Raw genomic sequence first — 105,372 nt, 5'->3', positions numbered from 1 at the left:
CAAAGAGTGAGAGTAAAATAGTTTTAGTAACATTTCTGGACTTATCTAAAGCTTTTGATAATGTAAATATATCTAAACTACTTAATATTCTTAAAGATTATAATTACCCTCCGGAATTAGTGAATTGGCTGTATATATATTTAAAACAAAGGAATATTATCCTTACACTTAACGATGGTAGCACAATAGAAAGACAGACTAATAAGGGTCTTCCACAAGGTTGCCCATTATCACCAATCCTTTTTAACATATATACTTCGAAACTTCATTCTACTGAAATAGAGGGTATTCTTATTCAATTTGCAGATGATTTTGCTTTGGTAACCGAAGATGATAATTTAACTATTGCCAGTAATAAAATGAACTCATCTCTTAACTTAATAAACTCTGAATTAATATCCTTGGGAATGAAAGTAAATTCAAATAAATCAGGTACAATATGCTTTTCCAATAATCCTCCCGATAACATTAATATTCATATAAACAATAATCCAATAGAAATCAAAGCTGTACATAAATATTTAGGTATCTGGATTGATCAAAAACTCAACTTCAAAACTCATATCACAGAAACTGTAAATAAGTGTAAACGAAAAATTAATATACTAAAAATGCTCAGCAGAAAAAAGGGTGGTTGCCATCCAGCTACTTTGCAAAAAATAAATAACTCAATTATTAGATCCGTTTTAGATTATGGTATTTCAGTTTATTCCTCCTCTAGTAAAACAGATTTCAATAGACTTGAAAAAGTTCAGAACTTATCCATACGAACTAGCTTCAGATTTTTACAATCAACCCCAATTCATGTAATATATGCAGAAGCAGGTGAACTCCCATTAAAATACAGAGCACAATATTTAACTTTCAAAGAAATCCTTAAAACTTTATTCTATAATAATAGTCCTACTGTAAATAAAATTAAAGACTTGATCAATTCAGATGTAATACCTAAATACACTTCTTATTTAGAAAAAGTTGCATCAATTAATAATTTTCACATTCTTCAATGCAAAGCTTCAATAGACGACACAATTACACTAGACGATCTAAACAAACTCATTATTAACCCGGTAATCAACAATTTAAATAAAAATACAACCCCCATATCAGTTCAAAAGTTGTTGGTACAATATTTACTTAGAGATAACTTTTCAACTCATTTTAAAATTTTTACAGATGGCTCTAAAACAATTCAAGGTGTAGGTTACGGTTTTTATGACGAGAAAAATAGAAAGTCTTTCAGCTTTAAACTTAGTCCAGCTTTTTCAATAATGAATGCAGAATTAGTAGCAATTATAGAAGCAATAGAATACGCAATTAGCATAAACCAACTTAAAATAGTAATTTTGACAGACTCACAAAGTAGTTGCCTCAATCTTCTCAACCCTAATACAGACAATTATTTAATAAATAAACTTTTTACATTGATTTACTACAATAATTTGGAAGAAATTGTTATACAATGGATTCCAGGACATGTAAATATATTGGGTAATGATAGAGCTGATGCAGCTGCTAAGTTAGGTGTAAATAGAACACAACAAGAAAACTATGCTCTTACTTTAGGAGACTGCCTGTTAAATTTTAAACATGAACTCTTAACTGAATGGACCAGAGAATATGAAATGTTATCTACAGAAAAAGGTATTAAACACTTTGAAATAATGGATAAAATAGAACTTAAACCATGGTTTTACAATATACAACTATCAACAACAGAAACCATAATAATCAATAGAATTCGAACTTTTCATACGGCTACCAAAGAAAGACTTGCACAATGGAAACTCATTAGATCAGACATTTGTACCACTTGCAATATCCAGGAAAATCTACACCATATCCTTTTTGATTGTGTTAGACTTTCAACAATTAGAAGTAAGTACCCTGTTCTCATTCAGAAACTTGAATTAAAAAATATATTAAAAAATAAAAAACTAGACCAGTATTTACAGTTGGCTGAATTCATCAATGAAGCAAAAGTTAGTGTTTGAATCTTGTAAATATTCCTTTTTATTATCATATTTAATTATCATTATTTAATCACTTTATCTGAATAATCACTGGAGTAGTTGGTATAGATTACACTTTCATGAAAACACTCAAATAGTTTTGTTCGCGTAACCGTCATTTTGAATAACTGATACAAACTTGACACTTGGCAAATATGGACCAAACAGGTCTGAGCCATTTAAAAGGGAGAAAAAAAAAAAAAAAAAAAAAGCAATAAACAAACCGATTATTCCATGCACCACCCGAAAAGTGTAACCGACGCTTAAACTTTCTAGCAGCGAAACGAACCAATGTATGCTTAAACTGGTGGGAACATATTGTGGTGTGACAAAAAATTTCTGCAGGGGGTCGAATACGGTGCAAAAAAAGCAATAGCTTTCTTGAATCCACATTACATCACTTATCTACGGGGATGAACCAGCCTCGGGCTGAAAATCCCCATAATAAAGAGCCAATAATATTGCTTTTTTTGCACCGTATTCGACCCCCTGCAGAAATTTTTTGTCACACCACAATATGTTCCCACCAGTTTAAGCATACATTGGTTCGTTTCGCTGCTAGAAAGTTTAAGCGTCGGTTACACTTTTCGGGTGGTGCATGGAATAATCGGTTTGTTTACTTGCTACTTTCCTTGGTGTTTGACGTGTGAACAAATATTTTAGACGATTGAACATTTGCACGGTAATCTATAAAGCAATGCAAGATGCAATAATAACATTACATCATTTACATGATTTTTCAGCACAATTTGGATATCAAGGGCGGATTAGACTTTCGTACTTCACTATAATTACACTGTTTACCGAGCTGTTTACTTTACTTTCAATACAATTCATTGTTGGCATATTAGTTTCATTTTTTTCTGATTGTAAGTGTGAATAGTGCTCGTATTAAATCACAAAATCTAACTCACTATTAACGTTAAACTAAAACTCGAATTGAAAGTAAAAACCCGTCCAAAAACAGAAAAGAATACTTTCTCAATACGACTACAATTTACATTCCTCGCTGTTGCTTTCGGTAGTAAACTGATGCGTATCCGGGCGCGATTGTCCACCGTTATCAGCATCCCTTCCACCACCACTTCTGTACCGGTTACTCGGTGGTTGATCGTGTTCCGGCGTTTTCACTTGCTGCTCCAAGAGAAGCTGCTGATCATGTCTGGAAACAGCTCAAGATGAACTTTTGTGACTTCACACATACGTTGGTCAAACAGTTCCGGTGGACTCAATCGTTTCGGACGATCCGTCACACGGAAATCATGGCCACAATGAAACCACATGAAACTGATCACGGCGCTGGTGAACGTGACTCTGTATGTATCGGTCAACTTCGATCAAGCCGTCCGGCTGTACGACGGGCAACGACTGAAGCGCCGCCGATTGTCCACCGTTGTCAGCACCCATACCACCACCACTTCCGTACCGGTTACCCACCGGTGGTTGACCCTGGCAGGCCCTCACGGAATTCCGCTGTTGCACCAGGATCCCCGTTCCAACCTGATTGCTACGCTCGGCTGGCTACCTTTTCCGGCTTCCTCACTTGCTGCTCCTTGAAAATCTTGGTCACCGGTGTTAAACGTCTGGCAGTCGGCCTCCTTTATTTTGGTCTTGGGCTGCGGCGGCGGCGGCAGAGTAGTCGAGTTTCGTCATCCGGTCCATGATGGTGTTGACACAGGATTTCGTCTACCAGCTGTATCGAATCTTTTAAGCTGGGCGGGTCGAAGCTCTCCAGTGTAAACTCATCCGGCCTTCCGTTGCTGCCTCTTCCCGGTTCCGAGCAATCCAACGACAATTTGTCCCGATCCCATATGATTGGGAGGCAGACGAACGTATTTCTTCGAACGCGCACAGATTATTGCGAGCACTTTTGTGTTCTGCACTGCGACTGCGAATTCAAATCAACACGCTAAGGTCAGTTTACCCAAATATGGGTATGGTTTACCCATAATTGCCAAAAAGTGCACAACCTCATTTTATGGGTAAAGCCACTTTACCCATAAATGGTTAAAGGCGCTTTACTCAAATGTGGGTAAATAAGTTTACCCATAAATGGGTAACTTAGCAATGTTTTATTATGAATTTTATTTATTCAATTTTTGTTTATTTCAATTAATTTAATATTTTTTTTAATTATTAAAACAATGGCCGTGAAATTTTAAACTTTATTAAACATGAAAACACAAGAAAAAATAACTTCACTTTAACATTTCCCAATCAGTTTGAACGTTGCACATTATTTTCAATGCACTGCTGACCGCAACAACCCGATGTACCGGAGTCCGTAATCTGCTTTCAAATCCGCTCCAGCGTCTTACTAGCAGAGATTCTCTGTTCCCGACTGCACTTCCAGCTCTGAGCCCAATTCGGTTCTTTAGGGGTATCCTGATTATTGCATAATCGGAATCTCCCTCCTAAAATTAGTCGAAATCCAAAATTTCATCATTTTCGGTGCCCGGGAACTATTTTTAAAATGCATTTAAAGTTTGTACGGGGAAATTTTTTTGTTCGGGGCGAACTGTCACTTTATCGATTGAACTGTCATTCTAGCGGAAATTAAAACTGTTTTGTTTATTTAACCACCAAAACAAATGAATCGGGACGCAATAAAATCATCTTAAACTCAGAAAAATGAGCTCTTTCGATTAGGCTAAAGAAAATGGCAATATTTAATTTACTAAACAACCCAATTTACTGCTGCAAGCACGCTGGGCGGTGCCAAAAGTCCTTGACCATTTTTCACTCAATTTCACAGTTCGTGACGTTGGTCCATCGTAGGAAGTGCCTTGAACGCTTGAACTGTCGACGTGTTTGGGGCCAGTTGGCTTTCCTTTCCGAGATCCTTCCATCTTCCAAAAGCTTATCGTATACGAGCAGCACATTGTTGTTGATAGGAGAAAAACTGAATCTGGTTGGATCCGGCACCGAGGCTCCGGTCCGGGAATGGACATCTGGAATTAGAAAGAAATATTCTAGAAGAGAATAAACAGTAGATTTTTGTTGACTTACCGTCTTAATAAATGCTAAAATTTATTTATTTAACTTGGATCGTCGAACTCGAAAACCTTCACGAAAAAAAGAAATTAAACTTCAGAGATTGTTTATCTTGTGATGATGAGCTTACAATCGAAACAACATTTTTTCAGCCAAATATGGGTAAACCACAAGTACCCATATGTGGGTAAAGTCAATTTTCTTATATTATGAGTATTTTTTACTAATAATTATCAGTAAAATTTACCCATATTATGAGTATTGCATGCAAAACCCAAATATGGGTGAATCAACTACCTATTTATGGGTAAACTGATCTTAGCGTGAACAAAACCAAAACATCGGCAGGCCAATGATGCCAGAAAAATAAAAAAAAATATCCTGGTAGCACATCTGAAAGGTGTCGAAGTGTGTCAAAAGGTGTTTTTGGTGTGTGAAACGGGTGTTTAACACAATGTGTCAGAGTTTCCAACCCCTTGGTCCCTTACTGTCAGAGCTGTCAGATCAGTGTAACATGCTAAATAAAATTTACACAAAAGGCAATTTACACGGAAAAAAATACACGGTTATGAATATTTATTGGGTACCGGACTGGTCACCGAAAATTTGATCGTTTTCTTTGGTACATCGAGGTCTTGAAATTAGTCTATTGTCATTTTCGTTTTTGCGGTGGTGCTACACCGGTGCAGCACTTTTGCACCGAAAATGTTCGTTTTTGATTTTCGTGCTGCACCGGTGTAGCACTTTTTCTGCACCGCTCAACACGCTAAGGTCAGTTTACCTATTTTTCTAAAATATGGGTAAATTTTACTCAAATATGCGTAAACTTTACGCAATTATGAGTAAATAAAACTCATATTTTGGAAAAGTGCACATTCGCATTTATGGGTAATATTTACCCATATTTGGGTTACAATTACTCATATTTAGGTACACACTACCCATATTTGAGTCTTGTTTACCTATATTTGAGTATCATTTACGCATATTTGCGGTTGTGCACTTTTTGGAAAAAAGGTAAACTGAGCTTAGCGTGAAGATAGTGCAGCACTCAGAAAATCGGGAGTGTAGCAGGTGTACACCGCGTCAACCAATCAGCGTTCGCAAAATTGTAAATATTTTGGTTTTTATTCACACACACCAATGCAACTGCGCCGAAAATGTTCGTTTTTGTGGTGGAAAGTGTAGCACGAAGCGGTGTAGCACCGCCGCAAAAACGAAAACGACATTAGGTTGTTTTGACTAGAGTCAGTCCATATGTCGTTTTCGTTTTTGCGGCGGTGCTACACCGCTTCGTGCTACACTTTCCACCACAAAAACGAACATTTTCGGCGCAGTTGCATTGGTGTGTGTGAATAAAAACCAAAATATTTACAATTTTGCGAACGCTGATTGGTTGACGCGGTGTACACCTGCTACACTCCCGATTTTCTGAGTGCTGCACTATCTTGAGCGGTGCAGAAAAAGTGCTACACCGGTGCAGCACGAAAATCAAAAACGAACATTTTCGGTGCAAAAGTGCTGCACCGGTGTAGCACCACCGCAAAAACGAAAATGACATAAATTTGGGTTGATTTATTCTGTGTTCTGTTCGTGTTTTCTGCGCGCGCAATTTGAAATATTTCACCCCATGGGTCCATTTGATAAACTACGCGATGCATGGCGATCAAAAGTGGGCGGGCAATAAGGCGGGTTTTATTTTGTTTACAAACAACTTGATAGTGCCGCGAGAAATCAAAATCGCCGTCGTTTCGTCACGCAAGGCAATTTTTCGTGTTTTTTGTATTTAATTCAAATTTAATTTACGTGCTCCTGTAATGATTCAAAGTGAACCCAGTCGCGCGGCTCAAGTGAAATCACGTTTGCTTCAAAGCCACAACATAAAAGTGCTGGACGAATGGCTCACCGGGTGCGTGTCGTTCTGCCTGCAGGAGAACCCGAAAACCTCCAGCGAAGCTCTGTTCAAGTTTGCCTTCGATCAGTGGGTGTTGGCCGATCTGCAAGAGATCGGAGTGGCCTCGTTGCCGGAAACGGTCGAAACGGAAACCAAATGCTTTACGCTGAAGGGGATCTTCCCGCTGCAGTTAAACTACCTGATGGACATTTCGGAGCCGTGTTACGATCAGCTGAGGAATTTGTACAATGAAAAGCTAGACGAAGCGGACGATGAAGTGCAGATGCGCAAGAATCAAACTCAGCATGTTAGGAAACGGAGAATGCTTAAGCTGGAACTGACCGATGGTAAGCGAACGGTGATAGGAATGGAGCACAGTCCGATTGCTTCTTTGAATACAAAACTTCCACCTGGTGTGAAGGTTCTACTTAGCGGTCCGATTCGGTGCATCAATAAGGTGTTATTCCTCGAACCGAAAAATGTAAAGATTCTCGGTGGAGAGGTTGACACCCTGCTCATAACGAATGCCTTCGAGAATATCCTACTGAAACATTTGGGACAGCCACTGAAATCCAATCCGAAAACCAAATATGATGAAGTGGTTGTGACGGAAAAGAATCCGCATTCGAACTACAATAATATTCCATCGGTGCCGATGGTGTTTCCATCGCCAGCGAAACCGACGCTGAGTCGGTCGAGTAACAATCAGTATGATGATTGGGAAGACGACATGTTCCTGGGAATCAATCTGGATGGAATTGAAACCACCGGTAATGCCAATACGAGTAGAAACAATAAGGTATGTATCATCGATAGGCTTCATCGTGTAGGATTATTTAACCTTCTTTGGGCATTAACAAAAGTTACGAGATGCATTGGGGTCATTATGACCCAGAAATTCAAAATCTTATAGAATGATGATTTTTTTCCAACCAATTCATATGACCCCTGTCTTATTTGAAAGATAATTTCGTCAAGAATGTGTTGATATATTGAAAAGCTAGATGAACAGTGGTTCTGGGAACATTGGCCACCGGGAATCTGCTACACAAGGCACCATGTCGGTGTTGAATGGTAGGTACATCCTTGGAGGTGCATCACACAGCTCAGTGGAGAGCTAGGTATCAACTGGTAGGTAAATGGAAATAAATTGTAAATATGTTATACCTAGATTGAATAAAGGAGAGGCACTGAGCTGGTAGCGATATCAGTCAGTGCCTGGGTTTGGAGAACAAAGCCTCGCTTGTTTGTATTTCCAACAGTCGGACATGTAGGATAGCACTACATTTTGCCAGTATTATGAAATATCTCGCGTTCAGGACCAGTTAGAAGGCAAAGTCTTCGGCAAAGTTACTCAGAAGACTAAGAGCTTTCACATAGAAAACAATTTAGCTCGAAAACCACTCACTGCATGGCGCTAGTGTTCTTAGGAGCTTCTAGTTCAGTCTGAACGTCTTATATCTCGCGTTCTAGGCCACTTAGAAGGATCGATTGTTTGCTCTCCGCGTGAAGCGAACAATGGCGCAGCACTCCGGTGGGCATTACAAATCAAAGGTCATATTACTTATCAAAGTGAACCCTGACCCAACAATACCTTCCTTTCTAACAAGCACTCCTTTCTGCAGCCTTTGGTGGAGACGTGCGGTAAACGCCAACTTTCACATAACACAGGTTGTAACTAGTATTCCTTCCCTCTTCCAACCTGACTGCAAGGACGTGGCCGGCGCCGTTATTGTACCATTCAAGAGAGTCTCTGATGCGTGCACAGTGAGAATGTTGACCACTCCCAGTCAATTATTCAGTTTCGTTGTGCAAATGTCATTGATTCGGCAAACAGTTTCAAACAATAAATAAATCGCTTTCGCTCGTCGTATGTATGTATCTATGTACAACAGAGATGGTTATATTTGCGGTTTAGGGGAAGATGATATAAATTGATGAGATTTGAATTACCTTATGACAACTAAAATGCCGGGTCATTAATTGGCTCGGTAGCTTAGTTGGGCTGCAAAACGGTGAGTCGATAAGGAGAGCGTCCAACATAGCTCTGGTTCTCACAAGTTCCTACCTCAAGCTTCCACGGGTCAAGCGATGACAAAGACCGCCAGCTAAGACTTGTGTGCTTAACTGGTAGTGCAGCCTGGGCACTGTTGTCCTTCTGACTTCAGCTAGATTGAGGAGGTACGATTCGAGCGTCTGTTCATCAAGGAGGTGCGGCTCAAACAGCGTCTGTTCTGGCATCCAGCGGCTGAGTAAGAAACGCTGCACCACGCTCAGCTAGATCCAAGGTGGTAGCCCCATCAGCGTGGTCGTCCCAGTGTTGGTTGGGATGTTAAACAGAACTGGCACGATGGCCCTCCGGTGAGACAGGAGTATTGGCGTAGGCCCAATAAGCCATCTGTAAAAATCCCCATTGCGAATAACATAGGAGAAAATTCGACTCAAAAATATGGCCATACGTAGCACCTTTTTTCAACACAGCTTCCCTTATCGTTACACCTGGAGATTACCACAGCAGACGGAATCTCAAATCGACCACGCTCTGATTGACGGACGGCACTTCTCCGACATTATCGACGTCAGGGACCTATCGTGGCGCCAACATCGACTCCGACCACTATCTGGTGATGGTCAAACTGCGCCCAATACTCTCCGTCATCAACAATGTACGGTACCGGCGACCGCCACGGCACAACCTAGAGCGACTGAAGCAACCGGATGTCGCCTCAGGACTCCGACTGGAAGAAGCGGAGTGTGAAGAAATGAAACTGCTGTGCCGTTCCCAAGAAACACGGAAGTTCTATCAGAAGCTCAACGCATCCCGCAACGGCTTCGTGCCGCGAGCCGAAATATGCAGGGATAAAGACGGAGGCCTCTTGACAGACGGACATGAGGTGATCGAAAGGTGGAAGCAGCACTTCGATCAGCACCTGAATGGCGTGGAGAACGTAGGCACGGGAGCCCACGGCAACGGAGGAAACGACGACGCCAGTGCAGTGTAGGACGGAAATGAACCAACTCCCACGCTGAGGGAAGTAAAAGATACCATCCACCAGCTCAAAACAAACAAAGCAGCTGGTAAGGATGGTATCGCAGCTGAACTCATCAAGATGAGCCCAGCAAAGTTGGCCACCTGTCTGCATCGGCTGATAGTCAGGATCTGGGAAACCGAACAGCTACCGGAGGAGTGGAAGGAAGGGGTAATCTGCCCTATTTACAAAATAGGCGACTGTTGCGTACGCAAGATATGTTTTTGCCCACTGTGCGTAACCGGCGTTACCCACCCTATTTTTCTTCGCCCAATATTCGCTCATCCGCCTCTCCACACACCAGCTTACGCGCCAAATGTAGGATGAAGGAGAAGGAAAACTACCACGAGTCCTGCGCAGAAAATCTACCTACACCGAGATGCGTGGAGACCGCGTTTGCAGACAGGTTTCGACACGCAACACGCAGAAGCATCATCATCAGTATTTTTCAACCAGTGGTAGAAGCAACACGGAAATTAATAAAGTTTCAGTTAAGTTTTTTAATGTGAGCCAAGTAGTTTTTCTGGCCTAACCGCTCTATCACTACCGAAAGAACTTACAACGAACGATCCGATCCCGAACATATTGGTCCTAACGAACCGGATCCAGTGTCGTGAAAAGTGCCAAACCGACAATGCCGCTGGAGCATTCACCGAAGAAAACAACGAACGACCCCACGAATGGTACCGTCAACGACCAAGCCAACGACGTAGTGAATTTCCGAATGCAGCAAAACGCTTCCAACCAGCACCAAACGGAAATTGCCGCCGATGCCACGACGATGACACGCATCAAGTCGTTGTCACGCCAACGACATCACGTGCTGAACAAAGTGTTCCGCATCAAGGAATCATTGGACCGCCAACTCGGATTGCCTGACCTGGAAGTGTTGCTGTGCAATTTGCAGTCGGCATACGCGGAATTTGCCGGTTTCCACAGCCAGATTGTTGCCGTTATCCCGGATGAAGCGATGGAACAAGAGGAAGAAAACTACGTACAATTCGAAGCCCTGTACAATGTGACGTTCGCTGGAGTGAAGAAACGCATCATGAATCAACATGTCCAACCAGCTCCACAAGTTGTCATCCTTCAGCAACCTTTGAAGGCGCCCATTCCAACGTTTGATGGCGACTATGCAAACTGGCCTTAATTCAAGGCCATGTTCCAAGACGTCATTGCGCTTTCACGTGATACTGATGCGGTTAAACTGTATCATCTCGACAAGGCGCTGGTGGGAGCAGCTCAGGGAATACTCGACACGAAGACGCTGAACGAAGGTAACTATGCCCACGCTTGGCGTATTCTAATCGACAGGTACGAGAATCAACGGATGATAGTCGAGACTCACATCCGTGGTCTCTTATCGCTGAAGAAGATGACGTCCCAATCCAGCAAGGAGCTCCAACGCCTGGTCGACGAGTGTACGAAGCACGTCGAGAGTTTGGAATACCAGAACCAGCAACTCCTGGGAGTGTCCGAGCTGGTGGTGGTGTACCTGCTCACATCCGCCCTAGACGATTCAACGAGGTTGCAATGGGAGCAATCTCTAGCATCGAGCACCGATTTGCCAGCATACGAAGAAACGGTAAACTTCCTAAAATCCCAGTGCAAGGTGCTGGAAAGATGGGAAGCCGCCCGTTCAACAACGACTACGAAGACAAACTCCGAACCGAAACAACCAACGACGAAGCCGAAGCTTGCTAGCCAGCAAGTGCACGCAGCGGCAACATCGAACCAGGAAACGAAGGACAAGTGCGACTTTTGCGGCGGTTTTCACTGGAATTACCAATGCAGTAAGTTAAACGCACTGTCTGCCATCGATCGAATGGAGAAAGTGAAAGCAGCGGGCATTTGCTTTAATTGCCTGCGAAAGGGGCATCAGGTGAAGAATTGCCCGTCGCCAAAATCCTGCCAAAAGTGCCAACGTCGGCACCACACACAACTGCACGACGATGATACCAATGTGACACCGGAGTCCAAATCCACAGCAGCTTCAACCATCCCTGAAGACCACCTGGAGCAGACCGGCGAGTCTGTTTCATCCGCATCGAAACCTATCCCGACGAGCGAGCATCCGGTGTCCACCAGTTGCTCGTGCCAAAACGCCCAGTCACCGAAAACCGTTTTGTTGCTCACTGCGGTAATCTTGGTGAGTGATGAGACGGGCCAACAGCAGAAGTGCCGCGTTCTTCTGGACAGCGGTTCCCAGGTGAATTTCATCAGCGAGAAGATGGCCAACTCCCTTGGCATCCGAAGACAACCCGCCGGTGTGCCGATCGCCGGCATAAACAACATTCGAACGACCGCTCGTGATAAGATCGAGGTAAGAATTCATTCTCGTTGCAGCGAATACCACACCAGGTTGGAGTGCCTGGTAATTCCGAAAGTGACTGGAACCATCCCGGCCAAATCCATTGACACCACAAGTTGGAACATCCCTGCGGGCATTCAACTGGCCGATCCGACTTTCTTCCGGGCCGATAGCATTGACATGCTAATCGGAGCAGAGCTGTTCTTCAAAATATTGAAGCCCGGACACATCATTATCGAGGAACGATTACCAGAGCTCCGAGAGTCACACTTTGGGTGGCTCGTAGCAGGTGCAATTCAAGCCGACCCATCATCAGACAACGTCCGATACTCTCAAGTGGCATCGATCGAGGATGTCGCTGATTCAATCCACAAGTTTTGGGAGGTTGAAGAAGTACCGAACACCACATCGATGTCATCTGACGAACAGCAGTGCGAAGAACATTTTGTTTCGACGTACTATCGCGAACCGAACGGAAGGTTTGTGGTTCGACTACCGATCAAGAGCAACGTCAACGAGTTGGAAAGCTGCCGTTCGCTAGCACTGAAGCGTTTCTACATGCTAGAGAACAGACTGCAGCGGAATCCCGAACTTAAGGCACAGTACGTAAGATTCATCAACGAATACCACGAGCTCGGGCACTGCCGAGTGATAGATGAGAAAGACGACGACGCAAGCCAGAACACGTATTATCTTCCACACCATGCCGTTCTCCGCCCTAGCAGCTCCACGACGAAGTGCAGGGTGGTATTCGATGCGAGTGCCAAATCAGCTGAAGACCACTTGTCCCTCAACGATGTTCTGCTGGTAGGACCGGTGGTGCAGAGTGAGCTGTACGACATCTTGCTACGTGCTCGAATGCACCGGTACGTTTTTTCGGCAGACATTGCAAAAATGTACCGGCAGGTTCGTATGCATCCCGATGACACCCGATTCCTGCGAATTTTTTGGAGAGACGATCCGACGAAACCACTGACGGTTCTGGAATTGACAACCGTCACTTACGGAACTGCATCCGCTCCGTTTCAAGCAACAAGGTGCCTGAATCAACTCGCCGACGATGAACGACAAGAATTCCCCTTAGCAGCGGATATCGTGACAAAGGATTGCTATGTGGACGACATCCTCTCTGGTGCAGACACACTGGAGGAAGCCATCGAATCGCAGTGCCAACTGAAGGACATGCTGTGCAAGGGTGGTTTTCCAATCCACAAATGGTGCTCCAATTCACCGGAGCTCCTCGAGCGAATTCCCGAAGCCGAGAGGGAGCATACGACGAATATCGAAGACAACGACATTAACCAGGTAATAAAAATTCTTGGTTTACTCTGGGACCCATCAACAGACGAATTGCTACCGGCCGGAATCCCAAGGTCGGCAAATGAAGACAATCGACCAGCAACGAAGCGTATCATCTACTCCGAAGTAGCAAAACTTTTCGACCCGCTTGGATTGTTTGCACCCACCATCGTTCTCGCAAAGTTGCTTGTGCAGCAGCTTTGGCGAACCCAGAAGGGCTGGGATGATCCACTTGACGACAATACCAATCAACAATGGATCAGACTGAGGCAGTCGTTACCATTACTGAGAGAATTTCCGATTCCACGCCAAGTCACCGTCAATGAAGCCATATCGTTTGAACTGCACGGGTTTGCTGATGCCTCCAATGTGGCATTTGGAGCGTGCATCTACATTCGCAGCATCCAGTCCGACGGTTCTGCCACGTCACGTTTGCTAACCAGCAAATCTAAGGTGGCACCACTACGAGAAGTATCCATCCCACGCAAGGAATTGTGCGCCGCGCTCCTGCTTGCTCGCTTGTTGGTAAGAGTACTTTCGGCCATTCCGACGAATTTTCAACGTGTGCATAACATCCGACAGCGAAATTGTTTTGGCCTGGCTGAAGAAGCACCCCGGCCAACTAGAAGTATTCGTCCGCAACCGAGTTGCAGAAATACAACGTCTTACTGAAGGCCATCCGTGGAACTACATCCGATCATCATTGAACCCAGCTGATATCGTTTCGAGGGGACAGTCACCCGTCGAGTTAGTCACTAGCGCTCTTTGGTGGGATGGTCCCACATTCCTTGAAGCACCGGTTCTCAACATCGAGGCACCCGAAGAAATTCCCGACGGCGAACTTCCAGAAATGAAGCCCAATACCGTGGTAACAATGGTTTCGTTCCAGGAGCAGTATCCCGAACTAACGAAGTATAGCTCATTCCGTACGTTGCAACGAGTCATCGCATGGGTTTTGCGCTTCAAGAACAACTCTCGTAAGAGGATATCCGAACGTGTTCTGGATCGACACTTGACCGTTAGCGAGCTGCGTCAATCTCTGCTGGTCATTTTGCGCGTTGTTCAGCAGGTGGAGCTGGGCGACGAAATACGTCGAATCGAATCCAACGTTGCGTGTAAGCGGTTACAGGATCTTCATCCGACCTTCGAAGACAACCTTCTACGAGTGGGTGGAAGGCTCACCCAGTCACGATTGCCTGAAGCAGCAAAACATCAAATTATCCTGCCCAACAAAAATCCAGTCACGGAGTCGCTGATACGAGCATTGCACGAAGAGCATTTGCACGTAGGACCTGCAGGACTGTTGTCAGCCTTGAGACAGCGGTTTTGGTTGTTGAACGCCCGTTCGACAATAAGGAAGGTGATCAGGTCATGCGTCAAGTGCTTCCGAACAAATCCATCCGACGTTTCCCAGTTGATGGGAGAGCTACCGAAGCAACGCGTGACACCATCGCCGCCATTCAGCGTCACCGGCGTCGATTACGCTGGTCCAATGCTGGTGAAGCAAGGATCGTATCGACCGAAGGTGGTCAAATCGTACATCGCCGTTTTCGTTTGCATGTCCACTAAGGCCGTACATCTTGAGTTGGTGTCGGACTTGACAACCGACGCTTTCATCGCTGCTTTGCAACGCTTCGTAAGCCGCCGGGGAATTGTGTTGGAGATGCACTCCGATAATGCAACAAATTTTCATGGCGCTCAGCATGAACTGCATCATCTCTACGAGCTGTTTCAGAAGGAGCATGAAGTCGACCGCATCGTTCGATATTGCCAAACGAAGGAAATCGAGTGGCAGTTCATCCCGCCTGACGCACCAGAATTCGGCGGTTTATGGGAGGCCGCCGTCAAAAGCACGAAGAATCACCTGAAAAGAGTAATAGGAAATGTTACTCTGACGTTCGAGGAAATGTTTACAACGCTGTGTGAGATTGAAGCGATTCTCAATTCTCGCCCACTATTTGCCGTTTACAACGACCCAGCCGACCCCGAAGTCATCACGCCGTCGCATTACTTGATCGGCCGTCCAATGACGGCAATTCCGGAGCCGACCTACACTGACGTGAAGATCAACCGTCTGTCCCGTTGGCAGCACGTTCAATTGATGCGAGAGCATTTTTGGAGAGCCTGGTCCAGGGACTATTTGTCGAGTCTGCAGCCAAGGAAGAAGAACAAAATGGAGGTCGCAAATCTGCGGTCAGGTATGATAGTACTCATCCACGACAAGAACCAACCACCGCTACATTGGAAGCTTGGCCGTGTGACGGCCGTGTACCCTGGACCCGACGGCTTGGTACGAGCTGTTGATGTGTTCAGCGAAGGATCCACTTTTCGTCGTGCTCTCACGAAGCTGTCAATCCTGCCTATCGAAGATAACAAAGCCAACTAGATACAACAAATAGTTTGAACCGAAGGTCCACCGGGGGGGTGTATGTTGCGTACGCAAGATATGTTTTTGCCCACTGTGCGTAACCGGCGTTACCCACCCTATTTTTCTTCGCCCAATATTCGCTCATCCGCCTCTCCACACACCAGCTTACGCGCCAAATGTAGGATGAAGGAGAAGGAAAACTACCACGAGTCCTGCGCAGAAAATCTACCTACACCGAGATGCGTGGAGACCGCGTTTGCAGACAGGTTTCGACACGCAACACGCAGAAGCATCATCATCAGTATTTTTCAACCAGTGGTAGAAGCAACACGGAAATTAATAAAGTTTCAGTTAAGTTTTTTAATGTGAGCCAAGTAGTTTTTCTGGCCTAACCGCTCTATCACTACCGAAAGAACTTACAACGAACGATCCGATCCCGAACAGCGACCATTTGGAATGTGAGAACATCAGGGCGATCACTATTTTGAATGCTGCCTACAAAGGGCTATCCCAGATCATCTACCGTCGTATGTCACCTAAAACGAATGAGTTCGTGGGAAGTTATCAAGCCGGCTTCATCGACGGCCGGTCGACACTGGACCAGATCTTTACAGTACGGCAAATCCTCCAGAAATGTCGTGAATACCAGCTCCCAACGCATCACCTGTTCTTCGACTTCAAAGCGGCATACGACAGTATCGACCGCGCAGAGCTATGGAGAATCATGGACGAAAACGGCTTTCCTGGGAAGCTGACTAGACTGATTAAAGCAACGATGAACGGAGTGCAAAACTGCGTAAGGGTTTCGAGTGAACTATCCAATTCATTCGAATCACGCCGGGGGACTGCGACAAGGTGATGGACTCTCATGTCTACTCTTCAACATCGCTCTGGAAGGTGTGATGCGACGAGCCGGACTCAACAGCCGGGGAACGATTTTCACAAAATCCGGCCAATTTGTGTGCTTTGCGGACGACATGGACATTATTGCCAGAACATTTGGAACGGTGGCAGAGCTGTACACCCGCTTGAAACGCGAAGCAGCAAAGGTCGGACTGGTGGTGAATGCCTCGAAAACAAAGTACATGCTGGTAGGCGGATCCGAACACGACTGGATCCGTCTGGGTAGTAATGTTACGATAGACGGGGATACTTACGAGGTGGTGGAGGAATTCGTCTACCTCGGATCCTTACTGATGGCTGACAACAACGTGAGCCGTAAAATTCGGAGGCGCATCATCAGCGGAAGTCGGGCCTGCTACGGGCTCCAAAAGAAACTGCGGTCGAAAAAGATTCACCCACGCACCAAATGCACCATGTACAAAACGCTAATAAGGGAGCGTCCATAAATTACGTCACGCAAAAATTGCCAATTTTCAACCCCCCCTCCCCCCTATGTCACACTTTTTGTATGAGACCTCTCAAATTTTTGTATGGGTTGTCACACTTTACTGAACCCCCCCTCCCCCCTAAAAGCGTGACGTAATTTATGGACGTTCCCTAAGACCGGTGGTCCTCTACGGGCACGAGACATGGACCATGCTCGAGGAGGACCTGCAAGCACTCGGAGTTTTCGAGCGACGCGTGCTAAGGACGATCTTCGGCGGTGTGCAGGAGAACGGTGTGTGGCGGAGAAGGATGAACTACGAGCTCGCTGCACTTTACGACGAACCCAGCATCCAGAAGGTGGCCAAAGCCGGAAGGATACGGTGGGCAAGGCATATTGTAAGAATGCCGGACAACCCTGCAAAGCTGGTTTTTGCAACTGAATCCGGTTGGCACAAGAAGGCGTGCTAATTTTCGGCGGAATTCGTGAAGGATTACTTGGTCAAATTCCCCATATTCTTAGCTACGTCACTGATACTCTGTGCCGTTGAAATTCTTCACGAACTGCACTGACGCTGGCGACTGGTTGACTGCTGATCTTCGTTGGGTATCTTGATCTGGTGGAACATCTCTTACAGGAGACGATCGCCACCGGGAATTGTCGGAAGCGAGAAAGTACACCTAGCAGCGAAGTCGGCAGGTCCTGTCCTTTCAGGAATTTCGAGTCGCCGACCTTTGCCGCGACACGTCTCAAATTAATCGAAGCTTGTTGGGTTTTTGCGGGTTGATCATGATTCCTAGAGCCCAAAATAAAGTTATACATTTAATGGCAATAAAAATAATGCTATATTCAACCGTTTCAGATTAAACCCCCGGAACAAGTTCCCACCGTCAGTACCCTGATGGACGATGACGACGACCTGCAGATAATCGAACTGCCCGGGGAAGAAATTATGAACCATCAGGTTTCCTCTACCAAAACTTCTCAACCTTCACCACCAGCCACGAGGCCCAAGAGGCCAACCTACAGGTTGCCCTCGTTCGATGAACCAGATGACGACATCGATGCCCTCAACTCGCTCGAAGATGAAATTAGAAACGAACAACAGCAGAATCAACGTGCTCCGTATATCGATGACGATGAAATGGAAATACCCGAGTCCCCTCCGGCGGTATTGAACCAGCAAGCCAAACGGCCACGTACAGAAGTTCCTGCCAGCAAACCGGCAAAGCAATCGAATACCATACACGACAGCCAACAGCCTTCCACCAGCAAAACCATCGACAAATGCTCCGTTTCGGCACTATTCGGAGACTGCCTGGACGATGTGTTCGAGGCGGAGCAAATACAGCCTCCGAGTCTATTCGGACGGGATAGCATCCTGTCGCCACGGTATCAGTTCCAAATCGAGGGCTACAGTTTGGTGACGGTGGATCAGATCAGCAAACTGACCGATGCCGAACGGGACCAGCGGACTTTTGTGGTGTTCGGAGAGGTGGAGAACGTCTCCGAACGGATTCGCATTGCGGACGATTGCTGGAAGCTGGGCATCATGGTGACGGACCGCTCGGAACGGGTTTTGGCGGTAAGTGGGAGATGTTCGATGAGTAGCAATTGGGATATATGAAGGTAATTGCTATGTTTCAGGTTCGCGTCCATACGACTGTTACCAGTAAGATGGTTGGATACGAGGCAAGTGAAATTCAACAAATGAAACGAGCGAAAGACCCGCAAGTGATGAAATTAGTGGAAGAGGTAAGTTGGAACCTTGTGTCAGTTTATTTGTAGCAGATTTGATAACTCCTTTTCATTCAGATGCTGACCAACTTTAAAAACATACTGCAAGAACTGCGAACTTTTATGCGAGTACGATACCATCAAGGTAACGATTTCCCCGAGATAATGGAACTGTATGAATGCACACGTGCTCGCGTGTCGGTTTTAACTAGCAAAATTCACAAAGAAAAGCTCAAACACTTATTAGAAATTATGCCGCAAGAGGGCGATTTAGAAAGGTGATACTTTTTCAAGTTATGAGATAAAAAGCGTTTTCAATGTTTGGTTCAAATATACTCTGTTAAAATTATTCGCCTTCGATGCATTTGTTTGGTCTCTTATTTTGCTTCGAAACATATTTCACGAGTATTGAGCTACAGTAGACGTTCGATAACTGCAACATGTTTACGTTTCACTTAGCGAACGAAATTCGGAAACTGCAACGACTAACAGATGTCAACTAGAGTGACTTCCAGTCACTCTAATGTCAACAAGTTGTCAAACGGCAAAAAATAACCGTGAACGTGATCCGACTGTTCATTTGGGCTAACATGGTGCACCATTTTGACGTTTGGCGGTGCGATCTTGGGTGCGATAACTACAAATTTGTTGCATTTACCGGACTTGCTGGTGAAAAGCATTGCAGTGGAACCGTTTGCACTGACCGAACATCTACTGTACTTTACTTTCAGTTGCAATTTTTGACATCCAGTACGCCGGTGGTTTAACCTACACAATGGCATGTGGACATGAATGAACTAAGCGTAATAATAGCAACATCAACATTTCAATTCGCGAATAATGAAGAAAGGTAACGGTAGAACTTTTGATGAACAATAAACTAAGTGTGTTATCAATAAATCTACTTTGAATCTTATACCGACTTTTCGAACCCTCTAAGCAGCTGATCTAAAACTAGTTCGGCTTAAATTTGAACCAAGACTATCAATGTAGGGGAAGGCGGGGCATAATTGTCACCAAATCCAGTAAATAAGACGCAATCAATGTGTAATCGTGTAATGTTACCGTATAATCTTCCTTTGAATTTCAACTGTCGAAAGCTTATCGTTGTAATTCCGAATAAAGTTATAAATGTTGCAAAATTCAATGCTGACAAAGTTATTGAAGCTATTGAAAAATTTTCTAGATGTATTTCCGGAGAACTCACAAATAATGAAATTCTTGGAAAAATCCCGAAGGAATTCCTGGACGAATTGCTGGAATGTATGCAAAAGGAAATGCCTGGAGGGATCTAAAAAGGAATTTCTAGAGCAATTCCTGGTGCCTTCCATGGAGAAAACCTGGGAAATTCCGAAAGACTCTTTCTTGTGTGAATTCCTGAAGGATTCCATGGAGAAATGTCTGGAAGCGCATCTAGCTTGTAAGTACTTATACCTATTTCTAAACTAAGACACAGTGATGTAGGAAATGAGAGGCGTACAAAGAAATATAATATGAACATGAAGTAGGGCATAAAGCAATGGAAGCCACGCCGAGCGGCACCAAAACAAAGCAAGCGGGAAAAGAGCAACGTTAAGTCAGTCTTGTAAAATATTTCGCACGAGTAGGTTGCATCGTTTGCATCCTTCCTCGATTGTGAAGAGTTTCGGCCGGTGGAATCGATTGACCCGGACTGCCACAGTGTCCGTCCGGATACGACAAGTGAGTTCTGCGTAACGAAAACCTGCGCAGCCGTGACTCTTCTGTGATATGTGTGTTGCTAGTAAGAATCCCTGCAAGACTTATTGTAAGAATTCCTGATGAAATCTCTGAGTAAACTCGTGAATAAACTGCGGGAGGGATTCCTAAAGGAAATTTTGGAAAATTTTTGGACAACTTCTTGGAGGAATTCCAAGTCAAATTTTTGGAGAAACCCCTACTCAAAATTCGAAAGGAATTCAAGCATAAGTCCTAAAACAATCGTTGGAGGAATCTCTTGGAGGCATTTTCGGGGGGATTTCTGAAGGAGTCCCTTGACAAATTTATGAAAGAATCCCTGAAGGACGTACTAAAGGAACACCATCAAAACATCACTGGAAAAATTCCTAAAGGAATCTCTGGAGGAGTTTCTGAAAAAAAACAATGGATAACTGCTTGTAGGGATTCATGGAGGAAATACTGATGTATGAATCGCAGAACAAACTTCTGACGGAAATCCTTTGCAGAAGCTGCAGGGTGGTTTCCTGAAGGAATTCCTGAACAAACCCGTGGATGTACTCCTAAAAGATAATTGGGAAAGAATTCCTGGATGACTACTTACTTAAACAATTGCCTGGCTCCTGTATGGATCCTTCTACTATTATCTTTGGGAATGCCAATCAAAATCGCTGGGAGAATTTCTCTGGAATCCTTGAAGTAATTCAAAAAAAAATCTTCAGATAATCCTGGAGAAATTCATGGGTGCACTCCTGGAAAAGATCTCGAGAGGAATTTCTGAAGAAATCACTAAAGGATTCCTGAAGCAATTCCTGAAAAAATGCCGGTTCAATCTCTGGAGGAATTGCTGGAAAAATCCCTGGAGGAATTCCGGGAGGAATTTCTGAAAGTATAGCTGATGGAATCTCCTTAGAAATCCCGTTTAAATTTACTCCTAAATTCCCTTGAAATATATTTTCAGATTCTCCCTGGAATTGCCTTGGAATTTTCATTGATGTTGGAATATCCTTTGAAATCGCACAGGAGGAATCACTGAAAAAAAATCTGGAGCAATCCCTGGATGAATTCCTGCAGGAATTTCTAATGCGCTTCTGGGAGGAAACCCTGGAGAAATTTCTTAAGAAATTCCTGGAGGTGCTTCCTAGACAAATTTCTGGAGGAATTCCAAATGGAATCCCTGAAGCAATTCCTAGAGGAATCTCAGTGGGAAATGCCAGAAAGAACTTCTGGCGTAAATCCTGGAGAGATTCCTGAAGGAGATCCCGGAGGAAACCCTGGAAAAATTCATAGAGAATTCTCCAAAGGAATTCTTGGAGTAATCCCTAGAAGAATTTCTGAAGAAATACCTGAAGAAATTCCTGGACGAATGCCTGGATCAATCTCTGGAAACATTCATGGAGAAATTCCTGGAGGAATTCTGGAAGGATTCCTTGGAAGAATTAACAGAGCAATCCCTAGAAGAATTCATGGAAAAATTCCTTGAGGAATTCCTGCAAAAACGCCAGGAAAAACCCTCGAGGACTAGGACGCAATCAGTGAAGTACTTAGATTGAAAGTAGTGAGCTGGATTTTTGTATGGTGAGATGATCAATTCTCCATTTCTGCAATGAAATGGTGCAAACAGCGTGGGTTATATGATTGCTTGATTAATTTGATGCTGTTTGAGCAAAACTTTGACTAGCTGTGTTGTTGTATTATTTATTTCTTGCAACTTCAACAATACAGTTATCCAAACTTTTGCTCAAACAGCATAAAATTAGTCAAGAAGTCATATAACCCACGCTGTTTGCACCATTTCATTGCAGAAATAGAGAATTGATCATCTCACCATACAAAAATCCAGCTCACTACTTTCAATCTAGTACTTTACTGATTGCATCCTATTCCAGGAGGAATTTTTGAAAGTATACCTGGAGCAATCCCTGGAAAGAAAACCTGAAGGAACTACTGGACATAATCCTGGCGGAATCCCTGGAGATGACCCTGGAGGACTAGCTTGAAAAGTTCTTCGAAAAATCCCTGGAGGAATGTCTGGAGGAACTGCTGAAAGAATCTCTGTAGGAATCGCTGGTGGAATTCCAGGCGAAATCCATGGGGGAATCCCTAGACGAATTTCGGGAGGAATGAGAGATTCCTGGAGGAAATTATGGTGGAATTCTCGGAGAAATCCCTGGAAAAATTCCTGGAGAAATTCCTGGACGAATTTATGAAGGAATTTCCTGGAGTAAATTCTGGAGGAATTGCTGTAGAAATGTCTGAAGCAATTCGTGGAGAAATTCCTAGAGGAATCCCTGAAGAAATTCCTGGGGTAATTCCTGGAACATTTCTTAGAGGAATTCTGGGAGGATTCCCTGGAATTCCTGGAGGAATTCTTGAAGAAATCTTCGGAGGAATTCCGAGAATAACTTCCGGGTGGAATTCCTGGGGAAAATTCAGAAACAATCGCTTAAAGATTTCCTGAAGAAATTGCCGTAGAAATTTCTGGAGGAATTCCTTGATCAATTTCTGAAGGAATCCCTGATAAGTTTCTGGAGCAATTCCTTGATCAATTCCTGTAGAAATTTCTAGAGGAATACCTAGAGGAATCGTTGGAGGAATTCCTATAGAAATCCCTGGAGGAATGCATGGAGGAGACTCTGGAGGAATGCCTGAAGGTATTCCTGGAGAAATTCATGAAGGAATACAGGAATTCCTGGAGACATGCCTGTAAGAATTCCTGAAGAAATCTACAGAGGAATCTCTAATGGAATTCCTGGAGGAATCACTGCGTTAATTCTCGGGAAATCCTTGGAGGAAGCTCTGGAACAATTCCTGGAAGAATCCCTGGAGGAATCCCAAAAGAAATCCCTGGAAAACCTTTGGAGGTATTCTTGGAAGAAGCACTGGAGTACTTCCAGTAGGATTCCCTGGAAGAATCCCTGGAGGAATTCCTGTAGGAATTCTTGGATAAAATCCTAGAAGAATCTCTAGAGGAATTCGTGGAGGAGTCCCTGCAGGAATTTCCGGAAGAATCCCTTGGAAGTTTTTTTTATAGGAATCCCTGCAGGAATTCGCAAAGAAATCTCTGAAGGAATTCTGGGAGGAATTCCTGGAGAAACCCCTGAAGGAATCTCTTGAGGAATTCCTGGAGGAATTTTTACAGGAACTCCTAGAAGAATCTCTAGAGGAATCCCTGCAGGAATTCTTGAAGGAATCCTTGGAAGAATTCACAGAGCAATCCCTAGATGAATTCATGGAAAAATCCCTGGAGGAATTCTTGAACGACTCCGTGGAGGAATTCCTGCAAAAATGCCAGGAAAAACTCTGGAGGACTTTTTGAAAGTATACCTGAAAAAAATCCTGGAGCAATTCCTGGAAGGAAACCTGAAGGAACTACTGGACAAATTCCTGGCGGAATCCCTGGAGGACTCGCTTGAGGAGTTCTTCCAGAGATTACGGAGGAATGTCTGGAGGAACTCCTGAAAGAATCTCTGGAGGAATTCCAGGCGAAATCCATGGCCCAGCTAACACAAAATCAAACAAAATCTTATATTATGCTGAATAGGAGGATAAAGTGGAGGCCATATACGTACCTGCTTCCATTTAACCGCGTGTAAAGTGTGCGTATATCACCTCCACTTTTGCATCCTATCCAACATCATATGCGATCGTGTGTTGACTGGGGACGGGAATCCCTAGACGAATTCCCTGCTTGAGAGATTCCTGGAGGAAATTATGGTGGAATTCTCGGAGAAATCCCTGCAAAAATTCCTGGAGAAATTCCTGGACGAATTTCTGAAGGAATTTCCAGGAGTAAATTCTGAAGCAATCCCTGAAGAATTCCTAGGGGTAATTCCTGGAAGATTTTTTAGAGGAATTCTGGAGGACTTCCTGGAATTACTGGATGAAATCCTGGAGGAATGTCTGAAGGAATTCCTGGAGGAATGCCTAGAGAAATTCTTGGATGAATCCCCGTTGGAATTCTTAGAATAACTTCCGGGTTGAAATCCTGGTGAAAATTCAGAAGCAATAACCTGACAGATTTCCTGGAGAAATTGCAGTAGAAATTTCTGGAGGAATTCCTTGATCAATTGTAGGAATTCCTGGTTGAATGCCTAGAGGAATCATTGGAAGAATTCCTGGAGGAAAGCATGGAGGAGACTCTGGAGGAATACCTGAAGGAATGGAGGAATTCCTGGAAACAAGCCTGTAGGAATTCCTGAAGGAATCTACAGAGAAATTACCGGAGGAATCTCTAACGGAATCCCTGGAAGAATCTCTGTGTAAATTCTCGGGAGAATCCTTCGAGGAATCTCTGGAGCATTTCCTGGAAGAATCCCTGGATGAATTCCAAAAGAAACCCCTGGAGGAATTCTTGGAAGAAGCACTGGAGTTCTTCCAGTAGGAATCCCTGGAAGAATTCCTGGAGCAATGCCCGTAGGAATTCTTGGATGAAGAGGAATACCTGGAGGAGTCCCTGCAGGAATTTCTGGAAGAATACCTTGGAAGTTTTTTCATGAGAATCCCTGCAGAAATTCGCAAAGAAATCCATGAATGAGGCGAATGCTGCATTGCGGTAAAACCTCTTAAAAAAATCCCTGAAGGAATTCCAGGAGGGATTCTGGGAGGAATTGCTGGAGGAATTCCTCGAGCAATCCCTGAAGAAATGTTTTGAGGAATTCCTGGGGGAATCTCTAAAGAAATTCCTGCAGGAATTTCCGAAGGAATCCCTGGAAGATTTTCTATAGGAATCTTTGCAGGAATTCGCAGAGCAATCCTTGGAGAAATTCCTCGAGTAAACCATGGAGAAATTTTTGGAGGAATCTCTTGAGGAATTCCTGGTTGATTCCCGGTAAGAATTCCTGAAGAAATCTTGAGGGGATTCCAGGAGGAGTTTCTGAAGGATTCCCAGAAGGAATTCTGGGAAAAGTCCTGAAGGAAGGAATCCTAGGAAAAGTTCGTAGAGGAACTCCTGGAGTAATCTATGTACAGTTCCTGAAGAAATCGCTGGAGGAATTCCTGAAGAAATCCCAGCAGGAATCCCGGAAGCAATCCCGAGAGGAATTTCTTCACGGTAACAGAATTCACTCATTTTGAGCTAAAGTGAAATAACACAAAAATTGAGTAAATTTGTGAATCTTGCTCATTTTAGAAAAACATTTTCTTAGCGTGTAAACAGTTCCTGGAGGAAGACTTGGATTAATTCCTAGAAAAATTTCTGAAAGAATTCCACAAGAAATTCCTTAAGCAATTTTCAAAATAATTCCTGCAGTTGTTGCTGAAAGAATCACAGGAAGAAATTCCCGAGTGAATCCCTGCAGGATTTCCTGAAGAAATCCCATAAGGAATCGCGGCAGCAATCCCATGAGGAATTTCTTGGGAAATCCCAGGAGAGCTTTTTTAGCGAGTTCCTCGAAAAAATCTTGAGGAATCCCTGGAAAAATAATCTGAAGAAATCCATGTATGCAGTAACATCTGAACGGATCATTGAAGAAATCCTTGGATAGCCTCCTAAAGTTTGTACTAAATTGTGAAGGAATTCCTGAATTAGGTAATATTTGAACGATCTCTGCTAAAATTTTCTGAAAGACTTCCTAAAGAAATACTTCAAATAATTCAAGATGATGAATCTCTAGCGGAATTTTACTTTGAAACATTCTTCTCGAGTACTTTACTTTTAGTTGCAAGGGCAGCTTCTTCAAATCACAGAAAAAGTCGATATTGTTTGGTCAAAATATACTCTTTATACAGATAATATCCACGTTTACAATATTCGTTTTCCTCATTTTTTACATCACAATATTCTTGGTAGTCATAAAATATAAAAATATACACGATTCTCAAAATCTCCAGTCTATGTAAAAAGTGTAAAAATAAGCTTATTCTATCTAAAGGCAACGTGTTCCCCTCCCTACGATTTAAACACGACCATCTTCAGCTGCTCGTACGTTATCCACATGACAACGTTCCACGACACGATCCGGGCAAACGATGGCACAAAACCTTTGTAGAAAGCGGCCGCTCCCTCCTGGCGGCCCATCCTGATGGCACAGTCGAGTGCTCCCCGGTACTGACCCTTGGGCGAGTTCATGTATCGGGTCTTGACCACATCGACGGGGGAGGCGACCACAGTGGCGGCAAATCCGGCCACCACTGCCGAGCTGAAGTGTAACCGGATGTCATTCGGGACGTTGGCGTACCGCTGGAGACAGTCTTTGACCAAGTCGTAGCACACGATCTCCGACACGTTGACGATGGCGTTGCGCCCGATGTTGGGTATCGCTCCCTTCCACAGGCCTCGGACGCCCTCTTCGCGGTGTATCGTACGGTATGCTTGCAGTGTGGAAGTATACCGACGGTTGTTGCCCGAGCGGGACGCAGCCTGGAAGCGCACCTTGACCACATCGGTCGGATGGGCTAGCGCAACGGCTAGCCCACCGGTGGTCAAACCGGCGCAGATTCGAGTCATGATTTGAAGGCCCGCTTCGTTTTCTGTTTGGAGAAATAGGACGAAACATTAGTTAATCTGACAAATATGGAGAACTCTTCTAGGATAGATGATAGCTACCTTTGAAGATGGATCCGTAGAATTCCTTCACCGTGTCGTACAGGCCCAGTCTGATCGAGGAGAAGCACATCTGCCGTTGCAGTCCGGCCGACAGGCCACTGTACAGCGTGCGGAAGCCCTCCTGCCGGGTGATGGTTGTGATTGTGCCGACAAGGCCACGGTACTGCACATGCTGTGCACCGGGAATGGCCTGGATGGCCGATGGGTTTAGCTTGAATGCCTGGAACGCGCTGGCACCTCTGGGTGCGGCCGTCTGAGTTAGGGGGGCGGTGCGAGCTGGCTGTTCACCCTGGACCTGAAAGAGATAGGAAATAAAACATATTAGATTAGTGGACATACCGAGAATAGTTGATTGATCAAAATATATTATAGGTAAGGATTAAAGGAAACGTCCATAAATAACATTACGCATGTAAAGCAATCGGGTAATCAATCCAGGTGGAAACTATGGTCATTCTGCAAGCCCGAGCGTCTGTTCTCCAGCGGCTCACAACAGCGTCAGATCTCCACAACAGCGTCCGAGTGCCAGGGAAGGACTCTGAGCAAAGCACAATTGTGCATTATGGTCCTCCGGAAAGTAGGGGTAACGGAAAATCATCAATAGAATAATACGAACTGAGACCAACGGCAAAGACCCCAGCGAACAAAAAGGACTTGCGATTGGAAACTCGGTACGTGCAACTGCCGATCACAACCGATCACTCAACTTCATTGGGAGCACCCGCATACTCGACGATCTGCTGAAGCACCGCGGGTTCGGCATCGTAGCGCTGCAGGAGATTTCTCGAATAGGATTCATGGTGCGAACGTTCAGAGGTAATCATACCATCTACCAGAGCTGCGGCAACTCACGCGAGCTGGGAAAAGCTTTCACCGTGGTGGGCGATATGCGCGTGATCGGTTGGAGGCCGATCGACTGAAGAAAGTGCAGGTTGAGGATCAAGGGTCGATTCTTCAACTGCATCATTATCAACGCGCACAGCCCCCACTCCGGAAGCACTGATGATAACAACAAAAATACATTTTACGCGAATCTCGAAGATCATCATAGGAGACCTAAACGCTCAAGTAGGCCAGGAGGAGGAATTCAAACCGACGAATGGAAAGTTCAGCGCCCACCAGTTGACGAACGAAAACGGCCTAGAATCATCGATTTCGCCGCCTCCAAGGATATGGCCGGCTTCAGTATACACGCAGAATCTCGAGCCAACATTGCAAAAAGTGGGTGAGCTCGATGTGCCCCTCTGGGGGCAGCTGGAATACAGTAGAAGCAGCCATCAACAACGCATTCGAGAGCACGATCAGGTACGTGGAACGACGGAGTCGAAGGAACGAAAGCTTCGAGGAGGAGTGCAGAGCGATTTTGAAGGAGAACGCAGCGCGGGTAAAAATGTTTCTAACTGGAACCCGACAAAATGTGAGACAAGATAAGCAGAAACAGCAGACCCGCCTTTTTCTTGAGATGAAACGTCGCCTGAAAGAAGCGGAGTACGGGGAAATATAACTGCTGTGCAGTTCTTAAGAAACACCAAAATTCTAACAGAAACTCAACAAAGAGCTCAACGCATCCTACCCGCAATAGCTTCATGTCGCGAGTCAGAATACGTCGATCTGGTTGACGAACGGAAGTGAAGAGATCAAAAGGTGGAAGCAGCATTTTGATCAGCACCTTGAGGGCATGGAGAATGTAGGCGCGGAAGACCAAGTTGTAGAGAAGGAAAGTACTTCAGTTCACACGGCTGAGTAAGGATGTAATTTACCAACTCAAAACTAACGAAGTAACAAAACTGAACTCATCACGGTGGCCACCTGTCTGCACCGGTTGATAGTCAGGATCCAGAACACCTGGTACCATTTTGGGCAGACGTATATCCTGGTGTGTATCAGTGGAGAACACTCAACGGCTGCAGGTCTTCATCAATAGAAGCCCGCTGTATATAATTCGGGCATGGTGGCCTCACAATTGGATCTCCAACGTGGAGCTCCATCGTCGATGTCATCAAAAGCCAATAGCGACAAAAATTCGGGAGCGAAATTGGAGGTTGGTCGGCCACACTCTACGCAGGGGCGGGAACGAAATCTGCAAACAAGCGATAGATTGGAATCAAGCAGGACATCGCAGCAGAGGCGGAACCGGAGGCTTATGGCGGCGCAGCCTCAACAAGGAAATCAAGCAAGTCGACAGAAATTTGACTTGGCCACAGGTCAAGGCGATGGTTGACAAATACCCAGGATGGAGATCCTTCAATTCGGCCCTCTGCCCCACCATGGGTGCTCAGGACTAAAAGTAAGTAAGTAGTATTCTAGATTAAATTCCTGGAAAAATCCACGGAGGATTTTTCCAGGAAATTCCAGCAATCCAATTCTGAGAGAAATTCCAGCAGAAATTGGTCGAAAAATTCTGGATGAATTTCCAGAAAAAAAAATCTAGGTGAATCTGAGGGCATTTCGGAAGGAATCACGAGAGAAATTTCTAGATACCAAGCGATAATCCTGGATGAATCCCAAGAGAAAGCCTCAGGACCTCCCATAAAACCATCATTATAGAGGAATCTAGGAGAAATTCCCTGAGGAATTCCTGGATAAATTGTTTGAGTAACTTCTGGAGAAATAACTGAAGCATCCATAGAAGTTTTTCTTCAAAAAACCCTAGAGGGATCTCGGTTAAATTTCTGGGAGGAGTCAAATAAGAATTCTTGGAAGAAATCTAAGAGAAATTGGGAAATCTCCAGAGGAGTTCTTGTAGAAATTTCTGGGAAAAGTCCTGTAGGAATACCACCAGAATATCCGGAGGATTTCCAGCAGAAGCTTCTGAAGGAACCTCAAGATAAACTTCTGGGGGTAGCACAGGAAGTTTGCATGGAAAAAATCTTGGGGATAGATCTGAAGACATTCTTATGAAAATCCCATGGAGAATTCCTGGCGAAATTCCAGAAGAAATTCCTGGCAGAACACCAGCCAGGATCTTCTTGGAAGAATTTCAGAAGAAATTCTTATAGGAATCGCAGCAAGTCTGACAAAATCGGGTCACATATGAAATATGAAAACATCTGAGCTATCACCATTTTGAATGCTGCTTATAAAGTGCTATCCCAGATCATCTTCCTTCGTCTGTTACCTAAAACGAATGAATTCGTGGGATGTTATCAAGCCGACATTATCGACGGCCGGTCGACAATGGACCAGATCTTCACCGTACGACAAATCCTCCAGAAATACCGTGAATACCAGGTCGATCGCACAGAGCTATGGAAAATCATAGACGAAATCGGATGTCGTGTGAAGCTGATCGACCAGAATGGTCAACGAAACGAACGACAATGTGCAAAACTGCGTAAGTGTTTCGGGTGAACTATCCAGTTCATTCGGATCTCACCGAGGACCGCTACTCAACACTGGGGAAAAAACTTCATTCCTTCTATGTGTCCGGGACATGGATTTTTGCAATGGGGGTAAACAAATGTTTTCCATAAGGTGAAACGTCAACAAATCCCATTGCAACTTTTCATACAAACTTTAGAGGCACAAATCTGACGAACGAGGCCTCGAATCAAGCCGCACTTGTTTATCCTGGCTTTGCTCACTTGCAAAAAGAGGCAGCTTTTCCAAATCGAGCGCATTTGTTTACGAATTTTCAAGATTGGTGCTCTTGAAAACGTGAGTGGGGTTCCAACTCGGCCATTGTGGCAGCCATATTGGTATTCTCTGAAGTTTCTCCATAAGTGCGACTCATACTTTTGATGAGGCATCATACAGCAACGACTCATACAATTTAGAGCACATACTATTCATGCGCTAATTTGCCTGCGTAATCGGGTATTGGTTGCATATACTTTGGATGTGGTTTGGCACATGGATATTTGCCATTAAGTATGAGGCAATTTTCCTGAGTGAATGTTTTTTGTTATAGCTGTAACCACGGCCGTAACCAAGGGAATAAAACAGGTAGCTAGGAGCTAAGGTTTATTGCTTCTGACTTGATTGGTGGTTGGCTAACTAATGACAATTTCTTTCTATTCTAGAATCAAGGCCTACTACTAATATTAATATCAGGCGAGGCCTGCTACACTTTTTAACCCTCTACTTCCCATGGTTGCTCCAGAGCACCATCGATTTTCGACGAACTCGGGACAAACGGAATTACATGAATATGATGCAATAATTTTTAGAATATGGTTGTAACCTCATAAGGTTAACCCAACTACTAACTACTTGTTTCAATAGTGGAACTATTGATAAACAATCAAAAATCTATTGATTTACAACCAAAATTTTTTTTATTGATTTCGAAAAATTTAGCCAATTTGCAATAACTTTCGTTCAAGCACTTTTTTTGGAAACGCTTTTTTGGCATAGATATACTGCCCATGATCGCATATCAGTCGCATCTTTGCTGGGTTTCCTATTCATATGGGACAATTATGCGATCATAGGCAGTATAGTCGTTCAAAGTCGTGGGAAGGAAAGGGTTAACGTGAATTTGAATTTGATAAAACGAATAAACGAAATGAATGAACTTGGTAAAACAATCAAATCAGGATTAAGCGTAGAACGTTTCAGACTTTAGTGTGTCGTGAAACCTAATTTGTTAAAATTTCAACCTTCTTATCACAGCGTCTTACTCGAATTGAACTAACGGTGGTGTCGGCGACTCGCCGTCCAGTTAGATCGAGGAATCGACACTTGTGTGCTATTTATGGGGTTCAAAGTACAGCGGTCGCGGTCTACCGGTTCATAATAGTAAACAACACCTACTACCCCACTTCCTTCTACTACAACACACCTTATACTACTAGTATAAGTAGTAATACATTAGCGAGCCGGCAATCAACTCCGCGGTCGATCGTTGATCAGCGAGATCGGTCCGAGTAGATGTGGAAGCGAGCGAGACTCAATCGCATCGCGAGATAACTGTCGACGGAGGCCGTGCCTCCTTGTTGGCGTCGCGTGTGCATAACAGATGGAGAGGAGATGATTGATGTGTCAACTTGTCCGGTTTCCCCTTAGCTCTGCTGCGTGGGTTGGACCAACCAGCATAGAACAGCTGATCGAGGACCGGTCGGCCGTCGTGGCGTTGGACCCTTTATGCGCGAGTCGTTCTCCAATACTGCCCAGCATGCATCTCGATCTCGCGGTATTAGACTTTGGACTGTGACGCGTGCATCGCATCATCATTGGTTGGTCCAACGTCCACGCGAGACTAGGTAGTTGGTGTGTTGCTGCACGCGAATGATGCGCATCAGACAAAGTGGAAACGATCGAGTTCATGAACATGATGATGATACCTACTACTCTACCACAGTTTAGTTCAACTGACACGTTTGTTTTTCCACGGAATTCGATTCACAACAGTTTGAAACAGAAGAAGACGACGGCGTCGATGACGACGACGACAACGCCAAACGCGGTAATAAAGCGCGGTTTCAAATCACATTTTGGTGGTCACGCCAGGTGATCGATGCGCATGCATTAGCCCGTTCGCATTCGGTGGGTGCTATTTTATATGTATTTTTTTTTTATTCGGCGTGAAGGCTACAAAAATGCGTATCAACGCAAGGTTGGCTGCTCAATGTGTATCGAAAAGAATACACCGAATCCGATATGTTCTGATGATCAAGGGTCAAGGTGAATCAGAATCCACGATTCTAATGTGCTTTGTTTATGTACAAAAGTGTGCAAAATATCTTGGCAACTATGTTTTCCTGCTGCATTACTACTGAGCTGAACAGAACAGATCAGGAGGCTGTCCTTAAACCACATGGTCGATGGTTGGTTTATTAAACAAAATATCAATACTCTATACCTCAAAGAATATTGGATGAAATATTTTCAAACTGTTTTGAGGAAACACTAACACATAAACATTTAATATGCAATCTTGTTAGGGTAAATTTGTTCACTACAAAAAAAAAATGAAAAATCTGCTTATGTAGTTGACGATATTTATAAATTTATCATATTTTGCCCATATAATCTTCCAAACGTTTTCCACTAATAAAAGTGCATTAATTGAACGAAAAATGCATAGAACCTACTCTGCATATGTAGTTTAGTAGGTCCTGTATAAAAATATTATATTAAGAAATTTGTAAGGGGGGGGGCTTGGTGGTCTAGTGGCTACCGCTTCTGATTTATATGCAGAAGGTCCTGGGTTCAATCCCTGGCCCGTCCCTTTCATCCTACTTTGTATATTTCTATATACTTTCTCCCTAGTTTTTCAGATTTTTTGTATGGGAAAATTTAAAAATCGTCAAATATTGGGGGGCAGTACATATTAAGATTTAATGTTTCAAAAATTAGTTCAAAAATCTTATAAGTTTTACAAAAAGTTCTAAAATTTTCAGAAAACATATTCGATCTTGCTCAAAATTTTACCAATGATGGAGCTTTAATATATTGTTTATGATTGGTCAAAATTTCAGCGTTTTTTTATTAACGTATAAAAATGCTATGAAGATTTGAATGAAAAATTATTCTGATGAAAAAATAGCTGTACGGACTGTTTGATAAACTGTATATCTATCCTCATTCACGCTAGCTGAACCAGTTTCATGAGCCTATGATACCGACCTATGGACTTATTCCCCAGTGAACTAAGTTCACTCGGTCCGAGAAGTCCAACACTAAAGTGGGGCACGCTTCTCCACCACTTGGATCTACTGTCTATAGCAACATGAGCCATTGCCTCCCGGTGGAAGTTCACCGGTAGATATAGATTTGAGCAAGAAATTTAAGAAACATTGCACGGGATCTACCTAGATTTACCTAGAAATTTTTGCTGTGATTCCTCCAGGAATTTCTATGTTACTTCAGGAATTCTTTCGTGAATTTTCATAAGGATCCCTTCATATACAGGGGATGGCCAAAATGTTTGGGATAGGCAAGTTTTTTTCTCTCACGAAAATGTTCAACATACTGTAACTTTTCATAGAGTGCATCAAAAATTCTCAAATTTTGACTGTTTGTTCACCTATCATATGTGCATGATTGGTACAAATTTGAGCTCGATTGGTAAATCTTTCGCAAAGTTAGAATAGTTCCGGTAAAACACTATTTTTTAGACAACTAATTTTTGAACTGTCATATCTTGGAAACCAGTGAACCGAATTGAATGAAATTTTAAACGTTTATCAACAATATATTGATACTTGATACGACGCTATAAAATGTAATATTTTCTTACGATGAATAAAGTTATACCGGTTTGACATTTTCACCCATATAGAGGAAAATAAGTCAAATTTACAATATCATTCAAAATTTACTAAATGTGTTATTCTTTCAATCCAAATAAGCTCTAATACATCTTATCATAAATATCTTGAGAACAGAAGCAGAAAATCTTTGGATATCAACACTAAAATTTAATGACATTGATGTAAAAAATTTACATTTTTTCAAGAAAGATCCAAAAAGTTTCAATCCATGATAACTTTTTTCAACGTTCAAAAAATACATATGTTTTAATGGCATAAGAAGCACCCAGGTATTGTTGATAAACGTTCAAAAGTTCATTAAATTCGGTTCACTGATTTCCAAGATATGACAGTTCAAAAATAAGTTGTCTAAAAAATAGTGTTTATTCTAGCTTTGCGAAAGATTAACCAATCGAGCTTAAAATTGTACCAATAATGCACATATAGTAGCTTAACAAATAGTCAAAATTTGAGAATTTTTTATGCACTCTATGAAAAGTTACAGCGTTTTGACTTTTTTGTGAGAGAAAAAAAAGTTGCCTATCCCAAATATTTTGGCCATCCCCTGTATGTCCCTAAGATTTTTTTCAGGCGTTCCTCCTGTGATACATTCAAAAATATTTCTTGGGATTTCTTCAATACTTACTGCTGGGATTCCTCCAAAAACTTTTGTTGCTATTCCTACAGAGCGTTTCCAAGGAATGTATATAGGAATAGGAATGTATCCCGAAATTTCTGTAAGGATTTCTTCAAAAATTTCTGCTACGATTAATTTTCCTTGGGATTCCTTCAGAATGCCCTTTTCAGATTTCTTCAGAAATTTATGCTATAATAGCTCCAGAAATTCTACCAAGGATTTCTCCGGAGATCCCTTTAGGGATTTATAAAAACATTTATGGCCGTCTTCAGTTAGCTCTTCTGAAATTACTCAAACAATTTATCCAACAATTCGTCACGGGATTTCTCCAGGATACCTCTAAAGATTTTCCTATAGCGCTTCCTGGATTTCCTGGAGAATTCCCTTTTGGAATTGTTCCAACATTTCGTCGAGGTATTCCTCAAGGAATATCTCTTGGTGTCAGTGCTGCTAAGTATCACTTTAAGTTGCTGTTTTCCAGCCGATAATAAATGACTGCGGTTGCCGTCTTTAATTCCACGTTGTAAGAACTGACAGAGTCCGAGAGCTCCATTCGTGAGTGTTCCAATCCAATCAAGTATGAGAGTGAGCGCCCTTTACGCCCCCACGGGTAATCACCTACAGAAAACTGAATGAACTTTTTGATTCCCGTGACGACGACATACATAATACTGGACCATGTTCCGGAAAATTTGGAACCACTGAAATTTACGAAAGAGGAAGTTGTGCAGCTATGTGCTGATGTTGTGTAGAAAAATCTTTTTATACGGCAATGCAGTTCGAAAGGCGTTTCCGTATTCGTCGAAGTTATTTTCTGTGAATTGCAAAAAAGGTAGTGCGGAACGAATTCATCCTTCAAAAGCCTAATGCTACAGGCAAGCTGGGCTTACCTAGAGAAATCGGCTAAGAAACTGCTGGAGGAATCCCTGGAGGGACTCCTAGAGGAATCCCTGAGTGTACTGCCTATAACCGCATAATTGTAACATTTGCATATTTTGCTGTTATTGACTTAATATCGGGAATCATCATCAAATTACGAGTACTTTCGACTACCTGAATAAAATTTTCAAATTTGTTCTAGGATTTATGAAATAAACACCAAGTCGTTTTGTCTCATTGACCATCTTTAACCGATGTGACCGCATAACAGTCACACTGGGAAAATAGACTAGTTTTAATGCGTGTCATCAATCATACTTACGACCGATTTATTTTCTGACAATAGGTCCAGCATACAAGAAGTGCTGTAGAAGATCTTATTACTAAACAATTGATTACGAATTAATGAAAAATGTTTACAATTTCGGTTCATTCCCATACTATTAAAATTTGCAACTTTGGGTCCCATTTTCTCCAATGCCTACTTCTGTCGAATGTTACTGTTATGCGGTTATGGGCAGTGTACTTCAGGAGAAATCTTTACAGGAACCACTGGAGAAACCTCTGAAGGAACTCCTGTAAAAAAATCCCTGAAAATGCTCCTGGAGGACCTTCTGAAGGGACTGCTAGATGAATCCTTTGAGGAGATCTGGAGAAGTCCCTGGAAAATCTCCTGGTGGAATCACCGAAGGAATTCCAGGAGAAACTCTTAGGGAAGTCTGTCTAGAAATTCCAGAAAAAAATCCTTCAATGAACTCCAAGCGAACCCACGGAAATACCTTCTAGAATTCCAAAAAAATAAATTTCAGAAGGAAATCTTGCAAAAATCCTTCAAGATGTTCCTGAAAGAATCCTTGAAGAAGTTCTAGGAGGAGTCCCTCAAGGAGTTCCTGGTGATCCCTGAGGGAATTTGAGAACAAAAGAATTCCTGGATGAATCCTTGAAGGAGAAAGAAATCCTTCCCATAGGATTTCGAAAAGAAATTCTTAAAGGAATCACTGAATGACCTGCTGGAGGAATCTCTGAAAAAAATGTAACAGATAAAATGGAACCTTGTAAACGCCCCACGTTGGGCGCCAATGTAACAAATTTTATTTTCCGTATCAGGCCCCACGTCTGGGAACTTAGATACGAAAACAAAATGGAACATTAAAGACAATAAAGACAATTCACACCGTCTTCAGCCAAAGGCTGCACAGACTGAACACATTACTTATACTAGACAACGGACAACACAGAACACCCAGTGGCCCAGTGATGAATTTTTCGTTTGACGAAAAGTTTCCACCGACTGGAGCGGGAATCGAACCCACACTCCCTGGCTTACGATACGCCTAGACGACTGCCGCCGCTAACCGCACGGCCACGAAGCCCACAAATGTACACATGTACAAATGTACAAACACAAACATGCAACAGATAACATTAATTGTGCCCAGTTATCTAAATAGATAACGTAGTCCAATCGCAGGATGACGAGGTTTCATTTATTGGTTTGGGTCCATCAGTCATCTTGGAATTGTATTTTAGTTGGCAGTTTGTCTTTTAGTTCGCAGCATTTGCTGCTTTCATAGCTTGATTTTGGTCTAGGAATTTCTAATCCTAAGGGGGCATTCTGATTTGGGCAACAACACAAGACCGTCTACAATTTGATGTCCGTGTTAGGGGACGGCTTGCGTGTTTTGTACTGGATCGCTCCTTAAATGGTTGAAGCGCTACAAATGCACATTAAATTTCATGGACAGATGTACAAACCTTAGTATAACATACAAAATAAACTGACAAAATGTTCACAACAATTTACAAACGTAACAAAAATCCTGGAGATATTTCTGGAAGAACCCCATTAGAAGTTTCTGAAGGAATGCCTAGAGAAATCCCTTTAGAAATTGCAGGAAAAATCCCTTAGTTAACTTCAAGAAAATTCCTCAAAGAATTCCAGGAGAAATCTAAAGGGACTGAAGAAATTTCTGGAGGAATCGCTGAAAAAATATTTGAGGAATCCATGCAAAAAATTCTAAAGGAAGCCACCAAGAACTTCCTGAATAAATCTCTTACGGCATTCCTGAAAGTATTCAAGAAGAAATTCCAAGACAAATTAACTGAACTTTCTGAATGAATTATTGATGGAGCTCCTGGAGGAATCATTGAAGAAATTTTTGGAGGAATTTCTGAATAAACTACAAGAGAAACCCCTGACGAAACCCCTGATGAAGGAAGTAAAATTCTGGAAGAATCTCTGAAAAAAATCCTGGAAGAATTCGAGAAGAAAACCATGGAGGAATCTCTGAAGAAACTACCTACTAGAGTTGCGCAATATCAGTCTTGTCATGTGACTACTGATATTGCACCATCGTCACTATCACTCCAGACCAATCAATATCAAAACGACTTGATTTTGACCCGCACTCTAGATCACAATCATTGCAACTGATGTGATAATTTAGTGGTTTTCGCCGAAACTCAAACTTTTTTGTGATCAACATGCAAAACTTGTTATTTTGTACCACATATAAAAATATCATCTAGGTAAATCTTCATTTGGATTTTTAAACGAATTTAAAAGATGGCTTATTAGTGATTTCCACACACCATCACAGTCAGTCCAGTTCTGATGGAACAAGGAAAGTGACGGTGACTCAAGAGAGCGCATGCTGACTTGGATCGCAGTCGACCTATCAAAATCAGCGATTTGCATACCATTGACAGTGACAGAGTGCAACTATGCCTACTAGAGGAATCATTGAATTAACTTCAGTTAAACTTCGGACGGAACTTGTGGAGGATTCCCTAGCTGTACCAATGGGGACGTCACGCAAAGAAGAAGAACATTGTTTCTGTGCCACTATGATTTTTTTCAGATTTTTAGGACCTCATTCAATATCAATATCAAATTCAACGAGATTTTCTTATATCACCTTTTGACAACTGAAGTGAAGAATTAGCATTAAGTTAAAGTACATGTTAATAAAAATTAAAAAAAAAATGACAGCTGCGTCCACTACAAAATCCGACGAGACGCCATTCATCAAAACACTCCAATACCAATTTCAAACTGTTTTTAGACAGGTTCTCGAGCACCAAAATGCTTGAAAATTTTGATTTCGGCCCAGTTTTGCGTGTGGATTCAGAAAATTGAATTACAGTTATACATACATCGATATAACGTAACTGCATTTTTATTTTCATTACGTTATATCGAAGCAAAAAAAACTCCCGAATTGTAATTTTAAGGTTGAATAATTCGTCATTGATATCATCGTCATCATTGAAATTTTGAAAGCAGTTTTCTCGTTCAAAACACAAATGTTCGTTATGAAAATGTATTGACTGTATTCCAGATGAAGAATGCAATGCAGTGAATACATTTTCATTAAATATTATTGTTTTGAAAGAGAAAACTGCTTTCGAAATTTCAATGATGCAATGCATATTTTGAAAAGAAAATTATCCTGAAGATCATGTTATTCACCCAACAGTGATTTTCAGCCTTTCTTATATATTTTTTTTCATCATTGAATTTTATATATTTTCAAGTCTTTAAGATCATACATAAATCGAATTAATAGCATGTCTCTTTATTATCAACTTTTTAAACCAATGAAATAGAAAGTATAAATCAAGATTCCTCTTCTTTTTATGCATCTGGAACGTCAAACTTTATCTGTTGGTGTGATTATAAATAATTTATGTGCGCAGGGGTTTAAATCAAGGCAAAAAATTTTCATTCGATGATGCCTCCAGCAATTCCTCTTGGGACTCATCTAGAATTAATTCGGGAATTCATTCAGGTGTTCCTTATGGAGTTCTTCAGTTTTTTAAGCTGTTCCTGCAGATAATTCTCTCCAGGATCCTTCTATTTTCTATGATTCTCCCAACAATTCTTACTGGGTTTTACATCTGCTGCTATGCTTTTCCGCTCTGATTTCTTATGAGAGGAGAGCCTGCTGTAATTGCTGCAGAAGTTCTTGATATGATTCCTCCAGGAATTTCCCCTGTCGTTCATATTAAAATTTCTACTAGGACTCCTGCAGCCATTCCAGCAAGGATCCTCCAAATACGCTCCAATTGGCTTCTTAAACGGTGTTAGGATAACTTCATATTCTAAATTTGCTCGCCAAACTGGACTGAAATCCTAATTTTCACGATTAAAAATCAATTTGAAGTTTGTTTGTATATGGGAGCGATTTGTTGAATCACCCTTCGTCGGATTTTGTACTGGGCGGAACTGTCGAGCAGTTGCCCTGCTGTCAAAAGGTGAATTCTTCTGAGGATTTCTTGGCGGATTTTCCAGTGATTTCTCAAGAAGTTCCTCCAGGGATTTATCAGAGAATTACTCTAGTGGTTTTCTGCAAAATTTACTCTAAGACCATAGGCGCCAACTTAGGGGGGGGGGGGGGGCAAGCATCGTTTTGCTCCCCAATATTTGACGATTTTTCGATTATCCCATACAAAAAATCAGAAAAACTAGGCTTTGCCCCCCAATAATTTGGCCAAGTTGGCGTGTCTGTCTAAGACTAAGCGGACATTTCCGTTACTGGCGTTCTTACTCCCAGTATCACATGAAATCGAATTCGAAACCTCGTAAATAAAGCTAATAATAATAATAATTATAAAATCGTGAAATTGATCGTATAACATATAACTGCGTAGCAGACGTGGTTATAGGTGGGGTGTAATATCATATAGAATACATATTCTTAAAATCACGCCGATTATTTAAATAGTAAAAAGTTGGAACCAAAAAAAGTTACGTATGACTGTATCTCAACATCGTTAAAAAGCCAATTGGCATTTTATGAAGATAGTCGATGACATTGACCTGAAATATTAAACTGAGAATGTTTTTTTCCGTGACTTTCTTGTAGGACTGGTCTAGTCGCACAAGTTTTTCGTATATCATACTTTCAGGTTCAGCTTCTAGCTTTCAGCTGTAGGTGAGCAAATCTAGATAAGTCAAAATTACATTTTCAGCACTGCATATGACCCCTCCGCCCTCAAAGTGTTATTGAACTTCTGCATATTCAATCAATTACTTGTGATTTTGGTGACTTATTCAAAAGTCCTTTTAAGGAAACACAAATTTGGTCAACAAGTCCAAAAATGATCTAAAAAAATAATTTTTGGCCTTTTGGATAATTTGCTATAACTACTATTGAAAAAGTAGACACATTTTTTCTAGAATTAACCCTCTAATACCCAATCCCGCCTTTAGACGGGGTATAGTTTGAGCATATTTGTAATTTTTGTTTCGTGGGGAATCATTTTTTTTTTTTGGCTGATATTTAGGACTGTTTCGTGTATCTCAAAATGGTTTTTGGTATATTGATGTTTGATGTAAAATTGATGTTTTAGTCACCTTTTAGAAGTCATTGTTTATTTTGTATTAAATCGCTAAAATTAACATATTTAAATTTTTTCCCAAATCATTCTATCCTAGTTTTATAGTTTAAGGGAATCGAATACACTCTTAAATTAATTTCCTTAAAATTACATGGAAAATAAAATTTTCTATGAAAAAAAAATAAAATAAAAATATTTCAACAATAATCATAAAATCTCAAAATGTTTTCATCTAAAAAAATCCGTACCCTAAATAGGCTTCCAGGAAAAATATAAAACTGTGAGGATGTTCAAAAAAAAAATTAGAAAAATCAAAAACTGAAAAATTATTCACGAAATCGAGAATTAAAAAGAATCATCTTCCAAAACATGTTTAAATCGATTTCAGATGACGAAAAATGATATTTAGGTAGATCAAAATAAAAAATTTGGGTATTAGAGGGTTAAATATTATTCATATCCACATTTCCACGTAACCCAATCCTGAATCGTGTCAGAAATAAACTACAAGATAATAAGTTAATAGCTGCTGAATAGATGACCATCAATTAAGCTTATATATTTCATCAACTATTTTCTGCACAAATAATCGATCATATCCAGGATCAGCCATTGCATTCCTGAGCCCATAGAGAGGCACGAAATAGGATTGGATAGGTATACAAGTTCTTTATCAAGCCTAAACACTAATACGGTGGTACTTACTTGCAATCGCACTTTGGCGGTGTCGAGCGGGAATGTGACGAAATCGGCCCAGCACGCGGCCGTTCCGGCTGTCAGCAGTTTGACCCCCACTGACGTTTGGGGCGGTTCTTGGCGTTTCGGAAACTGTTTGTTCATGATGGTGCTCTTTTGGTGTTTCCAAGTCCGGTCGAAAGTTTTTAGCTAGCGTAATTGGCCACGCAAGAGGGCTTCACACAAGACGATACACAAACACAGAATCGTAAAAAAAAAGTTTGGCACTGTTGTTTTTCAGACACTGACTATTATTAGCCTCATAACACCCGTAAGTGACGCGCAATTGCTGGAAGGTCGTTGTAGGTCCTGCCTAAACGATCGCTGCTGACCGAATGACGACGACAAGCAGCTGCCGCAGCATTGGGGAGCCGGATAGCCGAATTCTGCAACGAAAACAAAAAAAGGAATGTGAGAAAAAGACATGAGATGATAGGTTTCGCGATCTGGGTTTTGATAATTGATATCAATATGGGAGGCTTTTCACGAATAGTCATTGTTCTGTTGCAGAGTGAGTGGTGGACTCACAACATCCCATAAGAAGTAACATGGATGTCTCGTAGTGTTAGGGACAATCGTTGACATGGTAAAAAAAGTACTGAAGAGCATCATTTCTTCAATGCGGATAAAATACCGACAAAAAAATGCAAACTCATCGTGCTCTTGCGTTCATTCTCGCGAATTTGCGTATAATTTTCAAACAAAAATCAGCCAATCAATCAGCTGTTCGTGAGCTTGCAGATTGCTTCTCAGCAAGACTCCGGGTACGCCGCCGACTCCCTATAGACATGTTTATTTACTGCCGCGCGTCATACGAAAGCTTCAGCGTCATCGTTGAGGGTGTGGTCTGAAAAGTGGTAGCTGGATCTTCCGCACTCAATTTTTTTGAGAATTGGGAAAATTTAGAATTTTTATTAGTTTAGTTGCGCCAATAACGTGAGTATGGACAACATCAAGCTACTTCTGAGATGCCATTTCAAAGCTTTCAGTATACTTATAATTCTTTGATTTCAGTACAATTTTACACTAAACTGTCTTGTGATGGTTTTTAAAACATTCACAAAACCAATAGTGAATAATTTTGTTTTTTTTTTGTAGTTTTCAGAACCTATTAACAATTAGTAGATTTTTCCACTTATCTAACGCTGTAAAATGATGTAGCAACTTTTGAATTGCGCATCAATTTCCAAATGGGGCTCTTTTGTTTAATAAATCAATTTTATCACCGATAGTATGTACTAATCAAACATTTCGTTTAATCGTTGCTAAATACCGTTTCTGAAATTTTGCAACGCTACAGCTGTATCCTAATTATATTACTTATATGAGATTTACTAATTATCACTGCATACGATTGATATGCCGAACATAACATGCAAATTTCTACTGCAAATTGACGTGTTCTCAATGATATCCAAAATCCAGACGAGCCCCGAATGACCACTCTGATATAAATTGAAATTTCACACATCCTAGATAGAGGAGTCAAACCTAACGGCTGTGGAAACAAAAAAAAATGCAAAAACGCGCGCAACTATATGTGGGTATAGCAACAGACGAATATATGGTTAAACGAACAGCAGGAGACGTAGGCGCAGTTTACATTATCAAAAAATCTGTCACCAACGAGTCACTCGAAACAACCGGTTAATCGGATGACCGCCGGGAGATGATATCAGGCGATCGATACCCGCGCGCATGGACAAGGTCAATTTTGTTTTGGCATCTGTCTCTGATAGTTACTGTTCTCAGCAATATGAGTATCCATTATCTGGACTACGATTTTAACCTTTTTAATATCTTTTCTTTTATTCTGGCGATATATCCATATTAAGATCCATTTTTTTGTATTTTTATTAAAATACCTATCATTTTTTTATCATCTAAAATCGATTTAAACGACGAAAACATTTTGAGATTTTGTTTGTCCGTGGAACTTTAAGGAAAATAATTGTAAAGTGTATTTAACTCCCCAAAAATCTTCTACATTAATAGAATGATTGAGGAAAAATTCAAAATATGTTAATTATTGTGACTCAAAACAAAAGAAACAATGGCATCTGAAAGATGCTTCAATGTTACACCAAAATCTATTTTGAGATATACGGAACAGTCCTAAATCTCAGCAGAAAATATAAAACTCTTGATTGCATGGGTAGAGAAAAAATACAAAAACTATCAAACTATGCCCCGTCTAAAGGCGGAGTTGAGTAATAGAGGGTTAAGTCGAGGGTCCAAGTAAAACCCAAAATTGTCCATACTCAAGTAACCACGATGCTGAAGCCTTATTGCATGCAGATATATACGGTGCATTAGAGCAATCATTACTTTGCATGCAACCTTAGGTTGATTAAAAGTGGAAATGGGCAATTATGCGAAATTGCCTAAGATTTACCTAAGATGCTGTAAGATTATACCAGTATACCAGTATAATCTTAATTTGATTCTATATTTGCCCATTTCCACTTCTAATCAACCTTAAGGTTGCATGTAAAGTAATAATTGCTCTAAATACACCGTATATCTGCATGCAATAAGGCTTCAGCACCGTGGTTACTTGGGTAGCTTTGATGACCAGCCAAATTAAAGTTTTTACGGAAGCGATTTGTGTATTTGACGAGTAGTTGAGTAAAATTCGAAAATCTTTAACGCTTTCATGCGTTAAAAACCATTTCATGACATTAGAAATTATTTCGTTTATCTGCGGCTTTGGATTTTTGAGCCTTAAACTCCATCTTGAATTTTGGGCCGCCATCTTAGGTTTAAGACCGATATTCTAGTCGCCATTTTTGGCCTCCAGACATTTTCTCCATAGGTACCTAATATACCCAAAACTCAAATAAACAGCCGCCATCTTGAATTTTGAGTCACCCTGTTGGATTTTAGAATGCCATCTTCAATATTATTATTGCCATTTTTGGACTCCAGACATGGCTTCCATACCAATTATACACATATTGCACGGTTTTAGAGCCTAAACTGCCCCCACTCGCATAACAGTCCCATCTTTGCTGGGTTTCCTATTCATATGGGACTGTTTTGCGAGTGGGGGCAGTAAAACTCCATTAACTGGTTGCCATCTTGGATATTCTGTTCGCCATATTGAACAGAAGCCATTTTGAATTTTTGGCCGCCATATTGAATATTAGGCAGCCATTTTGAATTTCGGGCCGTCATCGTGGAATTTATGGTTTTCAGTGTTGATTTTCGCGCAAAATTTGCCAACCATTCCAGAGATTACAAAAATCGGCGCAGTTTGATGTGTAGCATCATGGGGCTTGGTTCAATTTTAAATACGGTCAGCTCTACCAGTACTGTTCGAGATAACTAAAATGGTCATAATTCCGGAACGCCTTCACCGATCCGGGCCATTTTTAATAGCAAATAATGCGGTAAGAATGCCGTTCGATTCATGCTAAAATCCAAGGAGAGAAGACAAACTGCACAGCTAGTTTAGATTACCGACTTCGGTAAAATTTTACTGGGTTTTTGAACTGCTGACTACCCGGTAAATTTTCCAGTACTGAAAAGTCAGTAAACATCTAAATAGGCCTTTTCATGTGACAGATCCGTGCATGCATTTGTTTACAAAGCTTGAACAACAGCTGCTAACAAGAACGTGTCATCTTCATAGAAGAACTGTCAAACGCCCGAACAATCAGCTGATTTAAGACGTCAAATGAAAAGGCCCATTGGTAATCTGTCAAAAAATAACCGAGTAAGTCAGTAATTTCTGTGGGGGACTTTTACCGACTTCCAGTAAACGGTTTATTTACTTCAAATTACCGATTTTTTCAGTTTTATCTCTGAATCCCGCTTCCTGGTTTTGATTTTGCTTCAATTTGCTATTCAATACTGCCATTCATAAATATGGGCAGGACGATCAACCCTTTTCTGTGGTTTTGCCAACTTCAGGGTGCACAGCGAAGGATCATTGACGGAATTATGCGGTTTTACGGCACTGCATCGGTGCTGGTGACGTGCCGTTGGAACTACTGCATGAATTGCAAATACAGCTTGCAGGAAATAGAAGTATCGTTGGCGCTGTATGCAACTTCTGCAGAAGTTCCTTTTTTGGATCTGCAAATTAACTTTTTCCACTGATGTATCGCTGATGTACATTCCTTACCTGTAAGTTGGTGAAACCACAGAAAAATTTATCCTCCTGACCGATTTTGAAAATAGTGAGCAAAAACGCAGCAAAATCAAAATGATTACCGAAAGTCGGTACATGATTCTACTGACTTTTTTCAACTTTTCAGCAAAATGTTGATATTACTGAAAAAATACATTCATAATTTACCGAACTCAGTAAAATGTGAAATATTTTACCGAAGTTCGCTTTATCGTCGCTATGATTACTGATACGTCGCCAAATGAGTGGTTTACAGTTCGAGCCCAGTTGAAAAAATTACCGAATTTCTAAATCTAAAATAAGTGTGTGAAAAGTGTTTATTTGCCAAAAACAGTAAACGCACGGGTAAAATAAAGTTAGTCCGGGATTTTGTGTGATATTGATTTTTGTTTTAACCCTCTAATACCCAATTTTTTGATTTTGATCTACATATTATTTTTCGTCATCTAAAATCGATTTAAACATGTTTTGGAAGATGATTCTTTCTAATTCTCGATTTCGTGAATTTCAGTTTTTGATTTTTCTAATTTTTATTTTTGAACATCCCCACAATTTTATATTTTTCTTGGAAGCCTATTTGGGGTGCGGATTTTTTGAGATAAAAACATTTTGAGATTTTATTACTATTGTTGAAATATTTTTATTTAAATATTTTTTTCATAGAAAATTGTTATTTCCGTGTAATTTTAAGGAAAATAATTTTAGAGTGTATTCGATTCCCTTAAACTATAAAACTAGGATATAATGATTTGGGAAAAATTTAAAATATGTTAATTGTAGCGATTCAATACAAAATAAACATTGATTTCTAGAAGGTGACTAAAACATAAATTTTTCAATAATTCAAAAAAAATGTAAATACGCTTTAAAATTCACCAAAAACCATTTTGAGATATACAAAACAGTCCTAAATATCAGCCAAAAATATAAAAAATTTGATTTTTCACGAAACAAAAATTACAAAAACGCTCAAACTATATCCCGTCTAAAGGCGGGGTTGGGTATTAGAGGGTTAAGTGTTTCTGAATGCCATGGTCCGTCTCATCTCACCTTAAGTTTGCTAGTAATGCTCTAGAGTTTAAGCGTTTAAGTTTTCTTCCAAACTCACAATACTATTGATATGGGCGTGTCATTGGCGTATATATTGTTACATGTGATGTAAAGTAACGCTTAAAATGACTTGAAAATAAACTTGTGAAGATTTTCTGATAGTCGAGACTAGAATAGACAGCCATTGATTGAAAGTATCCTTGAAAATAAAGGCATCGACTTCTTCTATCAGTTTTCTTATCATTTATCAATGCTTGCAGCACATCCAAGATGCAATACAAGAATTGAATATTGAAGTGTCCCAAAATAGAAAAAGTGTCAAATAGTTAACTTGGTCACCCTTAGAATCATAGATTATAGTCTTAGAAACAATATTTCCTCACACGAAAACTCAATCAAAAAACATTTAGAGGTTACACGCATCTACAGGGGATACTCAAAATAACTGGGACAGGTAAAATTTTCACTTTTCAAAAAATGTTCAACTCGCTGTAACTTTTCGAAAAGTGCATCAAATATTCTCATTTTTACTGTAAGTTCATCAACTAGTTGTGTATCAGTAGTCCAATTTTGGAGAAGATCGGACCATTGTCCACGGAGTTATAAAGATTCTAGAAAAAGGTAAAATTATCCGATAGCCTACTTTGAGCTGTTATATCTCTGGATTCAATGAACCGAATGCAATGAAATTTTGACCATTCATGACTTGTATAATGAGCTATGAAAAACCTTTGACTTAACTTAAAATTCTTAACACGGAAGAAAATTATAACGATTAGATTATTTTTCTAATAAAACACCAAATTATCCAAAACTTCAACATCGTTTCAAAATTCAAGTAGTTCAATTAATTTCCCTCTAAATGACTTATATATAAATGTGTTTTGAAGGAAAGTTACAACATAGCCGCTAATAAATAGGAAACAATCGGTGAAGTACTAGATTGAAAGTAGTGAGCTGGATTTTTGTATGGTGAGATGATCAATTCTACATTTCTGCAATGAAATGGCGCAAACAGCGTGGGTTATATGATTTTTTGACTAATTTGATGCTGTTTGAGCAAAAGTTTGAGTAACTGCATTGTTGTATTATTTATTTCTTGCAACTTCAACAACACAGTTATCCAAGCTTTTGCTCAAACAGCATAAAATTAGTCAATAAATCATATAACCCACGCTGTTTGCGCCATTTCTTTGCAGAAATGGAGAATTGATCATCTCACCATACAAAAATCCAGCTCACTACTTTCAATTTAGTACTTCACTGATTGCGTCCTATTGAGAAAGTAATGGGATGCATATTAGAAATTGATGAATTTACTAAAAAATCGTGAAATGAATGAAATCGTTATAACTTTTTCTCTTGTTAAAAATTTAAAGTTAAGTTAAATGTTTTTAAGAGTTCATCATATAAGTCATGAATGGTCAAAATTTCATTGCAATCAGTTCATTGAATCCGGAGATATAAAAGCTCAAAGTTGGCTATCGAATAATTATACCCTTTTCAAGAATCTTTATATCTTCGTGAAGAATAGCCCGATCTTTTCCAAATTTGAACTGATACACAACTAGTTGATGAACTTACTGTAAAAATTTGAGAATATTTGATGCCCTTTTCAAAAAGTTACAGTATTACTGTATTTTATGGTAAAAAATGACGATTTTTGGTATTTTTACCAAAAAAAAATGCTAATATAAAAAGAAATAAAAGTCATCAATCTCAGTAAATCAGAGTTATGGGTCCCGCAAACAAGGTTTGGGGGGAATTTAGGTCATCAAAGTTGATTTCGGCAAAAGTTAAATCACAGACAAACAGACGTAATACTTGCGAAATTTCCATCGACCACGCTTTTAACGATCATTTTAAATTTTCATAGTTGTGGCTTTCACAACCAGAGGCACGCGCATCGTTTTTCTATGCGTTTGACGTTTCACACTAGCGCCTTCTGTTGACGATATTGCACAACACAGTGATTCGTGCAACTTTTCCACCAGGTGATGGTAGTGTGAACTGGTCGATGGATTTCCATGAAAATCGTTCAAAGCGTTACGTCTGTTTGTCTGTGGTTAAATTGTAAAAAAATCGCTATTTTTTACCATTTTTTTTTTCAAAAAAGCACAATTTATAAGGATTTTGAATTTTTTCCTTATTTTATAGAAAATTTTGTGTAGATTCCTCCTCTCTTCTTGGCGTAACGTCCTCACTGGGACAAAGCCTGCTTCTCAGCTTAGTGTTCTATGAGCACTTCCACAGTTATTAACTGAGAGCTTCCTCTGCCAATGACCAGTTTGCATGTGTATATCGTGTGGCAGGCACAGTATCTTCGTGCCCAAAGAAGTCAAGGAAATTTCCTTTACGAAAAGATCCTGGACCGACCGGGAATCGAACCCGTCACCCTCAGCATGGTCATGCTGAATACCCGTGCGTTTACCGCCTCGGCTATATGGGCCCTTGTGTAGATTATTTCGGCTGAAGACAACTATCTCCTTCATGGGTTCAGATATTGATATTGTAGTGATAACACAATCAATGAAAAAATCGGGTTTTCTTACGTTATTTGATTCATGGTGAATATCAATCGGCGTTTTTCGAAGGTAGTCCGTGACATTTACCTTAAATATTCGAAAAATAGCGGGCTTTTTTGCGGACCGTGACTTTCTTGCAGAACCGCAATTGTCAAAAAAATGAATGTCATTGAGTAGCTTGTGGCAACGAGGGTTAGCGCATTTCATAAAAATGTTCAAACTCATTTTTAAGTTACTTGGAGGCCATACTGAAGCGACCGGTAGAATACAAGTAGCCGGTAAATCCACAATAATAAATTGACACTGTGCTGCGAAAGTTGGAAGGAATGGAAATGGCTTTTTCCACCCGTTTCTGTACTAGCGATGGCTATGAACTTATGAATATAGGGTGGGGCGGGGCAAGATGGGTTACCTAAGGATGGATCACCATAACTTTGTAAATACAAATCGTATTGGTTTGTATTTGTCCGCTACTCCTTAATTTTTTTGAGGCCAACTTTGAGTTTAATAGGTTACAAAAAAAACCTCTTAACGAAGAGAACAAAACTGTCGAAAATACGTAAGTTCCCCCATATTGATAATTATTACACAGACAAACAGACGTAACTCTTAGAGGAAATTTATCAGAAACTTTTGACCGGTGTCTTCTTCATGAGCACACTGCCACCTGTTGGTATAACCGCGCGAGACACTGTCGGCCGAGAGGGATTTTGATTTCAGGATTGTCAACACACACACTACTACACGAATCGCCTGTAATTTGCAGGGGGATGACGAAGGGCCAGAATCAGGAACCCAACATTTGATTCAACATGGCGTCCAATGTTTTTGTTTTGATTGCTTTTTATACGGCAAAAATGCGCTTGAAACATCGACACTGCTTCGATGCTACATATAATATCGTGCAAAGTGATAAAGAAAGAGAAACAATCATCAAAAACAACAATTTCGCTTGAAATGTGTAATTTCCGAAATAAGCACTAGCAACACACGAGCCACACACCCGAAAATCAGGAGCAAGTTAGGGTATACTGTCCAGAAAGTGGGTACGAAAACGCACCGTACCAAAAACGATGATGGGTGAGGCGGCAATGTACCAAGTTTGACAGCTGTGTCACCCCACTGGTAATTTGCGTTTGTATCATTCAGCAACGAGTACACTGGCAAATGTCAAAGCAATCGAACACTAGTGCCTCTGGTGAAAGGATCGCGGAAATCAAATGAAATTTGAATTGATTGTTAAATGCATGTAACCAAGCCGATTTGAAGAGTGTTACGTCTGTTTGTCTGTGATTATTAGTTATAGTAAAATAATTCTAACAAAACCTCCATTTTCGGAGTTGAGCCAATTCCCATAATTTAGGAGATTTTAGTATTTTTTTTTTTTTTACATGACTAAGGGCCGATTTCTTCACGTCGGCTTAACCGGTAAGCCAGGCTTACCCATATAGTTAAACCTGGTTTAACGCTTAAGCCAGGGTGAAGAAATCGGCCCTAAGCCTATTGTACTTAGGATCCCATTAGAAATCAAGGCCATTGGACCCCACGGCACAAATGATTGTATCTTTTGATCATGACTTCCTAGAATAATGCTGTCTTCGACAAAATTATTCTGCAGACCAAGAGCATTCTTATAAATTAATTGAATCAAAATTACCTCAGTAGATGGCGCTAGTGTGTATTCAAATTACAGATTGGAAGCTTGAATATCTTGATACTCCAAATGCATAGAATGTTCGTGTCTTCTGCAAAAGTGTTTAATATATCAAAATCTATTTCATAATAAAGATTATGCTAATGTTTTTCTGCGAACTGGCGCTAACAGATACATATTCGCTCAGCATCCTAGACACCCTGCGTGACAAACGTCCTCAAAAAAGTAAACTTCTTTTGAGGTGAATGTCTTGATGCAATATAATGACAAACATTACCAATAATTCTTATTCGATGGATAATTTACTTCAGAATTAACTCACCAGGTGGCGGAAGTATAGTTTCAAAGATTACATATGGAAAAGACTTTCGAACCACATTTTAAAAATGTAATATACATTTGTTAGGTAGGTACTTGATTTCTCGTTCGAGAGAAAATATAGTAAGTTGATGACTTCGGCAGATTTATTGATATGAATGTAATTTTTCCATTTTACTAATTTCTGATTTTAAATCATCTCACTAGATGGCGCTCCTGCACAATCAATTTATTTCACCGATATCTCAGTCCAACGAAAAGATATAATTTTGGTATCTTCTGTAAAGATCTTCGTCTAACCAAGCGTTACCCGTTGATGTAGTTATTAGTGATTAATACTCCTACCGGGTGGCAATGGGGCATATTTTACAGATAACACTAGTTTACAAAATAAAACGAAAGTCGTGAGCTTCTGTCAACGACCAAAGTTTTTAAAGTACAATTTAGCACTGATTTCGAAACCGTGCTTCAAAAAATTTTAAGTAGAGCAGTTTTTGAGATTTAGCTCAATATCAAGTTTTACAACTTTTAAAAATATGGAATTTACTAAAATTCAAATATCTTGCGTTTTGTTCAACCAATTACAAATCTTTTTCCATAAATTAAAAGCTGAATACAATACCATTCGATCATCTGAATGCAGGTTTTGCGTCAGATTGATGAAATTCAAGATATTGGCGAGTTTTAGGGACGATCTTCTTAAATTTTAGTCAAATTTCCAAAAATATTTGTAGAAATGTATTTTTTTCAATAAGAAAAAAACAATATAAAAATTCTTTCTCAACGTTTATTTGACATATCATATGTAGGCGAGTTACAGTAAAAAAAATCAGCTTAATCGGAGCATTGATTACGGAGAATGCGATGTGTGAAGTGAGTAACGTTGCTTAAAAATAGAACAAAAATTGATTTCAAATCATCAACCTTGTATGGAAAGTCGAAAAAATTTCCGCTCCACTGTAATTTTTTTCCTTCGCGTTTTCAAACTCAGAGCATGATTCTACACCAAAAATAATCATCAGCTTACCGAGTTCAAAAATGCTGTAAACTAGTGTAATTTTGGCCCAGTGAAAACATACAAAGTCAGCACCTTTGACAAAATCACACAAATTATTGAGATAAGTTGGCCCACTGAAAAAAAAAACATGTTCGAAGACACCTCACTTGATTCCTTCCAAGGTTTCTTCAGGTATTTTTCTACAAATTTCTATAGGGATCCGGGTATTTCTCAGGGCTTCTCTCAGGATGCCTTCATCAGGGTGTCTACTCATAACTCAAAATGAAATTCCCTGAGTTTTCCAGGTTTTTTCAGATGAAATTTCAACAATTTCATTTCATTGAATTATAAATAAAATAACCCAAATTTTCTACAAATAATATAAAGGGTGACTTAGGGTATCATCGGCAGGTTGGTTCTCTTCGTCATGATGGATTTATGTCGGCCAAATTGCCTAAAACTTGATCATATTCAGCTTGGTTGGGAAGGATTTGATGTCAACTCTGAATTCAACAGCTGAAACCTAGGTTTAAAAAAAAACCATGACAAAGAGAACAAAACTGCCGAAAATGCGTAAGTTCCACTGCTCTTCAAAAATCTTTCAAGATTCCTGAGCGTAATTCGTGGAACTTCTTACAAAGTAACTTCCTGGCTTTTCGCAAGATTCTTTCACGATATATCTATTTGAGTACGTCCCGACTTTCCGAAGTTTTCCGATATACTTCCAGAGATTCTCGCTGGATTCCTCTTTTTTTTTACCAAATAGTTTATTTATTGGCTCGATCGTTTAACAAAAAACTTTACGGAGCCGATATCTGATCGAATAGATTCAAAAATATTCAAAAGATTACATCAATAAAACTGTATTCGGGTGCATTTCTTCTTTGGTCGCGGTACGGAGCCGGAGCTTGAACCACCACCAGAAGCTGCGAATCGAGCCCGTCGCTGAGCCACCCTATCGTCCGCCAATGTATCCTGACTCTCGCTGACCTCGTCTTTCGATGGGGTTTTGTCTACCTTCCGATTCATCGCATTAGATTTGGTTTCAGCGCTGGATTCCTCCTGAAAATCCATCCAAAACTATTCAAAATTTCTTCAAGAATGTCATTGGTTTAGCCTCGTTGCCATGATTTTTTTTTTCTCGAGAATAGCTTCTTATCCGTAGCCACTCCGTGTTAAGTATCGTTCAATCGGTACAGCCGACGGCTGAAGCCAGTGCCCGTATCTTTTTAGTGGTTTTCCGGGATAGTTATCCAATAGTTTATATCGGGATTTTTACCGATAGTTACGGAACTTAGTCCGTAGCTACTTTCAGGATTCCATGAGGAATTAAGAATTCCTCCTTGGATGTTCTTAATATTTCTTCTCGGGAATACTATTACCTAGAACTTTTTTCAAGATGTTTCATTTTATCTCCGGTTTCTCCTGAAGTTCTTGTCGAGATTTCTTCAATAACACTTTGCGGAGTTTTTCGCAAGATTTATTTGAATTCCCTCAAATATTTCTCCAGGAACTTCCTATAAGGTATTTCGTAAGTTATCTCAGGAGACATTCTGAGGAAAACCCGTAGAAGAATCCCTGCAATAATTTTCGGAGAAATCCCTAAAGGAGTATCCAGAATCTCGGGATAATTTCTGTTAAAGATTACTGGAAGAAATTTGGGAATAATGCTGCAGAGAATATCTGTAAAAAAATCTCCGGTGGATCACTGCCAGAAATCTGGTACAACTACAAGGAACAGCCTGGCTCTGAAAGAATGCAAGAGAAGAATTCAATGAGAAATATCAGCAATAACTTCTGTGGAAATCCCAGAAGGCACTCTAGAAAAAAAATCTTAGGAGAAAGTCCAGGGTAAATTCAGATAAACTCTGAGAAGCATCTCATGACCTACATCTGAAGGAATCGTCTGAGAGAAGTTGCAGGAGATACTCCGAGAGAAATCTCAGGTAAAACATCAAAATAAACCTCGCGAAAACTTTTAAGAAATTCCTGTAGGAGACCAGGAAGAACATTTCGAAGAAAGCCCAAAGCAATTGTTTGAAGATATCACAGGAAAAAAATGAAAGAAATCTCTTGAGGAACTCTTGCAGTAAATTCGTGAAAACTCGTTCAGAAACCCTTGGAGGAACTTTAGTAGAAACCCCACGAATAACTCCTTTAGCAACACCGAAAGAAATTCTGGGAAGATCTTCTGGGGATGTCCCAAGAGGAACACCGGAAGAAATCGTGTAAAATTTCCATGAGGAATGCCGAAAGAAATTCCACGATTTATCCCGACAGAAATTCTTATAGAGTATTCGGTATAAATTCTGGTAGGAATCCTACGAAGATTTCTTTGAGCAAAACACTAGAGGAACTCCGGAAGGAAATAGTATCCCCGTGAAAAACTCCAGGAGAAATCGGTTGGAATTAGGGAATCCTGGAAGGAATCCGGTAGTATACCTTTCCGGAAAAAAAAATCAAAATGGAATACCAAGAAAAAGCGTCAAAAATGCGGAAGGAATTTTATAAGAAATCCTGAGAGACATTCCAGGAGGTAATTCTAAAGATGTTCCAGAAAGAAACCCTGACGGAATTTCTGGAAAAAGAACCTTGTAGCGGAATTTCTATATGGATTACTACCAGGTTTTTATTTATTCATACGACCCAATGTTTTTTTTATCGGAGTAAAATTTCCCGAGTACTCAAGATATTCCTTGAGTATTTCAGGTCTTTCCCTGTTAAATAAAATTCCATGAGGATTCCCGGTTTTCCAGGTTTTTCCAGGCAGTAGACACCCTGTTCATGGTGTTCTAGTAACAACATCAGGGGTTCTATAAAATTGTCACCAATAATTCCATCGATGATTGCTCAGGGATTCTCATATGGATACCTTCAGGAATTTCTGAAGGAACTCAAAATAATACAGGGATTCTTTCAGTGATTCTTGCCAAGGTTCCTCCAGGGCTTTATCTAGGAAATCCACTTATTCTCCAATTTTATTTTCAGGAATTCCTCCAGGGATTGTTTTAGGAACTCTACCAGCGACTCAACTCAAAATTAATAGAAGCTACCTCCCGGTATAACTCCTGGAATTCCTCCCATGAAGCAAGAATTCCCCCTGGTATAGTTCCTGGTATAGTGACGTTTCACACCAGCGTGATTCGTGCAACTTTTCCACCAGGTGATGGAAGTGTAGACTGAGCGATGGATTTCCATGAAAATCGTTCAAGCTGTTACGTCTGTTTGTCTGTGTGTGAATATTCAACCTACCGAATAACTCAAAAGACACCATCTTTCTAAGTAATCAGAATCTTGAGATATATAAGATATAATATTTGTATGCTCACTAGCGCCGCCTTGTGGTGAAGTATCAAATCAAACGGTTCATCTGTAAGCCCTTGCCCAAGCAAACAACTTTGCCGAACTCTACTAGTAGTCAGGATCTTGCGATATATGAGAAGTTAATTTCTTCACTGCCGTAATTCTGCAAAGTGACGTAAGCGACATTGATAGTTTTTGCCCATTTTTTGGTTATATTGCATAAAACTCTTGCTCATCCTCTATGTTTTCTTCCATAGATGATAGAATACGACTAGATCTTGCATTCTAATACAGCCGGCATACCACAGTGTTATTTTTACACCAGATATTATATTTAATGTACCAAGAAATATCGACATTTTGAATGGCGCTTACGTCACTTTGCAGAATTACGGCAGTTCAGTGTTACATCTGTTTGTCTGTGATGTCACTATGGGTTCATTCAAATAATACGTAACACTAAATTGAAAAATTTAAGAACATGGGATAAAGAGCCGCGTTACAAGATTTGTATGGAAAATTGTATAAAGCGTAACACAGCGCTTGACCCCCCTCGTTACTCCTATCGTTACGTAATATTTGAACTACACCTTTTGAGCCGCAGGGCAGGTGTGTCTACCCATCTACAGAAGTGTAATTTACCCTATTGTTTTCAGCGTCTTGTCCGCTTACGTTTCATCCTATGGATTGGGAACATTTTGGAATGCTCTCTAGCGCCACGTAGCAGTAATTTATTGTACTAAACTGTTTATCACTAGATAGGCCTTGACATATTTAACATCTTTGCTGACAAACTTAACTCAGGCCAAACATGTCTAAAGGTCCAATCTGCAGAAGAGAGGCTCTCTTTGGTTTCCCTCTCTTTTGTTAATATCTCAGCTGTTTATTTGTATTATGATTGTCTCCCTGCATTGAACGATGGTCAAAACAATCGTCATTTGATTTGTACTGCAAAAATAGTTGAAAAGAGTACCATTACATTGCAATAATTGAAAGAGAAAGTGAACAAAAAGAGGCTCTCAAATGCAGATAGAACCTATGGAAATGTTTGGCCTGAACTCTTTTAAAAATTAAGGATCACGAGATATACGAGAATAATATATGTTGGGGTCCAATGGACCTTTATTTAAGGTATCCATTTGAAGGTTAAAAATGTATTTTCAGATCTAATAATACACGAGTGAAAGAGTCGCAAATCTTTTCACTAATCGCTAGAAAATTATCACAAGGAATCAATAACAGATTATGGCAGAATCTTCAAAAACATTGCAAACGTGCTGCAAATATTAAAAAAAAAATGTCATAGATATGGGAACAAACTTGCTAAGTATTTTGCCAGCAACTCATCGTGAGTCTAGCTTGAAATCTACAAAAATAATTAGGAAATATCCACCAAAAAGAAGCGGCAATATTTATTTCATCCAGGGTCTAACGTGGAATCTGCAATGCAAAGAATGTCAGAAGGAGTAATATGCTACAGCACTCGGAAAAACATGAATTTATTTTTTTAAAAATCTTGCAGAGAATATATCAAACTGTTTACAGATCGTGTGCGGATTTGGCAAATGATTCTGGAAAAATATTATTGTCATAAGTAGCTCGAGAAAACATCGCATATCGTGCCAAGTTTTTCAATGAACTTGAAAGGGTGACGTTGGGTATTAACGGCAGGTTTGTTATCTTCGTCAAGGGTTTTTTTTTCTTGCCCTGATTTGATCAGAAAACTTGAATTTTATCGTATCTAAAAAGAGCAACAGCAAGAAACATGTATCATCCAATCATACGTGGATATAATAAGAAGCAAACATCACAACTAAGAACGTGGATGTTTATGGGGCATAAGATGGAATGATACAGTTTAAAACAATGCACATTATTGGCCCAGGACCCAGATTTACGAGCAAAGATGCATTCAGCGCCTTCAAATGATTTTTGAGACAAATATGTTGTTCCTTTTTCCCAATGTACATTAAAATTAGGCAGGTCCATATTTTCATAGAAATTTGAAAATTGGAAACATCCTTTTCTTTGCAAGATCATTTATCAACTTTGAGCAAGACTGTTTTTATGTAGCTTTATAATTGACCGATCTAGATATTTTTCTGGCTTAGCTTGAATGGTTCATGAAAAACCGGTTGAATTGAAATTGTAGCTTTCTCAGTTCATAAGTTCATTCAATTCGTAAATGAAAGAATTCTGATAACTGACAATATGTTTATTTAATATGTTTTTACAGCTTTTAACTAACATTGAAAACACTTCAGAAATGTTGTAATATAAAGAATCGACTGAAAAATACCATTCTATTATATCTGACAATGCAATCACATTATTTACAAACAATGCAACAACATTATTTACAAACCGTATACCCAAACAAATGCGTAGAAAGTAGCATGTAGACTAATTATGAAAAACATCTTATTAATATATCCTAATGAAATCACACTTAACCTTTACAGATTACATGTACGATATCCTTCTTCTTGAATCAGACATCAACAAAATATTTACCTCTTATCCAACGTCGTCTCGTCACTTTCAATTGGCGCATCAACCATAAACAGATCACTATTTTTCGCGCCTGACTAACTTTCGGTAAATAACACGCGTAATGGTCTTCGTTCACCTTCGCCCCAAACTTGCCGTATGTTTTCAATTTATCACTCAAACACTTTGTCCCCTTCTAAGCACTTCGACGTTCAGTGTTTACCGGTCAACACCTCTTTCACGACTGATCCGACCGACCCCTTCTCGACCTGATCGTTCGTTCAGCTCGGTTAGTGTTTCTCCGCCGTTTGCTCGATCACCACACACCCGCCTTCGCATGTACCTAGGTCCTAGGTAAAGTTTTTCCTGCTTTCCGCTTTGTGTCCCCGCTAACAACAACTAACAATGTTCGACCGACGACTTTGTCCAAGGCTTGAAATCTTTCCACCGCCCTCTGCTCACTCTCTCGCTATATTCGTATATCGTTAGCTCAACGCAGCAGGAACTAAACTGAACTGAAGCTTGAAACCGGCGAATCTGACCGTTTTAAGGCTACCCGAACAAGGCGCGATCCTCTCTACCTATACAAGCATCGCGCCCAACTGCTTTGCTACTGCTACCCCGACTCGAGCCGGCGTCGTCGTCGATACCTAACTGGACACTGGAGAGGAGAGCGTCTTACCGGCGTCCGCGCGCACACCGTCTCATCACGACCAAAACAAGCGTCGACTTTTGGACGTCGAGTCGGCTCTTATCATTCTTCGTTGTTTTGTTTTGATGATTCGTCGTCGTCGTCGCCACCTTCATGTAGGCGCAAAGTTTGCCGTCACTTGCGTCGCGTCGTTCTGCAATCAACCGGTCGTACATTTCGAAAGCGCGCCCGCGCACACCCGCGCAACCGAAATCGATGATGGTCGCCTAAACGTGCGCATGGATTCAACGGTCGCCATATTTTCTGATTGGATAGATTGATGGGGTTCAACTTGCTTCTATAGCTTGTGGGCTTGTTTTGTTGTTATAATAACAACACAACATTATCACTTTATTGAGCGAGAGTCCATTGAATGTGGATGAACTTCGGTCCGTTCAATGGATTGTTATTGGCAGTGGAGATGTGCGTTTTATTGGCGCAGCGATTGATTAGGGTCTAAATAGAACGAATCGTCAAAGGCGCTTGACTACAATGAGGACGTGTAGATGCACCACGGATGGCGTAGCTTCAATTCAGCGCCCAGTAGGGGAACAGAGCCCAAAATGCCAAGATGGGGTAAAATGGCCCAACTCATAAAATCATTCCTGAATGGGACTTGATCATTGCTATAGGTGAATGGTGTCAAGATATGTTTGCATTAAACAATCTTCTAGAAGCTAGGCCGCCAAACCCACGGAAAATCTTTTGATTTCCCAATGAAAATTGGCAACTTCCGGTTTTTCGTACTTGCAATTAAGGTTTTCGGGTGATTTTATGACCAGCCAAGTGTTTCCAAGTAGATTGAGGCACCCATGGAGGCGCATGGTTGTTAATGTTTACGCTATCCATGTTAGGGGTCATTCAAATATGACGACCATCGTTTAGCGGGGAAGGGGGGACTCTCATTGTATTGAGTATACGGAAAAAAACGTGGCAGAGGGGTGAAAGTGAGACGAAAATGCCAGAAAACTGATGGACGTAATTTTTTAATGTTTTCATGAAGTGACATCTTACCCCATGGCAGATGGCCTTTTTGCACCACTTCCGTTTTACGAACCAGTTTTTGAAATCGCTAAAAACTGATGAAATTGCAAAAATTTAGTGAATACTTTTGCTGAAGCATCGAGCAAATATTGTCTAGTTGCTGTTACCACTTTGAAAGCCTACCAAATGAGGCTACATATCATTGAAAACGTTGAAAGTTTGAAAAATGGCATATTGCCCCACTTTCCCCTATTTGGACTGTAGGAAGGACCGATGTTTATTTAGTTTTCCTGAATAATTGGGTTTCCGAGATCGTCCCAACACATTTACAGTCGAGTCTCCTGACGCTGCCACCCACTTTACGCCCACCGCAATTTCGCAGCTGTCTTGCATCCAAATCCAGCTGATTTTTTGAGTGCAGTTAGTGCTTACGGAACGTGCGATTTGCGTCGTCTTGGTTTTGTTCTGTTAATTTTCACGGGTCTCCGGGTGGTTTCCCTGCCTCTGACAATAGTACCAGGCTCCGCCGCTTCCAAACTTCTGGGAAGAATCCGTGCTCCTGTCATTTCTGCATAGCAGACCTGAACATCCCGGTAGCCACTGTGATAGCCAGGTTATACCAGGTTCGGAACTCCGGCCGGACCTAGGGCCTAGCCTACGCTACGGCACTTTGCTATCCCCGCAAGTTTTTCATCGGTGACCCTTCCCTCATCGGAAGCCCCAGCCCAGCAGTCTTACGAAAGAAGGCCAAGGACTAGGATCATGGCGCGGAAAAAGTCCATCGGGATCGTCGGAGATTGCTCTGTAGGAGCCATTACAACTTTTGTCTTGGCTGTCGCGATCCTGTAGGGCTGTAGGCATAACGTTAATAAGTTTCGCATTGGCACTCTGACAGAGACCCTCAAAGCAAGCCTTTTAGCTTGCTCTTATCTCGGTCTTCAACGCGTCTTTAGCTCCTCATCAGTACGTGCTTGGTGCACCCGCTGCTTAGCCCGTAGGTAGGCGCGTCGGAGGTTCGCAATCGCTTGAGTCCACCAGTACCCTAATGGTCTCCCAGTCCTAGAGTGGACTTACTTAGGCTTGGTCGCATCACATACACGCGAGAGCACCTCTAGCTAATCGTCTCTGCTTAAGGACAGACTTGTTAGAATCACAACATGGCCGCCACAATGGCCGACTTTGGCACCTACTCACGATTTCGAGGGCACAAATCTCTTCGTAAACAAAATCAGCGCACCTGATCTTCTTATTTTAAGCTTGTTACGAGTGAGCAAGAACAGAATAATGAAATGCACTGTTGTGTGAAGATTGCTTCTTAAGATTTGTGCGTTTGAAATACTGATGCACTGTTGAAGCGGGATTTTGAGACGTTTGTCCTTAAATCGAGTAATAACCGTTCACGGCGGTACGCCTCCCTTAATACCTCGTCGTTGAAGTATGATGTCTTCCACCTACAAGGGCTTGTAGGGCGCTCCAGTTCAAACTGCTTGTTAGACCAGTAGGCGAATTCCGGCGCACTTTTTCTTCGAAGAGAAGAAAAATTTCTTGCTGGTAGGCAATGGAAGAAAATTTCTTCTCTTCGAAGAAAAAGTGCGCCGGAATTCGGCCTCAGGACTAAAAGAAAGTAACGTCTATGATCGATTCGGCTACGTTCCAGCTAAAGGTACTTTTGGTGCTAACATTATCGACATGGGATGGTAACAAAAGGCTGAATTTCAAAAGGCTGAATGCACATAAGGCTGAATACAAAAGGCTGAAACTATGGATATGTAACAAAAGGCTGAAATTACAAAAGGTTGAAATAACAAAAGGCTGAAAACAGGGCAAATTCCAAAACTTGAAATATGCATAATAATGAACTCTATAGAATCTGAGCTGAGGGTTTAATTATTTCAAAGACAGTATTACACAAGGTATTATATTTTCCGGGATACTATTCCCCGGAGTGGCATTTGCCGAAATGTCGTTCCCATTGGTGCTGTGTCATTATGCCGAAGGATATCAGGCCTCAAATGCCACTAAGGCGAATGGGTTATAATGATTTTAATGCTAAGGGGGTTTACTAGGCAGCCTAGTTGAATAGTTAAATTATGATCTATGCATTTACCTCGAAAGAACAGCCTTTCTAAAAAAGCGGGAAAAATCTCTGATGGAAGAGTAAGTATTGTGGCCGCAAATAGTACAGTATAACGACCAAGCGGAAAGGTTTGATGATAATATTTGCATACTAATAACTCTCCCGTGAGTGATTTTTCCTTATATTAAAAATATGCTGTTCTTTTGAGGTATTTGCATATATTCAGTGTTGGCATTCTTACCAATGTGTAAAATGCAGCGAGCTTTTGCGTGCGCATATTCCTTAAAAACGATTCATCGGAGATTTCCCCTTCTTTTGAACATAGGCCTTTCTTACTGTGTTTGAATGTTATAGCTGCATCTTTTTTTATCAAAGGTTTTCTTTCTTTTAAAATGTTGAAAGAACCATAATTTAAGTTCAGGTGTTGAAGCTGCGTACTTTTTACCAGATGTTTCTCCTTCTTATAAAATAGGCTATTCTTTCAAGCAGTATTGTATTCGAACAGAACGTGGGCAAAAAATGAACTGAACACTTTAAATTTTTTGGTCGACAAAGCATTGAACTTGCCTGTCAGAGCTTTTGCTGCTTAAGAGCGCCCGCTCGGTTCCCATTCGACTCTGAGTTCACATGGGCTTATCTTCATCATTAAATCCTATGTGTCTTTTTTCCTAGGACTAGAACCTTGTGCCGCATCTACATGTTTGGACGTTATTATGTTTTGTCACAGGGAAATGCATCATAGATCCTTTGGTAAGACATTGTGGTCTCGGATATTGAAATACAGCTCCAGGAATTTAGATTTTTCGAAACACACGATGATCGGACTGGTTCACTCTTCAATAAAAGGAGATTGAATTAGCCCAAAAGATTGCCAAAATTGAAGTTTGAAATGGCGCAAATATGACCATTTTAGTATCACAGATACCAGGGTAACATGTTAGTCTGCATGCTACGGGTTCAGTCCTTTCCAGTTCATGCCGCGTTCAATTTGCATGTTCAAATATATTTGATCGCAGTGTGCCGAGTATGAACTTCAATGCAAATTGAACGCGTACACAGTGCAGTGCTGCAACTCGGTTTTGAATTCTTATGCGCACAATATTGGGGGAAATAGTTTCTGTCGATATGTGATGCTAATAAACCTGTTTAGTCACCCGGAGTTCCTTGAGAAACTTAATCAGGAATGGCCAACTGATGGACCGACGATCAGACTCTATTGGTTTAGGCAATTTTATGATTTTCGATAAGGCCGGAACAAATCTCATTTTCTTCTTTTGTCACTTTGCTCATTGACTCGTCAAGGGGGTGGATAATAAATAATAAATGTATTTGTTGAAAAATTACCCAAACAATTAGGCAAAATTATAAAACTCATCGGATTTGTTAAAAAAATTTCTCGAAAACTCTAATTTCAGTTTGAAATTTTAATTTTTTGTATAATTTATTTGTGTCCCCCCTCAAAATGTCGTATTCCGACCAAAATTTTCCGAGGGGGGGTGACATTAGAGAAAATCGAAATTTGTGTCAGCCTAATTCATGCCAATAACTCCGTTACTGTATTGTATTAAATCATATGATTGGAAATCCGGATTTTCCAAAACCCATGTTGACCGGACTGGTACGCTCAGATAATGTTCCAATAGCAGAAGAATTTCTGAATCTAATGAGCTCAAAATGTTTGAAATCTGTGGAAGCATGGTGGAGGTATGGCCATTTCAGTTTCGTGGATTTCGCTAGTGTTCAATTTAGAGCTCGCACGCGTTATAAATTTAGAACTGAACAAAGTTCAAACATTTTTGAGCAACAGTTAGGTACAATAATTTTTGCCTCAACTACCGCTTATTACCCGAATTACCCGAACAATTGTTTACATCTAAGACTCATTCAACCTAGTTTCCGAGTTGACACACACAATACTTCAAATGAGTGGAAATAAATTGTTGGCGAAATGCTTTGTCAATTTGAGCTAAAATAGTTTAGTATTAGCGGGGTATTGGCCGATATGATACTGAAGAAAGTACAATAACATAGACATTATAATACCGAAATCCATAAGATTATGTTCCACTTGAATGTCTTTTCATCAGTTAGAGTTAGCTCACGTGACCAGATGTCCATTCGATGAATAGTCGATTGAATGTCATATACTTCCTCTTCCGTAAAATGGGTTTTGACCAAATGACCGTTTGACCAAATGTGCTTTCGAGCAAAGGTTCTTTTGTTTCCTATGATCATTTTCAAGTCGAGTCAAATATTTATCAAAGACCAATAGATTAGCCATAAATGTCCAAAATGTCATTTCATTCGATTCTCTGCAACTTTCAAAACTTTTCAACATGTTGATATCTTTCAGCCTTTTGACGCTTTCAGCCTTTTGATCATTCAGCCTTATGTGTTTCAGCCTTTTGATCATTCAGCCTTATGTGATTCAGCCTTTTGTACGTAACCCATCGACATCTAGCATGGCCTGGCCAGTGTCTTTAGCAGGACCTCGCTGGTTTGTGAAATGACTTCCCCATGCATTAAAGTCACCCGCTATTCACATCGACTTTCGACCAGTCACCACGGTCGTCATACAGTACAGCATCTGCGTGAACGAGGGCTGAAAAACGGTGAGTCGATAAGGAGAGCGTCCAACATAGCTCTGGTCCTCACAAGTTCATACCTCATGCTTCAACGGGTCAAGCGATGACAAAAACCGCCAGCTAAAGAGTTGTTTGCTTAGCTGGTAGTGCAGCCTAGACACTGTTGTCCTTCTGACTTCCCGAGCGTCTGTTCACCAAGGAGGTGCGGCTCAAACAGCGTCTGTTCTGGCATCCAGCGGCTGAGTAAGAAACGCTGCACCACGCCCAGCTAGATCCAAGGTGGTAGCCCCAGCAGCGTGGTCGTCCCAGTGTTGGTTGGGACGTTAAACAGAACTGGCACGATGGCTCTCCGACGAGACAGGATTGTTGGCGCAGGCCCAATAAACCACCCGTAAAAATCACCATTATAGGAAAAAATACAACTCGATACAATCGGCAAAGGCCCACGCGACGAAATAAGGACTACGATTGGAAACTTGGAACATGGAAATGCAAGTCACTAGGTTTCGCAGGATGTGACAGTATAATTTAGGACGAACTACATCCCCGCAACTTCGACCTCGTGGCGTTGCAGGAACTTTGTTGTACTGGACAGAAAGTGTGGAAAAGCGGGCATCGAGCGGCTACCTTCTACCAAAGCTGTGGCACCACCACTGAATTGGGAACAGGATTTATAGTGTTGCGCAAGATGCGACAACGTGTGATCGGATGGCAGCCGATCAACGCAAGGATGTGCATGTTAAGAGTTAAGGGCCGTTTCTTCAACTACAGCATCATCAACATCCACTGCCCACACGAAGGGAGACCTGATGACGAAAAAGAAGCGTTCTACGCGCAGTTAGAGCCATGGTTGCTCGCCCCGGGACGTGAAAACCATTGTCGGCGACATGAACGCGCAGGTAGCAAGGGAAGCAATAAAACAACAAAACAGCCTACATGCCGTATCGAATGATAACGACCAGCGATGCGTAAACTTTGCAGCCGTGGTATGGTAGTCCAAAGCATCTTCTTCCCCCGCAAAGATATCCACAAAGCCACCTGGAGATCACCCGACCATCGAACAGAAAACCAAATCGACCACGTTCTAATCGACAGTAAATTCTTCACGGATATAACCAATGCACAGTGGTCCACGAACCAGATTTACGAGGAAAGATGCATGCAGCGCCTTCAAATGATTTTTTAGACAAATATGGTCTTCTACAAAGTTGTTGCTAATAATAAGGCCCTCTTTCCAATGTACATGAAAATTAGGGTGGTCCATATTTTCACAGAAATTGGAAATCAAACTTTTTTATTTGCAAGAATAACTATATACATTCTCCGGAAAAGTTGGAGATCTATCAATTTTGAGCAAGTTTGCTGAAGACAGTTTTTTTGTAGCTTCAAAATTGACCGATCTAGAGATGTATTTCTGATTTAGCTTAGGGTGATTCAAGAAAAACAGGTTTACTGGCTTTAACTTTTTCAGTTTAAATGTCTCATCAAAGTCGCCCAAGAAACACTTGTAGAGCATTTGAAAACGCGTTGTTTCGTGCGCTGAAACGATCGTTATCTCTTTTGGTTTAAAAGTTATGAGTGTTTTTCTTTAAAAATCATAGTTTATTCAAAAGGCGATATTACGGGTTGGGGCAAAGATAAAAAATATCTTTTTTCAGCATTCAAGAGAAGAAATATTGTTATAAAACATATCAAAAAATTAGAGAGGTGTTATTTTTGTAACTCAAGTAAAAAATACTTAAAAAATGCCTATTTTTTCTAGAAAATCATCAATATCTTTTGAACGGAATGCCGTAGCAACATTCTCAGCGCACGAAAATGTGCGTTTTTGGAAGCTCTAAAAGTGGTTCTTTGACGACTTTGATGTGAAAATTGAAATAAAAAAGATAAAGCGAAAAAACTGTTTTGTCCAAATTTTGAGCATTTTCCCATAGTTTTCATAGGGTGACGCTAGAACAAATCGTTTTACCGCTCTAACTTTTTTGTTTCAATTTTCTCATCAAAGTTGTCAAAGAACCACTTTTAGAGCTTCCAAAAACGCACATTTTCGTGCGCTGAGAATGTTGCTACGTCATTCCGTTCAAAAGATATTGATGATTTTCTTGAAAAAATAGGCACTTTTCAAATATTTTTTACTTGAGTTACAAAAATAACACCTCTCTAATTTTTTGATATGTTTTATAACAATATTTCTTCTTTTGAATGCTGGAAAAGGATTTTTTTTATCTTTGCCCCAGCCCATAATATCGCCTTTTGAATAAACTATGATTTTTAAAGAAAAACACTCATAACTTTTAAACCAAAAGAGCTAACGATCGTTTCAGCGCACGAACCGACGCGTTTTCAAATGCTCTACAAGTGTTTCTTGGGCGACTTTGATGAGAAATTTAAACTGAAAAAGTTAAAGCCAGAAAACCTGTTTTTCTTGAATCACCCTAAGCTAAATCCGAAATACATCTCTAGATCGGTCAGTTTTGAAGCTACAAAAAAACTGTCTTCAGCAAACTTGCTCAAAATTGATAGATCTCCAACTTTTCCGGAGAATGTATATAGTTATTCTTGCAAATAAAAAAGTTTGATTTCCAATTTCTGTGAAAATATGGACCACCCTAATTTTCATGAACATTGGAAAGAGGGCCTTATTATTAGCAACAACTTTGTAGAAGGCCATATTTGTCTAAAAAATCATTTGAAGGCGCTGCATGCATCTTTCCTCGTAAATCTGGTTCGTGGACCATTGTGCAATGTCCGCACATACCGCAGTGCGAATATAGTTTCGGATCACTACTTAGTCGCTGTATGCATGCGCTCAAAACTTTCGACAGTTATCACCACGCGTCGAAGTCGAACGCCGCGACTCAACATCGAGCAGCTGCGTAACGTAAAAGTGGCTCAACACAGAAAAAATATTCATGTAAAATTCAGCGAGAAATCATGCACATAAAGGGGATGCTAGAGTTCGTACATATTAACATGAGATATCATGTAAAATTACGTTACAATCGTGTAAACGAGTACGCGCAGCAGTTAGCAGTGGCCCTACCAACGGAAGAGCAGCTTGGCGCAGTTACACTTGAAGATGGCTGGAGGGACATCCGATCCGTCATAGGTAGTACCTAGGCTACAGCACTAGGCTTCGCGACTCCGAATCACAGAAACGACTGGTACGACGGTGAATGTGAATAGTTGAAAAACGAGAAGAATGCAGCATGGGCGAGAATGCTGCAACACCGTACGAGAGCGAATGAGGCACGTTACAGACAGGCGCGGAACAGGCAGAGCTCAGTCTTCCGGATGAAGAAGCGCCAGCAGGAAGAACGAGATCGCGAAGCGATGGAAGAGCTGTACCGCGCTAAGGACACACGAAAGTTCTACGACAAGCTGAACCGCTTTCGCAGAGGCTTTGTTCCACAAGAGCCGACATGTGCCGAGATAATCACGGGAATATTCTCACGAGCGAACGTGAGGTGGTCGAGAGGTGACGGCTTCATTACGATGAGCACCTTTATGGCGACGTTGCAAGTACCGAAGGTGGCGTGATAACAGATCTAGGAGTATGTGCACAGGACGAAAGACTTCCAGCCCCTGACCTCCAAGAGATTGAGGAGGAGGTTGGCCGGTTGAAAACAACAAAGCCGCTGAAGCAGATCAACTACCAAGCGAGCTTCTAAAATACGGTGGAGAAGCACTGGTGAGAGCACTACACTGGGTCATTACCAAGATTTGGGAGGAGGAAGTATTGCCGGAGGAATGGATAGAAAGTATCGTGTGTCCCATCTACAAAAAGGGTAACAAGTTGGATTGCGGGAACTACCGCGCGATCAAACTACTGAGCGCAGCCTACAAGATACTCTCCCAAATTTTATGCCGCCGTGTATCACCGATTGCAAGAGAGTTCGTGGGGCAATATCAGGCTGGATTTATGGGTGAACGCGCTACAACGAACCAGATGTTCGCCATCCGCCAAGTGTTGCAGAAATGCCGCGAATACAACGTGCCCACACATCACTTGTTCATCGATTTCAAATCGGCGTATGATACAATCGATCGAGAACAGCTATGGCAGATTATGCACGAATACGGATTCCCGGATAAACTGATACGATTGATCAAGGCGACGATGGATCGAGTGATGTGCGTAGTTCGAGTATCAGGGACACTCTCGAGTCCCTTCGAGTCTCGCAGAGGGTTACGGCAAGGTGATGGTGTTTCGTGCTTGCTGTTCAACATTGCGTTAGAGGGTGTAATAAGGAGAGCGGGGATAAACATGAGTGGGACGATTTTCACGAAGTCCGTTCAGCTGCTTGGTTTCGCCGATGATATTGATATTATTGCTCGTAAATTTGAGACGATGGCGGAAACGTACATCCGACTAAAGAGTGAAGCCAGGCGAATCGGATAAGTCATTAACCGTTATGTGGCCGGCAAACTTTTTGCTTTTTTTTTACACCGTGTATTTTAAATGGGTTGTTGGGTACTCGGGTACCCTGCCGGCCACATAATGTGTCGAAGACAAAGTACATGATGGCAAAGGGCTCCAGGGAGGAATCACCGCGCCCGCCGCCCCGAATTTATATCGACGGTGATGAAATCGAGGCGGTTGAAGAATTCGTGTACTTGGGCTCACTGGTGACCGCCGACAACGACACCAGCAGAGAAATTCAGAGGCGCATTGTGGCAGGAAATCGCGCTTACTTTGGACTCCGCTGAACTCTACGATCGAATAAAGTTCGCCGTAACACGAAGTTGACTATCTACAAAACGCTGATTAGACCGGTCGTTCTCTATGGGCACGAAACATGGACCCTACGTGCAGAGGACCAACGCGCCCTTGGAGTTTTCGAACGGAAGGTGTTGCGTACCATCTACGGCGGAGTGCAGATGGAAGACGGGACTTGGAGAAGGCGAATGAACCACGAGCTGCACCGCGAAAATCGGGAGGCTACGGTGGGCGGGTCACGTCATCAGGATGTCGGATAGCAACCCGACTAAAATGGTTCTCGATAGTCATCCGACCGGTACAAGAAGACGTGAAGCGCAGCGAGTTAGGTGGGTCGACCAAGTGGAGGACGATCTGCGGACCCTACGCAGAGTGCGGAACTGGAGACAAACAGCCATGGACCGAGTGGAATGGAGGAGGCTACTATGTACAGCAGAGGCCACCCCGGCCTTAGCCTGATCGGTAAGGTAAGTAAGATAGTATTCGCAAGTATGAAAATTTATAGAAGGTGAAATTAGGCGAGTAGGCCATGTATTGAATGAATACATCGAATGCGTGAAACTTCTGCCGTATGACCTGTACTTTTAAACAGATCGGCTTGATTGGTAGTTTATATCACCTTACCAAGACTGCCTATGTATTGTTCTGTTGTCATCACAAGTTCTATCGATCGGTAGCTTTTTCGGAATTCGCACTCCGTTCATAGGGGTATGCCTATATCGCGGCGTATTCTTCCTATTAGCTTTATTCGATCTTATTGGATAGAACACTTTGCTTTTTAAGGCAAACTTTTTATATCGGATTCCGATTTATCGACCGTATTCTGAGATGGCCAAATCTTTTAGTCTTGTTCAAAAGATCATATTTTTATCTTTAACCCTAAAGGGATACCTGGGGTCCATTGGACCCCAGGCGCCTATCAGAGCTCGTCTATGATGGAACACACTCAGCGAGGTGACGAAACTGAGGCCATGAAGGTATCCCTTTTAGGGTTAAATGGTAAAAAAACGAAAAAAGTGTTTTTCGTTTAAAGCGTTTAAATTAATTTTTAAAATATTGACTTTTTCATAGAAAAATGGCTTTAAGTACGAAAATATAAGTGATAGGAATTTGTCGTCTTCGACAAAAATGTGTAATATTAGAAGTATAAAAGTGTTCAGAACAAAGTATTCCGAAAAAATCAACCAATCAAAACATATTGGAAGAAACCCGTTTCTTCCTAGGCAATTCACCAGGAACTAAAATCTCTTAGAATGTTAAAAAAATATGAAGAAACTTTCCCGAAGACAGCATATAGCTAAAGGCGAAAACTAATAATTTAGGCGTAAATATTTTTTCCACTTAAATACAGTCCACGGACCATTGTGCAATGAAACAAGTTTATAAACTCAAAAAATAGTATATTTTTGAAACTATTTTGTAAGCATACAGCCCTAGTAACATACTTTGAGATAGTAAAATAAACGAGGGGGTTGCCAACTTTTTTATGTCGCGAACGAAGAAAAAACTTTCAAATTTATAATCTTGTAGGGTGTTGTAGGTATATGCTTGCGACACAGACAAACAGACGTAACATTTCGAACATGTTTCGATTCAAATTATAGTCATGGAAATATATTCGTCCAATGCTAAACGACCAAGAGCAAACGTCAAACTCGGACAAAAACGAGAATAGAGGTAACCTATAGAGGAAGAGTCGCTGGCGTCGCCGCCACAACATCTCTTGCTGGCGAAGATAGAGAGGGATATAAGTGGCAAAGCGAAAAAGTTATGCAGTTTGACAGATAGATATCCGACATGTTTGCGAACGAGAACAATGGGAACAGCAGCTACATTCGTCCTCTATAGTTTATTAACGCTATTGATGCGAGCGCTATGGGTGGTCAGTTGGCCAACTATAAAATTTTCAATTAGACCGTTAAATAGGTGTACGATGGGAATTATCAGAGTGTTACGTCTGTTTGTCTGTGCTTGTGAGTTGCGATTTCAACAAGTTTTCTTTTATTTTCCAAAAAACATTTACTAAGCAGAGCATCAGTTACTGGTTATTGATTCCAAGCAAGCTTACAAGGTTGTTGAATGATTTCGACCTTGAACATTTAAATTTTTTCAATGTCATATGATTTGAATTGAGTTTTATTAAAAATACACCCCACAACAAGCGAATCATTTTAAATCGAGAAAGCATTTAAATGCAATTTAAACCGGCCACGCCGAGCAAACGATCCTTCTTCGTCCATTCAAGACTTCTCTCAGCTCAGTTGCCAATGAATCAGGAAAAATCATCCGATAACATTGACCAATTCAATTTATCGCCTTTTCGCGAATCAGCTTCTCTTCGGTCAATAAACATATTTTTGCGCACGACGACGGCGACCACGACGCATGTTGCTGGCTGGCTGGATGGCTCCTCAATGTTGCCAATTTCATCTACCGCAACAACAAGACGGTCGGTCGGTGCCGGGAGGGAAGTCGCTTGCATGTTATGTGACCCAGAAGCCATCAGAAGATTGTTGTCAAGGGTGAGCTTCTTACGGTTGAGCTCATCATCGTCATCATATCGCTCCGTCCGAACCGAACTCATTCGAACGGGAGATCACTCAGCGGAGGTGTGAAACAAACAGCGTGTTATGGATCGATCAATATAATGTTTGGAGGTGGTAATTGGGAACATACATACCCCGCCAAATCAGATTGTTAATTGTTTGGTTACATTTGCGTATCTCTCCGACCGGCGGCAGTTGAAACTCCAAATTCCATCGTCGTCCGTTTTGGCTTTGCTTTGGGGCCTATCGTTTTCCGCGGAGCAATAAATCAGTGACAAACAGCTCCCGCACGTCTTATTTGCTATCTATTTAGTCGTCTGCGCTTGAGGATTTATAGCTCCAACAACACGAGCGTCATATACCTACATACAACGTTATCTGCTGCAATTGTCCATCAATTAACAACGGTCATCATATCTGTGTAGATTGACTGTGGGAATTTCAAAAATAAGCCAATGCCGAAAACAACCGGCTTGTTACCATCAGGCGATAGAATCGCCTTTTGGCTCTTTTATTCCCACAAAAGGCGCGGCTCAATCGTCGTGGACAAAAATCGCGCGCGCGTTGGCGGCGTTGGCGATGATGGCGTGTCCTGCTGAAAATCACGACATTCGACGCTGATTGGTTCGTTTAGAGGACACACCTTCTTCGCGAAGAACGCCGCGGCCGCTGTCAGCGACCGTCGCACTTCGGTTGATTGGCGGCGCGATGGACTTTCACCTATTCTATCTACGACCAGAGACTGTTTGTTCGCGGTTTCCAGAAGCCCAGATTCGAGTCAAGACGCAGATTGTTTGGTTTAATATGGTTGATGAAAGGCGATGCGCATGAATGGCAATCAGGTCGTGTCGTGACTCGTGAGGTCTCAACATCAATCGACAGCAATATGGTCTGACCACCACAATGTGACATTGAATGAAGGCTTATCAATCAATATGGAAATTGTTGTGAGCTGTGTGGATTAATTCAGGCTTATCATTCTACCATTCCACATCTCTAGTCGGTGGTGCAATCCAAGAATAAACAAAACGTGATATTTTTTCCATGCATAGAGGCTATGGTTTGCCATTTTTATTTTTGATTAAGGACCTCATACATAATCATTGATTGCTTCACGTTCATTGTTCATTGCTTTGTGAAATGGAATATTTGGTAAATGCAAGGCAACTGAAAAAATGTTAAGTCGATACTCATTTTCATTTTTAGCTCAACAACAAATTCATGATAACATTCAATCAACAAATTGCTGCCATACCTAGTAAGTATAACAGTAGTACGGTAATATAGTGCCATCACCGATCTGTTCGGTAAAATATTCACAGATCTCCTGTAAATTTCGACACTGATTTTTCATTTGGGCCTAACTGACATTTTCGAGTTCTCTTCATCTATCCTCTCTTTGTGTTATCACGGAATGTGTATTGAGTTTTCCAAAGATTTTTTGGTTGAAATGCGAATAAGACGACTACATGTTGCTATAGAAACAAAAAGAATAATGATTTTGTTTGCTTTGATCAAGTTATTAACGAAAAAGAGAGTCGACGAAGAGAGATCGATCAAGTCAGTTAGGCCCTTATGAAAAATCATTGTCGATTTGTCTGATTTCACCGGTTCTTCGGTGATTTCATGGACTTAAACGATTTTCGCCTGTAATTTAATCGATTTCGCCGTAATACTGTAGTTTGTTTGTTTACAGACCAGTTTCGGTGATTTTTTTTTTCACCGAATGGTCCACTGCACGAATTCATTCTGGCCTGCTTACTCTCACACGAAATTTGACGTTTGAGCGGTGTCGGCACCTCTCAAACGTCAAATTTCGTGTGAGAGTAAGCAGGCCAGAATAAATTCGTGCAGTGGACCATACTGTAATTTATTCTAATTGTGTATGGACAGCGCCCTACAGGTCTATAACGTCGGTCACGTCCAATGGTCGCTAGATCACGCTCCACCTGCTCCACCATGCGTACTCTCTGCGCTCCACGCCTTCTCGTACCAACCAGATGATTAGCAAACAACAATTTTGCAGCGTTTTGTCTGGCATTTTTGCAACGTGCCCTGCCCATCGTATCCTTCCAGCTTTGGGCACCTTCTGGATGCTGGATTCGCTGTAAAGTACAGCGAGCTCGTGGTTCATCATTTTCCGCCACAAACCATTCTCCTGCACGCCGCCGAAAATCGTCCTTTTTTTTCCTCATCTGTAGAGCCTTTTAACCACTGCGTCCATTATTTAGGAATATTGTGGTATGACCCATATTTAATTTGGTGCTAGTCAAATATCCTGTCACAATTGAGCTGTGATGGACAATGGTTGATGTAACACCTGATCCCAACTAGGCACAACTCGTTTTATGAAGTTTATTACCCTGTTGGGATTACTTCGCCAAATTACCAAGGGCTCTAGAAACCCTTTACCAAAAACCGCCAATCTCTGATTGGATAGTACTCCACAGTTGCAGAGTAAATGTTCAGCAGTTTCGTTTTCCGTTTGACAGAAACGACACTCGGAGGATTGGATTTTTCCAATCTTACTTAGATGATATTTACTCGGGCAGTGACCAGTCATCAGACCAGTAATTACCCTGAGATCTTTTTTGTTTAGGTTTAATAAGGACCTGGCTTTTTCTGCACTGGGTTTTATAAACCTTTTCGCTTCCATGGCATTCCAATTAGATTCTACCGTGGACATTTCCCAAGTTTTTAGTTTCATCCGAAGAGCACACTCAGGAACTCCACAGAAAGGTTCAGGGCCTACAAAGCTTGATGCTGCACCCTGTCTGGCTAAATTGTCGGCGTTTTCATTTCCCAGAATTCCACAATGACCGGGCACCCAGTATAAAGTTACCTCGTTCCTACTGGCCAATTGCTTCAGAGAAATAATGCATTCCCACACTAGCTTTGATTGACAAGTAAAAGCCTTTAGCGCATTTAGAGCCGCCTGACTGTCCGAAAATATACAGATCTTAGCAAACCTATAATTTCTTTTCAGACAAATGTTGGCACACTCTAGAATGGCTTGAACTTCTGCTTGAAATACAGTGGGACTGCATCCCAATCGTCCTTAGCACGCATCGGTCGAAAACTCCGAGTGCTTGCAGGTCCTCCTCGAGCATGGTCCATGTTCAGTGTCCGTAGAGAACCATCGCACTATGAGGAAAGTGGTGGCCAAAAATCGAAAAATTTACTTACTTTGAATGACGTGTCTTATATACCATTTGATAGCCAGATAGTTCAAACCTTGATTCCCAAAATGTTAGCCCTCTGTGATGGAAATTCATTGCGCCACAGATATCAGACTTAGAAAAATAGTGAAAATTGTAGGAAAAATGCATTTTAAACAAATGCAATTTTCTCAGTGAAAAAACGGTTTAATTTTGGAATTTAATCCACCGTTGGAAATGTTATTGTCTGAACTTTGAAATGGGTGTGTTGTTGGAGTTACACGGGTAATTGAAATTAGTAAAAAATGGGTAATTATTGACAAAAACAACATTTTTTGCCTAAGTTGGTCTATATCTAACAAGCAGGGTCGAGCAGTCTCAAGGGACCGCCTCCCAGGTTAAGTTTGGGATCCACACTAACTGCAGAACGCGAATAGCTGATAGCGTATAGCTGCGGATGAGCGTCATTTTAACAGAAGCCCGAAAAATGGTTTTTTTCTATTATTTTTTTGTTGTTAATTACTATCATTGATTATGCGAGCACATACAAAAAAAAAATCGTACAAATTAAACAGTGCTTCAAAGGTGGAACTGTTAATTGTCAAATTAAGTCTTAAAAATATTACACACTTAATTATTTTTATGTTAAAAATGGGTAAAAACTGGCCGAAAATTATCGTTCTATACTCAAACTGTATCAACCCATCTGGAAAGAAATGCTTCTTTTGTTCACGAAAATAGCCATATAGCCGAGGCGGTAAACGCACGGGTATTCAGCATAACCATGCTGAGGGTGACGGGTTCGATTCCCGGTCGGTCCAGGATCTTTTCGTAAAGGAAATTTCCTTGACTTCCTTGGGCATAGAGTATCTTCGTGCCTGCCACACGATATACACATGCAAAATGGTCATTGGCAGAGGAAGCTCTCAGTTAATAACTGTGGAAGTGCTCATAGAACACTAAGCTGAGAAGCAGGCTTTGTCCCAGTGAGGCCGTTACGCCAAGAAGAGAGAGAGAGAGAGAGAGAGAGTTCACGAAAATCTGTTTATTTTTTCAATACATACAATACAATACATCTTACTTATTAATTTTATCGCCCAATGCTAATTACGTTAAAAAGGGAAACGATGGGAACTGAGTAGAGTGAGACGTATGTCACGCAAAAAAAAAGCTTTGAAAAATACAATAACGATTGGCGTGACGCTTATTCGGAACTTGAAAACGATGTTATGTTTGGTGGTAATGTGGACACTATAGAAAAATTGCATATAAATATAACGATTCGAATATGGTTAATTTGATTGGCCATGTTTTCAAAAATCGTGAAATTGAATCTAAAATGTTTACAATTCCCAAAAATTTATATGGAATGATGTCACCTAAACAGAAAAATGAGTAAATTTTGATTGTGAATTTGATTGAGTTTCTAGAGACAGTTAATTAATAAAATTTATGATTGAAATTTATCATTGAAAATTATGTTTTATTTAGTTGTATATTCATTCCTGCAGTATAAAAAATGGAGACAAATCATCAACTTAGTTAATGATGTTGATATGTGTTCAATAAACGACGGGCTTGGTGGTCTAGTGGCTACCGCTTCTGATTCGTATGCAGAAGGTCATGGGTTCAATCCCTGGCCCGTCCCTTTTCATTCTACTTTATATCTTTCTATCCACTCCCTCTCACTCTCTCTTTCTTCTCTACATATACAACTCATGTATATTCACATGTTCATAGCTATCGCTAGAACCAAAAACGAATTGCAAAAATTCGTTTCTCTTCCTTTTAACTTCCACAGCACAGTGTATATAACGCCTACAAGTTATGCAACCAAAGGGAACTGTGCCGCTTGTCCTTCATAGTAATCATCACACAAGCTATCACCTTACGAACATCCCCAATCCATGGATCGCATCACCGACCCAACGGTGACTCCCAGATCTCCCATCCAACAAATACCCCAGTCCGTGCTGGTTGTGGGGATGCAGAGGTGCTCTCGGTCTTTAGTAGCAACAACCAGCACACTCTAACATTCCTTTCCCTTCCCAACTGACTATAAGGACGTGGCCGGCGCCGGTATTGATCCAAAATGTATGAGCTGCTAGAATTGCACTTTGAGAATAAGTGGAGTGTCCCAGCCCTTATTCATTTGGATCTCAGTGCAATTGGTACCAGCTCAGATCAATAACGGAGTAGCAACCATTGACATGTATAGTCAGATTTGATCGTTTGATGATCGTTTGATATGTGTTCAATAAAATAATAGAAGCCTATTAAAAAAATATCCATTCGACGAGTTTGAACATATAATACAGAAGGGTGGGGTGTCGTGTCAGACAAGTTGGAGGGAGGGGGCTCTAAGTAGAAAAACAATTCTTTACCAAAATACCTGATTGATAAAACAATACTCTTATATAACATTCAAAAATGGGGGGGGGGCGTCAGATTTGCCTCGAAGGGGGGGGGGGGAGTGCTTCCACCTCCATCTCTCCTATTTTATCTTATGCATGGCAATCTTATTCTAGCTTTGATTTGCCTTTATTATTCTTAATCACTTAACCTAATTTACAGCTCTATTGTCCACTGGGGCACTACGTGAGCAATTTCAATTGACAGCTGCACTTACATTTTGTACAGCGCCTAGATTCTATTCTACTTTATCGAACTGGTTGCCTTCCTGCTGCTTTCACTTCTTCTACTTTATACCTAGTAGAATGATGAGCACAAGGATGATGATGGATGGCCGTTGTTCATCTCCAGTCCGATTGGGAGTCCATTATGAGTAGCAGTTCGCCGATGTCCAGGTATCCGGGCCCGTTTGAGCCATGGGGCTCAGAAGAGGGTCAGTGTCAGTTGCTCTCGGGGGAAAAGCAACTGACAAAAAATTGCAAGTGCCGGGGCTGGGAATCAAACCCATGACCATCCGCATATGAAGCGAACGTGTGACCAACTACGCCACGGGCCCCGGCATGATTTGCCTTTGAACTGCCTCAAAAATTAAAAACAAACGTTTAAGTTTATTGTTCAGGAATAAGTAGTTCCTAACTGGGTTAAATACTACTTACACCTTCCAGATGTGATGAAAATACATAAATTTGACTGATGTTATGCTAATCTTACTAGAATACTTTAAAAAAATGCGGAAAAACCAATAAAAAATATTTTTGGCCACCACTTTGTATGGAGCCGCCCCATAGTGCATCGGTCTTATTAGCGTTTTGTACATGGTGCATTTTGTGCGTGGATGAATCGCAGCTTCTTCTGGAGCCCGTAGTAGGCTAGGCACGCTTCTAGTGATGATATGCGCCTTCGTATTGTACGGCTAGCAATCTAGTGTAGAGTATTTAGTTACATCATATCATAAATCACCTGACTTCTTCACCACATGTTCTGTGATTGTAACTTTCCCACAGTCACAGTAACCGACTTGACAAAAACGTACAACTTTCATATAATCAGCTAATTGTTGCTTGGTTACAAAACGACAATCAGCACCCTAAAATAATTTATAGCCTATACTCATACTCAAATAACATAGAACGACGACCCACGTCGTTCTCATGTATTCTCAAATGTCACATAGCAATGACCCATGTCATTGGCACTTCAGAAATCACTTCAAATGCAAAACCCACATGAACCGTAACTCGACTCCTTCAGCATAGCACTCCGTTCCCAGGCAATAATACTTGCATACATATAAATGACTTAGACTGCTGCCAAGTGCATCACGCACCAAGCGTTGATGCCTTATTCGCTGTTACTCTCTCTCTCTCTTCCTTCTTCATTATTCCATCCTTGTTGCAAACCTCTTATTGATCCCTGATTGGTTTGCCTAAATGAAAAGTAACTCCAAGCACCTCCCACTAGGATAAGCATTGTGTAGAGAACAAATCCATGTATGTAGAATTAAGTGATTTGTAAACTTGTAAGAATGAAATAAAGACAGTTTTTATTCAACAGTAGACTCGAGCAGTTGATATCTGGAAAGATATCACATGGCTGACCGCGAACAGGCAACCGAGCCTGAAGACTTATTCAATAGTCAATTAAAACTGTAAAAAGTGCCAAGTGGAAGCGAAAAATCCTGAAATGCGGAAAAAGTTTAAATTATAAAATAATTGTGAAGTGAGTACCCACAATGGGTAATAATAAATCCAAAACCGCTCAGAATTCAGGGGACCCGCAAGTCCAAATCCTGAATGAACTTGCAATTCATGAAGAGTATCACGCCGACCACGAGTTTAAACTCAACATCATTTTGGCATTAGTCGGTCTACAGTTAGCAGTGATGTTTTACCAACTGTACAAATTACATGCCAAAAAGCAAGCAATGAAGGCTGCTAGATCAATAGCCAACATGCAAAACCCCGTTTAGTGCCTGAAAGAGAACTCGAGTAAGCTGCAAGTGTAATACGAACAATTATGAAAAACCGTCGAAGTGGAATAAGAACAGTTTCGTGACCCGTTAGTATACACCGTTGGCGTTTATAGTGATGAAGTGAAAGCACAAATAAGTGCAAAAATCCAACAAACAAATCAACTGCAGGCGAGACCACGGTCGACAGGAGTCGACCGGCGGGATTAGAAAGCGCATGGGCTCAGCGCCAATACAAACAACAACAACAACGATGTGATGCAACGAGACGCCGAGGATCGCATATCGAGCGACAACCGAGAAGGTAACGTCAAATCAACGGATATATTTTTTTTTACAGTGGAAAATAATACTTAGAAGTAATGCTTTGATCATCGAACAAATATTAATATTTCTAATGAATAATGGTGAAAGAGAAATCGAGCTTCTAATAGGACAAATTCACAAAATTAAAGCAAACTTGAAAAAGGCTCCATTTCGAAAATATTTGAAATTCACACTTGATGAAAAATTACGAAATGTAAAGTTAATATATAAAAATATTACGGACCTTCTCTTAGAAAACGAGGCGCGTATCGGAAGCTCACATTTTAATTTTCTGATTAAAGCAGCTCGTCAAGAATTTGACGAAACCCTTATTTTGTTAAATACAAAGTTAAAGCATTATAAAAAAGCGGTATCTTGCAAGTCGGTAGTTTACGCCGTAATTTTTAACAATTTACTGAAAAAGTGTATAGCTAGAAACGTAACAACAATGCCATTCGACATAAAAACGGCAACTTCCATCGTACAAGTGTACGATGGAACGTCTGAAAATCTAGACGCCTACGTGGATTCGGCGAATTTATTGAAGGATTATGTTGCTGCTGATCAAGTGGCAACAGCAGTAAGATTTTTAAAAACCAGACTGACTGGAAAAGCCAGATTAGGCTTGGCGGAAAATCTTAACACAATCGATGCTCTTATCAATGATGTCAAACAAAGATGCTCAGAACAAATTACACCTGCAAACATAATAGCAAAATTAAAAACAACAAAACAAAAAGGGGACACAAATATTTTTTGTGACGAAATAGACAAACTAACCAACAAGTTGAAAAGCATTTACGTTGGCCAAGGCATCCCGGATGGGGTGGCTAAGACCATGGCCACGAAAGCTGGAGTAGATGCCTTAATTAATGGCACCACCAGCTATGAAACAAAAATTATCTTAAAAGCCGGCACCTTCTCCAATATCAATGAAGCTGTGCAGAAAGTACAAGAAAACGCTACTCCAACAGCAGCCAATCAACAGAACTCTTCACAAATTATGACTTATGGTACACATAAGCATAATAATCATACCAGAAATAATCGAGGCCGACGTGAAGGGAACCAAAATGCACAAAGAGGAAGGCATACTTATCACAGGTATCAAGGGCGTTATTTTAATCGAAACCCCCAAAATTACGGGTTTAATCGAGGCGGTCGGCGAGACCAACGACCTCGACAAATGTTTGTAACAAATGCTGAACAAATTCATCCTATGCCACAAAACATGCCATGTATGCAAAATCTACCTCAACAAATTCCGATTCAGACAGCAGGGCACCCTCAAAATGTAAATTTTTTAGGCCAAGCGAACCAGGGTCCATCCCCTCAACAACAATTCATTCGATAAATTTAAATGCTGTAAATTTCGTAACCTTATATGTTGAAATGACAAACAGTAAGTGTACATTTATTTTAGATAGCGGAGCTGATGTATCTCTGTTTAAAGTTACAAAAGTTCCCGCAATGCAAATAGTAGATTTTAACAAGAAACTTAGAATAACAGGTGTTACGGAAGGAGTGACGGAAACTATTGCCGAAGCTCAAACTTCTGTAACATTCGACAATAACCTTAAATTAGTTCATTCTTTTCAGTTAGTTAGTGAAAATTTCCCTATACCCACAGATGGTATACTTGGGCGTGACTTCTTAGTCAAGTTCAGGTGCACCATCGACTATGATAATTGGCTTTTAAATTTTAATTTTCAAAATCATTCAATATGCATACCTATTGAAGATAGTATTAATGATAGTATAATTTTACCACCAAGATGCGAGGTGATTAGAAGATTACCAAATTTTAGTGTGACCGAAGATTCAATCGTGCTCTCACAAGAAATACTTCCAGGAATTTTTTGTGGAAACACTATTGTATCATCAAACTCACCGTATATAAAATTTGTTAATACAACGCAGTCACAGGTCGCAATCTCAAATTTTCATCCTATATGTGAACCTTTACACGATTATGTTAGAGTCAATAAACCTACGGAAAATTTAGCTATGAAAAAGGAAAGGATACAAAACATTTTTTCGAAAATCAATTTTAAGGAAATTCCTTCATATGTTCACTCCTCGTTAAAAAAGTTGATTGAAAAATATTCTGATATTTTCAGTTTAGAGAACGAAAAGTTATCTCACAATAATTTTTATTCTCAAGATATTCTTCTAAATGACCAGGTACCAGTCTATATTCCAAATTATAAAACCATTCACTCGCAAGGAGATGAAATGGCAAAACAAATTCAAAAACTTTTGGACGATGATATAATCGAACCATCAGTTTCTTCGTACAATTCGCCAATTCTCTTGGTACCAAAGAAAGCTGGCAATAATTCAAAAAAATGGAGATTAGTTGTCGACTTCCGACAATTAAATAAAAAAGTTTTGGCAGACAAATTTCCTTTGCCACGTATTGACATAATTTTAGATCAATTAGGGAGAGCAAAGTACTTCAGTACGCTTGATCTAATGTCTGGTTTTCACCAGATACCATTAGACCAAGAGTCTAGAAAGTACACAGCCTTTTCAGCCCCTAATGGTCATTTTCATTTTAAAAGATTGCCCTTCGGTTTAAACATTTCACCCAATAGTTTTCAGCGAATGATGACTATTGCTATGGCAGGATTAAATCCTGAATGTGCATTCATTTATATCGATGATATAATCGTCATCGGCTGTTCGGAAAATCATCATTTTCAAAATTTAACTAAGGTGTTTGAGCGTTTGAGGCATTATAACCTCAAATTAAATCCTGCAAAATGCAAATTTTTCTTAAATGAAGTGACATTTCTTGGTCACAAAGTCACGGATAGAGGCATCCTTCCAGACGATTCTAAGTTTGAAGCCTTGAAAAACTATCCCAAACCTAACAATGTTGACGAAGTACGTAGATTTGTTGCATTTTGCAACTACTACCGAAAATTCGTACCAAATTTTGCGGATATCGCACGACCATTAAATGCATTGCTTAAAAAAGGAGTGCAGTTTCAATGGACAGATAGTCAGGAACAAAGTTTTCAACAATTAAAACAAGCCTTGATGGAACCATATATTCTGAGATATCCTGATTTTTCACGGGAATTTATTTTAACCACAGATGCATCAAACTATGCATGTGGAGCAGTTCTTTCTCAGCGTTATACTGAAGGAGATTTCCCAATAGCTTTTGCGAGTAGAAGCTTTACGCAAGGCGAACGTAATAAGCCTATCATTGAAAAAGAATTAGCAGCAATTCATTGGGCTGTTAATTATTTTAAATCGTATTTATATGGCCGAAGATTCACAATTAAAACGGATCACAGACCATTAGTATATTTATTTAACATGAAAAAGCCAACATCGAAATTAACGTTGATGAGGCTTGATTTGGAAGAATATAATTTTAACATTGAATTTCTTGCTGGAAAATCTAATGTTTGCGCAGATGCATTGTCGCGTATCCCATTGAACTCGGATGACCTTAAATCTTTATCTGTTCTAGTGGTTAACACTAGAGCAATGAATAGAAAAAAATTAAACGATACAACTAAATTCGATGATTCGCAGTTAGCAGACAGTGAGACTGATCACCTCACGGCTTGGCAAACTGAGAATCCATCGGAAGTTAGAAAATATCTGAAAGTTGGATGTGAAGTGCACCACAACCAACTGAAAATTAAATTATTTAATAATAACTACAATAAGATGCTTCAAACAATTACAATTCAACTATCTGACGAAAACACAAATGGAAGTCAAGCATTAGAGCTTGCACTTTTAGAACTTGGAAAAGTACTGAATCATTATAAAAGAACCATGGTCGCCATCTCTTTGCAAGATGAGCTATTCAAATCATTCGCTAGCGAAACTGTTAAGGAAATCGCAAATAGAGCCATTTCCAATTACCAGCTGGTACTGTATAATCCACCAACATTTATACAGAACGTAGATAAAATTAATGAAATTTTAGTTAATAACCATATGACACCTACGGGAGGTCATATTGGTCAACATAAACTTTATTTAAAATTAAGAGAAAAATTTACATGGAAAAACATGAAATTAGAAATAAGGAACTTTGTTAAAAATTGCGAAAAGTGTAAAATTAACAAAGTAAACAGACATACTAAAGAGCCCGTAATCGTAACTTCAACCCCTTTTAAACCATTCGAAACAATTTCAATTGATACCGCAGGACCATTCGGCATTACAAACAATAGAAATAGATACATTCTAACTATACAATGTAATTTAACGAAATACATTGTACTTGCACCAGTACCAACAAAAGAAGCTTCTATAATGGCAAGAGCATTAGTGGAAAATTTTATCTTGATTTATGGAAATTTTCTTCAATTAAATTCCGATCAAGGCACTGAATTCAATAACGATGTTTTTGAACAGATTTGTAAATTATTAGAAATAAAGCAAACATTTGCAACAGCCTATCATCCACAGACAATCGGAGCTTTGGAAAGGAACCACAGATGTCTCAATGAGTATCTGAGATCCTTCACCAATACTCACAATTCGGACTGGGATGATTGGACAAAATTTTTTGCCTTCTCTTACAATACCACACCAAATATTGAACATGGCTATACACCATACGAACTTGTATTTGGCCGAAAAGCTACACTACCGCATGACTTGCAAGATAACCTATCAATGATTAATCCAGTTTATAATCCAGATCAATATTATCAAGAATTACGCTATAAATTACAAACATCAAACTCAAATGCTAGAAACAAATTAATTTTCCAAAAAGAAAAACGTAAAAACGTATGCAATCAAAACATCAATAAAATCGATTTAAACATAGGAGATTTAGTATATCTGACAAACGAAAATCGGAAAAAACTTGACCCGTTTTACATAGGACCATTCACAGTAACCAAAATAGCAGATCCAAATTGTACAGTAAAACATAACAGCACTCATAAAGAAACAATAGTCCATAAAAATAGAACAATAAAAATCTAAATAAACGTTAGCAATTAAAGAAAACACACACTACAATTACTTATACAAATACTTAAAGCAAGAATTCCAGTAAAGCAATAGAGTTCAACTATTAACCGAACCTAAAAATCCATAAAAATGAAAAAAAAAACAAAAAAAATAAAAAAAAAAAGTGTGCAATTCGGTTGGGAGAAAACATAATTAACATTCTAGATGAGGTACTTGGAGGATAGGTCATAACGAATGATTCCATTTTTATTACATCATTCTCCAAAAGGGGGAAGATGTAGAGTATTTAGTTACATCATATCATAAATCACCTGACTTCTTCACCACATGTTCTGTGATTGTAACTTTCCCACAGTCACAGTAACCGACTTGACAAAAACGTACAACTTTCATATAATCAGCTAATTGTTGCTTGGTTACAAAACGACAATCAGCACCCTAAAATAATTTATAGCCTATACTCATACTCAAATAACATAGAACGACGACCCACGTCGTTCTCATGTATTCTCAAATGTCACATAGCAATGACCCATGTCATTGGCACTTCAGAAATCACTTCAAATGCAAAACCCACATGAACCGTAACTCGACTCCTTCAGCATAGCACTCCGTTCCCAGGCAATAATACTTGCATACATATAAATGACTTAGACTGCTGCCAAGTGCATCACGCACCAAGCGTTGATGCCTTATTCGCTGTTACTCTCTCTCTCTCTTCCTTCTTCATTATTCCATCCTTGTTGCAAACCTCTTATTGATCCCTGATTGGTTTGCCTAAATGAAAAGTAACTCCAAGCACCTCCCACTAGGATAAGCATTGTGTAGAGAACAAATCCATGTATGTAGAATTAAGTGATTTGTAAACTTGTAAGAATGAAATAAAGACAGTTTTTATTCAACAGTAGACTCGAGCAGTTGATATCTGGAAAGATATCACACTAGCATTGCTGTCACCCGTCAGTAAGGATCCGAGGTAGACGAATTCCTCCACCACCTCGAAGGTATCCCCGCCTATCGTGACGTTACTACCTAGACCAGTGGTTTTCAACCGGGGGGGAATTCCCCACTAGGGGGGAATTCTGTCATTCTAAGGGGGGAATTGACCACCCAAGAATATTATTTTATTTTCACCAATTTTCAACATTGAAATTGTTCAGTGTATCATGATTCATCATCAAGTACTTTCTTCGAAGACCGGACCAACATCTTCGAGCATCAAATCAAATTTGAGTCTCAGGTCAAATGACTAAAGTTGTTAATTTGGTTAAATCAAGCACTTTGAATTTAAGTGCCTGTGGTACCGAGATCCGAGTCGCACGCGTCTAAATCACAGAATGAATGAATACGCTTGTCCCGCGGTTAGTTGAACCGTCGATGGCATCAAGGTGGCACCAATACACATTCGACACATACACGAGAAGAAACCATACTTACTACTTGAGCTGTCTACCACATCTCCCTTTTTATAAATTAAAGACTTTTATTATGAATAAAAACATTTAATACATGTAAGTATCTGAAATAAAATGTAAACTCAGCTTTTGCGATACAACGAAGTTCAATAAAATCGCTTACCTTTCTATTTAACTGTTTAGTACCTACTCGGCAACTTGCGTAGTCTCTCCGATCGTCTAGGAACTTCAGCATCTGGAGTTTCCGAGGAATTCTCAGTTTCTTCGATGTTGACCGCTGACTCCGATATCTTCTTCAAATGAGAAACGTTTCTGTCGTACATTTTCCCCGTTTCCAATGATTTAACTCTAATGTTAGAGTTATTACGATCCTCAACGAGAAACTTCTCTTTGAGGAAGTTTGTCGAGAATTTATTTGCTGGATGAACGTTTCGCATAAGTACAACATCACCAATGGCGATGTTGCTCAGCTTAGCTCTACGAATGGTATCCTCACGCTCTTTTCCCGAAAATTTTCGAATTTTATCTCGGTCAGCGAAATCCGTTGAAGAAACTGCTGTAGAGATGTCGTCTAAATCTGGAAGCTTCGAACGAGGCTTACGATTTTGTAGTAGTTCATTCGGCGTCTTTCCGGTAGTCGAGTGAGGAGTATTGTTGTACATTTCCAGGTATCGATCCATTTCCGTTCGCCATGTACCGTATAACGCATTGGCGATTTTCAGCCTTTTCAACAGAGAGCGATTTTGGCGTTCTACTTCACCGTTTGCTTGAGGCCAATACGGTGAAGTGTGGTTCAAGAATATTCCTTTCGTCCGACAGTACTCCTCGAACTCTGTTGCGACGAACTGTTTCGCGTTATCTAGCGTAATGGTACGTGGTATACCCCAGATTCGAAAGATTTTGTCCAGCCTTTTAATTGTTTCTTTCGCAGTGATGGTCATCATAATTTCGAGATCGACATGACGGCTAAAATAGTCGATTACTACCAAAATATATTCCCCTAATGGTAGTGGTCCAAGGAAATCAATGGCTATATCAATCCACGGTTTATCTGGCAACGATCTGCGCTGCATTGGTTCTGGGGGATCTGGAACCTGTACCAACCGACATCCTTCACATTTCTCACATACTGACACTGCCTCTTGGTCCATGTTTGGCCACCAACATCTGTCTCGCAAACGTCTTTTCATACTCGATTGACCAGGATGTCCTTCGTGAGCTAGCATCAGCATTCTGCTTCTCAAAACCAACGGAATAACTAGCTTAGAGCCTCGGAGAACAAGGTTGTTTGCGTACGAGAGCTCACTACGGAAGGGAGAATAAGATTTCACATGAACCGACACCCAGTTCTCATTCATGATAGCATCTCTCACAGCCTGCAGTTCACTATCGCTCTTGGTAGCCTCAGCAACCTCAGAAATGTCAATCGCAGCAGTTTCTTGGATAGAGCGAATCGCGCATTCGATGTCTTGGTCATAATTGCACTCAGTTTTCGTTTCCGATAATTTAGCCAGCGTGGAAGCAATACAACGCCTAATGTATGTTTCGGAATCTTCTTGCCAGGAATGATCTTCGACATGGGCGGCTAAACGAGACAGTGTGTCAGCGATATTTGATGAACCTTTTCTATAAACGACCCTGAATCTGAACGCCTGCAGCCTAAGCAACCACCTTTCAATTCTTGCTGTCGGACGTGAGTTGGGTGTGAATAAAACCTAAGTACAATACCGATTAAAATTAAATGTTTCCAACAACAGAATGAAGAAATTAATTACCTCGAGTGGACGATGATCAGTTTCTAAGGTGAACGATATACCAATCAAGTAGACCTTGAAGCGTTCAATGCCCCAAACAATTCCAAGCGCTTCTTTTTCTATCGGAGGGTATCGTTTCTCAGCTTCAGACAGACTACGTGATGCATAGCTGATGACACGAGGCAGATTGTCTTTCAACTGGACCAGTACTGCACCGAGTCCTACTCCTGAAGCATCAGTCACCAAAATTGTTTGATCTTTTGGGTCGTAATATCCGAGATGTTCCAAGTTTGTGATCCGCAGCTTGAGCTTCTCAAAACAGTTGTTGTGTTGTGGCAGCCATTGAAAATTGTTCGAAGTTTTTAGCAGCTCTCGGAGGGAATGACTTTCGGTTGCCAAATTCGGAATGAAGCGAGAAACGTACGTGACAAGACCGAGAAAACTGCGTAGTTCTTCCTTATTCCTCGGTGGTCGGCATTCTGATAGAGATCGTATCTTATCATCAGAAGGAAGTACGCCATTTTCAAATAGTCTGTGCCCATGGAACTGTACCTCCTGCTGCTTAAATTTACATTTACTGACGTTGAGGGATAGTCCATATTTATTGAGAACGTCCAGTGTATGTTTCACCGCTTTATCATGTTCCTCTTCTGTCGCTCCCCACATCAAAATATCGTCAATGAAAACCACTGTATTGGGGCATTGCGCTAGTATGCTCTCCATTAGGTTTTGGAAAAACTCTGGAGCGTAATTCACACCGAACAACAGACGAGTGTAGCGATATAGACCCCAGTTTGTTATGAAAGTGGTGATATCTCGACTTTCTTCCACTAGTTCAACCTGATGAAACGCCTGCTTGATATCTAACGTGGTGAAGTACTTCGCACCACTGAATCTGGGTAACAGATCGTCAAACACGGGCAAAGGATGATTCAATCGCTGAATTGCTTGATTTGCTCGCCGCATGTCGACGCACAATCTTAGGTCTCCATTATCTTTTATAATAGGTACTAGAGGTGACACCCAAGAACTCGGTTTTGTTACCCGTTCGATGATTCCCATCTCCAGTAATTCGTCTAGTTTGGATTTCACTCGACCAAGAATGGGAATCGGACATCGGCGAAGAGGTTGAATGACGGGGGAAACAGAACGATCAATCGGCAATGTCAACTGAAAATCCTTGATTTTCGGAAACAATTTTGTGTTCTCTACAAGGTTGACATCCTTCCCAAACGAACTTGGCAGACCGACATGTAAAAGTCCCAATTTCCTTGCTGTAATTTTTCCCAGCAACGGTTGTTGACCACCTTCAATAACGTAGAATGACGTCTCCGTTGAGATAGTTTCGGCACCGTCTTTAACTTCAAGTACGGCGTCGAACACCGTTAACAGCTTCAGTGGTAATCGCCCATACGCCAAAAACCGCTTCGAGTCATCGTCTCTCTCGGCTGTGAATCTGGCATCTTTCAACTTCAAGAGTTCCCAGATTGCATCATCAATTAGGTTGTACGTAGAACCAGAGTCGATAAGCATTTCGATTTCCACTCCTCCTACGCGACATTTAATAAATTCATCATCGTCATCAGCAATGTTGTAGACCGGCAGCTCCTCCTTTTTGATTTCGTCGCGCTCATGAGTTTCGATATTTCTCACTGTTCTTGATCTCTTGATGTAGGAATCCTGTCCGGATCTATATGGCGAGTGTCTCCGCTTAGTAGCCTTAATGAAACGATGAACAGTAATTTAGAATTTAACAAAAAGAAAACCTAACGTCAAAGAATATTCTTACATTTCCTTCTACTTTCGATTTACACATTGACTGAAAATGGCCTTTTGTGTGACAACGATGGCAAGCTCTATCCAAAGCGGGACACCTTTCACTGTCTCGGTGCTGGAATCTGCCACAACGGGAACATCTTGCTTTGTAAGCAGGAATTCCAGTATCTCTGTAATACGGAACTCTCTGCTTGTTAACTACAAGGCGGTTGATATCCACTTTTGATCCAGATTTCATCAGGGACGCTTGTTGTTTAATCGACTGGTGTGCGTTGATGATCTTTGTGGTATCATCTAGGTTGAGATGTTCCTTTTCTAGAAGTTTACGTTTAAGATCCTCCGGAGAATTTTGGATAACCTTGTCCATAATTGCAATTTGACGGCATTGTTGTTCGCTTCGTCCAAAGAAACATTTATCGGCCTTTTGCTGAACCCTCAGCAGAAATTTTTCGATGGGTTCGTCATCTGCTGGAGACATCGACCAAAACTGGAATCGCTCAAAACTCTCGTGTTGTTTGGGAGAAAAGTGTTCAGAAAGCTTCTGTTTTGCCTGCTCGTACGGGTTACGGTTGTCATTGTTGTCATCTACGTCAGCTCCGGGAATGCCGTAGAAAACGTTCTGTAACTCCATCCCTCCCATTGCCAGCATTTGGGCTTTCCGAGTTCTTCCATCGTTGATATTCGTTGCAGTCATTACATTCTCGAACCATCGAATCCAACCAATCCAAGCATTTCTTATCTCAGATGGCGGGAGATGAGCGAATTTGAACTGTGGTAGATTGTAGGATGCCGGACTAAACACGGGTATCAGCGGAACCTCTTGTACAATTTCTTCTGCCGACGAATCCATTGTTCTACGAAATAAAACCACAAGAACCTTGTCATATCCAGCAAACTTAACAGGAAATTCTAATCCGAATTCATACTACAAGACACCGCCATAGAACATCTCTTTACTAGTGAATTTAATCACGTTTACGCTTCTTTGTTCAACTTTCATTCATTTACGCTCGTTTAGTGAATCAAATCACTTTTCCATTGAATTAAATCACTTCATCTTTTCATACACATCAGTGAATCAAATCACGCATGCGTAAGTGAATTGAATCACATACAGTACATAGCTAACACCCCTCAACCATACAAATCATTCAAAACATAAACCGAAGGAATGCATTGAAGAGATTGGTTATCGTGACTGCCGTTGAACGAAACTAGAGACACGCGCAGAGAAAAAAACACCAGAAAAAACATGCGACGCAAAGCAGACACTCACCGTCCCACTACATACCAGCGAGCACCGCACATTCAAGGTTAACTCGCGCGATCCTACTCTTTCCTCTCTTTGCTCTCCACAGTGAATTCAATCACAAACTCATTCAAGCAAACATTTTTCGTTCCAATTGGATTTGCTTTTCAAGTATCCAGCCCTTGGTCTCGCCGGTAACGGAATCACACATGCCCCATTCACAGAATTGAAACTCACACAGAAAAACTTTCACTCTGTGTCTGCTTCCAATCGGCTCTCTGCGGTCTCGTTTGTAGAGAGATAACCTCCGCTGAGAGAGCAATACAAGTTGCTGGCAATATTTTCACTCTTAGCAACCCCGCGTATGCACCTACCAACACGCTTAGCTGGTGTCAGGCGGGGCACGCAGGGTGCGCACATGGTTATAGTCACGTGGTGGTGTGAACGCCTACGCTTGAATGGGTGCGTTTTTTTCTCGTTTCGATAGTTGGTTATTGATCACTAATACTTTATTACATTTTCCCCTCATGATCCACTGTCTCAATTGATGGCCAAAGCAAAAATCGCCATTTTGTTCGTGCTTCAAAATGATGCCACGAAAGAAGAAAAAAACTAGATTTTATTTCTGGGCATGCATCGCCGTCGAATACAATTCATAGATTTGTACATACCTTGAATGCTGCAATTATCGCTCAGTATCCTCACACGCTCGAACACGCTTACCAAATCGTTCATCATGATGCAATAGCCACGGATTGCACTTATCTCGAAAATTCCATGGCGCATACCTTCCTGCACCCATCGGTAAAACTCAATCATTCACAACACAAAAAAAAAATCAATCGCCACATTTCTTCACAATCATATCGCAGAGCACATAATCGAACATTTTCTTTTATTTCCCATTCATTTCCATTTTTTTTTTCATTCACTATCGATCACATAGATGGTAGATTTTTTTTTCCTTCAACATTTTACACTTTTTTCAAATATGGCGGGTCGCGAGCATGGTCGGTTAGAATTTCCACTTTTTTCTCTGATGTAGATTTCTTCACATGAACTTTGATTTTTTTTTTTACCTGGTCACAAAAAATGCTTTCCCAATTTTCTTCAATTTCCACCCAAAAAATTTTTTTATTCACTTCCAACACTTTAGTTTTCACCTTCGTCGCCAACCTGTGGTACCGAGATCCGAGTCGCACGCGTCTAAATCACAGAATGAATGAATACGCTTGTCCCGCGGTTAGTTGAACCGTCGATGGCATCAAGGTGGCACCAATACACATTCGACACATACACGAGAAGAAACCATACTTACTACTTGAGCTGTCTACCACAGTGCCAAAATAAATTCCAATCATCAAAAGCTTTTGTATCACACCGACGTGCGATAGTCGTCAGAAGAAAATGTAACGGATCGTTTTTTTTGAACTAAAATCTGAAGTGAAGGTTTTTCTTGAACTCGAAGCCAAACGCGAACTTTTGGACATATACACTGAAATAAATTTTGTTGTGGAAACCACCGATTCCATAGTAAAATTACTAACCGTACCTATGATTCTCAACCGACAACAAAATCTGTTAAGGTAACTGAAATATGCTTGGAATTACAATGCATTGTAGTAAATTTAACTAAATGCATAGTTATCTCAACAACAAAACATTGTTAATTTTTCCAGGACACGCATTTTACAACACAGTATGGTTAAAAATACAATGCTCATTTGTTAAATTAAGATTATTTTTGGTTATGTTAACTGCACTGCTAGTTAAGTTGACAGTGTTTTAGTGGAATTAACTGGAAATTGTTGTTGGTTGAGAATCATAGGTACGGTTAGTAATTTTACTATGGAACCGGTAGTTTTCACAACAAAATTTATTTCAGTGTAGTGTAAAACTCATTGGATTCTACAGTTAGCCTATTTTTCTGACATTTTCCAACAAAACTATCATTACTTCATTTGTGGATTCTCTCAAAGCATTTCATTACATTACAATGCTTGGAAGCTGTTTTTATTCATTGAAAGAAATTGATTTCCCAGCGCTTAAAAATGAATTCAAATGGCATTTTTCTGACTATTCGCAAATTGAGACTTTCATAAATTCTGCAGATAAAGACGAAGCTATTCCGACTGGACATTGAAAATAACATGCAGTGTGCTTTGCGAACGACAGCTTCAAGGGTAAAATTAGTAGCTGAGATTGTTTTTACGCAAGTTTCGCACTGATTTTTAAAACAAAAAACTCTTTTTTTGCTTGTCACTGGCTAAAATTTATATCATATTTAAATGAGGTTCATCATCCTGCTGCATAATTTATTGTTTTGAAATTGTTCGATGAAGGGGGGAATGAGATTTGCGAAAATGCAAAACGGATGCACCGACTGAAAAAGGTTGAAAACCACTGACCTAGACGGACCCGGTCGTGTTAGGTTCCGCTGGCCAGCATGTACATTGTTTTTGACGCATTCACGAACAGTGCAACCATTGCTGCTTGCGTTTCAGGCGAGTGTCCAGTTCTGTTACCGTTCCAAATGTTCTGGCGATAATCTCCATGTCGTCCGCAAAGCACACCGGACATAGGCGCCAACTTAGGGGGGGGGGGCAAGCATGGTTTTGCCCCCCCCCCCCATATTTGACGATTTTGATTGATTTTTCGATTTTCCCATACAAAAAATCCGAAAAACCAGGCTTTGCCCCCCCAATAATTTGACCAAGTTGGCGCGTCTGACACCGGATATTGTGAAAATGGTACCCCGGCTGTGCTGTTGAGCCCGGCTCGTCGCATCACACCTTCCAGAGCAATGTTGAAGAGTAGGCATAATATCCCGTCATCTTGTCGCAGTCCCCGACGAGATTCGAATGAACTGGATATAGTTCACCCGAAACGAAACCTTACGCAATTTTGCACATCGTCCATCGTTGCTTTAATCAGTCTAGTCAGATTCCCAGGAAAGCCGTTTTCGTCCATGATTCTCCAGAGCTCTGCGTGGTCGATACTGTCGTATGCCGCTTTGAAGTCGATGAACAGGTGATGCGTTGGGACCTGGTATTCACGGTATTCCTGGAGGATTTGCCGTACGGTGAAGATCTGGTCCGTTGTCGACCGGCCGTAAATGAAGCCGGCTTGATAACTTCCCACGAACTCATTCGGTTTTTTTTTTTTTTTTTTTCTGTTCGGATGAGCCACTGCGACCAGTATTTAGATCTTTTGTGGCAATACCCGTATCCTTAGTATTTAGTGCATGTCGTACTACTCCATTGTCATTGAGAGGCAATGAAGCATCGATTTCTGTACAGATCTTGTTTTGTTTCCTCAGAGGTTCGAGAAATCGAATGTGATGAAAAAGTACCGTTTTCACAGGGAAATAAATCCCAGCGAAAGTGCGCCCTTAATCACACATAATCGATTCTATTTGTGAGAAAAACAAAACGGTAGAACTGATATTCGTCCATGCATCGGAACTCTGGCTTCATCCGTGTCTTGCTCCTAGTTTAGTCCCAGGACAACATTGAAAAACCCGGGGCTTTAGGCTAGTTGCAAAACGCTGTCAAATTAGAGAATGTGTTCGGTAATAAGAATTCACGTGAGTCCTTTGTATCACCAGTATTTATCAGTCCTTAGTAGGTTATTACGCAATTAGATACGCAAAGCATGTTTGTTTTCCTTACATCAAGTGTAGTCTCGGCGAGGACAAACCGAGTCTTTAACTATCCGTAAGGCAGAATTAATGCAATTTTAGAAACTGTCACTAGTAACAAGGGCTTTGTACCATGAATCCTTATTACCAAAACGCATTACCCTAGCTTAACAAACTGGATGTCACCAGGGTTCAGTGTGGTAGATCTTGCTCCGTAACGCAACCCAAAAGGGAGATCTACCCACGTTACGGGCTCCGTTAAAGATCGAGCATGTTTTAAACCCCCTCAACCATTCATCCCTCAGCACGGGTCGCCTGACACCTTGGATTGGGGTTCCCTGTTTGGTGGACTTTTACCCCCGGAACAGGGGGTCCGTAGTGCTATTCTAAGCCGGCAACTACACGGGCAAACTCATTCGGTTTATGTGACATTCCGTCGTCGATGATCTGGGATAGCACTTTGTAGGCAGCATTTCAAATAATGATCACTCTGAAGTTCACACATTCCAAATGGTCGCCTTTCTTGTGAATGGGGCAGATTACCCCTTCCTAGCTGTAGCTGTTCGGTTTCATAGATCCTGACTATCAATCGGTTTTCAGCCAACTTTTCAGAGAGCCATGTTGATGAGTTCAGCTGCGATACCGTCCTTACCAGCTGCTTTGTTGGTTTTGAGCTGATGAATGGCATCCATAACTTCCCTCAGCGTGGCAGTTGGTTCATTTCCGTCCTCCGCTGCACTGGCGTCCTCGTTTCCTCCGTTGCCGTGGTCTCCCGTGCCTACGTTCTCCACGCCATTCAGGTGCTGATCGAAGTGCTGCTTCCACCTTTCGATCACCTCACGTCCGCCCGCCAAGAGGCCTCCGTCCTTCTCCCTGCGTATTTCGGCTCGCGGCACGAACCCGTTGTGGGTTGCGTTGAGCTTCTGGTAGAACTTCCCTGTTTCTTGGGAACGGTACAGCAGTTTCATTTCTTCGCATTCCGCCTCTTCCAGGCGGCGCTTTTTCTCCTGAAAGAGGCGGAGTCTGCTGTTTCCGCTTCTGTTTGTAACGTTACACGTTCTGTCGGGTCCCTTGCTGCAGCATTACCTCCCGCGCTGCGGTCTTCTCCTCCAAAATCGTTCTGCACTCTTAGTCGAAGCATTCGTTAGGTCGATTCCGTTCCACGTACCCGATGGTGCTCTCGGCTGCGTCGTTGATGGTTGCTTTCACTGTACTCTAGCAGTCCTGTAGAGGGGCCTCATCTAGGTCGGCCTCGTCTGGCAAGGCGGCCTTGAGATTCTGCGCGTATGCCGAGGGGACATCCGATTGTCTTAGTCGCTCAAGGTTGTACCGTGGCGGTCGCCGGTACCGTACATTATTGATGACAGAGAGTTTTGGGCACAGTTTGACCATCACTAGGTAGTAGTCGGAGTCGATGTTGGCGTTATGATAGGTCCTGACGTCGATAATGACGGAGAAGTGCCGTCCGGCAATCAGAACGTGGTCGATTTGCGATTCCGTCTGCTGTGGTGATCTCCAGATGTAGCGATAAGGGAGGCTGTGTTGGAAAAACGTGCTACGTATGGCCATGTTTTTGGAGGCGGCGAAATCAATGAGCCGTTGGCCGTTTTCAATCGCCTGCTAGTGGGCGCTGCACTTTCGAATCGTCGGTCTGTATTCTGGCCTACCTGAGCGTTTTGATGATCTTGGGGGCAGCGGTCGTACTCGCGTTCGAGCTGCACGTAAAATGCGTCCTTGTCATCATCAGTGCTTCCGGAGTGTGGGCTGTGTACGTTGATTATGCTGAAGTTGAAGAATCGGCCCTTGATCCTCAACCTGCACATTCTTTCGTCGATCGGCCACCAACCGATCACGCGCCTCTGCATATCACCCATCACGATGAAAGCTGTTCCCAGCTCGCGTGTGTTGCCGCAGCTCTGGTAGATGGTATGATTACCTCTAAACGTTCGCACCGTGGATCCTATCCAACACACCTCCTGCAGCGCTACGATGCCTAACTCGTGGCGCTTCAGTAGATCGGCGAGTATGCGGGTGCTCCCAATGAAGTTGAGAGATCAGCACTTCCACGTACCGAGTTTCCAATCGCAAGTCCTTTTTGTTCGCTGGGGTTGTTGCCGTTGGTCTCGGTTCGTATAATTCTGTTGCCGATTTTCTGTTACAATGTTTTTTTTACGGCTGCCTCGTAGGGAATGACACCAACCCCCTACTTTCCGGAGGACCATAGTGCACAGTTGAGGTTGGAGTCCTTCCCTGGCACTCGGACGTTGATCAGCCGCCCCTAACATGGCGATCGGACGCTGTTGTGAGCCGCTCCTCCTGGAGAACAGACGCTCAGGTTTGCAGAAGCAAATCCCCTTCAGCTAACGACCAAAGCTCCCACCGGGGAGGGTTTACCCGATCTTCTCTAAGTTTGCTCGTAGTTTCCAGCCGATACCACGCGGAGGTAGGGATAGGAGTTGCTGGGCAGAGGCTAGTGGATCACAATGGAATCTGAATTGCACAACAATCCCAGCCTTTACCGTGTCAATTACGGATATTATACCTAAATCGGATTGGAAACCACTTTCTTCACAACCGAAACACATCACTAGGCTTGGATATGCTGCCGAAACACGTGAAGCCTTCTGACGAGTTTTCCTGTCAAAGATTGCATTCTATACCTAGAGAACAGATGACCCCGGACTTTCGGACAACCAATTTGATCGTTTCATAAAATAGAGCGATATTTATGCACTTTTTATCAACGATCACAATTTTGCATATGAGTAATGAAGTGCTCGGGTTGGATAACCCGATAATTAATTATTTAAGAAGTAAGAACAATTTACCTGTTTATGCATGCACACTACGAGTACAGTCCAGCACAGTAAGTGGAAGTCTCAATTTTGGCGAGCAGAAGCAAAAGCTATTTTAAAAATAAATTAATAGACTCATTTTTAAAATGTTGTTTCTTGTTTTGAAATTTGTAGATTTTTTTCGGTGAAAAAAATCAACAAATTTCGAAACATAAAACTCAACGGTGACCAAAACCCCACAAATTCATTTGTAAATTGTATGAATTTTTCTACATTATCTCAATTCTTTTCACCCGGGTAGAAAACCATGAAGTGAAGATGGAATTTTTTTCTTCCTCCATCTTTTTTTCGTACCCATCCCATACATGAGGATATCGACATTAACAACACTGGTGTGAAGAAGCAACTAAATATTATCAGCCGATCAAGAAACATGTAAATTTTCCATTCCGTCATTTACTCACTGTTCTCTCACATCATTCTTTTCCTTATTGCTATTCTTTCGTGTGCAGTGCTACTTACCTGTCTGTACATCGTGGTGTACGTCCTCAGTCCTCACTAGTTTGGTAAATTTCCATTTCCAACGGGTTTATGGGTATTTTCCATAATTTTAACTCTTGAGGAAACAGTGCGCACTTTGACCTTTTCTGTAAAATCGTTATTTATGCAATGAGTTGCAATATGAAGCACGAGTCACACATTTATCCAACAAGGCTTGCCGAATTGGATAAATATGACGAGTGCTGTAAAAATCGAGTTTTGCAACGAATTGCAAACATTTTTTTTTGCAATGGCAAAAAAAGGGTAGAATCTAATCTATTTCCCTCCCCCTGGATATTCGATCTTGACGCGATGGGAGGGCTTAACCCATTAGCACTTTAGCGCCAGTTCATTCACCACCGCTTGGACTTTGAGCTAGATATATCTAGTTTACGAGTTGAGCGCAAGTGAAGGAATCGCCGTAAGTGCTAATGGGAACCAAAGGAGTATCCGTCGTGCATTTATCACAAGTCAAAAACAAATTATAATTCAGCTTGCATAGACCTAATCTTTGCATTCTTTGAATTTTCTCAAATTTAACAATAATTGTTAAATTTAACGTAACGCAAGAGTGGGTAGAGGAGGTCTCTGCGTTACACTCATCATTCGTTACTTGAATTCGTTAGTACACAGGACAGGGGACGCTAGGATAAGTTGACTTACAGCCTTACAGATTAGATTCATTACAATTAGAAAATTATGGACTGATTAGGTAAAGATAAAACTGTTGATTATAGGAGTTTGTATTTGTATTTCTTATTTTTATGGGTTTTGTGAATTTATAAAAGTTGACAAATAATCATTATCATTTTTATTTTTGACATAAATCAGTTGACTAGACGGTATTATTTGTTTTAGACGGTATTATTTCACTGATAAAAAAAAGCAGGAATTTAGTTAGGACTTAGGACGGTTGACATTGTAAAGGGTTACGATGGATATAATATTACTTTGGACTGAGATGATCACAGATATGAAGAAGACGACTAGCGAAATTAGAAACACAATTTGACACATTATTGACTATATTTTGACAAATAGGGTTTGACAAATTTCTTTACAATATCGAATGGAAGCTCAAAAAGTGTTATCTAACACTAATATGAGAGTTATTTGGAGATGATGCTGGTGCTGTCAATGACTAGCATCGGTTATTGACACTATTGGTAATCAGCTTGAAATAATTTTCAGAATGTATTATAAAATAACTGAGGATATTATCTGATTATTGTTTGGGGAAGCTGTCAGAAAAACTAGTTGCCCATATCGGCTAAAAACGCTAGTTCTGGTAGCTGTCTTCGAATAATTTTCAGAAATATCAAATCTTTAAAAATTAGCTACGACATATTTTTTTTTCTTTTTGCTCTTTGTATATTTCTTAAGAATAGTACTCTGAAGGCGTTAACATAGACATAGACACTCTTTTTTATCTCTGAATGTTGTCCAGTGACCTCGGAGATTTTCGATTATTGAAATCATCTTTGGAGCTTCCATTCGATCAAAACACTAGTGCGATGGGAAAAGTTAAAAACAGTATTTTTAAAAACTACTACGACCTAATGCTAATTACTACACACTTTGCTCAAGTTGACGACATCGTCTAGTCCATCGTGAGTATTAGTCCTAGTAGGGGGAAAGTTGGGAAAGGGTCCAGGCTTTGCTATCAGCTGTCCTGCAGCTCCACCTGGTCACTCTTCAAAAAAAAAAAAAAAAAAAAATCTAATCTATTTAAACAGTACCATCATACACTAATTTCAAGACCTTGATATACAAAAGAAAATAATTTTCTGTGTCCAGTCCCGTACCCAATAATATTCATTACCGTGTATTTTTTCCGTGTAAATAACCTTTTGTGTAAATTATGTTTAGCGTGTTACACCCATCTGACAGTAAAGGACTAAAAATAAATTACTTAATGGGTGTTCACAATCTGCGAACTTGACTGCGGGAAAAATCGCGACCATGACGCCGCTGCAGCTGGTATCATCGCGCTTCCCCATGGCTGAATTAGAGCGCCCACGTGTTCCATCCTAAAGCAAGCCGTGCTGTAACCGTCATAATCGTCACAGGTCGCAGTATTTCAATCTCTTACCATGGAAACTCTGGTTTCCAATCAAACAATCGCATTATGATTCATAATGCAACCGAAATTAGTTGCATTATGAACCATAATGCTTACTTACCTTACCGATCAGGCTAAGGCCGGGGTGGCCTCTGCTGTACATAGTAGCCGCCTCCATTCCACTCGGTCCATGGCTGCTTGTCTCCAGTTCGGCACTCTGCGAAGGGTTCGCAGATCGTCCTCCACTTGGTCGACCCACCTGGCTCGCTGCGCTCCACGTCTTCTTGTACTGGTCGGAAGACTCTCGAGAACCATTTTAGTTGGGTTGCTATCCGACATCCTGATGACGTGACCCGCCCACCGTAGCCTCCCGACTTTCGCGGTATGGACGATGGTTGGTTCTCTCAGCAGCTGATGCAGCTCGTGGTTCATTCGCCTTCTCCAAGTCCCGTCTTCCATCTGCACTCCGCCGTAGATGGTATGCAACACCTTCCGTTTGAAAACTCCAAGGGCGCGTTGGTCCTCTGCACGTAGGGTCCATGTTTCGTTCGTGCCCATAGAGGACGACCGGGCTAATCAGCGTTTTGTAGATGGTTAACTTCGTGTTACGGCGAACTTCATTCGATCGTAGAGTTCTGCGGAGTCCAAAGTAAGCACGATTTCCTGCCACAATGCGCCTCTGAATTTCTCTGCTGGTGTCGTTGTCAGCGGTCAACAGTGAGGCCAAGTACACGAATTCTTCAACCGCCTCGATTTCATCACCGTCGATATAAATTCGGAGTGGCGGGCGCGGTGATTCCTCCCTGGAGCCCTTTGCCATCATGTACTTTGTCTTCGACACATTAATGACTAATCCGATTCGCCTGGCTTCACTCTTTAGTCGGATGTACGTTTCCGTCATCGTCTCAAATTTACGAGCAATAATATTATGCTTTTGGTCGAAATCCGAAGTGACCGAACGTGCGAAAATTGATTTTTAACCTACTTAGAAATGTCGCAACTCAATTTGGATTAGTGCATATTGCAGCTCTTAATTAGCTTAGATTAATCAAGGCAATTAGATGATCGGCATTGAACCACAAAAACCCCACAACAATTGGTGAGATCTTTCCAATATTATTCATTTATAAATAATTCTACTTCAGTATATTTACTTTATAACTGCATATAAGTTGAAAATTCGCTATTTTCAACATCCTTTCATCTATTGGAAGATGCTTCAGTTCTGGGCTCTTTCTAAGTTGATGAAGGGATTTATAAATGCTTGCAAGGACTTGGCCAGGTGTGTGGAGCTGAGTGAATCTATGACATTGTAGATAGTAGCGACATCAGCAATGTCAATGGAAATATTCAACTTTGCAACTCCATCCAAGATTTGTGCAAGTATTCATGCTATGCTATGCTATGCTATTGCAGCTCTTAATTAGCTTAATGATGCGCAACAGAAAAACTAGATTCAAATTTACTTCGCAGTTGCAACTTCGCATGTGCTTCAAGCGACGACTTCGATTTGGTGGTGCGATGATAATATCAATATCATCGGCGAAACCAAGCAGCTGAACGGACTTCGTAAAAATCGTCCCACTCGTGTTTATCCCCGCTCTCCTTATTACACCCTCCAAAGCAATGTTGAACAGCAAACACGAAAGACCATCACCTTGCCGTAGCCCTCTGCAAGATTCGAAGGGACTCGAGAGTGTCCCTGATACTCGAACTACGCAATAAATATATGAGAAATTAGATCGCTAATGGCGCTGTTGGCAGTAATTTTATTTAATTTATTTCGTACCTGTGGTTTCATTATTGGTTGTTTTAAAGTGCACACGGTGTAGCGGATGTTTTGTTTTGGTCATTAAAATTGATTTGACACTTCTAGTACCAGTACTGACGCTATAGGGACGCGGCATACTAGATGTTGGTCACACGAACACTCGCGACATTGACATTCTGTGGCTAGTTATTCTACTAACTACGCACATCACTCGATCCATCGTCGCCTTGATCAATCGTATCAGTTTATCCGGGAATCCGTATTCGTGCAAAATCTGCCATAGCTGTTCTCGATCGATTGTATCCTACGCCGATTTGAAATCGATGGACAAGTGATGTGTGGGCACATTGTATTCGCGGCATTTCTGCTACACCTGGCGGATGGCGAACATCTGATCCGTTGTAGCGCGTTCACCCATAAATCCAGCCTGATATTGCCCCACGAACTCTCTTGCAATCGGTGATAGACGGCGGCATAAAATTTGAGAGAGTATCTTGTAGGCAGCGCTCAGTAGTGTGATCGCGCGGTAGTTCCCGCAATCCAATTTGTCGCCCTTTTTGTAGATGGGACACACGATACCTTCCATCCATTCCTCCGGTAATACTTCCTCCTCCCAAATCTTGGTAATGACCCAGTGTAGTGCTCTCACCAGTGTTTCTCCACCGTATTTTAGAAGCTCGCTTGGTAGTTGATCTGCTCCAGCGGCTTTGTTGTTTTTCAACCGGCCAACCTCCTCCTCAATCTCTTGGAGGTCAGGGGCCGGAAGTCTTTCGTCCTGTGCACATACTCCAAGATCTGTTACCACGCCTTCGGTACTTGTAACGTCGCCATTGAGGTGCTCATCGTAATGCTGCCGCCACCTCTCGACCACCTCACGCTCGCTCGTGAGAATATTCCCGTGATTATCTCGGCACATGTCGGCTTTTGGCACAAAGCCTCTGCGCGAGCGGTTCAGCTTCTCGTAGAACTTTCGTGTGTCCTTAGCGCGGTACAGCTCTTCCATCGCTTCGCGATCTCGTTCTTCCTGCTGGCGCTTCTTCATCCGGAAGACTGAGCTCTGCCTGTTCCGCGCCTGTCTGTAACGTGCCTCATTCGCTCTCGTACGGTGTTGCAGCATTCTCGCCCATGCTGCATTCTTCTCGTTTTTCATCTGTTCACATTCGCCGTCGTACTAGTCGTTTCTGTGATTCGGAGTCGCGAAGCCTAGTGCTGTAGCCGAGGTACTACCTATGGCGGATCGGATGTGCGATGTCCCTCCAGCCATCTTCAAGTGTAGCTGCGCCAAGCTGCTCTTCCGTTGGTAGGGCCACTGCTAACTGCTGCGCGTAGTCTTGAGCCACTTCTACGTTACGAAGTTGCTCGATGTTGAGCCGCGGCGTTCGACTTCGACGCGTGGTGATAACTGTCGAAAGTTTTGAGCGCATGCATACAGCTACTAAGTAGTGATCCGAATCTATATTCGCACTGCGGTATGTGCGGACGTTGGTTATATCCGAGAAGAATTTACCGTCGATTAGAACGTGGTCGATTTGGTTTTCTGTTTGATGGTCGGGTGATCTCCAGGTGGCTTTGTGGATATCTTTGCGGGGGAAGAAGGTGCTTTGGACTACCATACCACGGGAGGCTGCAAAGTTTACGCATCGCTGGCCGTTATCATTCGATACGGCGTGCAGGCTGTTTCGCCCGATTACCGGTCTGTACATTTCCTCCCTTCCTACCTGCGCGTTCATGTCGCCGACAACGATTTTCACGTCACGCGGCAAGCAACCATCGTATGTTTGCTCTAACTGCGCGTAGAACGCTTCTTTCTCGTCATCAGGTCTCCCTTCGTGTGGGCAGTGGACGTTGATGATGCTGTAGTTGAAGAAACGGCCCTTAACTCTTAACATGCACATCCTTGCGTTGATCGGCTGCCACCCGATCACACGTTGTCGCATCTTGCCCAACACTATAAATCCTGTTCCCAGTTCATTGGTGGTGCCACAGCTTTGGTAGAAGGTAGCCGCTCGATGCCCGCTTTTCCACACTTTCTGTCCAGTCCAACAAAGTTCCTGCAACGCCACGATGTCGAAGTTGCGGGGATGTAGTTCGTCGTAGATTATCCTGTCACATCCTGCGAAACCTAGTGACTTGCAATTCCATGTTCCAAGTTTCCAATCGTAGTCCTTATTTCGTCGCGTGGGTCTTTGCCGATTGTATCGAGTCGTATTTTCTCCTATGTTATTCGCAATGGGGATTTTTACGGGTGGCTTATTGGGCCTACGCCAACACTCCTATCTCGCCGGAGGGCCATCGTGCCAGTTCTGTTTAACGTCCCAACCAACACTGGGACGACCACGCTGATGGGGCTACCACCTTGGATCTAGCTGGGCGTGGTGAAGCGTTTCTTATTCAGCCGCTGGATGCCAGAACAGACGCTGTTTCAGCCGCACCTCCTTGGTGAACAGACGCTCGGATCGTACCTCCTCAATCTAGCTGAAGTCAGAAGGACAACAGTGCCCAGGCTGCACTACCAGCTAAGCACACAACTCTTAGCTGGCGGTCTTTGTCATCGCTTGACCTGTGGAAGCATGAGGTAGGAACTTGTGAGGACCAGAGCTATATTGGACGTACAGAAAAACTTGTAGTTAGAAGACACAGAATGTTGCTAATTGACAAATTGAGGGATGAATTTTTTGAAAAAAATCGCGTTCTGGTGGGATTCGAACCCACGACCCCGTATTCGCTAGACCGTCGAGATTTCGTCTTTAATTTTAGGACCCTATTCTAACTTCTAGTAAAATTTCCAATTTGTTTTAAGGCATTTTTACCATTATGTACTAACGTCAATAGGCAAGGGGAAGTGGTTCACCTCAGTAATGTCGGCAAGTCGGACCCCAGCCAGGTGGCCCGGAAAGCTGGGAAGGGTTGGCCTGAAAAGGCTGGCCCGCCCCGAAAAGATGGGAACAAGGGGTTGCGATAGTTGGTAGGCCCTCAGCAACCACAGAGTAGGGCGAACCAAGGGGAGGACCCCCCTTGGACGAAGGTCGAGCGGAAGAAAAAGAAGATAAAGCCACAGGTCAAGGAAGTCAGGGACGTCAAACCAAGGCGTAAAAGAGTAGGTGCCAAGCGCGAGAAAGGCGATACGCTTGTCATCAAGACCGAACAGTCGAAGTACTCGGACGTCTTGAAGGCGATGCAAAGCGACGCCAAGCTCGTGGATCTGGGAGCCGACGTGCGCAGTATCAGACGAACTCGTACTATAGACACTATAGATAACATAGACTCGCGGAGGCGAAGACAATTGGGTTCTTTGGGGGTATTCGGATTATTTCATAATCGGATTCTCCGCCCAAAATTAAGTCGAAATCCAAAATTTCATGATTTTTGGAGTCCGGGAACTATTTTTAAAATGCATTTAAAGTTTGTATGGGAAAGTTTTTTTGTTCGGGTCGAACTGTCACTTTATCGATTGAACTGTCATTCTATCCACGAAAATTAAAACTGTT

At 41.3% G+C, this 105,372-nt stretch overlaps 3 protein-coding genes across 3 annotated transcripts; 1 reads left to right on the top strand and 2 right to left on the bottom strand.

Annotated features, from left to right (window-relative positions):
- Window positions 1-6,716: 6,716 nt before the first annotated feature.
- LOC134284181 (recQ-mediated genome instability protein 1-like) lies at window positions 6,717-19,320 on the top strand. Its single transcript, XM_062842605.1, has 4 exons — window positions 6,717-7,699; window positions 18,097-18,819; window positions 18,882-18,989; window positions 19,050-19,320. The coding sequence occupies exons 1-4, from the start codon at window positions 6,824-6,826 to the stop codon at window positions 19,251-19,253; spliced, it is 1,911 nt and encodes a 636-aa protein (XP_062698589.1). The 5' UTR covers window positions 6,717-6,823; the 3' UTR covers window positions 19,254-19,320.
- A 7,046-nt stretch (window positions 19,321-26,366) lies between these two features.
- On the bottom strand, window positions 26,367-59,076 carry LOC109426896 (dicarboxylate carrier SLC25A8). The gene is made up of 4 exons (XM_062842606.1): window positions 58,500-59,076; window positions 41,974-42,389; window positions 27,214-27,508; window positions 26,367-27,137 (listed from the first exon to the last, which is right to left on the bottom strand). Exons 2-4 carry the CDS (start codon window positions 42,106-42,108, stop codon window positions 26,557-26,559), a joined length of 1,011 nt encoding a protein of 336 aa, XP_062698590.1. The 5' UTR covers window positions 42,109-42,389; window positions 58,500-59,076; the 3' UTR covers window positions 26,367-26,556.
- Window positions 59,077-64,766: 5,690 nt separating this feature from the next.
- On the bottom strand, window positions 64,767-90,677 carry LOC134290821 (uncharacterized protein K02A2.6-like). The gene is made up of 3 exons (XM_062858026.1): window positions 90,030-90,677; window positions 88,604-89,770; window positions 64,767-64,829 (listed from the first exon to the last, which is right to left on the bottom strand). The coding sequence occupies exons 1-3, from the start codon at window positions 90,675-90,677 to the stop codon at window positions 64,767-64,769; spliced, it is 1,878 nt and encodes a 625-aa protein (XP_062714010.1).
- Window positions 90,678-105,372: the final 14,695 nt, after the last annotated feature.

The sequence above is a fragment of the Aedes albopictus genome, chromosome 3 (genome assembly GCF_035046485.1).
Source record: "Aedes albopictus strain Foshan chromosome 3, AalbF5, whole genome shotgun sequence".
In the NCBI taxonomy this organism is placed as follows: Eukaryota; Metazoa; Arthropoda; class Insecta; order Diptera; family Culicidae; genus Aedes; species Aedes albopictus.
Note: the sequence above shows the minus strand (reverse complement) of the source record. Positions and strands in the feature narration are given on the sequence as shown.

What these genes read in the sequence shown, in the direction of transcription:
- LOC134284181 (XM_062842605.1), top strand. Translation starts at nt 6,824, where the DNA reads ATGATTCAAAGTGAACCCAGTCGCGCGGCTCAAGTGAAATCACGTTTG. An exon ending in ATACGAGTAGAAACAATAAG is followed by an intron (nt 7,700 to 18,096) that starts GTATGTATCATC and finishes CAACCGTTTCAG; the next exon opens with ATTAAACCCCCGGAACAAGT. An exon ending in TGATGAAATTAGTGGAAGAG is followed by an intron (nt 18,990 to 19,049) that starts GTAAGTTGGAAC and finishes CTTTTCATTCAG; the next exon opens with ATGCTGACCAACTTTAAAAA.
- LOC109426896 (XM_062842606.1), bottom strand. Translation starts at nt 42,108, where the DNA reads ATGAACAAACAGTTTCCGAAACGCCAAGAACCGCCCCAAACGTCAGTG. An exon ending in CCGCCAAAGTGCGATTGCAA is followed by an intron (nt 27,509 to 41,973) that starts GTAAGTACCACC and finishes TATCTCTTTCAG; the next exon opens with GTCCAGGGTGAACAGCCAGC. An exon ending in CTACGGATCCATCTTCAAAG is followed by an intron (nt 27,138 to 27,213) that starts GTAGCTATCATC and finishes TTCTCCAAACAG; the next exon opens with AAAACGAAGCGGGCCTTCAA.
- LOC134290821 (XM_062858026.1), bottom strand. Translation starts at nt 90,677, where the DNA reads ATGGATTCGTCGGCAGAAGAAATTGTACAAGAGGTTCCGCTGATACCC. An exon ending in AAGTGGATATCAACCGCCTT is followed by an intron (nt 89,771 to 90,029) that starts GTAGTTAACAAG and finishes CGTTTCATTAAG; the next exon opens with GCTACTAAGCGGAGACACTC. An exon ending in GTAAATTTAAGCAGCAGGAG is followed by an intron (nt 64,830 to 88,603) that starts GTACAGTTCCAT and finishes ACCGTTTTTCAG; the next exon opens with CCCTCGTTCACGCAGATGCT.